At 32.4% G+C, this 121,896-nt stretch overlaps 6 protein-coding genes across 7 annotated transcripts; 3 read left to right on the forward strand and 3 right to left on the reverse strand.

The window, feature by feature from the left end:
• Positions 1-9,369: 9,369 nt before the first annotated feature.
• LOC127704779 (bifunctional peptidase and (3S)-lysyl hydroxylase Jmjd7-like) lies at positions 9,370-27,402 on the reverse strand. 2 transcript variants are annotated; one of them, XM_052208989.1, is made up of 8 exons: positions 27,251-27,402; positions 23,132-23,285; positions 22,434-22,687; positions 21,579-21,635; positions 19,949-20,044; positions 16,088-16,164; positions 14,413-14,572; positions 9,370-9,909 (listed from the first exon to the last, which is right to left on the reverse strand). In XM_052208989.1, exons 1-8 carry the CDS (start codon positions 27,315-27,317, stop codon positions 9,827-9,829), a joined length of 948 nt encoding a protein of 315 aa, XP_052064949.1. In that variant the 5' UTR covers positions 27,318-27,402; the 3' UTR covers positions 9,370-9,826. The 2 variants fall into 2 exon arrangements, with proteins under 2 accessions (XP_052064949.1, XP_052064950.1); XM_052208990.1 differs by having other exon boundaries at positions 21,579-21,630; positions 22,429-22,687.
• Positions 27,403-33,620: 6,218 nt separating this feature from the next.
• Positions 33,621-39,730, forward strand: LOC127704420 (uncharacterized). The gene is made up of 2 exons (XM_052208456.1): positions 33,621-33,755; positions 37,910-39,730. The coding sequence occupies exon 2, from the start codon at positions 37,922-37,924 to the stop codon at positions 39,635-39,637; it is 1,716 nt and encodes a 571-aa protein (XP_052064416.1). The 5' UTR covers positions 33,621-33,755; positions 37,910-37,921; the 3' UTR covers positions 39,638-39,730.
• Positions 39,731-42,004: 2,274 nt separating this feature from the next.
• Positions 42,005-97,469, reverse strand: LOC127705798 (uncharacterized). Its single transcript, XM_052210146.1, has 7 exons — positions 96,679-97,469; positions 94,344-94,526; positions 91,739-91,913; positions 88,447-88,720; positions 87,241-87,357; positions 86,518-86,754; positions 42,005-42,280 (listed from the first exon to the last, which is right to left on the reverse strand). Exons 1-7 carry the CDS (start codon positions 96,824-96,826, stop codon positions 42,005-42,007), a joined length of 1,410 nt encoding a protein of 469 aa, XP_052066106.1. The 5' UTR covers positions 96,827-97,469.
• Positions 64,694-68,405, forward strand: LOC127704424 (uncharacterized). Its single transcript, XM_052208462.1, has 2 exons — positions 64,694-64,753; positions 66,594-68,405. Exon 2 carries the CDS (start codon positions 66,607-66,609, stop codon positions 68,323-68,325), a length of 1,719 nt encoding a protein of 572 aa, XP_052064422.1. The 5' UTR covers positions 64,694-64,753; positions 66,594-66,606; the 3' UTR covers positions 68,326-68,405.
• A 3,075-nt stretch (positions 97,470-100,544) lies between the features above and the next one.
• Positions 100,545-102,104, reverse strand: LOC127705799 (uncharacterized). The gene has a single exon (XM_052210147.1). The coding sequence runs from the start codon at positions 102,102-102,104 to the stop codon at positions 100,545-100,547; it is 1,560 nt and encodes a 519-aa protein (XP_052066107.1).
• A 4,741-nt stretch (positions 102,105-106,845) lies between these two features.
• On the forward strand, positions 106,846-120,863 carry LOC127704422 (zinc finger and BTB domain-containing protein 18.3-like). The gene is made up of 5 exons (XM_052208457.1): positions 106,846-106,899; positions 108,242-108,377; positions 112,538-113,673; positions 115,149-115,258; positions 116,717-120,863. Exons 2-5 carry the CDS (start codon positions 108,249-108,251, stop codon positions 117,217-117,219), a joined length of 1,878 nt encoding a protein of 625 aa, XP_052064417.1. The 5' UTR covers positions 106,846-106,899; positions 108,242-108,248; the 3' UTR covers positions 117,220-120,863.
• Positions 120,864-121,896: the final 1,033 nt, after the last annotated feature.

Raw genomic sequence — 121,896 nt, forward strand, 5'->3', positions numbered from 1 at the left:
ATTGCACACATAAGCGATTTACTTCCAAGTATTCATGTAATTGTAAATGTGATCCCATCTTTAATAGTCAAAAATATACCTCTTTTTGCAGACTGAAAGGAGAATTAGTTCTATCACTTAGTTCAATTTGAAAAAAATGTATAATCAGTTTAATAAAATCATATTTAAAAGTGTACGATCAGTTGAGGCAAACATTGAAGACTAATTTCACAAAAACATACTACTTGCACATATTTTTTTTCTCAATTGAATCCCTCATATCTAGGGTCTAGAGCCATAACTATGTTTAGACTTCATGATGCTTTTAATGGTACACTATTAGCTGAAATAAAACCGCTATAGATGTCTTTAGTATGGTGTTTTTTTCCTTGTATTGTTGGACATTATTTGTATAGAGCATGCAATTTCTTAAAGCTATAAAACTAAACGATTGAAGGTGCCTGTATCGCTTATCTTGATTTTTTGCAGAAAAATGATACATACAGTCAACGAATTATCAAAATTTATATTAACGCTGAATAGAAACTTTGGTTGCTCAAATCTTGGTCTTTGATTTTGATAACATTTTATTGTATTTAAAATTACAAAAATGTTAGAGAGAAAAACATAATATTTAAGGGCAATACACAATTTCCTTCGATATTTGCATTGGTATGTGTATAAAAATGGCTTTTTTCTGTATTTTGGAATACACTGCCTGAATTTAAAAGCATTGTAAGGCTAAATTTAGCTTTTTTACGAACTATAATGTTGGATTGATAATATCTTTTTATCTCAAATACTAACATACCTTCTATAACCTTGTATATTAAACACAAGCTTCTATATCACGTCTTGTCAGAAAGGAAGTCTGTTTGTTTAGATTTTTTATCATATTCACTCGAACAAAGTGGTCACACTCGAAAAAAACAGATCAAATCACTCGAAAAATCACGATCCTAGCCGGACCGTGATTGTCTTCTTAACTATGTCAACTATGTTCTTATCGCCTTTCAAGTATAATCATATGTTATATGATATTGCAAGCGTACAAAAAAGTCGTGAAAATGATCGACGTGTATTTGCCTCTGATTCTTTACAATATGACCTGATACTAAAACTTTACTTCCCCAAATTTATTTTAGTTTTACTGAGATGTATTTACCACTCAATGAATCACTATGAGACCAAACTAATATATCGTATCATATCATCTCTCCAAGATATGGAGTATGTGCATAATAATTTTTAACATTAGTTTGCAAAAAGAGGGAAAATTTAAAAAAAAAAAAAAACACATAAATAGTTGTCTCAATGCAAACAGAAGTTTTGGATTTTTCCACCTTGAAAAATGTTTAACAAACGTTGTACGATTCTTTATAGTGTGTTTTACAGTTTAAGATGACAAATAAGTCGAAAGTGCGAGGGCTGTATAGCCAGTCAAGGTCGTTAAAAACTCCCATCATCATAAGTCAAAAGGTTTAGAAAGTGATTATTTTATCGTTGCAATATCAGAGTTTGTAATCGTTATGGTTTATTAATGAATTTTTAGGTAGTAGAATTAGATATCTAAATTTCAATTACTCTCGACGCCGACTCATTATGACACATACAGGTTACAGGTGAAATAGAGGGCTCGTATGAATTATTAGCTCACCTGGCCCAAAGGGCCAAGTGAGCTTTTCTCATCACTTGGCGTCCGTCGTCCGTCGTCGTCCGTCGTCGTCTTCCGTTAACTTTTAATGGTCAGTTAAATTGACCCCTTAAGGAGTTATTGCCCTTTATAGTCAATTTTTAACCATTTTTGGTAAATTTTTGTTATCTTTTACAAAAATCTTCTCCTCTGAAACTACTAGGACAAATTTAACCAAACTTGTCCACAATCATCATGAGGGTATCTAGTTTAAAAAATGTGTCCGATGACCCCGCCCGCGAACCAAGATGGCCGACATCGCTAAAAAATAGTACATAGGGTAAAATGCAGTTTTTGGCTTATATCTCTGAAACCAAAGCATTTAGAGCAAATCTGATGAGGATAAAATTGTTCATTAGGTCAAGATCTATCTCTTCTGAAATTTTCAGACCAATCAGGCAACACGTTGTATGGTTGCTGCCCCTGAATTGGTAATTTTAAGAAAATTTTGCAGCTTTTGGTTATTATCTTGAATATTATTATAGATAGAGATAAACTGTAAACAGCAATAATGTACAGCAAAGTTAGATCTACAAATAAGTCAACAAGACCAAAATTGTCAATTGACCCCTTAAGGAGTTATTGCCCTTTATTATCAATTTTTTACAATTTTCATAAATTTTGTAAATTTTTGTAAATTTTTACAAAATATTTTCCACTGTAACTACCGGGCCAAGTTCATTATAGATAGAGATAATAGTAAGGAGCAAGAATGTTCAGTAAAGTAAGATCTACAAACACATCACCATCACCAAAACACAATTTTGTCATGAATCCATCTGTGTCCTTTGTTTAATATGCACATAGACCAAGGTGAGCGACACAGGCTCTTTAGAGCCTCTAGTTGAAATTATCCAGCAATAACTTTTCATAAACATATTCGATTCGATGATACATGTATTACACCAAAGATAAATGCACTTAGCAAACATTTTTTGAGGATATTTAATGTAAAAAAAAGTATTGCATACAATTCATATATCGTTAAATCGGGTTTTTCCACAATTATGTGATTTTGATTATAAATATTTAGATGTCAGACTTTTTTCGTGTATGGCTGCACTGCCTGTCTATAACGACTACCTCATAGAACCAGAGCTAATAATGATTCGTGGTTCAGCTAGCAAGCATGATAACTAAAGATTTAGATTTATGTAAACATCAAAGTCTAAGTCTATATAACGTGAAGTATAATAGGTTTAATCACTTATAGAAACTCAAAGTAATTGATATCGATCTTGTTAATATTTTCATGTACTATAATGTATCATTTTTAGTCGGAAAAATTAAAAAGTCACAAAAAGTCATCCACAAGATTCGAACCTCCAACCTGTGACTTCATATTACCTTCCAGCTGAAACAGACTGCCAGTTTATATTGTTTTATGAAAATAACTCTATCAGAAATTCTTTTGTTAAAAATTAAAAAAACAATAAAATAAACAAAACATTTTGTACTGGATTGCGTCAAAGGATATACTAGTATTAGCCATCAGGCCGACACTAGTATGATCTATCCAAAAGGCCAGAGCGAAGTATCCTCTCGGCTATGCCAGCTATACAAATATATTGTTTATTTATTAATATATACATAATGCAATTCAACATGTCCGACTTCTGACGTCATAAATCGATACACATAGTATACTAAGCAATGATAATAACTTTAGATAGAACCAGAGACATGCCTCTGATAAAACTATATATATATATATATATATATTATATATATTGCGATATAAATGCCTATAGTCAACATATATTGGCCTAAGACATGTTTATGATTTTTTATCCAAATGTTTAACAATTATTTCAGTTGTAAAATTATCATACCTAAATATAGATTTTACAGGTAGATATATAAGTACAGGTAGGTATATAGGTTAAAATTCTCTAACATTGATCGGTTGAGCCGTGGTCGGGTGGATTGATACTAATTCATTTCCAATGAGCCTGAAGCATATGGATCTGCCCATAGGAGGAGAGCTTCGGTTCGAATCTTGTGGGTACCGCCCGTCTAAATCGACACTCATCCTTTTGATTTTTGTTCCAATTACTTTTAATTGTTATCAGTAATTTATTCCATATTTGAAAATTGTCCTTTAAATATTATATTATTTTTGTATGTGCTCTTTTTATGCTTTTAATGTTAATATATAGAAGGCTATTTGTTAAGCCGAAATATTTGTCAATACGATTTAATAACAACATCTTCGTATAATACCATCTTATATCAGTATCATTGTGCAAATCTCTAGACTTATATATTTTTTTCCTTATCTGCACAGTATCGTCTATTCTAGACGATCCGGTACATAGTAAATTTGCTGGTTGGTCCTTTTTATAGACTTCTATTATATATATAAGACCAAAAAGTGAAAAGTATATTTCAACAAAACGCATTTGACTGACAGGTCGAACAACTGATGTTCTTAAACCCTGCTGACTGCCATTGGAGATTGCAAAATAAATTAATCACCAGATGTAATCAAACAGAAAACAAAAAACTTACGAAAAAGATGGAATATCGCAAACATGAGGTGCAAAAATTTGTATACACCATATCCGGATTTCGACAATTAATGTCTCTTTAGTGATGTTAGGGATCGAAACGGTATTTGGAAGGCCATATAATTTACCTCAATTTAGGGACAAAATATTAAACATCTATTTGGAAAAAAAACAATCCTTTAAGTACTCCTTTGCTTGAAGGTAAAAAAAGAGTCTATCCTAAATTGAGGTAAATTATATGGTCTTCCAAATACCGTTTCGATCCCTAACATCACTGAAGAGACATTAATTGTCGAAATCCAGATATGGTGTATACAAATTTTTGCACCTCATGTTTGTGCTATTCCGTCTTTTTCGCAAGTTTTTGGTTTTCTGTTTGATTAAATCTGGTGATCAATTTATATGGCAGTCAGCAGGGTTTAAGAACATCAGTTGTTCGACCTGTTAGTCAAATGCGTTTTGTTAAAATATACTTTTCACCTTTTGGTCTTTTGGAAAATGTTGTTTGTGCTGTATTTTGACCCCTCTACCAAGAAATTTGTTTTACATGCACACGTATAAAAATTGCGGTTTTTATCCAACGCAATCATAGGTTTGAACGTTGTTTTCAATTTAGACTTGTATATATATATATATATAAATATTTCTCTAATTCTTCGTCAATTTATCACTTTCTGCACCCATTGTATAAAAAAAATTTAATCAACGTGTGGTTCGTTTGATCTCAGTTCTTCATTGGTTAAAATCCGATTATGACGTAGAATTTTCTTGCTTTCCTCTGAATTTCCTATGTGACGGCATGAAAAAAGGCCACCATGCCTGATGACGTCACATAGAAAGAACACATCTTTTTGCAAATCAGTCGCAAAGAAGGAATAAGTTTGCCTGCGTATTGTTTGAAAATCACTAGAGAAACAGATTCCACCACTAAATCTCGTGTAATACGATATTTATCCACTCTCGACAGTTAAATTTTAAATATTTAAAACGCTCGGCGAGCCTCGCGTTTTAAATTTGAAAATTTAACTGTCTCGAGTGGATAAATATCGTATCACACTCGATGCAGTGGTAGAATCTATATACATATAGTTTGAATGTATTTAAAAATGAAAATAAGCAAAAAATTACAAAAATATTAGACTGAATATTTCCCATTTTGAATTATTCTTAAGAACAAATTGAGTTTCAAATTGCACACATAAGCGATTTACTTCCAATATTCGTGTAATAGGTATACACCGAGGGATAGGTGTGTCTGGATAAGAAACCCGGACGGCCGAAGGCCGAAGAACGGATAGCATATCAAACCATGATTTATAAATATTTTTATAACATGAAACCCCACTAGTAACCTTACTTTGGCTATCTTCGTTCAAACTTTGACAAGTGAGTAGATTTTACAAATGTCAAAGTTGCTGTTTTGCATATTCCCGTTAAATCTTTGTGCTAATATGGATTAGCATGTCAATGTTGACCGTATCGTGGATTCTTATGACAAAAAAAAATACATCTATATATTATTTACCTTTTTTAGTTTTTTTTATTTCTAAATATTGGCTTTTTGATAGTTGTAACAGAGCTGGAAGGTATCATTTATCAGTTTATGATTTCTAAATATTAGAAATATAACCCCGTTGAATTTGACAATATACACTAAAACTTTTACGAAAGTTTTTTTTTTAAAGTAGTACACTAAATCAAGTACTACCAAGATAGCACTCTCTGGTATCTATACTGTACATAACTGCAAAACATGAACACTTACAATTTATTACACACAAAAATGTCAAAACAATACATTAATCTTATAGATCCTAATTATACATACACGGTAATACTATATATATATTTTTCTTCTAGAACGTAAGTTTAAGAATCTTTTATAATATAAGTGAAGGTGCTATCTTTAGTCAAATTCAATATACAGAGAATCACAATTTACCAAGGACGTACGAGCCGCGGTATAATTGTATTAATTTATATACCATGTACGGGAATATGTCAGACCCCTTCTAGGATTTGCATATTTGGAAAAGTCAGATATGTCTATCCAAGAGTATTTGATACTTACAGTTCTCATGTATAAACAACAAACACACCTACTTACCAAATCATTTAATATTTATAAACAAAGCAGGCTAAGTTACAAATAACAGAAAAATAAGTCCACAAAATTTTTTCTTCTCACTATAAATTAACCACAAGATAATTAAGATAATTAAAATACACACCATAGTTCAGATTTAAATATCAAGATTAAATTTAGGGAAAAAAAAAAAAAAAAAAAAAAAAAAAAAACTCACAATTTACTATAATATGAATATATAATACAGGTTAATTCCTAAATAATAATAAATTTTAAAACATTTATTTGAAATGTTTTCATATAAGGTAATCTGGCGCAATACCCGCAAGGGTAGTCGCCATTAAACTCTATTTAGTAGTAGTAGTAGTCATGCTCCTTGTCTGCAGTTGTTAATATGGACGGGTATAAGACGGACGACATTTTGAGTCAAGCATTTGATTTGGTAGAAGAGACTAAAGATAAAGGCAATATTGTAACCCAAAGTACTTACCTGCGTCAGTTTAATGAAGGTAATCATAAATGTATTTTATATGTTACGGTTTTATATATAAAAGCCCCCCCCCCCCCCTCTTCTCTAGAATAAACTAACATTCATATTCGGACATACTGATGGATAGGTGTGTCTGGATTAGAAACCCGACGACCGGACACGCTCAACATACTAAAATACAGATTGAATATTTAGGAACTCCCTTTTTGGGGGCAATCCAGTGTGGGGATTGGTGGTGGGGGCTCCGGGAATCCCGGTTTTTTAAGATCAATGCTTTAGAATAGAGACATATGACTGGGCTGGGATAATTTTTTTTTACCTTCAAGCAAAGGAGTACTTAAAGGATTGTTTTTTTTTTTCCAAATAGATGTTTAAAATTTTGTCCCTATTGGAATAACATATTTTTTGAATATCTATTAAAAAAGATATTGGTTAAAAATAACTAAAAAGATAGAGAGAAAAAAATAGTATTTAAGGGCAATTAGTCAGTTGATGGTTTCAAGTATACATCATTTTATTAGATCTTGTATTCATGATCATTTTTGCTGTTTACAGTTTTGACTGCTATTAACAGGGAATTGTATATACTTTACAAATCCTTGTCTAATACTTTTCAAGATAAAAAGCAAAAACAGCAAAATAAGTGAAAAAAAATCTTGTCATTTAGGGGTTATAACTTTGGTAAAAAGGCATCTGATTACTATGGTAGAAATGGGGTAGATTTTTACATCATTATCTGTATATTAATAACTTGAAGAGATAAGACAATTGATTCATTTAACTGTCTCATTCTTCATTTAGCCATGTCGTTCATGTTGGTTGATCAGCAGGGGAAAAAACAGACACTTTATACTATATTTATCACACACATAAACAGTACTATATATGTTTCTGAATTCATTAAGGGTCATTTAGCCAAAGTTTGGTTCCAATTGTTCGAGTGGTTACAGAAGAGATGTTTCAAATATTTACATGGAGATGAAGAAAAAGACGGATGCTAAGTGACGGCGAAAGGTCCAGTTGTGCTTTAAATGAATTTTAATTATGATTAGCATAAAAAAAAAAAACTCCTGAAAGTGTTGATTGACAATTTCAATCATATTGTCTTAATTGTGGATCTTGTTTTGCTGATAACTATTGTGGTCTAAATTTTCAGACTTTTTGTTATAGTTTTCAAGATATTTGATTAAAACACTTAAACTTCTATAAAAATATCATTAAATGGCAATGACATCTATAACAAGTTGATCGATAACGTTCTAGACAAACAAACAAACTTGTATGCACTTATTTCTACATCTTATCTTGCTGGTCATATTATGCTGTTTAATGTTTATGTGATGTCTACTTTAAATTTCACTAAAACAATAACAAAAGAATGCACACGCTGAAATGTCTAGCCTGCTATACTAATTATAAAAATAAGATGTGGTATAATTGCCAGTGAGACAACTCTCCACCAGACACCAAACAACATAGATGTTAACAGCTATTGGTCACTGTACAACCTTCAACAATGAGCAAAGCCTGTACCTCATAGTCAGCTATAAAATGCCCTAAAATGACAAATGTAAAACAATTCAAACAAGAAAACTAACGGCCTAATTTATGTAAAACAAGAATGCGTCCATAGTACAACGATGCCCCACTTGCATTATCATTTTCTATGTTCAGTGGACCGTTAAATTGGGGTAAAAACTCTAATTTGACATTCAAATTAGAAAGATCATATCATATGGAACATGTGTACTAAGTTTCAAGTTGATTGGACTTCAACTTTATCAAAAACTACCTTGACCAAAAACTTTAACCTGAAAAACTTTAACCTGAAGCAGGACGGATGGACAAATGAACGGACGCACAGACCAAAAAACATAATGCCCATAAATTGGACATTATAAATGGGGCATAAAAACAATAAACGAAATATAAATATAATATACAGCAACAAACGACAACCTTGTTCAATGAACCATGCAAATGAAGTATGAAACCTGCAAGTCAGACATGCACACCTTACAATCATTTCATACATGCACACCAAATATAGTTGACCTATTGCTTATAGTATCTGATAAGTGAACAAAACCATGAAAACTGAACATTGACAAATGAACCATAAAAATCAGGTCAAGGTCAGCTGAAACCTGCCAGTTGGATATGTACACTTTACAATCAATCCATACACCAAATATAGTTGACTTGCTCCACACAGTATCTGAGATACTGACTTTAACACAAAAACTTTACCTTCATTACTGATCCATGAAATGAGGTCGAGGTCAGGTGAACCCTGTCCAAAGGAAATGAAGAATGAAGACCTTGCAAGAAACCCATTTACCAAATATATTTCATATGAAAAAAAATATATAGATTGTTTTCGAGTAGTCACTGAACCATGAAAATGAAGTCAAGGACAATGGACATATAACAGACAGAAACTTAATAACAGAAGGCATCTGCATACAAGGAATGAAGCATCCAGGTCTTCTACCTTAAGAAAATAAAGCCTTATACAATAGTTTAGGCCGTCGCCACTTCTGCTAGATAGTAATCCATATATATATCACATTCTACGACTTTTGTCACAGGCCACAAAAAACATGAACACTTTTTACCTGAAAATTTTATTACTTTCTGAAGCGTACAAAAGTTTTAAAATGTCTGATGTTAAAGTTTGAGGCTGGAACTGGAATATAACATCATACTGGGTGCAAAACAATAGATCAACCAGTTGCAGACTTTTTATTTTACACAAAGAGAATTTTAACAACAAGAGAAATAGGTTTAAAAACACTTGAGAATTGGATATCACTTGATATGAATGCTCTGTATTTTACTCAAATAGTAATAACAACCTCAAGGGCTCATTCACTTTTATATTGAAATTAATATCTAATTGTCACTTGTTATGAAACCTATAATTATATATTTAATATTCAAGAAGTTATGAGTCCACCTCAATTGATCATTCACAAGACATTTTCAATCAAGCTGCCTTACACACAAAAGGCTAAATACTGATTGTGCATTTCAAAAGGTTAATACAACTCAGCACAAATTATCTGTCACTTGATAATCTGAGTCACATTCTTCACAAAGTTATAATAGTTGTATTTTATATCAAACTCCATATCATACCAATAGTTTACTGCAAAAGAAAATGAGAAGAACCATGTATTCATAAATTCACAGTTTAATAAAAGAAGAAATACAGGATTTACTACATGATAATTTAATCATTTATTTTTTTTATGGTGCATTTTAAAAATTTATTTGCTACTATACTCTTTAAAAATGATGGCCAAAAAAAAAGCTGAGGATAAAAAAACTCTTGAGTCGAGATAAACTGACAATGATATGACAAAAACAATGACAAGGACAAGACAAACAAGGTCACAAAAACTAAATGTATATTTAGCTTTTTCACATTTTATTGCAATAAGTGAGATTTGCACAGTTTATTTTTTATGTTATTCTTTTTTCATTTGATAGGAAAAAGAAAAAGAAAAATACTGAATTTGTATTTAATATACTGGTAAGCCCCTTGTCACTGTAGCAGATGCATTAAAAACTCAGTATAAACTGTTGACACAGAGATTTATCTCCCCTTTTTGTAATTTTGATAGTATAATGCAAATATTGAATCAAAATGGCAATATCAAAACATGTAAACTATGCAAAACATTGAAAGTCAATGAACCATGACTTAAGATGCAGGACCAAATAACCTCCATGGAAATGAGAAATGCCAATGCTTATAAAACTGCATACCAAATACAATTGACTTATCATATGTGGTTACCTTAACACTAACCTTAACACAAACTTTAACTTGTAAACAATGTAAAAAATTCAAAGTCAATGAACACTGATAGGGGATGGGGCAAAATAATCTCCATGGAAAAGATAACTTGCAAATACTTATACTATCATCGACTTAACAGAAGTGGTTTCTCTTAAACTGATCTAATCACAAACTTTAACATGTAAACTGAGGGTGCAGATCCAAATAATCTCCTTGGAAATGAGATGTGCCCATGCTTATGTATCTGAATAACAAATATCATTGACCTACCACAAGTGGTTCCCCTTAAACTGACCTAATCACAAACTAATACATGTTAAGTTAGCAAAAGTTTCAAAGTCAATGGACCATGACTGAGGAGGCAGGGACAAATTATCTCAATGGAAATGAGATGTGTCAATGTTAATACAACAGTATACAAAATATCATTGACCTACCACTAGTGGTTCCCAATAAACTGACCTAATCACAAACTGATACATTGTTGATGCTGAAAACAAAGCCGAACTACTGTTGCCATCGGAAACAGCATACCTAAGTCTTGCATTTTGACTCTATCAAGGCGAAATATAAACAAGAGGCTGTCAGAGTGACAGCAAACCAGATTTTCCTGCAGAGGTCGAACCCTGAACAGTTGAGCAAGTATGGACACTACATTTAAGCTTAAAACAGCTCTGAATTTGGATTGTATTTGAATATTTGACACAGCATAGGTTTGTGACTCAAAATGAATGTGGTCAAAGAACTGAAATATTTGAAATTGGACATTTACCTATTATGGTCCAATATCCAAAATCTAAGTACATATTAGAATCAGCATATCAAAGAAACCCAAGAATTTAATTTTTGATGAAATCAGACAAAAGTTTAATTTAGGACCCTTTGGACCTCAATGTGGACCAATTTGATAAAGGAGCCTACAATCAAAAATCTCTCAATACATGGTTAGATTCATCATTTCAAAGAACCCCATAAATTCAATTTTCGTTGAATCAAACAAAGTTTAATTTTGGACCCTGATTTGGACCAACTTGAAAACTGGGCCCAAAAATCTAATATTTAAATACAGGTTTAAATTCAGCATTTGAAAGAACCCTATATATATTTAATTTATGTTGAAATGAAACACAGGTTAATTGTATCCATAATATTTTCTGTGCAAAGGGAAATAACTCAAACTGGATAATTTTTTTCTAAAATAAGATATGATGCAATTTTTCAAATTATAATCAATAATATAATAACAACAACCAGTGATGACTAAGTTCTCTAAAATTAGATATGATTTAACACTCAAACATTGTTAGAATCAGTATATCAAAGAACCAAAGAATTCAATTTTTGATAAAATTAAACAAAAGTTTAATTTAGGACCCTTTGGACCTCAATGTGGTATTATCTTATTAATAATGAAAAGAAATACAGGTTTAGATTAAGCATTTCAAAGAACTCTATATTTATTCAATTTATGTTGAAATCAAACACAGTTTAATTTTGGACCCCGATTTGGACCAACTTGAAAACTGGGCCCAAAATCAGAAATCTAAATATATGTTTATTAATAAACAAAATTAAGCTTAGTTTTTAAAGGAGTTCACTTCATAAAAAAAAATGTATAGCATTCAGAAAATTAGTTTTTACAGAATAACAAACAAACTTGCCACAAAATTCTTCAAACAATTTACCAAAGAAAAGAAGAAAAAAATCCAAAATCTCATTTATCATTAATACAATGTCTTTTCAAAATCTATAAAACTTATCAGTAACAAGAAATAATTGTAACAGGATGCTGTTACGAGGTCTCCCAAACAAAGCTCCAATAATTCGTCATTCCCATGGTCATCTGACATTGGCCAAAGTCCAGTACAAATTGGTTTGTGATATGCATATTGTGATGCCTATGGATTGACCCTGTATGTCATTCAAATCTTCTTGAAATGACGACCAGGAATATATATGGTTGTTTAGGGTGGAGATCTCGACCGTTTACAAGTTCTCAAAAGAGGACTCCCCCTAAATTTCATATGATTTGTTTTTTTGTCCCATACAAGAATATATATGGTTTACGGGTGGGGATTGCGACCATTTACAAGTTCTTAAACAGGAGGGGGTGGGGTTGACCCCAGGGGACTCGCCTTTTATTTCATTTGATTTGTTTTATTGTCCCATACAAGAATATATATGGTTTCGGGGTGGGGATCTTGACCGTTTACAAGTTATCAAAAAGAGGGGGGTGGGGGTTACCCTCATGGACTTCCCCTTTATTTCATTTGATTTGTTTTATTTTCCCATACAAGAATATATATAGTTTAGGGGTGGGGATCTCGCCCGTTTACAAGTTCTTAAACAGGAGGGGGTGGGGTTGACCCCAGGGGACTCGCCTTTTATTTCATTTGATTTGTTTTATTGTCCCATGCAAGGATATATATGATTTAGGGGTGGGGATCTCGACCGTTTACAAGATAAAAGCACATTCTCAAATTGAAGGGGGGTGGGGGTAAGAATATACATGATTTAGGGAGACTTAATTATCTACAAAATGTCTAATAATGAACAGTAAATTTCTGACTTCATTTATACAGTTCTTCTAGTAAAATTCAAACTTTATATATACAGTCCTACAGATCTTATCAGGAAACAGAAAATTTTCAAATAAATCTGTCACTCCAATGATTATCATATGCTTAGATATTTCCCAGATCTAATTAATAATGAAAAAAATTCATTACTGTAAATTCAGAAATTATTGTGATGTTTTTATTATTGCGAAAAATGCGACAGGGTTATAATCGCAATAATTTAAACTCGCATTTTGAAATATTTTATATGAATTAAACAGGATTTTTCTCAATATCGCAAAAATTAGAATCGCATTTTTGTCTAATATGACATAATCGCAATAATAAATGTACGCAATATTTTCTGAATTTACAGTATCATATGCTAAAATATTTCTAATATCTAATTGAACAGAACTATGGTTTAACATAGTACTCTTAACATTACATATATAATAATTAATAATGTAATAATCTTCAAAATGTCTAATGATATAGCTTATAATCATTACCACTTAGGAAATAGATAATTTTCAAATAAATCTGTCACTCCAATTTTTATTGTGAGATAAGACAAATCATAACATGATGACAAGAGTAAAATATTTAAAAGTTCCACTTTTGGATATTAACAATCGCGATAACTCACAAAGGAGATATACTGAAATTTTAAAAATTGAACTAGACCTTCATTAAGTCCCAGGAAACAACATATTTAAATTTGAAAAAAATTTGTTAAAACATTTTCATGTTATTGTGCTGACACTGTTTGGCAGCCGCATGTCAGCCCGCCCTGCCGCCCGCCGTACATCCCCATTTTAATAACCGATATTTCCTTAGAAAATCTGGTTAACTAGAATAATGCTCCTATCACACTATTGAATAATGCTCCTATCACACTATTGAATAATGCTCCTATCACACTATTGAATAATGCTCCTATCACACTTATGATAATGCTCCTTTGACACTATCGAATAATGCTCCCGGGGGCGGATCCAGGATTTTAGGTTAGGGGGGGTGCAAACTTAAATTTTGTCTGAGCGGAGTGAGGCGAAAATTTTTTTGAAGTAAAATTATCGAAATATTCTTTATTAAGCTGAGGACAACCCATGCTTTGCAAATTTTAGGGGGTGCATGACCGCCACGCCCCCACCTGAATCTGCCCCTGGCTCCTATTACTCTATCAAAGCATGTTCATATTACACTATCAAATCATGATCCTATCACCCTATTTTTTACTTTCTCTAAATACATATTTATCTAACTAACTAACTAATTAACTAACCTGCCACACAACCATGTGACTGTTGGACATGATGAAACCATAATGACGGCAGATATAACATTTCTCCTTCATTAACAGTAACTTCTATTGGACTGGCTTTTTGATATTCTGGATATAAGGCTAGATCTGGGTTTAATGGGTCAATGGCTACCCAAGGAACCTGAAATATTTTTTTGGAATATGTATAATTCTCACAGGGTCTAAAATGAAATAACAAATAAAAATGTGGCTCAAACCTATAGGAGCATAAATCATTCAGAATAAAGAACATTAAAAAAAGTATAGCTTTCAAAAGATATATGCAATTTACAACAATAAGAAAATATAAAAAAATGTTAACTTAAGAAACAACAAGAAAAGAAAGGCTGCAGACAGGGTTTCCGCTGGCAGTTGCCATTATTGAATATTGAGGAAAAAATAAAATTGTGGCAAAAAAAAATTGTTATTTAACAAAAACTTTGTGAAAGAATTTTAATGGTTCGACTTCATCTATCTTGTTTATTTTTTTTGACCTTTTTCCACAAATTTAAGAAAAATCTCTGATCTTAGATGTTATTGTGATTCTTAGCATTGTGTAGAAGTTTCATAAAATTTGCATGAGGCAAACTTAAGAAAGACTGTGGTAACGAATAAATTTGCATTTTTTAAATTATAAAGGGGCATAACTCTAGAATGGTAAGAGACTCACTGCCCAAATTCGAACTCAGTCAGCATGTTTTGGTTCTTAGCATTGTGTATGAGGCAAATTTAAGTTAGAGTGCAAAAACGAAAATGGGACAGACAGAAAGACGGAAGGACATACAGAAGGACAGATGAATGGAAAGACGGACCAGATGACAGACAGGAGGACGGATGGTCAAGGTAACAGATACTGCACCCTTTGCCTACAGCAGGGGAGGGGAATAAAAATGTAAGTCATAGTGATTGAAATCACTGGTAAGAAGCTTGGAAGATGGATGGATAGCTGTTTAACATCCAGAGGCAAATTAAATGCATATTCAGGACAAAAACATGTTAGTATAATATGAATATGAACCTTGCTTTGTACCAGACTGACACAGATTTTTAACATGCTAGTTCACAAAATAACATATTTGCATGCGGACATGTTGCTCTACCCAGACACATTATTCTGCCTCCCATCCTACCAGTCATTGCTCTTTAATGCTGAATGCTTAGTAGAGAAGCAGCAAATACCAATTTAACAGTCTAAAGGTTTGACCCAGCTAGGGTTCGAACCCACAACCTTCCGCACTCCAGCGAAGTTCACTCCAGGCAAACATGCTACCACATGACCATGAGGCATTGAAAGCTTAGAAGAGATGGGTGCATAATTTCAAATGCTATTTAAGTCTTCCAGAGAAGTATGCTGGTGGAATAAAAAATCAAGTTACAGAACTATTGAATAGAAATGTCATGATAGTTGCATTACTGCAGTTCTTTATAGAGTTAGACAATTTGTCAGTAGATAAATTCAGCTTAAAGTAAGTCAATATAAATACATGTAGATCACAATTTCTCTTGTTATCAAGGTTAAAAAAAAACAGAACACAATTTGATGAGGTCTTTGGTACTGAGTGGTATTTTTTGTGATTCCTTTTATCCCTCTTTATGTAATATACAAATGAATATATTTTTTGGGGAAAATATTATACTGAATTGATATTGGTGGTACCTTGTCACTGGAATCAGTTGGCTTTATAGTAAATGAACCATCATCATTCTGTACATACACTGCAGGATCATACAATTCTGAAAAGTTATAACACCATTCATATATTATAGGCTTAATAATTATATGATTTTACAAGAATATTTGTTTTGGTGTCACAATCTTAAACAATATAGACACTATAAAAGTGAGTATTATCATTCTATGTTTAATCTTAAAAATTACTGTTTTATTTGAGAATTAAATAAAGTTTATCACTGTTTTTTTTTTTTTCTTTTTATATAAACTGGTGTGAATTAGATTGATTGATCATTGTTTGCTTTACGTTCAGTGGCAAATATTTGTATGCATGTTCAGGACAAACGTGTGGATAAGACTGCTGTAGTGTTTTTATCTACTGTCAAATTCAAATTCAAAAATTTCTGATAGCATTTTAATTTAGACTGTTGAACAATGGTAAAAAATGCGAAATTAATTATAATGATTATAAAAAATGTGGCATACAAATGTGATCTCAGGTGCTCCAGAAGGGTAAGCAGAAAATGTGACATACAAATGTGATCTCAGGTGCTCCAGAAGGGTAAGCAGAAAATGTGGCATACAAATGTGATCTCAGGTGCTCCGGAAGGGTAAGCAGAAAATGTGACATACAAATGTGATCTCAGGTGCTCCAGAAGGGTAAGCAGAAAATGTGGCATACAAATGTGATCTCAGGTGCTCCAGAAGGGTAAGCAGAAAATGTGGCATACAAATGTGACCTCAGGTGCTCCGGAAGGGTAAGCAGAAAATGTGGCATACAAATAATGTTATCAAAATTTAATAATATATATATAAAATGTTTCTTTTTTTTTTTTTTGCAAACCTATACCTATCAAATTGCAATTTTTACAGTGATAAATCAAATTGCAATTTTTACAGTAATAAAACAAAGTAAAAATTTATGAATTGACAGTACACTTCGAAAATTTAATACCAAAGATTCAATCAGTGACATTTACCATTTATTCAACTCCTTTTTATTGTCGAGCCTGCGAAATTTATTTCGCGAAAGCGAGATATAGCGATCCTAGATTCCGTCAAAGAATCAAACCTTTGAAAATATATTTTTATCATTTTAGGATTTTTCTGATAGATGGACTTAATTCTTTACAGTAAACATTTATAGACAGTCTGGGATTAAATTTTTTTTTCATGATAAATTTGTAAACATTCATGGATTGTAATGAAACTTGGACGGAAGCTAATCTTTAAAACCAGGAAATAGCAACTAAAGAAAAAGTTTAATTTTTTTTTAATTCTGTATTTTATAGATTAATTGACGCACTTTTTCAGTCAACATTACACTTTTACACTGACAACAGCAATCGCAGGCAAGACACAGAGTTCCGTGGGACCCCTTACAAATTTTTAGTTCAAAAATCTGTTTTAAAGTATTCTATAAATGTTTCAGTAATGGTCTAAAGATACAAATATAACGTAACTATTTAGAGCAATAAGAGGTATCCATAGAAGAAAAACAACTTATCCTTAGTTATGTATCAGAATTACACATACTTTAATTGTAACAGGCACCTCTACATGGTTCACATTAGAATTATTTCCCTTTTATCAGAAAAAAAAATCACTGAAAATAACTCTCATGTAAAAGATGTTTCATGGCCCATTACAATTAAGCTGTGCATATGTCTGATAATCCCAATAACTTAGTTAAGTATATGTCATCAGGCTAATTTGGACTTATATTTTATTTTATCATTTTATTTAGAAATTGGACTTTTAGAAAAGATAGTTTTACAAATTTAGATATTCACATGTCAAAACAAATTATGTGTTATTATCTTAATTAGTGACAATTGATGATAAATATTTATGACGGATTTATTTATTTGTGAGGTTATTGAAATTAATATGAAAGACTTTTATCCTTAATTCATACTAAAGGTGTGAAAAATATTGTAAAGGGAAAATGAAAGAATGAAATTATACGAATAAATATATTTATCTTTTATATTAATTAATGTGAAAGCTGTCACTTATGGCTAAAGGTTACGAAAAGTCATTTTAATTAGAATATTGTTATGTTAAATTGAGTTTTGTCTACTTCCTATATTCAGTATAAATATTGGTTGTAAATCATGTGAAATCAGTGAGAACATCCAGTAGATACATTAGGAGTCATAGTGTTATACTGACACTGTCCTTTGTATGTTATAATACTACTTTGGCTTGGAATTAAATGATAAAACTTGATTGTGTTGAATCTTTGTGAACTGCAACAACTAGTTCCTGTCATTGATGACCTTAAGACTTAAATGTTTTTCTAATGATTTTACAAATAAAATCTTGACCCGTTACAGTAGGGAGCCCACACAAGTACCAACAGCCCCTTTGTTACATATAGTTTATCAATTTTTTGAGCTCGTGCGGGTGCACTCAACTCCAATCTTACTTGACTAGGATTGTCAGTTATCCTATCGAAGGTCGGTGGTTTTCTCCGGGCACTCCGGCTTCCTCCACCAATAAAAACTGTCCACCACGAAATAGCCCAAGAGCGGTGCTTAAAAGTGGCGTTAAAACACCAAAAATTTGTAAGGGTTCCACGGAACCCAGTGTCTCGCCTACTTTTTCTGTTAATCGCAGGCTCAACAAAAATGAGGAAGTAAATCAATAAAGATATTCCTCTAAATACTATCTTTTGATTGTAAGAAGCTTCTGTCCAAGTTTGGTAAAAATCAGGATAGTTTATGAATCTAATAAATGTTTAAAAACTTTAACTGCAGACTGAATGTAATGTTAACTGGAAGAAAACAAAATTTCCTTCTAGATACTAGCATTTGATCATAAACAAGCTTCTGTTAAAGTTTGGTACAAATCCAAAATAGTATAAGAAAGTTATTAAAATTTTAAAAACTTTAACCACAGAGTGAATGTGTTGTTTCCTGACAGAAAATCTAAGTCCATTTAAAAGTAAAATACGGAAAAATGGATTTATTATTTTACAAAATTTCCTTCTAGATACTAGCTTTTGATCATAAACAAGCTTCTGTCCAAGTTTGGTACAAATCCAAAATAGTATAAGAAAGTTATTAAAATTTTAAAAACTTTAACCACAGAGTGAATGTGTTGTTTCCTGGCAGAAAATCTAAGTCCATTTAAAAGTAAAATACGCAAAAAATGGATTTATTATTTTACAAAATTTCCTTCTAGATACTATCTTATGATCATAAACAAGCTTCTGTCCAAGTTTGGTAGAAACCCAGGATAGTTTAAGAAAGTTATTAAAATTTTAAAAACTTTAACCACAGAGTGATTGTAATATTTCCCGGCAGAAAAACTAAGTCCATTTATAAGTAAAATACGGAAAAAATGGAATTTTATTTTTACAAAATTTACTTCTGGATACTATCTTATGATCATAAACAAGCTTCTGTCTAAGTTTGGTAGAAATCCAGGATAGTTTAAGAAAGTTATTAAAATTTCAAAAACTTTAACCACAGAGTGAATATTTGTGGACGCCGCCGACGACAACGACGACGACGACGATGCCGACGGAATGTAGGATCGCTATGTCTCGCTTTTTCGACTAAAGTCAAAGGCTCGACAAAAATCAAAAAATCAAATCAATTTTTTGACACCTCTATTTAAAATATAACTATGAATTATAATAGCAATGAATATGAATAAAAGGATATAACAATGGACAGCAATCCAAGGATACAAAATAACATCTGGAGGTCAAACAGTATTTAATTATAAACAAGTGCATATACCATATGTCAAGCTTTATGTCAAAACTCTTAGACTCATACTGATGTAAACAATGTCAAAACTCTTAGACTCATACTGATGTAAACAAAACCTTACCATAAGGAACAAATGATAAATCACTTGGTGGTATCAAGATAAACTTCTTCCATCCTTTTACAACACAGTAAAGATTTTCATAATGGTCTTTGTGCACTGTTGTAAAAAATGTATCAAAATAAATTAGAGCATATTTTATTATTTTTTAAAAAAATTTGTCTTTCTTCGACAAAGAAGAAAAAGTGGTACTTAGGCTGCTGTTTTGGCAGCATCGTCAACATTATATTAGTTTGTTATTAGGTCAGTTTATGGGGAATCACTAGTGATAGGTCAAAGATATCTGGTATGCAGTTGTATTAGCATTTGAACATCTCATTTCAATGGAGATTATTTGGCCCAGCCCCCAGTCATGGTTTATTGACTTTGAAACTTTTGCTTAGTTTACATATATTAGTTTGTGATTATATCAGCTTAAGATGAACCACTAATGTTAAGTCAATGATATTTGGCATGAAGTTGTATAAGTTTTGCAAGTCTCACAAAACATGTTTAACCCTGCCACATTTTCGCGCCTGTCCCAAGTCAGGAGCCTCTGGCCTTTGTTAGTCTTGTATGTTTTTTTTTAATTTTAGTTCATTTGTTTTGTGTGGCGTCCATTTTCAATGAACTAGTACACCTTTTTGTTTAGGGGCCAGCTGAAGCCCGCCTCCAGGTGCTGCATTTTCTCGCTGTGTTGAAGACCTATTGGTGGCCTTAGGCTGTTTTCTGCTCTTTGGTCTGGTTGTTGTCTCTTTGACACATTCCCCATTTCCATTCTCAGTTTTATCTCATTTCCATGGGGATTATTTTGCTCCACCCCCTCAGTAATGATCAGTTGACTTTTAATGTTTTGCATAGTTTACATGTTAAAGTTTGTAATTAGATAAGTTTAAGTTTAAGATGAACCACTAATGTTAAGGGCATATATATATATATATACGATACAGTTTCGATCCCATGGTGATTTTTTTACGAAAATTTGCATACAAGCTATTTTTCACCTGGTCAATTCAAACATGTAATAAAAAATATACCTTTATGTGCTAAATTTAGAGATAAATGGGGTCGAAATTTTAGACATTTACCTAAAATTTCGGTTTCTTGGACATTTCTATCCTTTGGATAGACATATTAAACTTTTTTGTTTCAAAAGATAAACACATGCGGATTTTTTTAAAATGATTTTGAATATCTTCTTTACAAATGTATCATCTTAATTTGTGTATCAATTCTTTGGAAATAATTCATTTTTCTTAAATTTTCAAGATTTTAGAAAAAAACGGCATTTTGTGCTTTATATTTAACTAATTTTTAAAAAATTCATTGGTGATTTCTTCATTAAAATTGGAATAAATAATCTTCATACAGTATCAAGTGAAATGTCATTTTAAAAAAGAGGGGTCCATGGACTCGTTTTCAAACTAATGATTAAAATCATTCGAAAAATGCATCTTTTCCTGATAAATGGCAGTTTAACCTGTGAACATTCCCTCACCTTCAACTTTCATCATACATAAATCTAAATACCATTAAGGTACATTACATTTTGTCTTATATAAATGTCATCAATTTTGTGTTATACCGGTACATGAAAATCTATTCAAATATGTTCTAACGCCTTTGCCAAAAAACAAAAACCACTTATACTCACTGGAAGTAATAGCTCTGCTGTCCCCCATCCAAAAGTTTACAGCATCTGGTTCCTTTCCTAACAAAGTAAAATTATATAACAGTGAGATAAATATTTGAAATTCTCATGCAATCTTCTATTTTAAGCCAGATTCAATTTTTAACAAAAGTACAAAAACCGAAATTATGCAATCTCATTTATCAAGACTTTTACTATCAAATGGTTTTATTCTTTCCCCATAAACAATGTACATGTATTGAACATTTGTGCATCTTTTCAGCAATTTTGCATCATTACAACGGAATATACACTCAAGTAAATATAAAGTAACAGAAAATTTGATACTAGAATTGTACTTTAAGTCCTGGTACCATCGTTAAACAATTTTGACATGACATAAAGACCTATAATACCATTATATACCATATCATACCTATAATGCCACTTATTCAATATCTCTGATATAAACTAATAGCCAATGAATTAAGAATTCAACAGGAGCCAATTGAGACAAGGCCCACCCAAGTCCTTAAAAGGCCATCAGATGTCAGAGCAATCTCAGACTACCTTAGGCATGAATCAAATGTAATATAAATAATGGAATTTCGAAATATAATAGAAGAGATCATTTTGAATGCATCAATTCAGAAATTCTGCACAAGTTAAGCTGAGTTGTCTCAGTGTACTCATGAATGATGTCTTGAAAATCCTCAACTAAAAAAAACTGGCTGCAAAGATGTACATTGTAGCTAAGATGGCTGAAAGTGGTGTTCAACTTCAACAGTCAATAAATCAATCAATCAATCTTGACAATCAATCAGAACGCTATTAATAGTAACAACTGTGTTCATTATTTTTACATTTACAGCACTTTACCAAATGCTTCAGTTCCCCACGAAATATCACTATCCACATCCTTTAATAAAGTAGCAAACTCGTCAGTAAGGTTAGAACTCTGTTTCTGTATGTAGTAAACATCTTTAAAATCATCAGGATTTTCTATGACCTTCAAAAAGTCTTTAACTTTCATCATCTTCTCATGTGGCATGACAAACTTGCCATCAGTTACAGCATCAGCATAGCCATTGGGTGTTACAGCAACTGTCACTTCCAAATCACCGATAATATTCCTGTGAAAATCATAAATAATGATATGCATGTGTAATAAGGCATTCTAAAACTATGTTGGTGACAGTTAAAATGCTTTTTATTAAGTGAAGGAAAATGACATTACTTTGACCTATAAATGGTTTACTTTACAAATTGTGACTTGCATGGAGAGTTGTCTCATTGGCACTCAAACCACATCTTCTTATATCTATATATAATTTTTTTGTGTTTATCAGTTATGGTGATCTAAAACATTACTCAACTTATAGATGGTTGTACACAAATGAAGAAGACCCCCCCACCATCACCTTTTCCAACTTGGGAAATTTAATCATGGTATCCCCTTTACAGTATGGGATTTTAATAAATTAAAAAAAAAAAAATAAAAACTGCTGAAAACATTTTTTATGCTCAAACTTAGAAAAAAAAATATATTTCCTTTTACAGAATGTTTATAAAATTACCTAAGATAGTCATGATTCCATCTTGATATAGCTGGCCAGTGGTCTACGGCACCTTGAATGAGGACTGGTTTGTTTGGCGAGACATATTCCCGATAAAATACAAGTGGTGTTGGTGGTTTGTCGAGTACTCGTACAGCCTTGTCTAGATATAATTCTGAAAAAAATAGAGAACTATGAAACTTTTTTACACTACTAGTATACATCTAACTGGCTGCTGAAGTACTTTTTTTCAGTTTTTTTTTTCCTTTTTTGTATTAATTTTCACTAACTTTCAAAAAAATGTGCTTTAATGATGACATGAACAAATGATGAACAGTATTAATATTCAATCATATTTTCTTTTATTTCTAACAACAGGTCTGACACTACCAACTGACTACTGCAGGTATTTAAAAATTTTTATAACTAGACATATATCTTTAAAAGCTGATGCTTCTTATCGTGTTTAAAGCCATTTAAGAGGGTCATAAAAGGGGGTATGTGCACGGAGAAACAGTTTCTCCCAATTTGCACAAAACACAGTGACCTGCAAGCACAAAAACAAGTGAAATAAAAATTGCAAACATGTTGCACAATAATAACCCTTTAAACTAGTCTTAATCACTCTCTTTTAATTCAGCTACTTCATTTAAAATTGAGAATGGAAATGGGGAATATGTCAAAGAGACAACAACCCGACCAAAGAGCAGACAACAGCCGAAGGCCACCAATTGGTCTTCAATGCAGCGAGAAAATCCCGCACCCTTATGTGGTCCTCAGCTGGCCCCTAAATAAAATTGTGTACTAGTTCAGTGAAAATGGACGTCACACTAAACTCCAAAACATATAAATGAACTAAAATTAAAAAACATACAAGACTAACAAAGGCCAGAGGCTCCTGACTTGGGATAGGCGCAAAAATGCGGCTGGGTTAAACATGTTTTGTGAGATCTCAACCCTCCCCCTATACCTCTAGCCAATGTAGAATAAAGAAACACATAGCAATACATACAGTAAAACTCGGTTTAAAAGAAGTCCGAGTCCGATGTCAGAATAGGTAACAAAAGAAAATAAGCAATTATATATATATATAATAATAATATGAAGTAAATCCGATATAAATTTTTCTACAAGTACATTAACATTTGTTAAATTGGCAATAACTTTGATATGACCTCTAAATGAAAATATAACCATATTAACTGTTTGCTGCAGATTCTAAAAATTTTGATAATGTTAAATTTTATGTTTTGTTCAAATTATTAATCTGTACAACTTAGAATGGTTTTAAAGAGGGACTGACTGACAGACATACAAAATTTTATCTATGATTGCAATTCAATAATGTAACAAAAAAAAAAGCACGGAACATACGGTAGGTCAGAGTGACCCGTTTTAGCCTAGATTGTTACCTACTTCACAAGATAAATCTCTACACATATCTTGCTGATATGAAATTGGACATATAACTTGTGCAAGATCAATGAAGTGTGAAATATAGGTCACAGTGATCTTTGCTTGGGTGCTGACCCTGCTTAATAAAGAGCATATTTACTGATTATTAGATTGTCCTTTTAGTTATAACTCAGGCATAAAACTTAACCAGGGTAACATGACATTCCACTCGAGACATTAACTTGCCTCTTTTTATAGATGTATCCCAACTTGTATACAAAGATACAATATAAACATTATTTATAACATACTTGTTACCAATATCTGGCTGTTAACACAGATGTGGCAGGGCTCATACTACTTCAGATTCATAAGGATAGTTCAAGTGACTTCTCTACTAATAGGGAGAAGTGGTGAGACTTAAAAGAGAAGAGCATGAGTGCTACAATCTTTGTTTTTTATTCAATAATATAAAGGGTCATAAAAAGACATATATATTATTTTTAACAATTTTAACAAACATTTTAACAACAAAAACATTGTATTTTTATTTTATTTTATTTCATTTTAATAGTTCACTTCCATATATACTTACTTTCACTTTCTCTTTCAATTGCTATTTATAACGTTACTCACCATAGCAACATTGTGACGTTTTAATTTTTTCAACCCGATTTTGTACCTCAGCATGATTTTATATATTGTTTTCTATCCTGATGACGGTGGCCTAGCCACCGAAACATGTCGATCTCAATAAATTGCTGGAGCATTCCTTAAAGTGTTGTTGTTACTGGACCTTCTACATTTTTTTATTTTTAAGGTAATTATTTTCTATATTGCTTAATTTATACCTGAGAATGAAATTAAAATAAAGGATGTTTCAGTAAATGCCTTAAACATGTTAAATAATCATTATTACTTACACAATTATATTTTTTGCTCTTGTCAATTCATAAGCTTGAAATATTTCCCACTGGAAGATCGTTACAGCATCCTATATTTTATCATACATTTTCCCTTACAATAAGATATTCATCTTTTGAAAAGTTTTGCATATATCATTTGCTTTAATAAATAAACCGTGTTATTTTCAAACAATAATTTTACGTTGGAAAAAATATCAACTGTCTTAATTTATGGGATGGGTATTCCAAATAATTATGGCGTCTTGAAAGGCTATTTTAATTTTTTGCATTGACGCCTTCCAAAAATGAAAATAGCCTTTCATTTTGTCATAACTATTTGAAATAGCTCTCAATCCCCCTCCCTGAAAGATAAAAACCAAGATAAAATTATATGAATAGACAAGAATGCTGAATTGGTGGTGCCTTAATGTTCCAAGAGGGTGGTAAAGGGTTATTTTCGTGCAACATTTTGGACCTTTTTATTTCATATGTTTTCGTGTTTTGACGTTTTATTTCTCAGTTTTCTAGTGTTTGGTTCGATGTGCGTGCATTGTGTTTCCCCTTATTTATTTTTTAAATAGTGTTTTGTGTCGGTACTCTTAATTTCATGAATTTCTCGTGCTTGTCCCGCATTTGATTAAATAGTAAACCGGGACTAATTCAAAGTCAGCCGGGATATTGTTTTAAATTATGTATTAATGTATTAATAAAGTGGTTTCCAGGATATTAATTGCTCTCTTCATTAATAGTCTATAGGCATGTCAGTTAACTGCTAGTAGTCTGTTGTTATTTATGTATTATTGTCATTTTGTTTATTTTCTTTGGTTACATCTTCTGACATCAGACTCGGACTTCTCTTGAACTGAATTTTAATGTGCGTATTGTTATGCGATTACTTTTCTACATTGGCTAGAGTAATAGGGGGAGGGTTGAGATCTCATAAACATGTTTAACCCCGCCGCATTTTTGCGCCTGTCCCAAGTCAGGAGCGTCTAGCCTTTGTTAGTCTTGTATTATTTCTAATTTTAGTTTCTTGTGTACAATTTGGAGTTTAGTATGGCGTTCATTATCACTGAACTAGTATATATATTTGGGGCCAGCTGAAGGACGCCTCCGGGTGCGGGAATTTTTCGCTGCATTGAAGACCGGTTGGTGACCTTCTGCTGTTGTCTGTTCTATGGTCGGGTTGTTGTCTCTTTGACACATTCCCCATTTCCATTCTCAATTTTTCAAGTACTTAAATAACTAGCGGACGCTAAATATTTACAATTTTATTTCTCATGATTCTTTTTTTAGGATTTTTATTTTCGGTGCAACGTTTTTGCGATTTTTATTTCATGTGTTTCCTTGTTCAGACCCCCCTCTACCACCCTCTTCCTGTCTTGATTTAACAAAGAACATTTTTTTATCATACATCCACAAGCATCTGGATGCTGGGTCCTTTATTCCTTTCAACTAGGTAAGGCATGTTTTTGTTCTCTGGAACCCTATGGAGGATAATGAACTTCCAAAGTTTTGTTGTCTTTTTTTTAAATTGGTAACACAACTTGATGGAATGCTAGACATTTTTGTTAATTCAAAAAAAAAAATCTGGGAAATTACAATTTGAACATTGCATATCTTCAATACTCCCTTCTAAAAACAAATATATTTATTTCTTCAAAAAAATTAAGAATCAAACAATGTATTTCAAAACAATGTGCTCCCCCAAAAAAGATTAATAGTCGGTGCCTTACTCGGGACCACATTCCAACTTTATAAATTATATTTATAACAGATCGGGCGTAGATATTTTGAGTGCTCGTTCTGAACTTACATTTTGATTGTACATTTGTCTTACCTCTTGCTTCGAGTGCTAATTGTTCTAGTTGCTTTCCAAGTTGGTTTATTTTCTTGTTTGTTGTCATGAAATAAGATATTTTTGAAGTTAATAAAGATAGTAAAGAGAGACAACTCGACCTCGCTGATCGATGAGGTTAAATTTAATATGAACAACCCGAACAGAAAGGTGTACAATAAGGAATTTTCTGAAAAAATAATGTCAATGATAAAATGTGTCATATCAGAGACATATAATATAAGTATTAAATGTCTCTGGTCATATGAAGCAGAAAATACAGACTTTACACCAAATTGTATGCTTTGTCCATGGCTCTGCCATTTTTTTAATATTTGAAGCAATTCACTACTTTAGACTGCGGGACATAATGTTTTTATCCAACTCAATGATAGGTTTGAACGTTGTTTTCAATTTAGACTTGTTTACATTTTTATTATTATATATATGTCCTGGCCTAAAAGGCCAAGTGAGTTTTTCTCATCACCTGGCGTCTGCGGCGTCCGTCGTCCGTCGTCGTTAACTTTTACAAAAATCTTCTCCTCTGAAACTACTGGGCTAAATTTATCCAAACTTAGCCACAATCATCATTATGGTATCTAGTTTTAAAAATGAGTCCGATGACACCGCCTGCCAACCAATATGGCTGACATGGCTAAAAATAGAAGAAGCGAAATAGAACATAGGGGTAAAATGCAAGTTTGGTCTGTGATCTTGAAAACCGCTATGAATGGAGATAATCTGTCGGAAGCAAAAATGTTCAGAATGATGAGATCTATACATTGTTTATTGGCTTCAAAACTCTCAGACGACTTCTTATAGGAGTTATTGCCCTAAAATGACGAATTTTACCGATTTTTTTCATGTTTGCCTAATATCTGAAACCTATATAGTAGATAAAGAGAAACTTTATATACCAAAAATATCAACAAGACATGATATACTATAAGTCCACATGGTCGAAATCGTCAGACAACTCCTTATTGAAGTTATTGTCCTTTAATGACGATTTTTATCATGTTTTGTGTTTTTGCCTAATATCTAAAAAAAAACTATATAATTATAGATAGATAGAAACTTAGATAAGCCAAGTGATCAGCAAGACAAGATCTACAAATTAGTTTCAACCTTGAAATAGTCTGACGATCCTTATTGGAGTTATTGCCTTTTGATAATGATTTTTAACCATTCTTTTGCGTTTTGCCTAATAATTGAAAAAACTATAATAGATAGATAGAAACTAAAATAAGCAAAAATGATCAGCAAGACTTGATCTACAAATAAGTCAAAATCCTCAGTCGACTCCTTGTAGAAGATCTTGCTCTTTAATTACGATTTTCACCAATATTATACGTTTTGTCTACTATCTTGAAAACTATAAAAGGTAGATAGACACTTTTTATGGTGCATAGGGGGGAAGGTGAAATCAGCAGGTGATGTTATAAGTAGAGAAAAGGTCGATAGATACACTTTATATGGTTCCTAGGGGGAGGGGTCATATCAGCAGGTGATTTTATAAGAAAGGGTCGATAGAGACACTTTATATGGAGCCTAGGGGGGATCATAGCAGCAGGTGATGTTATAAGTAAAGAAATGATCGATAGGGACACTTTTTGTGCCTAGGGGTAGGGGTTATATCGGCAGGTGATGTTATCAGTAAAGAAAAGGTCGATAGAGAGACTAACTATGGTGCCTAGGGGGATTGCTCATATCAGCAGGTGATGTTAAAAGTAAAGAAAGGGTCGAAAAGACACTTTCTATGGCGCCTAGGGGGAGGGGTTATTTCGACAGCTGAATTTATAAGTAAAGAAAAGGTCGATAGAGACACTTTTTATGGTGCTTAGGGGAGGGGTCATATCAGCAAGTGATGTTATAAGTAAAAAAAAAAAAAGGTCGACGAAGACACTTATTTGGTGCCTAGGGGGAGGGGTCATATCAGCAGGTGATGTTATAAGAAAATAAGGGCAGATAGAGACACTTTCTACGTTGCCTATAGGGAGGAGCTATATCAGCAGAATATGTTATAAGTAAATAAAAGGCCGATAGAGACACTTTCTATTGTGCATATAGGGAAGGGTCATATCAGCAGGTGATGTTTTAAGTAAAGAAAGGGCCGATAGAGACATTTTCTATGGTTCACCTTTACAAAAATTTACCGAAAGAATTGAGTATAATTATACAATATTTTCAACATGCAAAGAATTTTTAATCAGATTTACACCATGATGTCATCTTTAATCATACTTTATCCTAGAACAAGATCCCTTCATAATAATTCAAATATAATATTTGCGTTAACCCAAAATGTGACTCACGAACAGAAATATGTTCACTTTTGGTCTTCTTTCAACTGTCAGTAAAGTCCTTGTGAAAGTGGGGCGTCTGTTTGGTCGTATTGGATGAATAAATACGCAGCCACGTCCGGTCAGAAAGGAGACGTTAATCCGATGTATCGTGTAGAGATAGAGTGTCAGGCTCTCTGTACGTTAACAACCCTTAATAGAACTCTTTGAAGGGTCCGTAAGGGGACTGTTGCAAGGCTAAATTTCAGTTTCTCTATTCAATAAACCGCCTCGGTGGTCTCCTGGTAGCGTGTTCGCCTCGAACTCCCCGTGGGTTCGAACCCCGGCCGGGTCAAACCAAAGACTTAATGAATGGCATTTGCTGCTTCTCCACTAAGCACGCTGCATTAAGGAGTAAGTGCCAATGGCGGATCCATAACTTTTGTTAAGGGGGGCCAACTGACTGCCATAAGAGGGAGCCCGCTACAGTCATGCTTCAGTGATTTCCTATATAATCAACCAAATTTTTCCAACAAAAGGGGGGGCGCCCCCCCCCCCCCCCCCCTCAGCCCCCCTGGATCTGCCTATGAGAGCAAAGGACTGGTCAGCTCGGAGTCAGAATAATGTGTCCGGGTAAGGCGATATGTCTTCCTGCGGACACCTTGTGATTTGATTTGATTTTTGGTGTTTTAACGCCACTTTTAAGCACCGCTTTTGGGCTTTTTCGAGGCGACCAGTTCTTATTGGTGGAGGAAGCCGGAGTGCCCGGAGAAAGCCACCGACCTTTGATAGGAAAACTGACAATCCTAGTCAATTAAGATTGGAGTCGAGTGCACCCGCACGAGCGGGATTCGAACTCACAACCTCAGTGTTCCTCTATCAAAATATATGCAATGAAAATAAGTAATAATTGTATCTATTTATACCAATAGTAAAATACTTTATCTCCATGATCACCATAAACGTGGTTACTTAAGTGTAAATATTGCCAAAACAAAAATTATGGTATTTAGAAACGGAGGTTTTGTGAAAGACGAAGAAATCTGGTATTATGATGGCAGTGCTATTGACATAGTGGATGAATTTTGTTACCTTGGTGTACTGTTAAATTTTAACGGTAAATTTGCTAAAGCTCAAAAACATTTAGCTGAGCAAAGTAGAAAAGCTGTATTTGGTTTAAAGTCGAAGGTTTCGTCATTGTATTTGAATGTTTTTTACATATTTGAATTTGTTTGATACTTACATTAGTTTGATACTTACATAGCTGGCATGTCAGTTAACTGCTAGTAGTCTGTTGTTATTTATGTATTATTGTCATTTTGTTTATTTTCTTTGGTTACATCTTCTGACATCAGACTCGGACTTCTCTTGAACTGAATTTTAATGTGCGTATTGTTATGCGTTTACTTTTCTACATTGGCTAGAGGTATAGGGGGAGGGTTGAGATCTCATAAACATGTTTAACCCCGCCGCATTTTGCGCCTGTCCCAAGTCAGGAGCCTCTAGCCTTTGTTAGTCTTGTATTATTTTTAATTTTAGTTTCTTGTGTACAATTTGGAGATTAGTATGGCGTTCATTATCACTGAACTAGTATATATATTTGTTTAGGGGCCAGCTGAAGGACGCCTCCGGGTGCGGGAATTTCTCGCTGCATTGAAGACCTGTTGGTGGCCTTCTGCTGTTGTCTGTTCTATGGTCGGGTTGTTGTCTCTTTGACACATTCCCCATTTCCATTCTCAATTTTATTAGTAGTATTCTATGTTATGGTTGTGAAATATAGGGCTTCCATAAAGCTCCAAATATTGAAAAAATACAACTTGATTTTTGCAAAAATATATTAGGTGTCAAACAGTGTACAACAAATGTTATGGTTTATTTTGAATTGGGTAGATATCCTTTGATATATTTTAGAATGTACAAAATAGTGAAGTACTGGTTAAAATTATTATCCACAAGCAATTGTATTCTTAAAAACTGCCGAGTACAGGGAACAACTGTATAATTTCTGTAATATTAGAAGCAGTTGGATTTATCAACTACAACAATTATTATTTAACTTAGGTTTAAATGAGATTTGGTATAACCAAGACAATTTGATTATTGATACAAATTTATTATTATTTGTAAAAACAAGGATATATGATCAAGCAAAACAGACTTTGAATGATCAAATGAACATTTCATCTAAGTGTTATTTATATAAATATATTGTCAATAATGTATGTTTACAGAATTATCTAACTAAACATATGAATTTTAGAGTGTATTTAACTCGGCTTAGATTGTCTTCACATAATTTGTTTGGTGAAGTAGGCCGTTATCATGGAGTAAATAGGTTAGACAGAAAGTGTCCTCTTTGTACTTTGAATACCACTGAAGATGAATTCCATTTCGTTTTACAATGTGAATGCTATAGAGACTTAAGGAGACAGTTTATTAAACCTTATTGTTATAGACGTCCATCGTCGTTCAAATTCATGAGTTCAACTTCTCAGCACTGAAAATTTCAAAGATTTGCGTAATTTGTGTAAATTCTTATTTAATGCACTTAATCATAGGACCGAACTGTTAGTTGTCAATACTTGATATTTATTTGCTTCTCTGATGTATTATGTCACGTTGTGTTATAAAAATGTATTTGTATTTATTGCACTGATAAGCATAATGTGCTTAAAGTAATAAAGAATTGAAGTTACTGAAATCTATCGTTTTGCATTAATTATAAAATCATTGTGTAAATTATATTAGTTGTATGATTAACTTCTTTTAGTGGTCTTCAAACAATAATCTTTTAACAAAAAAAAATATAACAGTCTTATTTTTTTTTAAAGAAATATAAGTTAATTTCCTGCTATAACTTCAAATTATTTCATTTCACTTTTTTCAACTTTCACATAACATGATTAATACATCGATCATAGTTTATGTATTCTTATTGTGAACTATAAAAAAGACAAAACTTTTAACAGTGTATTCAAAATTTTATAAACCATTTAAATTAAACTTTCCTGCGACCTTACATAATTAATTTCTAGCTGTAATTTATCTTAATTTAATTAATAAAGCAACATGACATTTATTTTCAATTCAAAATCAGGGTTAATGTACAAAGGGAAGCAACTTTAGTTGTTCTACATAGGGGCAACATTGGTAGATTAATGGTGCAAAATCAGCAGGTGCCGTATCAGCAGATGGGTAATCTAGACCCGTCTCATTAAATCTTGACTCTGGTGATATACTGAAAAGGCATTCATTGAAGGATTCTGTGTTTTTTTTTCAATTTTCAGTGTTTAATTTTGTTTTAACTATTTAAACTATCTCCAAAAAAAATTTGGAACGTTTGTAAGGGGTGAAAAAAAATACAGTTAAATTTGTATTTAGAATGTCTAAGTATTCTTCTATTTCCTTCGTACCGTCGCCTCTGTAAGATCGTAATCGTTCAGTGTGGTCTTTTTTTTTTTAATTATATATTTTGCTTACATCAACTCTGAAAGGTTCATGTCCGATTGACGAAGGTCTGGAATCAGGATGGTGTTTACAGAATAGAGAATACTGGCAAAACTAAATAATGAATAGAGAAAAATGAGCAAAAAAAACCCTTAAAAATACAGAAAAATGGGATGCAAAAGTAAAATTAATTTTGTGGAAATAATTAGGTAATGAAGTACTGATTACAGAAATGAAAGATGTACAGAATCAAGAAATCATATAATTATAGAAAAGGTCTATTAAATTGTTAAAATCATTTTCATGAGATTATCATGATAATACAAAATAAGCGTTATTTTTAAAGATAAAGAAAATGCCCCACACATTTAAAAGAATACATAAATTAAGGACACCTATCCGACCGCATGTCCGTATTTGATTTTAGGACTTAGATTATTCCATTACCCGCTCCTTATCTCGTGTTTCAGTACACTCGTATTGTATCGGCTTAATTCTTTATGCTTAATTCTTTATGCTTAATTCTTAAATGTTTAATTATTTATGCTTAATTCAATTAAACTATTCTTCCTGCTTTTCTTGGTAATAAATTCGTGGTTTAATGCCTGCATAAATAAACGGATTAAGTGATTACCATGTAACCCAGTTAAGGGCCCCATTTCCTATATACATATAAATCTTGATCATGTTTCTTATATTCATATAAAACTTGATCATGGGACCGTGGCTTTTGACTTCCTCATACCTTAACTGACTTTAAGACATACTGAACGTTATAGGTAAGATTTTATACTTACAGTAAGTTATATAGTCTGCAAAAATTTACACATGAAACAACAACACAGATTCGCAGAAATTAAAAGTTTTTACGCAGCCTTATACCTGACGTAAACAAGTCTAATTTGTAATTCTAGTTTGTTTGTCACCAGATTGAATTTGATTATATAAGGTTCATTTAAGGAATTGAAAAAAATGGCCGTTACACCACAAAATCTACTCTGACTACAGACAAACCGATGCATCTAGGAAAGTTTTAAGGCCTGACTGGACCTAGATATATAAAAGTTATACATAGTTTATCGATGTTTCAGAAAATTAAAAACTTACCTGGATTTTGATGTGCATTTTTTTCGAGTCTGCGGAAAATAGCAAAATAAACTAACACCTGAGTTTCATTTGATACGGTCCACTCAGTTACACAGTTTAAATCACCTATTGTTCGGAGATGTATATTGTCCATTTAAATCAGTACAACTCACAACTGTATTATATGAGGGGAGCTTCTCAAACTTCTTTCCTAACTTAGTTTATTTTGGCACCTTCTGCAGGAACGAAAAAAAATAACAAAGTCTAGTTAAGTTTTTAATATTCTGAAACTTAAAATGCATTTAAAATTTATTTAACTAGGTCCAGCCATGCTCTAAACCTTTTCCAGGTGCACAGGTTTGTCTGTACTCAGAGTGACATTTGCGGTCGTGAAATACGGCCATATTTGCGAAAAGGTTATGATAATCCCGATTAAGATGTTTAATATTTGAAGGCATCATTCGATGTCTCCTTTTCTGTCATTCCCTCTCTCTTGGACATTATATTTTCATATTTTTTTAGTATTCGGAATAATAAGTTTATACATCATTTAAGGATGTACTTAGGTCAGGTTTAGGAATTTTTGTCAGATGTTCAGACTTCTTGGTTTTTTTCCTACGATACAGGGTAAAATATTTTGCCCCATAACACCGATTTTTCTTTTCATATAAGACTTCAGTAGCTCATAAAAAGGTCATTTACCAAAACTTAAGCAGATTCTAAATTTCTTTTCTTTCGATTTGAGACCCAAATAATACTAATGCAAATATAAGGTAAAAGTCCGAGTCGGCCTTTTCCTGCAATTTTTTTAAAATTAAATATCTCGAAAAGGAGCTCAATAATCTATCAATATTTTTAGCTTATTTTGTTCCTTAACTATTTCTCTTCTGACTTATAGTATCAATTTTAAATTCTAGATTTTTTTAATTTCACCTAAGTATTATCCTTAACCTACATAATCATTCCGTGTTGGCTTTGTGCAAGGAGCAATACTAAGAGAACTAATTGTCATTTATATTATTTGAAATACGGGATAATCTAAAGACTGGACCAGCTGCGTACTGTGACCAACCTTTTATAGTTCAGGAATGATATACATGCAGGGATACAAAACAACAACTTTCGATGATCCTGACTTGGAACAAGCACATCAGCGTGCATGTACTTTGCAAGGCCTTGATTTCAAAGACTTTCAACATAAAAATCACCCATAGTATGAAAAGCAGGCGAGAGATTTCAGTGTGTCAATTCTTGCTCAGAACACAATACTCAATCTGCTGCTATAGAAAACATATTTCTTACAATTTTATATCGACAACATATTAAATAAAGAGTCAAACATTTCTAGGTTTTGGTTAAACTTTTGTTAAAGTTTCACCAAGTAATGAGATTTATAAAAACAAATGTAAAATGTTTTAATAATTAGAAAATATTGCCTTCATTGAAACCTGAGAATTCACTGTAAAATTTAGTAAGGAAGGTTCAACGTGACAAGAAGTCTACGGGACTTCCCCACCAAGGAAAAGAAAATTAAGAATGGGAAAAGGAAATGTAGTCCCGTTCGTATTGAATCCTGAGTGGCATGAGGATCATCATGACGAATTTAAAAATCAATTTAATAAACGAAAAGATTTTTTAAAGAAGGATTTAGTTTGAGTAAGTTTAGGTGGATAAATTCAGAGAAAACTTTACTCTGCGTACTGTGACCAACCTTTTATAGTTCAGGAATGATATACATGCAGGGATACAAAACAACAACTTTCGATGATCCTGACTTGGGACAAGCACATCAGCGTGCATGTACTTTGCAAGGCCTTGATTTCAAAGACTTTCAACATAAAAATCGCCCATAGTATGAAAAGCAGGCGAGAGATTTCAGTGTGTCAATCCTTGCTCAGAACACAATACTCAATCTGCTGCTATAGAAAACATATTTCTTACAATTTTATATCGACAACTCAGTAATTCCTAGTACGTTTAGAACAGCCGCAACATGGACAAACAAATGATCTTGTGGAATGTCAAACGTGAATTTTTATTAACAAAATATTACAAAAAAAGAAGGTTTTACAATAACCGATATAAGTCTCATTTCAACTGTTACAATCGAATCGATATTAATATGTTTAATTAAAAGACAATGATTTCGCAAGAGCATAAAATCATAATCTTAACAATAAGTGAATTAAGCCAAAGAGAAAAAAAGAGAACCAAAGTACAAATTTTTGACACAAATTTCAAAAATTATACTGAGAAAAATTAGATTCAGAAATATCTTTTTTACAAAATCCTGCAAGTTGCATCAAACTTCAACAATACATTTCTAGGTTTTGGTTAAACTTTTGTTAAAGTTTCACCAAGTAATGAGATTTATAAAAACAAATGTAAAATGTTTTAATAATAAGAAAATATTGCCTTTATTGAAACCTGAGAATTCACTGTAAAATTAAGTAAGGAAGGTTCAACGTGACAAGAAGCCTACGGGACTTCCCCACCAAGGAAAAGAAAATTAAGAATGGGAAAAGGAAATGTAGTCCCGTTCGTATTGAATCCTGAGTGGCATGAGGATCATCATGACGAATTTAAAAATCAATTTAATAAACGAAAAGATTTTTTAAAGAAGGATTTAGTTTGAGTAAGTTTAGGTGGATAAATTCAGAGAAAACTTTACTCTGCGTACTGTGACAAATCTTTTATAGTTCAGGAATGGTATACATGCAGGGATACAAAACAACAACTTTCGATGATCCTGACTTGGGACAAGCATATCAGCGTGCATGTACTTTGCAAGGCCTTGATTTCAAACACTTTCAACATAAAAATCACCCATAGTATGAAAAGCAGGCGAGAGATTTCAGTGTGTCAATCTTTGCTCAGAACACAATACTCAATCTGCTGCTATAGAAAACATATTTCTTACAACTTTATATCGACAACTGAGTAATTCCTAGTACGTTTAGAACAGCCGCAACATGGACAAACAAATGATCTTGTGGAATGTCAAACGTGAATTTTTATTAACAAAATATTACAAAAAAGAAGGTTTTACAATAACCGATATAAGTCTCATTTCAACTGTTACAATCGAATCGATATTAATATGTTTAATTAAAAGACAATGATTTCACAAGAGCATAAAATCATAATCTTAACAATAAGTGAATTAAGCCAAAGAGAAAAAAAAGAGAACCAAAGTACAAATTTTTGACACAAATTTAAAAAATTATACTGAGAAAAATTAGATTCAGAAATATCTTTTTTACAAAATCCTGCAAGTTGCATCAAACTTCAACAATACATTTCTAGGTTTTGGTTAAACTTTTGTTAAAGTTTCACCAATTAATGAGATTTATAAAAACAAATGTAAAATGTTTTAATAATAAGAAAATATTGCCTTCATTGAAACCTGAGAATTCACTGTAAAATTAAGTAAGGAAGGTTCAACGTGACAAGAAGCCTACGGGACTTCCCACCAAGGAAAAGAAAATTAAGAATGGGAAAAGGAAATGTAGTCCCGTTCGTATTGAATCCTGAGTGGCATGAGGATCATCATGACGAATTTAAAAATCAATTTAATAAACGAAAAGATTTTTTAAAGAATGATTTAGTTTGAGTAAGTTTAGGTGGATAAATTCAGAGAAAACTTTACTATTTTATACACATAAGATGTTTATCTACTTTAGTAATTATCTGCAGTTATTGTTGAAATTATCTACAAGTGGTTTGTATAGATGGGTCCTTCTAGGGTACAGCATTTAACTTCAATTTAGAATAGTAAAAGACTGCCTTAAAACTTTAATTTACCTTGGATATTTTCACTGATCTTTATTTTTTTACTTAATTTCAGAATAAGTGGCACATGGCAACATCTGCAAGTACTCCCTGTGATGTCTGTGCTGGGCAGTCCATATCTAAAGAGGCTGTCAAATGGTGTTCTGAATGTGAAGAAGCCTATTGTTCGGAATGTATCAACCACCATAGAATTGCCAAGGCAACAAAAGATCATCAAGTCATAGCTGTAGAAAATTACTCGAAATTACCCTCTTTTGTATTAGAAACCAAGCATCACTGTGAAAAACATGGATCACGTTTCCAAAATTACTGTCGTAGTCACGAGAGTCCATGTTGCACACGATGCATTGACACAGATCATAAGAAATGCTCCGACTTACCACCGCTTGATGATGTCATTCAGAACGCAAAATCATCAGTCGCGTTCGCGGATATTGAGGAACGTCTTAAAAGTCTTAAGAAATTCTTTTCTGAAGTCATTACAGAAAGAGAAGAAAACTTAAATGAACTAAAAGATCAGCGTGAGACGATAGAAAAACAAGTAAGAAAAATAAGAATAGATATCAATCAGCATCTTGATAGGTTAGAGGAGCAAATAATGATCAAACTGTCCAGCCAAGAGAACCACCATCAAAAAGATGTCGAGAAATTATCAAAACAGTTGAAGGTACAGTCCTCTCGAATAGAAAGCCTACTTGAAAACCTGGAACCAATAAAGCAGTATGCTTCGAATTTGCAGACCTTCTTGAGCACGAAGGAAATGGACAGGGAACTGTATGAAACTGAGAAGGAAGTTGAAGTTTTATGCAAAGATGACAGTTTGAATAGATACGGTATCTCATTTATTAAGGACGACAAGCTGAGAAATTTCATGGAAAACTTACAGTCTTTTGGAGAAGTTTCAAGTTCGTATGAAAAGACGAAAATTCTTCATGAGAAAGTAGATCAAGCACAGATAGTTGCAGTACCAAGGAAACATGTTGAAAACATGAATCTTGTACTTGAAAAGAAGATAGTGGTTCCTAGACCAGGTAAAAGTAGTTTTGGTTCAGTTACGGGATGTTTAGTATTACAAAACAAACATTTTCTATTTTCATATTTTGATAGCTTGAATAGTAACAATTGTTGTTTAAGTTTGCTAGACGAACATGGCAATGAAATATTTGTTTTTAAACATGACAAAATTGGTGGAATTTATCCTTATGGTATTGCTGTTATCAATGATACAACAGTAGCTATAGCACCAGTGAATCGTTCAAAATCAATTATAATCTTCAACATTGAAACCAGAAAGGTATTCCAAGTGATAGAAACTAAACACCCATGCAGTGGTGGGATATCATGTTTCGAAAATACTCTGATATACAGTTGCGGGAAAGAAGGTTTGGAAATGAGATCACTGGATACAGGAAAAGTCCATACTTTGAAATTTGCTAAACTTGATCCATGGGAGCACACTTTATTCAAGAACAAAATCTATATTACAGATAATAGCAGTGATACAGTAATATGTTATGACATGGATGGAAAAGTCCATTGGAGATGGCAAAATGTTGACGAAATTAAGTATATTGGCGGAGTAGCCGTCGATAATAACTCAAATGTTTATATTGCGGGTGTAAAGTCAGGTCGCGTTGTGATTATTTCACCCGACGGCAAAACTTTAAAGTCTTTTATACCGGAAGGTATCAAATGGCCAAGAGCAATTTATTACGACAAAATGACGAATAAACTTTTGATTTGCGAAAATAATGGAGATGCGGGGATATATTCTGTCTCCTAAAATTACATTCGTGTTATCGCTTATTTTGTCAGAAAATTTTCATGTAATTATATTATAAATCAATTTTAATAAAGAGGTGTGTACTGCTTTGTACATCCAATTTTTTTTTTAGATATAAAATAGATACAACAAATATACCAACACAACTGTGTTCAATGCAAACCAAAATGTCGAAAAATGCATGCAACTCATCACATATATTTACGATAGTGTTAACTGCACAAAACACTGAAAATATGGACAATGCAAACTCCGCTTAAAAAATGTATTTTCTAAAGCATTTGGCTGCATGTATGCATAAAACATCCTAACTTTAATACAAGAATAAGGAGATGTAGGCGCTGTGATTGCCAACGAGAAGGAGATGTGGGCGCTATGATTGCCAACGAGACAGCTATCCACAATAGTCTTAATTACGTGGATGTAAACATATGTAGGTCAACGTACGGTCTTCAACAATGAGTAAACCCATATAAAAGGCCCTGAAATGAAAAAAATGTGGATTAATTCAAACGAGAAAACACACGGCCTGATTTATGACTTACAAAACAATCAACGAAAAACAAATGACTGACAAAAACCGACGACAAACACTTAATTACAGGCTCCTAAATTTGGGCACTTGAAAAATGTAGCGGGGTTAAACATGTTTGTGAGACCTCAACCCAATCCCATCTAACCTCGGACAGTGGCATAATAGTACAACATAAGAACGAACTGTAAAAATCGGTTGGAAATAGCCTTTATCATCAGATCGGCATGATGCACAAAAACATTAAACACAACTAACATAAAGGCAGAAGACACAATGTACCGAAGTAAGAGTTCACACAGTTACTAAAAGTCTATTCCATACCACTTTACAAAAAATCAATCATTACACAACTAACGGATTTAGTGTAAAGACGTCATAAACAGTATGAGAAAAGCATGACCTAACATTATTTAAATATTCACTAAACTAAACTTTCTTAAGCTATCCTGGATTTCTACCAAACTTGGACAGAAGCTTGTTTATGATCATAAGATAGTATCGAGAAGTAAATTTTGTAAAAAAAAATTCCATTTTTTCCGTATTTTACTTAAAAATGGACTTAGTTTTTCTGCCAGTTAACATTACATACATTCTGCAGTTTAAGTTTTTAAAACATTTATTAGATTCATAAATTATCCTGGATTTTTACCAAACTTGGACAGAAGCTACTTACAATCAAATCGTTTTTGTTGAGCCTGCGATTAACACCAAAAGTAGGCGAGACACTGGGTTCCGCGGAACCCTAACGAATTTTTTTAACAACATTTGAAAAGTCTGAACAACAAATTATTAAGAAATGTTCAGTCTTTTAGTCAATTTTCATTCCTGTTGACTTCGGCAAATTCACTACTGTTCACTACAATTTACTTGTAGTAAATTCCGTACTCTTTGGTTGCAGCGAATTCAGTACTGTTCCGGGACAATTTTCTTGCAGTCACTTCAGGACTTCAGTAGCGTTCAGACAATTCAGTATGTAAATGGTGTGTACAAATATATAACAACTGTTGGTCAGATCTAAATTGTCTGCAAGTAAATTGCCTTAACTGTACTGAATTTACCGCAGTGGATAAGTCTAAATAAACTCATAGATACCAAGATTAAAATTTTGTACGCCAGACGAGCGTTTCGTCTTCAAAAGACTCGTTAGTGACGCTCGAATCAAAAGAGTTAAAAAGGCCAAATAAAGTACGAAGTTGAATAGCATTGAGGACCAAAATTCCGGAGGGTTTTACCGAAAACAGAAAAAGTAATCTACTCCTGGGGTAAACAAAACTTAGTATTTAGAAAATTCTAAGTTTTTTTAACAGTTATATTTATGACCATATCAATGATATTTCATGTCAACACAAAGTTGACTAAAATACTGAAAATGATTTAAGGGATTAATTGTTCAGTCTTTTAAGAACTGTTTAGTTAAAAATTACCGTTTCAAATAAGAATTGTAAATTGTAAAAATGCGGTAAAGAGGACAGAATATTGGCTGCTGAAACTTGTCCTTTGTTTTCTATGACACAAATATTCCATAACTGTTAACTAATTTATGATGACTTGCTTAAAACTTTTAATCAATGAGCCTTTATTTATTTTCTAACTTGTAAGCAGCAATCGTCTTTCAATGAAATCATAATAGAAAATGCAAGTCCTGAAATATATTGTTTCAATAGGGACATTTTACCATACGGAGGTGCTGCTGAAATACAACTACATAGAAATGAAAGTAACATATTGTTCACCATGTGCATTACATTGCCGCGCGTACGCGTGACAGCAATATCTTTCTAAAACAAATCTCCATTCCATCATTCATACAAATTACAAAATTTATTAAACATTTATTTATATATTCCATAATAAATCCACTCCATTGCTCTAATTGGTGGTAAAAGTGTGCAACAAATGTGTCCGCCAGCATCGTTGTTTTCCGTTATATACGCATATGACGTCACATGAAGTACACGATTATGTCTAGTGGCTAAAATATTCTTTTCATTCGAACTAGATTCCGATGGTATAATAATATCTTCATGGAAAAGAATTCCTGGATTTCTTTTGTCGAATCTTTTTCTAATTTTCTCTGCTGATCTGTTATATGCTATCACGTAGGATGCCTGTTAAAAAAATACATGAAGCATGAATGTCATGAATGGAGGACAATAAACTGCAAAAGACGTTAACTTAAACTCTTCCTCTTTTTTAGGTTTACTTTGAATGTAATTTAATCAGATCGTCTTCAAAACTATTGTGTCCTACCTTTTACAAGTAAACAATCAAACTTTCGCGGTAGGGAAACCAACGTGATAAAACAAAACGGACGAAAATGACCACAGACAACTAAGACATGTAACATAACAACAACGGCCTTATTCGAGTTTGTATTAACATGGAAAATGAAATTGCATGATTGTATACAAATTTTTAATTTGCGTGTTTCAATGTATGAAAGTGATTTTCTTTTTAAAAGTCACCTGACTTTAACATTGTCTTTGGAATGCAGCTTATTTCTTTAGCTATGGAACATATTTGATTAAATCGAGATTTTTGCTCCTTTTAATCTAATTTTTTTAACTTAATTTTGGAAATTGTATGCTTGAATTCATGCCACACCGTTTAAGAGTGATTATTGTCATTTCCGTATATCTATTGTTAATTTATGTTGTTAGTGATTAACAGACTTCCATTGGTGGTGTAGTTCACTTGTACTGATATTATTTCAAGGTTCAGATTGGTATATTTGGTTTTTTTTCTCGTGGTTCCCCCCCCCTATAAATTCAGTAATGGATAAATGGAACTGCACATGTGGATATCAAAGTTGAAAACAAGATATCAATAATGAAAATGTAAAAGAGACACGGAATTGCACTTGAAAGTATTTTTCATAATTATTCCTCGTAGGAGGCATATAGTGTTTGGCGGGGATGGGGGAATTGGAGGAATGGCGTTTTTAGTAACTATTATTACATGCACGTATCTGTGTGCATTTTTTTAAAAAAGATGCAAGTTCTTTTTTTTTGGAACAAAGATATCTTAACATCATACTTACGTTATTCAAGTCCTTGCATGTACGTTCTGGAGAATTGTCGTTTTGCGTTATTCCTAGCTTTTTCAAAATTGCATCTCTTCGGAACATCCTTGCGTGTATCTGTAAAGGTATCTCATCAGAATCTATCTTTTCGACTGGCGTGTCCAGTTGTGAAAATAAGTATATGGTAACTTTTGAAACAGATTCGTTAAAAAGAGCCGGATTGAATGCTGACTGATATGTGAAATAACTCTCTATCTGAAATAAATTCGTAAAAATACTAATATTTATATAGGTTAAAAAACAACATTTTAACAGGATTATTGCATCCCTAGTAGAACCTTGTATATTCTACGAGAGGTTATATTTACCGTTATCCGTGCAATAACATAGTTTTTTTTGTATTGCAACACAATGGCAAGAACATATACCAAACGAAAATGTCTGCGTTTTGAAGCGATATTGCATTGCATGTTATACCGGCGAATATTGCACGCCAAGTTTTTGTAACATTCTATACGGGAAATCTGGGACTTTTATACTAACTGTCAATATATTATGTCCCACTCCCAGAGGGAATATAACATTGCTATGCAAACTTAAATTTTCATCCTTGACTATAGACTGTGAATATGAAGTGAATTTATATGCTGGTAAAAACAGTAGAATGTCCTTGTTATCTAACTTCAGTAATAGTTGAAAAATCTGAATATCATATGAAAAATACATCAATTACTTACATTAATTCGAGTTGAAAAATCTGAATATCATATGAAAAATACATTAATGACTTACATTAATTCGAGTTGAATCTGGACCAACAAGATCTGATCACCACATCTGCGACTGTTTAACCCACTGAGACTTGTATTCTTTTGGGTCTATGGTTATCTGATGGGCTTTCAGTAACGGCTGAAATATACCATTTGGAATTATTTTAGAATGCTGTTCTCTCTAATTCTGCAGTGTGCATTATAATCGGTTCTTAATTGTCTGCGTTTGATAAATTTTTACAAAAACAAAACGTCGAAAAAAGTTTGCCTCGTGTAAATTTCCGCGAATTCCACTAGGAACAATGTACTCGGCTTTTTCCATTGAATTAGTAGAGGAGATATCCAACCACTTAACCCCGTTGGAAATATTTATCCAAGCTCGATTGTTTAGATTTTAAAGTTTGAATACTCTGTATGCTTTTTTATGCGAATGTGGTTTTTTATCTATTTTTCCCCTCTTTAATTTTTAATGTTGTTTTTTTTTTTTTTAGTTTTTTTCAAATGGTCATATTGATTTGCGTGAAAGATTAAAAGGGACTTACATTGTTACACATCTTTTTATTTTGTTAAACACAGCCTTGTGATTTGATTTGATTTTTGGTGTTTTAACGCCACTTTTAAGCACCGCTTTTGGGCCATTTCGTGGCGGCCAGTTTTTATTGGTGTAGGAAGCCGGAGTGCCCGGAGAAAACCACCGACCTTCGATAGGAAAACTGACAATCCTAGTCAATTAAGATAGGAGTCGAGTGCACCCGCACGAGCGGGATTCGAACTCACAACCTCAGTGTTGACTGGCTAGTGATTACAGTAGTAACTACTTAGACCACTCGGCCACCGAGGCCCTTTCACAGCCTTGTGTATGCAGAAATTAAACGTTGCGTTCGTTTTTTCGTTTTTTGCCATGTCATGTAATTGTCAGTTTGTTTTCAACATATGAGTTTGAATATTCCTTTGGTATCTTTGCCTGAGTGCCCTCTCTTTTTTAACATACTTTTCATTGATAGCCTTTTCAATTTTGAGGATATTTTCAGTGAATTGTCATCGTCCATCCTCGAGCTCATCTTAATTAATCTGACAAAACAATTGAACTGAATTCGAATCACTGTGTTCAATACAATATCTCAAATTTCTAACTGTTTTGTTGAAATACTGAAAAATGTTCAATGTTTCATATCATTTTAAGCGGTTTTTCAGAGCGAGACGAAAAAGGGATGAAATCTGAAAACTATTGATAATCATGAGTATTTAAATCATACCTCCAAAATTTTGTTAGTTTCTACAAAGTAATCATTCAAAGAATCTAGAACAACTCTACCATTGTCCCCTCTACAGTAGAAAAGAAATGTAGAAATTGGTTGCAGAATGTATTGGAGAAGATTTTCATATTCCGTGTCTAAAGTAATGTCCTGTATAAGTAGATGGATAGGAAGTTGACCATTACTGAATATTCCATGATTAACACCATCTAACACTACCATTGGATAACGGTATTTTAGACTGGGATCAGCTTTTATTTGTTGCAGAAACTTTCTGTTCGAAAAATGAATAGATGAAATGATAATTACTATATTAAAGTAAATGGTACTGAGAATTCTTCCAAACATTCAAGTACTAACCAATTACAAAAAAAATGTATTCCTATTTTCCATTTTTTTTTTTTCTAAAAAAATCATTTTAATTTCCTTTTTAGCTCACATCAAATCTTGAGAAGTAAAAATGACCAACAGTTTAAGGTCTATCTCCTGCAGAATTTTCAGAAAAATCGGAAAACCCATTTTGGAGTAATTGCCCCTAAAATGTTTTTTTTTCAAATTTCGCAGTTTTTGGTTATTATCTTGAAAACTATTACAAATAGAGAGAAATTTTATTTAAACAGTAAAAATGACCAGAACAATAAGATCTAAAATAATTAAACTTGACAGAAATCATCTAACGATCAGTTAGGATTAGTTTTTAAATGATGAATTTTAACCTTTTTACGGTTTTTTATGACAGCTATAGTTGAAATAAAGAATCTTTCGATAGTAAAAACGTTCAACAAAATCAGATCTACGAATAAGTCAACATGGACAAATGGTCAATTGACCCTGTATTGGAGTGCTTGCCCTCAAAAGACTAATATTACTCATTTTTGCGTTTTTTGGAAGAAACTATAACAGATAGAGAGAAATTGTAAAGAGCAAAAGTGTTCAGCAAAATAAAATCTACAAATAAGTGAAATTGTCAATTGACTGCTTATAGGGATTATTGCCATTGAAAGATGGTTTTTATCAATTTTCTCTGTTTGCAGAAACCATTATACACATGTAGATAGATGGAAGTTGTTAATTACAATAATATGCATGGTCAAAATTGTCAACTGCCTCTTTCTATGAGTAATTACCTCTGTATTACCATTTTTAACCATTTTACGATTTTTGTGGAAACAAAGATAAATAGATAACAACATTGTATAGCAAAAATGTTCAGTAAAAAAAGATATTATACAAATAAAACAACATTGTTGAAATTGTCAATTGACCCCTGAAAGATGTTGGTTTTTTTCTTCATTTTTGCAGTTTTAGCACAAACTATAATAGATAGACAGAAACAGTAAAAATCTAAAGACAAAAATGTTCAGCACAATACGATCTACAAAATCAGTCATCATGGCCGAAATTGACAACCGGCTCGATATGGAAGTTGTTTCCCCTGAATGATGAAATTTTTACCCATTAACCTACAGGTAAGTAAACATGGTCAAATTGTCACAATAGTTGAACAGGATTTATTGCCATTAAATGACGTTTTTATTTCAAAAACTTTAATAATTATAAACTGTAAACAGTAAAGAGTCAAGAAGATCACCAATGCAAGACCTACATAAATGCCACCAAAAAAGATCTACATATAAGCAAAAATAACTGACTGCAATAAAGGAAAAAAATTAATATCAAAAAATACCAACTGAGCGATTCAGGCTAATGAGAGCCTCTTGTTTCTTTTTCTTTTTCTCATTTTTACTGATATACTGTTTGATCCCTTTTAAATGTTTGATTAAATATAGAAATTTTAGGAGTTTGGAACAAATTGTAGTTAAGAAAATCGCAAGCCCCCAAAAAAGTCAAAGGCGTTCCTTATAGCGCTGAGTGTCGCAGTGAAAAACGCTCTTTTATCTTCTGGAACTACAAGCAATTCATGCGTGGAATATGTGGAAACCAACGATTTATTATGAAAACCTAAATATATGGGAATATTTAATTTCTTATTAATGTATTTCTCTTCCGGTGGTACTCTATTTTATATCATAGATATAAAGGAAACTTATTTTGTACATTTTATGGAATGTCTTGCGAAAAACGAAGTAGAAAAGAACACGTTTTTAATTAAATATTATGTAATCTTTTATAAACACAACGTACAAAAACATTAATTTAATGACAAGAACACGCTTTCGAAAACGATTAACTATTTATGATATATTAGTTATGTATGATTTATCTATATTCCTTTCGTTTCATCTTCAGGGAACTAACAACCGAGCACAAAGACATGATCATGAAGAGGACTTGAAATGCATTTTTCAAAACCAAGTGTATGCATACTTTGTTTTCCGCAAATGTTATAAATCATGTGGTCTGATGTTTTTCTTGCAAACATTGCGTTTAAAAATAGCAATGAAAATTCCTTTGCATTACGGATAAATGTGTGCAATTTTGAATTTTTCGCCGATCGCTCCGCCAGAAAAGATTTAAAGAGTTTGTATTGTTCTATTCGGGATTTCAAAAACATATGTAAATCAATCAATCAGACGACAGAACTTCTTTCCTATTCAATATCAGGTCAATGTCAGAAAATTTTTAATTTGATTGTATGAGGTTTAGAAACTGGGAATGGGCGAGATTTACCAAGTCCTTCGATAGTTCCGTGTCGTATACAAAAAAAGTTGATCATTTTTCTGACATTGACCAATATTGTTTTTAAATTGCATGTAAAAATCTCTACGAATATGGTTAAAAATATGCTTGCACAAAAATAAAATATTCTCCATCTCTAAACGAGCCCCAAATTGTGAAGAAACGGAAGTGACGCGACATGATATTGACATCGCATGAAATAGCCACTTTGTTACTTTCTTTGGTAAATAAAGACAACAGGAAGTAATCTAGCTGCGGTATAATTCTTGAAATTGAAAACAAAAAAGATCAGAAATACAATACAATGTAGCTGTTTTTAATATTTATTCAGATAAGGAATTTCATAGCTATTTTTAAACGAGGTGTATTATCTAATATCAACGTTTGAAACATATTTGGTAACTGCTTTAGCGGGAAAAGATAATAAGAGCTGTTTGAGTCAATTCAATTTTCATTTTCATATAGCTGTGTAATATTGGTATTCTTGATTTACACACTTGTAAACATAAGCTAGTGTTGTGATTTTTGTTAATCCGTCTAAATTCCCAATAACAGTCATTGTAGGTACATTCAACTGCATTAATATCTTGTCTGACATAACATGAGTCCCAAGTAGTATAATTCCGCTTACTACATCTGGGTATTCTGACACAAACTGTTGAATTAACGATCCTAAAGAGAGAGAGAAAAATATGGTATTACTGTATCAAAACAGGTGGCAACTTAAACGTGATTGCAACATAAGTTGAGTGCTCGAAGCAACATGAACGAAGAATTGAAACTCCGATAAATTTGCTTATTCTTTGTCGGTCTCTTTTGATGATTTATATTGCTCCTACCGTTTCTATGTATTTAAACATGCCTGGATTTCAAATGTTTGGGTTTGAGCTTTCCTAAAGAAGGTATATCTAACGCAAGGAATTTATAAAGTGTTATTTTTCAAAGAAAAGGTACACTGATGTATAAGGTACGTGTGCATACATGGTGTTATCAAAGAAAACTGGTTCGATGATTAGAAAACGAGTAGGTTATGTTTTTTCAAGAGGTTAGAAATTAAATATCGTGATGAAACAAGACCTCAATTAAGCATATAGAAGGATGGCAATTTTATAAAATTTGACAAGAAAATACTGCAGGTTATGTATGATTATTGTTTTAAAAAGGAAAAAAAACAATGAATGCAATCAGAAACAATATATCAAACAAAAACGCATAGCACCACTATTAAAAGAAAGGAATAACAAACACTGCTTGGAAAATTTAAGATTCCGACCGCAACATGAACCCTACAAGGTACAAGGATTAAACTAAGAGAATCCAGAAAGGAAGCAGTTACAGCAGTAATATTGACAACCGTTGTGTTGCTGATTTTAAGTAAACATCTATTGAAAAGTCGCATTCGACGATGTCATTAATGCGGTAAAGAGGATAGTGGTTGCATGTCCGTAGTTATATATCACAAATATTCCATAACAGATTATGATGGAAAAAAAGTTTGTGCACGATTTCTTCCAACTCTTAATCGATATAGCCCTTTATACATTGGCTTCCTTGTAAGAAGCAATCCCCTATCAATGAAATCATAATAAGAAATGAAAGTCCTGGAACAGAGTTTCAATATGGAAATTTTATAATATGCATGCATGTGCTGATGAAATGTCACTGCATAGAAATAAAAGTAATGTATGTCCTCCATGTACATTATAATTCCTTGTCTCAGAAATATTTTTCTAAAACATTTCCATTTCAATTCAACAAATTACTAATTTTAAGTTAAACATTTATTTATATATTCCATAACAAATCCACAACAACTCCCTCATCCTGGTCGATCCACTTTAGAAAACTTTCCTACATGTGATGCTAATTTATTTTCCTGAATATGACTGACTAATTTTCCACTCAGCAAGGAATCAATAAATCAATCCTAAAATAGAGGCGAAGGATACCAAGGGACTTTCAAACTCATAAGTCGAAAATAAACTGACAACGCCATGGCTAAAGGGAAAAAGACAAACAAGAGTACACAAAACACAACATAGAAAACAAAAGTCTGAGCAACACGAACACCATCAAAAACTGGGCTGATCTCAGGTGCTCCGGAAGGGTAAGCAGATCCTACTCCACATGTTCACCCGTCGTGATGCTCATGTAAGTTCAAACCCGGTAATAAGTCAAATTCGGTAGATCACTTTTGATATATTTTCGGTATATCAAGTACAAAATCAAAAAAATGTGTTATCATATTTTTTGCACCCCTGTTGTCTGAAGTGACCTTCATTATTTCATGACACGTGAACCATCGAAAGTTCCTTGTAACAAAACAGCAACAACAAAACAACAGAACAGCCATCTAAACGATATTGTAAAATTTTCAGTGAAGATGTATTAGATCACTTTCGACTTCAATGTTCGTGCCGTAAACTCCCAACGACAAATAGTGTATGATGTAGACATAATCTTTCAATCAGTTTGATTGAGGTCTGGAGCTGGCATGTCAGTAACTGCTAGTAGTCCCTTGTTAATTTTTTGTATCATTGTTATTTTGCTTAGTCTCTTTTGTTATATATTCTGACATCGGACTCGGTTTTCCTTTAAACTGAGTTTTACTGTGCGTCTCGCTGTGTTGAAGACCAATTGGTAACCTTCAGTTGTTTTCTGCTCTTTGGTCGGGTTGTTGTCTCTTTGATACATTCCCCATTTCCATTCTCAATTTTATGCTTAATAAGGAATCTTCCTCTATTTAAAAGAGGTAGTAAAACTATTGCGCGGAAACCAAATTGTCAACATTATAGACAAAGACGACGACAGGTCGATCACATAAAACACCCTCCTTTTATCCTTGTTGGTTGCAACTTGGAGTAGTAGGATTGTACACAAATGGGCAAAGGTTTTGGATGTAAATTTAAGCCTGAATCAACGAATTTAAACTTTCATACAAATATGTGGTTCTAAAATTTTACATCTAAAATTATTCAACAAAATAAATGTACGTCGTCGTGTTTAAAATAATGACATTTGTATTTTTTGAAACAATGTTGGAACGGTTTTTGAATCGAATTTCAAAATTTTAATAAATTATTTATGACAAAACATAAGCTATTTTTTATTCACATATTCTTGCTTAATTTTGGGGATAAATTTTGCTAATGCTCCGTTTCGTAACTTTATACATAGATAAATTGGAGGTAGTTGTCTGCATAAAGTTACGCCAAATCGTTAAAACCCTACTTCAAAAAATGTATATCTGAAAAAAAAAGTTCATTCTAGTAGTTGAAGTTACAGAGATAGATATCTGTACTCCTACAAACACTTAACCTTTTCATAGAAGAGAAACTTAAACTAAAATCATTGAATCATGAAATATGGATTACATAACATATTCTACTTGAGACATGAACTTTTTTGTTATGTTTTCATTGCCAAAATTAAATAATATCTATATCATATATATATATCAGATTTTCAGCCGTATCAACAAATGAAAAGGTAAGACGAGCAGATCTTAAAAGTATATTCTTTTATATAGATGAATTATTTGACAGACTTTTAGATCAATAATGATCATTTAAATGATAAACGTAGGTTGTCTAGATTGAGAGAATTCATACATTCGCCTCTCTATCAAAACAGTTGTCTGAGGAATAATGTTTGTTTTCCGGATTATTCCGTTAGATACATATGCTAAAAAAATAATTGTTTTTTTTTTTTTTTTTGCTGAATAAAAATAAAAATAAAAATAGAAAATCGCTGTAAAGGTAGACTTATTTCATGTATTTGTACATGTTTAAAGCAGGCCATGACGTCAAATTTAGTATTGGTATGCATGCAAGCTTCCAATCAATTGAAGGGAAGGTTTCCCAGCAAGTGTCCGACTTCAACCATTTCGGATATCTTTTAAAACTGGTAAACCAGAACTTATCTATTCGTTTTACTAAAATCTTCATTTAAAGCTCATTTTAAAGAAAAAAAATATTATCTTTCGAACAGTGTAAAGTAAGAGAAAGTTCAACCAAACCGTTTATGAAAATAAATACTCGAAACTATCACCTCTTATGTTTCCGTCTATTTTCAATTCCGTATGCAAAGAGAGACAACTCCGCCGCACTATTCAATGAATTATCAGAAAGGTGTACAATGAGGATATTTAAAAACAGGAATAATATGTAATTTCTACATAAAGCAGAAATCCAAGTGTGTTGGTAATTGAAATTTCACATGAAAATTCGAAAAAGGTAAGATTTTTTTTTTGTCTTAAATTTTTGTTTGAATCGATTATGATTTTAATATTAAAAAAAATACCAATTAGATAATTGTATATCGTAGTGTAATTATACAATTTCTTGGTAATTTATATAGCTGAAGTGAAGCACATTTTCTTTGTTTGCATTTTGGACTACAGTAAAATAGTCATTACAATATAAGCTCTTGTACTGAAATTGTCGCTACCCGTCTCGGCGAAGAAAAAATCAAATATTTCCAGTACGCTGCAACTATTTAAATATAAAAAAAAAACGCTTGAACCAGAGACATACAGTACTCATTCTATATATGTTTCTCCCCTAAATCCAAATCTAAATCGCATGAAGAATTATTTAAAGTCAGACCCACAATATGAATAACAGATGTGGAGTATATACGTAAATGCCGGAGATAAAATCCAACAAAACAATAACTCAATAGCATGACATCTTTTCTACAATTGTAGAAAAGAATCTGCTTACCAGTTGTCGATTTCAGTCTATTTTCCTCAGGAGCACAAATATGACTGTCAATTAAGTCCATATAGTGTAAACATGCGCGAGTGCAATGTATCATTTGAGCCAGTCCCTATACGCTATGCGATGGCTCAGAAGGTACGTTACTTTTCGGAAATGGGATGCTGACAATTCGAAAATTGAAAAATTGGAAAGTTTCAACATGTTCAACTTTGATCCCTACACCAACCACATTGCTGTTGCTACACGCAGGTTTTTACGATGTCTTTGTGTTTTATCATAAGACTTTTTATGTGACTAGGTGATGATCATACTCTTTGGTTGATGCATTTTTTATTCATTTGTTTTAATTGCATGAGTAACGTCCTGATTTTTATGGAGAATATTGTAAAATGATTGGTGGTTTAAGTTGGGAGATATTTTACGAGCTCACGGCTCTATCCTAATTTGATCGTTGGGTTTCAATCTCCACATAAGGGGTATAGGCTCATTTGAGCAATGTTTGGGGTCCTGGGTTCCACTAATATGACCCTAGTGCTCCGTCGGTTGGGATTCGGGATCTTTATAAAATATGTAGCCCATATGAGTACACCAATGTAAAAAAAATCTTTACAGGACATTTTTTATTAATCGGTTCAATTCGAGAGAGAAAACAACTCTCTTCCTGCTTTTCATGGCCGCTTTTTTGTGGTATCATGTCAGCAGACTGTATCAGTTAAGAAAATGTGATGATAATTAATACAGTTACAATATGCCCTACCGAAGACCCCTTTTATTCTTTTGTATACGTTGACATGGTTAATATAAACATTGATCATGGGACCTTTAAACTTCGTGGTAGCTTTATTGGCTGTTTACACCATTTCATACATTTAGAATTCAATCGGTAAGATTGTTTTACAAACAGTATATTAGACTATACAAGAATACTTGTGAAACAGTTAACAAAATGTTTATATTGCACATTTGAATTTCTATAAAATCTTCTACGGAGGCATAGCTCTGACTCTATGATTACCTATTGAGATTGATTGATTGAGAAATGATAACTTGATAAACGTCATGTGGCAGATACTACTACCACAGGAATAGATAACTTATTTGGCAAAACCTTCCGGAACTTTGGGTTCTCGAAGCTCAACAATTTCGTACTTTATTTGTTCTTTTTAACTTTTTTGATTCGAACGTCACCAATGAATCTTTTGTAGACGAAACGCATGTCTAGCGTACAAAATTGTATTCTGGTACCTATGATTAGTTTATTAATGATGATCAAATTGGTGTTTTGTGTGCAAACTATTTAAGGTGACAAACACAAAAACAAATCTACAGTCTAAAAATTCATTCTCCTCTTTCATTTTCTTCTTGCCAAAAAAAGGGGGCAATAACATAATTTGCCGATCTACCTCATTTGAAAGTGGGATGGGGAATGCCTCATTGCCCCTGTTTCGTATGAATTATAACCGCGAAGTTTGACACACGAATACAGCTAAAAACAATGCAAACTTGATTTTGGTAAAAGTATGGCCCGTAAGGAATACATATACATTGTACTGTATGTCAATTGGATTTCATGAATTCTTCGCGTTTCATGACGTTTCTTATGCTAGTAAGTCTTTTAAATTGCATTTGATATGGCCTTTACTTTGTGCAAAAACAGCTAATTTATCTTGCGTATATCGACTCTTTTCTTTAAGTGGAATATCCATATACATGTAGTCTCTAGCTGTCTGTTATAAGCAGGAGCTGGAAAGAAATGCTTCCGATAATATCGCTTCTTAAACTTTGTCGTCCCAAAAAAACACACAATCAGAAATTATATTTAATACAAATGAATATCTAAACCAATCTTTATTGAATATAGCTTTTTACATAATAACCAGACAGCTTGTCAAGTTAAGCACCTTTAAAACTTAAATGTTTTGTGCTGTATATTCACCTATAATCTCTCCTTACCACACAAATGCATGTATGCTGTTCTCATATTTGCGAAGCTTCTTGTCTAGTAAAGTCCGACCCTCGTTTTTTTCTGTTGCATAGTCACATGCAGTATTTCCCTACCAACTGGACGTCTTTACTGTTCTTAATTTCTTGTAGTGTTTATAAGAGTAGTTATAGGATCGTTCTACCTACATTGTTCTTTTTTTTAACAGAAAAATCTTTTTTTTTATTATTATTTTAAATAAGTAATATTCAAGAAGATGAACATTCACTATTACATACAATTCATGGTTCCTCTATATTGCGTAGTTCACTGAAGTCAGTTGCAACGATGTCAACTCGCTTATAATACGATGAATATCTGGCTTTCAAAATTTCGGTTTTCGAACAATCTATAGAGCCATAAACTATATAATAGTTTTAGATAACAAAATTGGTTTGATTATGCCCATGTGAAGAGAAAGATCACTACTGACTTAGGGTTAATATAATAAAAGTCTAGTAAAGCGATCTTTTACAATGTCCAAAGAGCATTTTGTACAAAATCGAGACAAGAAAGTTAAACAATCATACTTTTTTTTTCGTATTTCAATTGTAAATAATCCAAACAAAGTTAATTGTGTTCAGCAAAAAAATAGATTATTTTTATCTGCTAAGTTTATAAAAAAAAAAAATCACATAAAGGTTTTTAACTATTCTTTCAATTTTCACTAAATAATTACTTGACTTTGGTCATTTAATAGTTAATTGACTTTGGTTTTTCTCTACCAGGTAAGTAAAAGTTCTGACCAGTTGAATGGTATGGTTTGACGAAACACCTTGCAGTTCGATCATACTTTTGAATGAATAGAGCAGTACAATCAATCCAGGGTACAAATATCTATCAAGTGCTGACGGTATTTTTTTTAGTCCTTACGGACTGCGATTAACGATTGTAAAAGACTATACTGGTTTAACTTACTTGTGACATTTTCTCTGATATTTCAATTCTTGAATATTTAAGGAATAAGTGGCACATGGATACATCTGTAAGTACTGCCTGCAACGTGTGTGCTGGGCAGTCCATATCTAAACAAGCTGTCAAATGGTGTCCCGAATGTGAGGAAGCCTATTGTTCGGAATGTATTAAACACCATGGTTTTGCAAAGGTAACGAAAGATCATCAAGTCATAGCTGTAGAAATTTTTTTGAAATTACCGCCTTTTGTACTAGAAACCAGCATCACTTACAAAACATAGATCACGTTTCCAAAATTACTGTAGGAGTCACGAGAGTCCCTGTTGCAAACGATGCATCGACACAGATCATAAGAAATGTTTCGATTTGCCTCCTCTTGATGATGTCATCCAGGACATAAAATCATCGGTCGCGTTTGCGGATATCGAGGAACGTCTGCATAGTCTAAAGCAATTTTTTTCTGAAGTCATAACAGTAAAAGAAGAAAATTTAAATGAAATCAAACTTCAACGTTAGACGATAGAAAAACAAATCAGAAAAATGCGAATAGAAATTAATCAGCGTCTTGATATCTTAGAGAAGGAAATATTGCACGAACTGTCCATATCAAAGCAGATGAAGGTACAGTCCACTCGAATAGAAAGCCTACTTGAAAACATGGAACAAATAAAGCAGTATGCTTCGAATTTGCAGACCTTTTTGAGCACGAAAGAAATAGACAGGGAACTGTATAAAACTGAAAAGGAAGTTAAAGTTTTATGCAAAGATGGCAGTTTGAATAAATACGGTATCTCATTTATTAAGGACGACAAGCTGTGAAATGTCATGGAAGACTTACAGTCTTTAGGAGAAGTTGCAATTACCTGTCAACAGACGGAAATCGTTCATGCGAAATCAAAAGTAAAACAAGCACAAATAGTTGCCTTACCGTGCACAAATTTTGAAAACATGACTCTTGTACTTGAAAAAAAGGTTGTGGTTCCTAAATCAGGTAAAATTGCATTTGGTGTAGTTGCGGGATGTGTAGTATTACAAAACAAAAACTTTTTTTTCCAATTTTGATTACATTAATAGTAGCAATGATTGTTTATGTTTACTTCACAAAAATGGCATCGAAATATTTGTTTTGAAACCTGACCAAATTGGAATTACCCCTTGTGACATTGCTGCTATCAATGAAACAGCAGTAGCGATAACACCTGCTCTTCCTTCCAAATCAATTGTAATCTTCAATATTGAAACCAGAAAGGTATCAAAAGTGATAGAAACTAAACAACAATGTGGTGTTTGGATATCATGTTTCGAAAATACTCTGATATACAGTTGCGGGAAAGAAGGTTTAGGAATCAGATCATTGGAAACAGGAAATGTGTGTCCTATAACATAAGAAAGATCAAAAATCAGACGGAAATGGCTTTATACATCTGATCAGCACGAAGTACCAAAGAAACTTTATAAAATAAAGACAAGGACACAAAAAACCGATCTCACAGTAACTCAAAGTAACTTCTGGTGAAAAATATTCAATTCATAATCAGCACGAAGTTGGACAAGTAATATATCAATATTAGGAGAACGGTACTGGAAAGTAAGTGAAAGTTCATAAAACGAATATCGAAACATTGGAAAGAATTACTAGCGATTGAAAAAAGATATTCAAATTAAAAACATGTTGCTACAATGTATATATTAAGTAATAGTAGTGAAACCAGAGTTATTTTTTTAAACATAAATTTACCTGAAGAACACACCAACATCTGTGGTAAGAGGAAAATATGTACATGAAAAGGTTGGTTGTAAAAACCCCGAATAGTCACGTTTTGTGAAAATGAGGTCAAAGGTCAAATCTTAAATATATCATATATTCAAGGTTTACAAAAACAGACGGAAATTTGAGATATATTCAGAAAAATGCTACAACAAAGATTTACTTAAAACCATATATTACTAAGGATGTCAACAAAATTTTGGAACTACAGCTGTCCTTCCGCAATAAATTTGCATCAGTGGGAAATCTATTGAACGAGAACAAAAGAAAATTCACTCTTCTTATGATAGAGTAGAGAAAATCCTTAACAAAACAATGCCGGTGACGATACTGATCAAAAGTTATTTCTAAATAACAATTGTAAAGTTTGAAGAAACTATTTGTCAAACTGTGTTATTATAAATATACATGCACAATACACGATGCTTTATTTTTTGTATTTATCGAGATAATTGCGTTAGAAGCTTGTGAAACTGAAATCTAAAAAAATGTTAATCTTTGCTGCATATTAATATTAAAAATTGGGGAAAACATAATTTACATACAAAATCTATATCTTTCGGAGTGTTCCACAAAGTCCTCAGCTTGTTCAAATTTCCCCAAATATACCTATTTTTCACATCTGAGTTTCCAAGTACACCGGTCTGCTCTTGTCACATGAACATTCAATATAGAAATATTGTATTTTATGTCTGTCTGTATAGGTTAAAAAATAAAAAAGATAAATATTTTGATGAAGTAAGTATCATTTTACTACTTTTTATACATTTTAAGGAAAGGTCGTTTCGATTTTTCTACATGTGTTTGTGGTCTTTTCAATTTATTCACATTCAATGTTTACATTGGGATAAGGTCCGTTTTAATTTGCTTTATTTCAAAAGTGCTAATCTTTGCTGCATATCAATCGATTCCTTTTGGAATTTTTTTCCTAACTTTAATTGATTTAGCTACATATATAGAAGGATAATAAGTATGTTTTAGAGAGGTATACATCCCGGAGAAACTAAATTGAAGTTAGTTCTCAAGGAATGTTCGCATAACAACATTTTAAACCAATTTTAGATCAAGCTCCTATAACCTGCTGTACTCGTCGTTTGCTATTTACGATGGAAAATGATAACATTGAATGGAAGTTTTGTTTTATATCAACTTTTTTCTATTTTTACTATTTGCCAGAACTTTTTCCAATGCATTTATAATTGATAGCGTCCTTGCTAAAACGGGACAAATATTGAAAAGGGGGACAATATTTTGTCACTACATTTCCGACTTTGCATACGGGGCATCATGTACAAGGATTAAACTTTAGTGCTCCGACAGGGAAGAAGTTCCAGCAGTAGTAATGCCAGCCGTGTTGTTGTTTATTTCTAGTAAAATCTAGTGATGTTTATGTTTTGCATTCGGAGATGTCATTAATGCGATAGAGAGAACAGGAGTATGGCTGCTGAAATTTATGACACAAAGTCAACCAGACTAAGACGACGTCCGATAAATTTCGGTAAAATTACGCCAAATTTTATATAAATAACCCTATATTCATTAGCTTGGTTGTAAGCAGTAATCGTCTATCAATAGATTCATGATAGGAAATGCAAATCTCTTCCTATACAAAGTTATGCACAGAAAAACCGCTGTTCACGGGGATGGGTCGCTTTTTTGTGATGTCAAATATATTGATGGGGAGCAATTTCACGGAGGTAGTTTTTAATATATCAATGGGTAGAAATGAATATGTCTTCATTTTCTGTTAAGATATCAGTAAAACCTCTGATCTGATCTATTAATTTCAAAATATGAATATGAATCACGGATCCCACGTGGTTAACATCTCATTGAAATATGATGTCATGAAAGTTGGGAAATATATGAATGATTAGAGATTTTCGCATACACCAAAATTTACGAATGGGGATGTTTTTCAAAACCCAGCCGGATGTCTGTACGAATTTTTTTTTTTTTTTTTTTTTGGCGTAGACAAATGTTTTCATTTTATTTAAAAAATTATAAAATTTATGAAATATTTATTTGTATATTCCATAACAAATCCACTCCATTGCTCTAATAGGTGGTAAAAGTGTAAAAACAAATGTCCGTCAACATCGTTGTTTTCTGTCATATACGCATATGACGTCACATGAAGTACACGATTTTTTCTCGTGACTAAAATATTATTTTCATTCCAACTGGATTCCGATGGTTTAACAATATCTTCATAGAAAAAAATTCCCGAATTTTTTTGTCGGATCTTTTTCTGCTGATCTGATATATGATATCACGCAGGACGCTGTACAAAATAGACAAGACTCATAAATGCTATGATTTAAGTGTCAAATATATAAACAAGATTCTTTTTGTTAGTAAGAGAGACTTTTCACGTGATTTATTCATGATCGCTTTATCAACTCTTTAAGGGGTCAGGCGAAAATTGCCTGTTAATATCAAAATGTCCGTTCGTATTCAACATAGTTTTCCCAGTGGCATTTTAAATATCCCACCCTTCATCCCGTTAACCCACTTTATAACATCATATTGCAATATTCTTATGTAAACAGGCTTGTTATATTTTATTTCTTTTGTTTCTCATTTCTGACGAAGAAAATCATTTTTATGACAAAGATAAATATAGATTCTACCACTGCTATCGAGTGTGATAAAATATTTATCCACTAGAGACAGTTAAATTTTCAAATTTAAAACGCGAGGTCCGCCGAGCGTTTAAAATATTTAAATTTAACTGTCGAGAGTGTATAAATATCGTATTGCACGAGATTTGGTGGTGAAATCTGATTCTCTAATGATTTTTAAACGATATAAAGACAATATTTATCCTTCTTTCCAAACGACCTACAAAAAGATGTGTTCTTTCTACGTGACGTCACAAGGCATGGTCGGTTTTTTTTCATGACGTCACAATAAGAATTTCAGAGAAAAGCAAGAATATTTGATGTCATAATCGAATTTTGACCAACGAAGAACTGAGATCAAACGAGCCACACATTGATTAAATAAAAGTAATCAAAAGATCATGGAAGGCATAAATCGAGTAAGAATTAGAGAAATTTGTATATCTGTTAGATTCACGCATGTGCATGATGATGAGGAAATGGTGATAGCTGAGTCATTTTCAACTTGATAAGCACTAGCTATATCAATTCTAACAACTTTAAATATATTTCCATTCCATGGAGTACAATATCACAAACCATAAAATTGTATTATCAGTGTTATTGCATCAGTGTTGACTGCAGCGAATTCAGACTTTAGGAGAGATGATGTGGCTCTTCCAATTTACATCCTGAATTATATAACATAATAGTAGTTGTATAAAAATGAGGGAGTTTGGTATGATTGCCAATGACATAATTTTCCACCAGAGTTTAAATGAAGTGGATGTCAAAATGAAATATAGGCAACCATACGACCTTTAACAATGAGAAAAAAAATCGTACCGTATAATCGGCTATAAAAGGCCCCGACATGAAAAATGTGAAACAATCCAAATAAGAAAACCAATGGTCTAATTTATAACAAATTACGAAAAACAAACTTGACAAAAATGAACCAGACAAACATGAACCAACGAAACCCACTAAAATTTGATTTTTTAACAATATCAGAACGGTTATGAAATCGCATTAAAACACTTTTAATGAAAGATAATTACGATACATAAACTATTTTTGAATTGATAAGTACAACAGTAGTATACCGCTGTTCAATAGTCATATATCGATTAAGCGAAAATAAATCCGAGTAACAAACCAAAACCGAGGGAAACACATCAACTATACGATGAAAACAGCGGAATAACAGAAACACTGAACTGCTTCGAAAACAAACGACAACATTTTTGGAAACCGACTATTTGATAACAACTGCCATATTCCTGACTTGGTACAGTGAATTGAAATATTCTTGCTTCATAATGGGGGTATTTTTTGTGCTATTACTCCATCTCGTTTCTTTATTCATAAATAAATTTGAGGCAGTTGTCTGCATGAAGTTACGACAAATCGTCAAACACTTCTTCAAAAAATGAATATCTGAAAAAAGTTGATTCTAGTAGTTGAAGTTACAGAGATAAATATATTTACTCCTACACAAAACTTAACCGTTTAATAGAAGAGAAGCTATAATCAAAATCATTGAATCATGAAATATTGATTACATGACCTATTCTACTTGAGATATGAACTTTTTTGTAATGTGTTTATTGCAAAAAAAAATATCCATATCATATACAATTCTCAACAGATCAAGGTTTTCAGTCAGTATCAACAAATGAAAAGGTAAGACGAGCAGATCTCAAAGATATATTCTTTTCTAGAGATAAATCATTTGACAAAATTTTAAATCAATATTGATATTTTAAATGATAAACCTAGAAAGTCTGGATTGGGAGAATATATCTACGTAACGTAAAGTATAATAGTTTTAATTAATCAATTTATTCTTATTTTGGGGTCATACATTCGCCTCTTTATTAAAACAGTTGTCTGAGGATGGGTTTTTTTTCAGTTGCGGATCATTCAGTTAGATACTCATGCTAAAAAGATATAATTGCTTTTTATGCTAAATAAATGAATCTTGAGAATCGCTGTATCGCTAGGCTTATTTTATGTATTTTACATGTTTAAAGCAGGCAATGACGTCATATTCAGTGGTGGTATGCACGCAAAGTCTCCAGTCAATTGAGGCGGCAGTTTTCCAGCAAGTTTCCGACTTCGAACATTTCGGAAATCTTTTAAAACTCGTAAACAAGAACTTATCTATTTTTGTTTTGCCTGACATATTCATTTATGGCTCATTTCAAAGAAACAGTATTGATCTCTCGAACAGTGTAAAGTTAGAGAAGCTTCAAACAAAACCGTTTATGAAAAAAATTTACTCGAAACTATCACCTCTTATTTTTTTAGTCCATCGTCAATCCCATGTTTAAAGAGAGACAAATCGGCCTCACTTATCAATGAATGATCAGAAAGGTGTACAATGGGGATATTCATTAAAAAAAGGAATAATGTGCAAACATGTCTTCATCAAGCAGAAATACAAGCTTGTTGATAATAGAAATATCATATGAAAATTCAAAAAGAGTACGATTTTTCTGTCTTAAAGTTATATAAAACTTCAAATTAAAAAAAAAAGGATACATATGTTTTTTATTACTAAATGGCTAGTTTTTATTATAAAACTTATATACATAATCTTTTTTGAAGAAAATTCTTTAATTTGTCCAAATTTAGAAGAAATTTACTTTCTTTTAATTGTTAGCTTCCAGCCAACAATTCGCCGACATGTCTTCCGTATGCAGTTACCTCAGCATGACCTTTCTCGTAAAATTTCGGAGATGGCAATACGCAAGTGCGAAGGGGAAAACCAAATTGGCAGAGAGAGTCAACAAACGTAAACATCGCTCCGTCATCCAAATAAACTGTATATATATATCTTATTGTACATGTTAAACACGTGCTTACCTGAATATTCATGCTTCTTTGTTGATTGTTTACAAAGGTGACAATCGGTAAACTTCGGTTTCAAAACACGACCATTAATTAGCTGCCATATTTTCACAACAACACTGACCAAGTGAAATATTTTTTTTTGACAATAATACGATATGGATACGTAAAAAATGATAAAATCGTGCACAGAAGAATAAGTTTATGATATATCCATGCATTGGTTCAAGAATTGGATTAACATTATGTTTCACCAGTCACTTGTTTCATATGACTTTAAATGTATCTTTGAAACAATAATGATATAAATAAAAAAAAAATACCAATTAATGAGTTGCATATCTTAGTCAATTAAACAATTTCTTGGTAACTTAAATAGCTGAAGTGATACTAAAGATGCAAAGTTTCCTTGTTTGCATCTTGGACTATAGTGAAATAGTCATTACAATATAAGCTTTTGTGCTGCAATTGCCGCTACCCGTCTCGGCAAAGAAAAAAAGGAACAATTTCCAGTACGCTGCAACTATTATAATAAAAAAAAAACCGCAAAACCGAGATACAAATACTACCCATTTTATATATGTTTCTCCTAAAACCAATCGCATGAAGAAATATTTAAAGTCAGACCAACAATATGAATAATAGATGTGGATTACATACGTAAATGCTGGAGATAAAATCCATCAACACAATAACTCAAAAGCATGACATCTATTCTACAATTGTGGAAAAGGATCTAATTACCAGTTGTCGATTTTAGTCTATTTTCCTCAGGAGCACAAATGTGATTGTCAATTAAGTCCATATAGTGTAAACATGCGCGAGTGAAACGTATTATTTGAGCCAGCCCCTATACGCTACACGATGGGACAGAAGGTACCGGTATGTTACTTTTCGGAAATGGAATGTTGACAATTCGAAATGTGAAAGTTTCAATATCTTCAACTTTGATTCCTTCACCAACCGCGTTGCAATTTTAAGACGTCTTGGTCTTTTATCATATTACGTTTTATCTGACTGCATTATGATCATACTCCTCAATTGGTTGAAGCATTTTTTACTCATCTTTTCTTTTAATTTTAAATCGAGAATGGAAATGGGGAATGTGTCAAAGAGACAACAACCCAACAAAAGCAGAAAACAGCCGAAGACCACAAATGGGTCTTCAACACAGCGAGAATATCCCGCACCCAGAGGCGGGCTTCAGCAGGCCCTAAAAATGTGTATTAGTTCAGTGAAAATTGACGCCACACTAAACTCCAAAACATATTGATGAAGAAAACATCATATTGTGGTGCCTTTCTTTTTAATGCTACGGCAAATTGAAAGTACCCCTTTTTTACAGAGTTTCCCATTTTTCATCAATTTTTACCTATTTTGGGCTATTATCATGAACAAAATCACAGTTTCACAATTAAATTTTTTTCAGACTTTCACTTAAGATGGAGTGGACCAATCGGAATAAATTTAACTTAAAAAAAAATATACATGGGTGTTAATATTAGAAAGTTATAAAATTTTGTTCATATCATTTCAAATTCTCTGTCATAAATGATAGAAAAAAACTAAGAATTATTAAAAGAAAAATTGAAATGGGATGTACATATTTTAGTAGAATAATTTCTTTGTACCATTACCCATTTCTTTTCAATCTTGTCTGATGACACTGACCGAATTGGTTTTAAAATTTTAAAATTTTATTTCTCAAAAACTACTTATTGTAAGTATACAATATTTCACAGAGTTTAGTTTGATTGTAATATTTTTCAATTCATTAATATTTTCCACTTGTATCACATGTTTTGGAAATAATTCCCGAACGAGATTTCAACGAGACTAAAACATCAGAAAATAACATCCTAAGTCGTGGTATAATGGCTGCATGAATTAAGAATCTATGACTATATGGCTACAATATTCCCCACCGAAGGCCTCTTTTATTCTTTTGTATACGTTGACATGGTTAATACAAACATTGATCATGGGACCGTTTAAATTCCTCGTAGCTTATTGGCTGTTTACACCATCTTATACATTTAGAGGTTAATTGGTAAGATTGTTTTATTATCAGAATGTTATACTATGCAAAAATTCTTGTTAAAAAAATAAGTATATTCCACAATTGATTTTATATTTAATCTTCTACGGAGGCAAAACTCTGACTTGGACAAGTTTCTTCTGTTAACAAAACTGTTTTTTTTGTCAACAACGACTTGACTTTGATAATCTATGATACCTATTGAGATTGATTGAGTGATTGTTACATGATTAACGTCATGTGGCAAATATTAATACCACAGGAATAAATAACTTAGCTGTATTTGGCAAAACCTTCCAGAATTGGGTCCTTTTTTACTGTTTTGATTGGAGCGTCACTGATGAGTCTTTTGTAGACGAAAAACTTGTAATCCTGGTATCTATGATTAGATTATTTAAGATGATCGTATTGATGTTTTATGTGCAAATTTTTAAAAGTGACAAAACAAAACACTTTTCTACCGTGTAAAATTCCAGAAGTAAGTCAGTTTCTACTTTCTTGCCAAAAAGACGGGAAGTAACATAATGTTTTCCACTCTACCATTTTTGAAGGTGGGGTGGGGAATACCTCATTTCCCCCTGCCGGCTTCTATGCCATGTTTCGGAGTGAAAAAAAAGGTATAGTATACATAAAGTCTAAGCTGAAATGAAATTATTTTTTTCTCTCTTTCTCTCAATATCTCCATGTTATTAACTTTATGTAAATATTCAGTAATTGATTCACTGACATGTACAAATGCATGCCCTCCACGGGCCCAAATTGTTTAAATAAAGATATAATATATTTATCAAACGCGTCAAGTACTTTAGGTTAAAGTTTAAGGATCAATCAACCTACATTTTATGCTTCTTTTGTTCAAAGAAAAAAATCTGTTTATTTCTTTATCATTTAAGATTAGGAATATTGAAGATGTAGACATCCATTGTGACATACAATTCATAATTTAGACGGGTGCCACATGTGGAGCAGGAGTTGTTTACCCTTCCGGAGCACCTGAGATCACCCCCAGTTATTATGGGGTTCGTGTTGCTTAGCCTTTTGTTTTCTATGTTGTGTTTTGTATACTATTGTTTGTCAGTTGGTCCTTTTCTTTTTTAGCCATGGCGTTGTCAGTTTATTTTCGACTCTTGTGTTTGAATGTCACTCTGATACCTTTCGCCTCTCATATATTGCATGGTTCACTGTATCTATTGCAGCAAAATCAACTCGCTTATAATATGTTGAATGTCTGACTTTCAAAATTTCGGTTTTCGGAAAATCCATTGAGCCATAAACTATATTTTAGTTTCAGTTTCCAAACTTGGTTTTATTATGCCCATTGGAAGAGAACAATCACTATACTGACTTGGTCCAATATAATAAAGGTCTAGGAAAATTATCTTTTACAATGTCTAAAGTGCATTTTATACAAAATCAAGACAAGAAAGTTGTATATTCATACAGTTTTGTTCGTATTTCAATTGTAAATAATCCAAACAAAGTTAATTGTTTAAGTCGAAAAAAACAGATTCATATTTTTTTACTTGCTTAATTTATAAAATAAAATCTCATAAAGTATTTTAAGTATTCTTTATCTTTTCACTTCGAATTATTACTTGACTGTGGTCCTTCTCTACCAGGTAAGGAAAATTTCTGACCAGTTGAATGGTATGGTTTGATGAAACACATTGCAGTTCAATCATACTTTTGAATGAATAGAGCAGCACAATCAATCCAGGGTACAAATATCTATCAAGTGATGACGGTATTTTTTTCCCCTTACGGACTGCGATTAACGATTGTAATAAACTATACTGGTTTAACTTACTTGTGACATTTTCCCTAATATATCAATTTTTTTATTTAATTTCAGGAAAACGTGGCACATGGCTACATCTGCAAGTGCTCCCTGTGACGTTTGTGCTGGGCAGTCCATATCAAAACAAGCTGTCAAATGGTGTCCAGAATGTGAAGAAGCCTATTGTTCGGAATGTATTAAACACCATGGTATTGCCAAGGCAACAAAAGATCATCAAGTCATTGCTGTAGAAAATTACTTGAAACTACCGTCTTTTGTATTAGAAACCAAGCATCATTGTGAAAAACATGGATCACGTTTCCAAAATTACTGTCGTAGTCACGAGAGTCCCTGTTGCAAACGATGCATCGACACAGATCATAAGAAATGTTTCGATTTGCCACCTCTTGATGATGTCATCAAGGACGCAAAATCATCAGTCGCGTTCGCAGATATTGAGGAACGTCTTTATAGTCTGAAGAAATTCTTTTCTGAACTGATTAAAGAAAAAGAAGGAAACTTAAATGAAATAAAACTTCAACGTAAGACGATCGAGAAACAAATCAGAAAAATACGACTGGACATTAATCAGCGTATCGATTTCTTAGAGAGGCAAATTGTGCACAAACTGTCCAACCAAGAGGATCGCCATCAAAAAAATATCGAAAAATTGTCAACGCAGTTAAAGGAACAATACACTCGAATAGAGAGCCTACTTGAAACCATTATATCAATTAAGCAGTATGCCTCTAATTTGCAGACTTTCTTGAGCACGGAAGAAGTGGACAGAGAGTTATACAAGAATGAAAAAGAAGTTGAAGTTTTATGCGAAGATGGCAGTTTGGATAGACCCAGTATATCATTTGTAATGGACGAAAAACTGGGAAATATCATTGGAGACTTTGAATCTTTTGGAGAAATATCAAGTACATATAAACAGACGAAAATCATTCATGAGAAGTCAAAAGTGAATCAAGCACAAAAAGTAAGCGGTCCATGCAAACATGTTGACAGTATGCAACTGTTACTTGAAAAGAAGGTAGTGGTTCCTAGACCAGGTAAAAGTGAATTTGGTTTAGTAACGGGATTTGTAGTATTTCAAAACAAAAACTTTCTATTTTCCTATTGTGATACCTTATTAAGTAACAATAGTTGTTTAAGTTTGCTTGACGAGAATGGCAGCAAAATATTTGATTTGAAACCTGACAAAATTGGAATTTCACCTTGTGACATTGCTGTAATCAATGAGACAACAGTAGCGATAACAACACCAAAGTCTTCCAAATCAATTGTTATCTTCAATATTGAAACCAGAAAGGTTTCCAAAGTGATAGACGCTAAATACGGCTGCTTTGGTATATCATTTTCCGAAAGTACTCTGATCTACAGTTGTGGAGAAGGAGGTTTAGAAATGAGATCATTGGACACAGGAAATGTTTATCCTTTGAAATTTGGAAGTTATACTTCCAATGAGTATGTCACTGTATTCAAGAATAAAATTTATAGTACCGATAGCTCGAGTGACATGGTAACCTGTTATGACATGAAAGGAAAAGTCCATTGGAGATGGCAAAATCGTGACGAAATTAAGAAAATGCGCGGAGTTGCCGTTGATAACAACTCAAATGTTTATGTTGCGGGTGTCAACTCAGGTCGCATTGCGATTATTTCACCCGACGGCAAAGTATTCAAATCTTTTAAACCAGAAGGTATAAAAATGCCAAGAACACTGTTTTATGATAAAAGGACGAATAAACTTCTGATTTGCGAACAAAATGGAGATGGAGGGATGTATTCCGTCTACTAAAGTTACCATCATGTTATTGTTTATTTTGTCAAATAATGTTCATGTAATACTTTAATATATAGAATATAATATAGAGGTGACTACTGCTTCGTACATCCAAAAGGTAGCATCACACACAAAATAGAAACAATAAATATACCAAAAACAACTTTGTTACAAAGAAACCAAAACGTCGCCAAACTTCTAAAGATGATGCAATTCTAAGACGATAAAAAAAAAAGAAAAGGCAGACTAGTTCACTACTCATCACAAACATATACGTTCGTGTCAATTCACACAATACTGAAAACTTATATTTGGGGCAAAACGAATTCTTCTAACAAAAGTATACGAATAAGGAGATGGGGTAAGATTGCCAATGAGACAACTATCCACAATAGTCCAAGTGACGTGAATGCAAGCAAATATAGTTCACCGTACAGACCTCAGCAATGTGTAAAACCCATACTTTAAAATGCCCTGACATGACAACGTGTGAAATAATTGAAACGAGAAAAACAACGGTCCCATTTCTGCCGAATCAATAAACGATAAACAAATATGACGGACACAAAACAACGACAACCACATTGAATTACAGGCTCCTGATTTTAAGCACTTAAAGAATGTGGCGGTGTTTCACATGTTTGTGTCAAAATCCTAGGTAGGTATAGACAAATGTTTTCATTTTCATCAAATAAAATACAAAATTTATTAAAAATTTATTTATTTATTTAATAATAAATCAACTCCATTGCTCTAATATGTTGTAAAAGAGTAAAACAAATGTCCGCCAACATTGTTACGAAGGAGATGTACACACTTAATAAACAGTAAATAGGGAGATAACTCTTACAAAGAAAAGTGTTCGGCTTAGAATGGGTGAAAATAAAAAGCGCATAAACTGTATGATACTATTTAAGAAATATCTTAGCGACATATTGCGAAACAAAAATTTTACGCGAGAACAAAATTTGGCGGAAGAAAAAAAAATAATAATCAGAACCAATACAGTAGGTCTTTCCACAGAAAAGTGGAAAGACCTAAATATAAATCAATTGTTTTTAAAACAATTGTTTACGGTCTTTCCTTTCCGAAACATGACAGATTAATTGATTTTTTTTATTGACTAATTAAACACATGGGACCGAGCCACTAGGAACAAGCGAAAAAGGAATTGAGAGCCTAGTTCCCGTGTTTAAACACTTGAGACCTTGCCTCTAGGAACACACGAAAAAGCAATTAAGAGTCTAGTTCCCGTGTTTAAACACTTGAGACCTAGCCTCTAGCTCTAGGAACACGCGAAAAAGGAATTGATAGTCTGGTTTCCGTGTTCAAACACTTGAGACCTAGCCTCTATGAACACGCGAAAAAGGAATTGAGAGTCTTGTTCCCGTGTTTAAACACTTGGGACCTAGACTCTAGGAACACGCGAAAAAGGGGTTGAGAGCCTTGTTCCCGTGTTTGAACACTTGGGACCTAGCCTCTAGGAACACGCGAAAAAGGGGTTGAGAGCCTTGTTCCCGTGTTTGAACACTTGGAACCTAGCCTCTAGGAACACGCGAAAACTGGTCCGTGTAACATGTTTGTTTATATTCAAATTATAATATTTGTAGGATTTAAACACACCTAAAAAAAATATCCTTGCATCTTCCTTTATAAATGTTCTCTTTTTTAATAGGACTTTCCGGAATTTGTGTCTTATTTACTTATTGATCTTATTGTGTGTGCATTGTATTCAGTTTTGTATTTCAAGGAAATCGGACCTGACCTGCATGGATCTTTTGTTTTTTTTTTTTTTTATCTTCGTGCACATTTTAATTCTTTTCGAAAAGGGGAAACCCCTATTTTATTTTAGGTAGCACGCGGCTGCAGATGGTGTGATTGTAACGTCACCAAGCTGATACACACAAAAATTAGTTTGCAGAGGGATTGTCGTCAAGACCAGACCTGTGTATAAAGATTGTGTGCAAACGGATTTAAATCTTCTTTCATTTACAGGTCATTGATGTCGGATTATGCATGCTTTTTTAGTACACATATTTATGGGAACACAGTTTTATTTTTTAATGCATGTTTAGAAATTTGAATCTAGGATTTTACTACTATTTACGAACTTTGGAGCGATTTCTACGTCTTTGATTTTAATTTCTCAATCCAGATTGGAACGTCAAGCGGACTGCACGTGATTTATACTGCTAACGAAAAATATATTTTCTCGATTTATTTTACAGGTAAACTATTGTCCAATCGCTGACCACTGGTCGTCATTCATAGCATGCACACAAAATAATGCTGGTGTTATAATACTTTAACAAAACGTTTATCGATTAATTTTCAGAAATACATGAATTGGAGCAGATTTTTGCAGGAATGGATTTGTATTTCAGAAAGAAATTTATTCATAAAAAAGAAGGATTAGCATTTTTATAATAAAATAGAAATGGAATTCCAAAAAAAAAGGGGGGAGGGGGCTAGAGGGGTGGTTGTGGGCCTTGGATGATTAACAAAGATAAATTGCATGTACGCATCATCATAGCTGTAAAGTTTGAAGCTATAATTAGTTAATTTGTTCATTTTTCCATTTCAGTGGCATGGAACCCCCCAAAAATGACGCGTACCATTTCGACAAAAACTCTCCAGTTAAATCATGTCGCGACTAACATTTTGATCAAATTTTGTTTTTTAGTTTTACCCCTTAACTTTATTCTGAGTAAAAGCAGCATGAAGTGAATGTCAAAATTTAGAACATGACCTTGACCTTTGACCTTGACCTCATTTTTTAAGTTGGACCCAAGGACCTCAAATAAAACGACTCTAGGTTTATACGCCTTACGGTTTATGAGTTCATATGTATCACTTATATAGAATGCATAAGGGGAAATAACTCTCATATGTAGTCTCCGGATATCTTCCGTCAAAATTAATCAAAACATCCTGAGGATATAACTAACAATTTGGTCAAATAAATTTGTCGTAATCTTATACGGTTCGGAAGTTTTAGAAATAACAAGGAAAACAGTGTTTTGGGAGATAACTCTTACAAGGAAAAGTATTTTTTACGCGGTGTCAGTTTCAAATGCGTATAAACTGTTCGATATCATATTCCAAATATCTAAGCGACATCTTGCAAAACAACAAAACTGCAAAGGAACAAAATTTGGCGGAAGAAAAAAAATAATCAGAACAAAAGCAATAGGTCTTTCCACGGAAAAGTGGAAAGACCTAATAATAATCAGAACAAATACAATAGGTCTGTCCACAGAAAAGTGTAAAGACCTAATAAATATAAGTACCAATTTAAAATAGGATTATCGGATTTGTATTCATCTGGTAAAATATTTTTACCATCAAATAAGTTAAGACGAGGAGAGTCTTCTTCAATTCAATTTGGATTTGTTGCTGTCCTTGCATTAAAATCTACTATAAGTAGTATTTTACCTTTATTCGAAAAGGAGCATATTTCTTCTTCTAGTGATATCAAATCATATTCATATTGGCTCGATGAAACAGGTGGGATATACACCGCACACATAAAAACATCTTGGGAGAACCAAAAGAATAATCTATTTAGTTTAAGCCAAATGCGATTTTTTGAAATAGTTGATTTTTCTAAGTGTACAATTCCCTTCCAAAAATGTAAATGATGATACCACCACTATGGCGTTTTGCTTTTTTCTTTTTTTCCTGGATTTTGAGATAAAATTAAACCCTGGAATTTTAAATTCTGCAGTGTCGCCTTTCCATGTCTCAAGTAGAATATTTAAATCATTATTTAATAAATCGACAAATATTTTTGTCATTAATCTTATCCACTAGACTACGGACATTCCAAGATTATACAATTCCTTGGTATAATAATATAGCTGAAGTGATACCAAAAATTCAAATTTTCTTGCTTTGCACATTAAGTTATAATGAAATAGTCATTACAATAAAAGCTTTTGTAGTGAAAATTGCCGCTACAAAAAAAAATTCTAGTACGCTGCAACTATTTCGTCCGACGGCAGATCATTCAAGTCTTTTAAACCGGAAGGTATCGAAAAGCCAAGAACAATTTATCATGACAAAAGGTCCAATAAGCTTCTCATTTGCGGGCACTTGGGAGATGCAGGGATATATTCTGTCACCTAAAATCTTACTCATGTTATCGCTTATAATTTCAGGAATTTTTAATGTAATAAACTGTTAATGGAATAAATCAAATCTGATAAAGAGGTTACTCAAATTTCTTCGCACACACAGAATGTAACATTAGATTTAGATTGGAAAAAGACAATATAAAAATATTAAACAAAACGTCTGTGTTACAATGAGAAACAAAATGTCGAAAACAAAATAGGATAATAGTAATGCAATCCATGACGATCCGAAAAATTGGCCAGCATTTTATCTGAACACAACTCGTCATATATATATACACATACGTTCGTGTATAAATTTACACAGTACTTGATATTTTGACAATACGAACCCTCCTTAAAAAAACATGTAATTTCTATTGCCTTGTGCCTTTATTTGCAGAAGATCCGTTATTAAGTATAAGAATAAGGAGATTTGGTATGATTGCGAATGAGATATCTAACACCACACTTGTCCAAATGACTCGCGGACAATACGATATATTCAAACTACTAATATGCATAACATCTATAAACTTTTTATTCACACCCTTTTTAATACAGAAATATATATTTGCTCAAACTTGTTAGTTTACAAAGCTTAATAGGTCTAGAGTGAGCTATGTTAGTCATTTACTATCATTCTTCTATCCATTTATATGTTCCACCACCAAGAAGGCCGTGACATATAGTGTTACCTATGTCCGTCATTCCGACATTTTCAAAAAGTTGTCCGCATTTTTACCTGCCGATGTAGATAATCTTTTTGGTACATGAAAATTATACTTGTCATGACTTTCTTTGAGTAGCCTGCCGTCCTGCTTTAGCTTCTGCTAGAAGCTATCACCTGCTTGAACTTTCAAATATTATCAATAAAAGCGAGCTCTGTCCGAAATGTAGAACATTAGAAAAACTAGAAATTAATACACAACTTATAGTGGATGCTAGTGCCTTGCTCTGTAACTGTCAATGTAAATGTGGATGTACAGATTTTCTTCATCTTGTAGAATACATAAGTAGAAAACTTTGCTTTGCTTTGCACATTAGACGTTAACAATATTATTAACATTGCCGGTGAATAAAAAGAAAGGATTGCTTGCAACCACTCAGTCAAAGGCGTGAATATTTAAAATCTAAATTATCTTTTGTTTTAGATTTTAATAGTGTAATAAACATTTAGTGGGTGTTAAATACACCATATCCTACTCTGTAACTAGATGTGTGTCTTTGAAAGGCAGGATCTTCACACAAGACAAAACAAGACAATGGCGGCAAAATTAATAAACTATAACCCAAAGTTCTCTAATACTTGTAATAAATGACAGCTTGGTCACAAAAATATTGCTTTAAACCATTCGAAATCCTAAGATTTGGCAGTTGTCTTTATCCTTGTCTTTGACGGGGCAAGGTTGGCATCTCTTGTATTTTGGATTTAGAAATCAAGTACAAAATAAATGTATTGGAGTTAATTATGAATTCTAAGGAAACTCCTAGTTTCGTGAATGTGCTAACCTAGAGGACATAAAATTTGTTTTGAAAAAGATAAAGTGGATATAAAAAACTCTCAGCCGAGATTTATTTGAATGCGCGTCGTATCTTGCAATAAGTAATTACAAGTATTACAATTAACTGAAGTAAGTTATCTTTGGGAAACAAATCAGGTATCAAAAAGGAAGAACGGACATAGGCTAATGAGATATCAACCAAGAGACACAAAAAATCTCGAATAACATGATGTATAATATACGTTTCTTATATTACCGGTTAATAAGTTTAGAAATTATCAATAAAGTATGGTTCCAACTCCCTCTGAAAAATTTGACCTTAGATAAATTTGCTTATTCTTAGTCGGTCTCTTTTGATGATTTATATTGCTCCTACCGTTTCTATGTAGTTAAACATGCCTGGATTTCAAATGTTTGGGTTTGCACTTTCCTGAAGAGGGTATATATAACGCAGGGAATTTATAAAGTGTTATTTTCAAAGAAAACAATATGCAGTCACCATGCATACAGTTTCACAAATCAAATTTTAAACCAGAGAAAGCATGAGTGGACATTTTACTTGTTTAAATTCTTAAGGTACACTGATGTATAAGGTACGTGTGCATACATGGTGTTATCAAAGAAAACTGGTTCGTTGATTAGAAATCGAGAAGTTTATTTTTTTTCAAGAGGGTAGAAATTAAGTATCGTGATGAAACAAGAACTCAATTAAGCACATAGAAGGATGTCAACATTTATCAAATTTGACAAGAAAATACTGCAGTTTATGAATGATTATCGTTTTAAAAAGGAGAAAATACAAAGAATGCAATCAGAAACAATACCGGTATATCGAAGAAAAACGCATAGCACCACTATGTTGTGTTGCTGATTTTAAGTAAAAATCTAGTGAAAAGTCGCATTCGACGATGTCATTAATGCGATAAAGAGGATAGTGGTTGCATGTCCTTAGTTATCTATCACAAATATTCCATAACAGATTATGATGAAAAAAAGTTTGTGCAAGATTTCTTCCAACTCTTAATCGATATAGCCCTTTATACATTGGCTTCTTTGTAAGCAGCAATCCCCTATCAATGAAATCATAATAAGAAATTAAAGTCCTGGAATAAAGTTTCAATATGGAAATTTTAAAATATGCATGCAGGTTCTGATGAAATGTCAATGCATAGAAATAAAAGTTGTGTATGTCCTCCATGTACATTATAATGTCTTGTCTCAGAAATATTTTTCTAAAACATTTTTCCATTTCAATTCAACAAATTACTAATTTTAAGTTTAACATTTATTTATATATTCCATAATAAATCCACTACAAGTCCTTCAACCTTTAGAAAACTTTCCTACATGTGATGCTAATTTGTTTTCCTGAATATGACTGACTAATTTTCCACTCAACAAGGAATCAATAAATCAATCCTAAAATAGATGCGAAAGATACCAGAGGGACATTCAAACTCATAAGTCGAAAATAAACTGACAACTCCATGGCTAAAAAGAAAAAGACAAACAAGAGCACACAAAACACAACATAGAAAACTAAAGACTGAGCAACACGAACACCACCAAAATCTAAGCTGATCTTAGGTGCTCCGGAAGGGTAAGCAGATCCTACTCCACATGTTCGCCAGTCGTGTTGCTTATGTACATTCAAACCCATTAATAATTCAAATTCGGTAGTTCACTTTTGATATATTTTCTGTCGATCAAGTACAATATCGCAAATCAAAAAACATGTGTTATCATATTTTTGCACCCCTGTTATCTGAAGTGGCTTCATTATTTCATGACACGTGAACCATTGAAAGTTCCTTGTAACAAAACAGCAACAACAAAACAAAACAGAACATCCATCTAAACGATATTGTGAAATATTCAGTGAAGATGTATTAGATCACTTTCGACTTCAATGTTCGTGCCGTAAACTCCCAACGACAAATAGTGTATGATGAAGACATAATCTTTCAATCAGTTTGATTGAGGTCTTGAGCTGGCATGTCAGTAACTGCTAGTATTCCCTTGTTAATTTTTTTTATCATTGTTATTTTGCTTAGTCTCTTTTGTTATATGTTCTGACATCAGACTGGGTCTTCCTTTAAACTGAGTTTTACTGTGCGTATTGCTGTGTGTTTGTTTATTCTTCATTGGATAGAGGTATGGGGGGGGGGGGTTGAAATCTCACAAAACATTTTTAACCCCGCCGCATTTTTGCGCCTGTCCAGACTGATGAGCCTCTGACCTTTGTTAGTCTTGTATGTTTTTTTAGAATTGTAGAATTTTAGTTAATGTATTTGTTTTGGAGTTTGGTGTGACGTCCATTTTCATTGAACTAGTACACATTTTGTTTAGGGGCCAGCTGAAGCCCGCCTCCGGGTGTGGACTTTTCTCGCTGTGTTGAAGACCCATTGGTAGCCTTCAGCTGTTTGCTGCTCTTTGGTCCGGTTGTTGTCTCTTTGATACATTCCTCATTTCCATTCTCAATTTTATGCTTAATAAGGAATCTTCCTCTATTTAAAAGAGGAAGTAAAACTATTGCGCGGAAACCAAATTGTCAACTTTATAGACAAAGACGACGACAGGTCGATCACATAAAACACCCTCCTTTTATCCTTGTTGGTGGCAACTTGAAGTAGTAGGATTGTACACAAATGGGCAATGGTTTTGGGTGTAAATTTTAGCCTGAATCAGCGAATTTAAACTTTCATACAAATAATGTGGTTCTAAAATTTTACATCTAAAATTATTAAACAAAATTCAAATGTACGTCGTCGTGTTTAAAATATTGACATTTGTATTTTTTGAAACAATGTTGGAACGGTTTTTAATTCGAATTTAAACATTTTAATAAATTATCAATGACAAAACATAAGCTATTTTTTATTCACATATTCTTGCTTAGTTTTGGGGATAATTTTTGCTAATGCTCCGTCTCGTAACTTTATACATAAATAAATAGGAGGTAGTTGTCTGCATAAAGTTACGCCAAATCGTTAAAACACTACTTCAAAAAATGTGTATCTGAAAAAGAGTTGATCCTAGTAGTTGAAGAGATAGATATGTGTACTCCTACAAACACTTTACCCTTTAATAGAAGAGAAACTTTCACTAAAATCATTGAATTATGAAATATGGATTACATAACATATTCTACTTGAGACATGAACTTTTTTGTTATGTGTTCATTTCCAAAAATAAGATATATCTATATCATATATATATATCAGAATTTCAGTCCGTATCAACAAATGAAAAGGTAAGACGAGGAGATCTTAAAAGTATATTCTTTTATATAGATGAATTATTTGACAGACTTTTAAATCAATAATGATCATTTTAATGGTAATTGTAGGTAGTCCAGATTGAAAAAATTCATACATTCGCCTCTCTGTTTAAACAGTTGTCTGAGGAATAATGTTAGTTGTGCGGATCATTCCGTTAGATACATATGCTAAAAAGATAATTGGTTTTTTTTTGCTGAATAAAAAATAAAAATAAGAATAGAAAATCGCTGTAAAAGCAGACTTATTTCATGTATTTTTACATGTTTAAAGCAGGCAATGACGTCAAATTTAGTATTGGCATGCATACAAAACTTCCAATCAATTGAGAGGGAGGTTTCCCAGCAAGTGTCCGACTTCAATCATTTCGGATATCTTTTAAAACAGGTAAACCAGAAGTAATTTATTCGTTTTGCTAAAATCTTCATTTATAGTTCATTTTAAAGGAAAAAAATATTATCTTTCCAACATTGTAAAGTTAGAGAAAGTTCAACCAAACCGTTTATGAAAATAAATACTGGAAACTAGCACATCTTATGTTTCCGTCTATCGTCAATTCCGTATGCAAAGAGAGACAACTCCGCAGCACTATTCAATGAATAATCAGAAAGGTGAAAAAAATAAGAATAATATGCAATTTCTACATCAAGCAGAAATCCAAGTGTGTTGGTAATCAATATTTCACATGAAAATTCGAAAAGGGTAAGAATTTTTTTTTGTTGTCTTAAATGTTTGTTTGAATCGATTATGATTTTAATATAAAAAAAATTACCAATTAGATAATTGTATATCTTAGTGTATAATTATACAATTTCTTGGTAACTTATATAGCTAAGGTGAAGCACATTTTCTTTGTTTGCATTTCGGACTACAGTGAAATAGTCATTACAATATAAGCTTTTGTACTGAAATTGCCGCTATCCGTCTCGGCAAAGAAAAAATAAAATATTTCCAGTACGTTGCAACTATTTTAATAAAAAAAAAAACCGCTAAAACCAGAGACATACAGTACTCATTTTATATGTTTCTCCCCTAAATCTTATCGCATGAAGAATTATTGAAAGTCAGACCCACAATATGAATAATAGAAGTGGAGTATATACGTAAATACCGGAGATAAAATCCAAGAAAACAATAACTCAAAAGCATGACATCTTTTCTACAATTGTGGAAAAGAATCTGCTTACCAGTTGTCGATAAAAATCTTAACAGGACATTTTCTATTAATCGGCTCAATTCGAGAGAGAAAACAACTTTTTCTCCTGCTTTTCATGGCCGCGTTTTTGTGGTATAATGTCAGCAGACTGTATCAGTTAAAAAAATGTTAAATACAGTTACAATATGCCCTACCAAAGACCCCTTTTGTTCTTTTGTATACGTTGACATAGTTAATACAAACATTGATCATGGGACCTTTAAACTTTGTGGTAGCCTTAATGGCTGTTTACACCATTTTATACATTTAGAATTTAATCGGTAAGATTGTTTTACTAACAGTATATTAGACTATACAAGAATACTTGTGAAACAGTTAACAAAATGTGTATATTGCGCATTTCAATTTCTATAAAATCTTCTACGTTGGCATAGCTCTGACTTGGACAAGTTTCTTCATGTTAACAAAACTTACTTGTTTGTCACCGATTTGACTTTGAGAATCTATGATTACATTTTGAGATTGATTGATTGATTGATTGTAACTTGATAAACGTCATGTGGCAGATATTACTACCACAGGAATAGATGACTTATTAGACAAAACCTTCCGGAACTTTGGGTTCTCGAAGCTCAACAACTTCGTACTTTATTTGTTCTTTTTAACTTTTTTGATTCGAACGTCACCAATGAATCTTTTGTAGACGAAACGCATGTCTAGCGTACAAAATTGTATTCTGGTACCTATGATTAGTTTATTAATTATGATCAAATTGGTGTTTTGTGTGCAAACTTTTAAAGGTGACATAACAAAAACAAATCTACAGTCTAAACATTCTCCTCTTTCATTTTTTTCTTGCCAAAAAAGGGGGCAATAACATAATTTTGCCCATCTACCTCATTTGAAAGGGGGATGGGGAATGCCTCATTGCCCCTGTTTCGTATGAATTATAACCGCGAAGTTTAACACACGAATACAGCTAAATGTAAAAACAATTCAAACTTGATTTTGGTAAAAGTATGGCCCGTAAGAATACATATATATTGTACTGCATGTCAATTGGATTTCATGAATTCTTCGTGTTTCATGACGTTTCTTATGCTAGTAAGTCTTTTAAATTGCATTTGATATGGCTTTTACTTTGTGCAAAAACAGCTAATTTATCTTGCGTATATCGACTTTTTTCTTTAAGTGGAATATCCATATACATGTAGTCTCTAGCTGTCTGTTATAAGCAGGAGGTGGAAAGAAATGCCTCCGATAATATCGCTTCTTAAACTTTGTCGTCCCAAAAACCACCCAATCAGAAATTATATTTAATACAAATGAAGATCTAAACCAATCTTCATTAAATATAGCTTTTTACATAATAACCAGACAGCTTGTCAAGTTAAGCACCCTTTAAAACTTAACTGTTTTGTGCTGTATATTCACCTATAATCTCTCCTTACCACACAAATGCATGTATGCTGTTCTCATATTTACGAAGCTTTTTGTCTAGTAAAGCCCCGACCCTCGGTGTTTTCTGCTGCAGAGTCACCTGCAGTATTTCCCTACCAACTGGACGTCTTTACTGTTCTTAATTTCTTATAGTATTTTATTTTCGTTTAATATTATTTCAGTTCGGATTCATTTAAAAAAAGGTTTTATACATGCATATGCTACATACTGCGATTAGAGAAACAGCAGATGTTATTTGTAATCTTTGTTGTTGAAATGAAATTATGTTCTATTTTTCTCTCTCCATATCTCCATGTTATTTACTATATGTACATATTCGTAAATTGATACACTGTTATGTTTGAATGCATGCCCTCCATGGGCCCAAATTGGTTAAATAATATATTGTATATATTTATTGAACGCGTAAACTACTTAAGGTTAAAGTTATAGGATCGTTCTACCTACATTGTTCTTTTTTTTAACAGAAAATCCTTTTTACTTTGTATTATTCTAAATTAGTAATATTCAAGAAGATGAACATTCACTGTGACATACAATTCATGGTTCCTCTATATTGCATAGTTCACTGAAGCCAGTTGCAACGAAGTCAACTCGCTTATAATACGATGAATATCTGGCTTTCAAAACTTCGGTTTTCGTTCAATCTATAGAGCCCTAAACTATATTGTAGTTTTAGTTACCAAAATTGGTTTGAATTTGCCCATGTGAAGAGAAAGATCACTACTGACTTGGGGTCAATATAATAAAGGTCTAAAAAAGTGATCTTTTACAATGTCCAAAGTGCATTTTGTACAAATCAAGACAAGAAAGTTATACAATCATATATTTTTTTCGTATTTCAATTGTAAATAATCCAAACAAAGTTAATTGTGTTAAGCAAAAAAAATGATTATTTTTATTTGTTTAATTTATAAAAAAAAAATCCCATAAAGGTTTTTAACTATTCTTTCATTTTTCACTTAATAATTACCTGACTTTGGTCCTTCTCTAACAGGTAAGTAAAATTTCTGACCAGTTGAATGGTATGGTTTGATGAAACACATTGCAGTTCGATTATACTTTTGAATGAATAGAGCAGGACAATCAATCCAGGGTAAAAATATCTATCAAGTGCTGACGGTATTTTGTTTTTTGTCCTTACGGACTGCGATTAACGATTGTAAAAGACTATACTATACTGGTTTTACTTACTTGTGACATTTTCCCTAATATATCAATTTTTATTTAATTTCAGGAAAACGTGGTACATGGCTACATCTGTAAGTGATCCCTGTGACGTTTGTGTTGGGCAGTCCATATCAAAACAAGCAGTCAAATGGTGTCCTGAATGTGAAGAAGCCTATTGTTTGGAATGTATTAACCACCATGGAATTGCCAAGGCAACCAAAGATCATCAAGTCATAGCTGTAGAAAATTATATGAAATTACCGCCTTTTGTAATAGAAACCAAGCATCACTGTACAAAACATGGATCACGTTTCCAAAATTACTGTCGTAGTCACGAGAATCCTTGTTGCAAACGATGCATCAACACAGATCATTAGAAATGTCCCGATTTGCCACCTCTTGATGATGTCATCCAGGACGCAAAATCATCAGTCACGTTCGCTGTTATTGAGGTACGTCTTCATAATCTAAAGAAATTCTTTTCTGAAGTCATTACAGAAAAAGAAGAAAACTTTGATGAAATCAAACTTCAACATTAGACGATAGAGAAACAAATCAGAAAAATGCGAATAGATATCAATCAGCATCTTGATAACTTAGAGAAGCAAATAATGCAAATACTGTCCATCAAAGAAAATCGCCATCAAAAAGATATCGAGAAATTATTATAGCATGTTGAAGAAATCATCCACTCGAATAGACAGCCTTATGGAAAATATAGATCCAATAAAGCAGTATGCTTCAAATTTGCAGACCTTCTTGAGCACGAAAGAAATAGACAGGGAACTGTATAAAACTGAGAAGAAAGTTTAAGTTTTATGCAAAGATGACAGTTTGAATAGATACGTTATCTCATTTATTAAGTACGACAAGCTTGGAAATTTCATGGAAAACTTACAGTCTTTTGGAGAAGTTTCAAATACGTATGAAAAGACGAAAATTCTTCATGAGAAATCAAAAGTAGATCAAGCACAGATAGTTGCAGTACCAAGCAAACATGTTGAAAACAAGAATCTTGTACTTGAAAAGAAGATAGTGGTTCCTAGACCAGGTAAAAGTAGTTTTGGTTCAGTTACGGGATGTGAAGTATTACAAAACAAACATTTTCTATTTTCATATTTTGATAGCTTGAATAGTAACAATTGTTGTTTAAGTTTGCTAGGCGAACATGACATCGAAATATTTGTTTTTAAACATGACAAAATTGGTGGAATTTACCCTTATGGTATTGCTGTTATCAATGATACGACAGTAGCTATAGCACCAGTGAATCGTTCAAAATCAATTGTAATCTTCAACATTGAAACCAAAAAGGTATTCCAAGTGATAGAAACTAAACACCCATGCAGTGGTGGGATATCATGTTTCGAAAATACTCTGATATACAGTTGCGGGAAAGAAGGTTTGGAAATGAGATCGCTGGATACAGGAAAAGTCCATACTTTGAAATTTGCTAGTAATGATCCATGGGAGCACACTTTATTCAAGAACAAAATTTATATTACAGATAATAGCAGTGATACAGTATTATGTTATGACATGGATGGAAAAGTCCATTGGAGATGGCAAAATGTTGACGAAATTAAGTATATTGGCGGAGTAGCCGTCGATAACAACTCAAATTTTATATTGCGGGTGTAAAGTCAGGTCGCATTCTGATTATTTCACCCGACGGCAAAACTTTCAAGTCTTTTATACCGGAAGGTATCAAATGGCCAAGAGCAATTTATTACGACAAAATTACGAATAAACTTTTGATTTGCGAAAATAATGGAGATGCGGGGATATATTATGTCTCCTAAAATTACATTCGTGTTATCGCTTATTTTGTCAGAAAATTTTCATGTAATTATATAATAAATCAATTTTAATAAAGAGGTGTGTACTGCTTTGTACATCCAATTTTATTTTTTTAGATATAAAATAGATACAACAAATATACCAACACAACTGTGTTCAATGCAAACCAAAATGTCGAAAAATGCATGCAATTCCAAGACGATTTAAAAAAAACAAAAAGAAAAGAAAGAGCCCAACTCATCACATATATATACGATAGTGTTAACTGCACAAAACACTGAGAACTGAAATATGGACAATGCGAACTACGCTTAAAAAATGTATTTTCTAAAGCATTTGGCTGCATGTATTCCAAAAACATCCTAACTTTAATACAAGAATAAGGAGATGTGGGCGCTATGATTGCCAACGAGAAGGAGATGTGGGCGCTATGATTGCCAACGAGACAGCTATCCACAATAGTCTTAATTACGTGGATGTAAATATATATAGGTCAACGTACGGCCTTCAACAATGAGTAAACCCATATAAAAGGCCACGAAATGAAAAAAAAATGAGGAACAATTCAAATGAGAAAACACACGGCCTGATTTATGACAAAACAATCAACGAAAAACAAATGACTGACAAAAACCGACGACAAACACTTAATTACAGGCTCCTAAATTTGGGCACTTAAAAAATGTAGCGGGTTAAACATGTTTGTGAGACCTCAACCCAATCCCATCTAACCTCGGACAGTGGCATAATAGTACAACATAAGAACGAACTGTAAAAATCGGTTGGAAATAGCTTTTATCATCAGATCGGCATGATGCACAAAAACATTAAACACAACTAACATAAAGGCAAGACACAATGTACCGAAGTAAGAGTTCACACAGTTACTAAAAGTCTATTCGATACCACTTTACAAAAAAGCAATTATTACACAACTAACGGATTTAGTGTAAAGACGTCATAAATAGTATGAGAAAAGCATGACCTAAAATTATTTAAATATTCACTTAACTAAATAAAGTATGAATGCTACCGGAACCTTTCTCTATTTGTAGTTTAAAACGCATTCATAGTCTAATAAGTAGCCTAGATTGTTAGTCCGTGTCAACTTTCATCTTCGATTTTAATTTCAATAGTTTTGCCCATAATATCATTTCTCACAGTTACGTAGTTTATATGTCTAGCGTGAGCTATTCAGTTAAGTCATTTGCTCTCTTTCGGCTATCAATTTTGATGTACCCGCCACCAAGTGGCCTTGGCATATAATGTATAACCCATGTCTGTCATTCCGTCCTTCTCAATCAGTTGTCCTTAATTTTGCCTGCAGATCAATAGATAATGTATTTTAGTCTTAAACGGTCATTTTTATTTTAACAACATTTGAAAAGTCTGAACAACAAATTATTAAGAAATGTTCAGTCTTTTAGTCAATTTTCATTCCTGTTGACTTCGGCAAATTCACTACTGTTCACTACAATTTACTTGTAGTCAATTCCGTACTCTTTGGTTGCAGCGAATTCAGTACTGTTCCGGGACTATTTTCTTGCAGTCACTTCAGGACTTCAGTAGCGTTCAGACAATTCAGTATGTAAATGGTGTGTACAAATATATAACAACTGTTGGTCAGATCTAAATTGTCTGCAAGTAAATTGCCTTAACTGTACTGAATTTACCGCAGTGGATAAGTCTAAATAAACTCATAGATACCAGGATTAAAATTTTGTACGCCAGACGAGCGTTTCGTCTTCAAAAGACTCGTCAGTGACGCTCGAATCAAAAGAGTTAAAAAGGCCAAATAAAGTACGAAGTTGAATAGCATTGAGGACCAAAATTCCGGAGGGTTTTACCGAAAACAGTAAAAGTAATCTACTCCTGGGGTAGAAAAACCTTAGTATTTAGAAAATTCAAATTTTTTTTAACAGTTATATTTATGACCATATCAATGATATTTCATGTCAACACAAAGTTGACTAAAATACTGAAAATGATTTAAGGGATTAATTGTTCAGTCTTTTAAGAACTGTTTAGTTAAAAATTGCCGTTTCAAATAAGAATTGTAAATTTGTAAAAATGCGGTAAAGAGGACAGGATATTGGCTGCTGAAACTTGTCCTTTGTTTTCTATGACACAAATATTCCATAACTGTTAAATAATTTATGATGACTTGCTTAAAACTTTTAATCAATGAGCCTTTTTTTATTTTCTAACTTATAAGCAGCAATCGTCTTTCAATGAGATCATAATAGAAAATGCAAGTCCTGAAATATATTGTTTCAATAGGAACATTTTACCATATGGAGGTGCTGCTGAAATACAACTACATAGAAATGAAAGTAATATATTGTTCACCATGTGCATTACATTGCCGTGCGTACGCGTGACAGCAATATCTTTCTAAAACAAATCTCCATTCCATCATTCATACAAATTACAAAATTTATTAAACATTTATTTATATATTCCATAATAAATCCACTCCATTGCTCTAATTGGTGGTAAAAGTGTACAAAAAATGTGTCCGCCAGCATCGTTGTTTTCCGTTATATACGCATATGACGTCACATGAAGTACACGATTATGTCTAGTGACTAAAATATTCTTTTCATTCCAACTAGATTCCGATGGTATAATAATATCTTCATGGAAAAGAATTCCTGGATTTCTTTTGTCGAATCTTTTTCTAATTTTCTCTGCTGATCTGTTATATGCTATCACGTAGGATGCCTGTAAAAAAAAATACATGAAGCATGAATGTCATGAATGGAGGACAATAAACTACAAAAGACGTTAACTAAAACTCTTCCTCTTTTTTAGGTTTACTTTGAATGTAATTTAATCAAATCGTCTTCAAAACTATTGTGTCCTACCTTTTACAAGTAAACAATCTACAGGCAAACTTTCGCGGTAGGGAAACCAAAGTGATAAAACAAAACGGACGAAGATGACCACAGACAACTACATGTAACATAAAAACAACGCCTTATTCGAGTTTGTACTATCATGGAAAATTGCATGATTGTATACAAATTTTTAATTTGCGTGTTTCAATGTATGAAAGTGATTTTCTTTTTAAAAGTCACCTGACTTTAACATTGTCTTTAGAATGCAGCTTTTTTCTTTAGCTATGGAATATATTTGTTTAAATCGAGATTTTTGCTCCTTTTAAATCTAATTTTTTTTTACCTAATTTTGGAAATTGTATGCTTGAATTCAGAATTGCATATACGTGGTGTAGGTGCTTTGCATGAAGCTATGCCACACTGTTTTAGAGTGATTATTGTCATTTCCGTGTATATCTATTGTTAATATTTGTTGTTAGTGATTAACAGACTTCCATTGGTAGTGTAGTTCACTTGTATTTGTTTGGCGGTTTTGTGAACACTTTGTGATATCATTTCAAGGTTAAGATTGATATGTTTGGGTTTTTTTCTCGCGGTTTTTTCCACCAGCTAATTTCAGTAATGGATAAAGGAACTGCACATTTTGAAAACAAGATATCGATAATGAAAATGTAAAAGAAACACGGAATTGCACTTAAAAGTTTTTTTCATAATTATTCCTGGTAGGGTGCATAGAGTGTTTGGCGGGGATGGGGGAATTGGAGGAATAGCGTTTTTGGTAACTTTTATTACATGCACATATCTGTGTGCAATTTATAAAAAAAGATGCAAGTTCTTTCTTGTTGGTACGTTGGAACAAAGATATCTTAACATTATACTTACGTAATTCAAGTCCTTGCATGTACGTTCTGGAGAATTGTCGTTTTGCGTTATTCCTAGCTTTTTCAAAATTGCATCTCTTCGGAACATCCTTGCATGTATCTGTAAAGGTATCTCATCAGAATCTATCTTTTCGACTGGCGTGTCCAGTTGTGAAAATAAGTATATGGTAACTTTTGAAACAGATTCGTTAAAGAGAGCCGGATTGAATGCTGACTGATATGTGAAATAACTCTCTATCTGAAATAAATTTGTAAAAATACTAATAATTATATAGGTTAAAAAAAACACATTTTAACAGGATTATTGCATCCCTAGTAGAGTATTGTATATTCTACGAGAGGTTATTATATCTACCGTTATCCGTGCAATAACATAGATTTTATTGTATTGCAACACAATGGCAAGAACATATACCAAACGAAAATGTCGTCGGTTTGAAGCGATATTGCATTGCATGTTATACCGGCGAATATTGCACGCCAAGTTTTGGTAACATTCCATACGGGGAATCTGGGACTTTTATACTAACTGTCAATATATTATGTCCCACTCCCAGAGGGAATATTTTTATTTGCTATGCAAACTTAAATTTTCATCCTTGACTAGACTGTGAATATGAAAGGAATGCATCTGCTGGTAAAAACAGTAGAATGTCCTTGTTAACTAACTTCAGTAATAGTTGAAAAATCTGAATATCATATGAAAAATACATAAATTACTTACATTAATTCGAGTTGAATCTGGACCAACAAGATCTGATAACCACATCTGCGACTGTTTAACCCAGTGCGACTTGTATTCTTTTGGGTCTATGGTTATCTGATGGGCTTTCAGTAACGGCTGAAATATGCCATTTGGAATTATTTTAGAATGCTGTTCTCTCTAATTCTGCAGTGTGCATTAAAATTATTATCCGTTTGATAAATTTTTACATAAACAACACGTTGAAAAAATTTTGCCTCGTGTAAATTTCCGCCAATTCCACTCGGAACAATGTACTCGGCTTTTTTCCATTGAATTAGTAGAGAGAGAGATCCACTCAACCCCGTTGGAAGTATTTATCCAAGCTCGATTGTTTAGATTTTAAAGTTTGAATACTCTGTATGTTTTTTTATGCGAATTTTTTTTTTCTTTTTTACCTCCCTTTAATTTTTAATGTTGTTGTTTTTTTGTTTTTTTTTTATTAAATGGTCATATTGATTTGCGTGACAGATTAAAAGGGACTTACACTGTTACACATCTTTTTATTTTGTTAAACACAGCCTTGTGATTTGATTTGATTTTTGGTGTTTTAACGCCACTATTAAGCACCGCTTTTGGGCTATTTCGTGGCGGCCAGTTTTTATTGGTGTAGGAAGCCGGAGTGCTCGAAGAAAACCACCGACCTTCGATAGGAAAACTAACAATCCTAGTCAATTAAGATTGGAGTCGAGTGCACCCGCACGAGCAAGGTTCGAACTCACAACCTCAGTGTTGACTGGCTAGTGGTTACAGTAGTAACTACTTAGACCACTCGGCCACCGAGGCCCCCTCACAGCCTTGTGTATGCAGAAATTAAACGTTGAGTTCGTTTTTTCGTTTTTTGCCATGACATTGTCAGTTTGTTTTCAACTTATGAGTTTGAATGTTCCTTTGGTATCTTTCGCCTCTCTTTTTTAACATACTTTTCATTGATAGCCTTTTTAATTTTGAGGATATTTTCAGTGAATTGTCATCGTCCATCCTCGAGCTCATCTTAATTCATCTGACAAAACAATTGAACTGAATTCGAATCACTGTGTTCAATACAATATCTCAAATTTCTAACTGTTTTGTTGAAATACTGAAAAATGTTCAATGTTTCGTATCATTTTAAGCGGTTTTTTAGAGCGAGACGAAAAAGGGATGAAATCTGAAAACTATTGATAATCATGAGTATTTAAATCATACCTCCAAAATTTTGTTAGTTTCTACAAAGTAATCATTCAAAGAATCTAGAACAACTCTACCATTGTCCCCTCTACAGTAGAAAAGAAATGTAGAAATTGGTTGCAGAATGTATTGGAGAAGATTTTCATATTCCGTGTCTAAAGTGATGTCCTGTATAAGTAGATGGATAGGAAGTTGACCATTACTGAATATTCCATGATTAACACCATCTAACACTACCATTGGATAACGGTATTTTAGACTGGGATCAGCTTTTATTTGTTGTAGAAACTTTCTGTTTGAAAAATGAATAGATGAAATGATAATTATTATATTAAAGTAAATGGTATTGAGAATTCTTCCAAACATTCAAGTACTTACCAATTACAAAAAAATGTATTCCTATTTTCCATTTTTTTTTTCTAAAAAGAATCATTTTAATTGCCTTTTTTAGCTCACATCAAATCTTGAGAAGTAAAAATGACCAACAGTTTAAGGTCTATCTCCTGCAAAATTTTCAGAATAATCGGAAAACCCATTTTGGAGTAATTGCCCCTAAAATGTTTTTTTTTCAAATTTCGCAGTTTTTGGTTATTATCTTGAAAACTATTACAAATAGAGAGAAATTTTATTTAAACAGTAAAAATGACCAGAACAAGTAAACTTGACAGAAATCATCTAACGATCAGTTAGGATTGGTTTTTAAATGATGAATTTTAACCTTTTTATGGTTTTTTTATGACAGCTATAGTTGAAATAAAGAATCTTTCGATAGTAAAAACGTTCAACAAAATCAGATCTACGAATAAGTCAACATGGACAAATGGTCAATTGACCCTTTATTGAGTGTTTGCCCTCAAAAGACTAATTTTACTCATCTTTGCGTTTTTTTGCAGAAACTATAACAGATAGAGAGAAATTGTAAAGAGCAAAAGTGTTCAGCAAAATAAAATCTACAAATAAGTGAAATTTTCAATTGACTGCTTATAGGGGTTATTGCCATTGAAAGATGTTTTTTATCAATTTTCTCTTTTTGCAGAAACCATTATACAAATGTAGATAGATGGAAATTGTAAATTACAAAAATGAACAGGGCCAAAGTTGTCAACTGCCTCTTTTTAGGAGTTATTACCTCTGAATTACCAATTTTAACCATTTGACGATTTTTGTGGAAACAAAGATAAATAGATAACAACATTGTATAGAAAAAATGTTCTGTAAAATAAGATATTATACAAATAAAACAACATTGTTGAAATTGTCAATTGACCCCTGAAAGGAGTAATTGTCCATGAAAGATGTTGGTTTTTTCTTCATTTTTGCAGTTTTAGCACAAACTATAATAGATAGAGAGAAAAAGAAAAAAGGCAAAAATGTTCAGCACAATACAATCTACAAAATCAGTCACCATGGCCGAAATTGGCAACCAGCTCGATATGGAAGTTGTTTCCCCTGAATGATGAAATTTTTATCCATTTTTAAATTTTTTTGTAACTATAGGAGTTAGAGAGAAAATTTGAAAAGTAAAAAAGATTAGCAAGATACCAATCTACAGGTAAGTCAACATGGTCAAATTATCACAATAGTTAAACAGGATTTATTGCCATTAAATGACGTTTTTATTTCAAAAACTTTAATCATTATAAACTGTAAACATTAAAGAGTAAAGAAGATCATCAATACAAGACCTACAAAAATGCCACCAAAAAAAGATCTACATATAAGCAAAAATAACTGACTGCAATATTTAAAAGGGGAAAAAATAAATATCAAAATGGCATATTTTTTTACCAAGTGAGCGATTCAGGCTAATGAGATCCTCTTGTTTCTTTTTCTTTTTCTGATTTTTACTGATTTTAGTTTTTGATCCCTTTTGAATTGCGTGTTTTATTAAATATAGAAATTTTTTAGGAGTTTGGAACAAATTGTAGTTAAGAAAATCGCAAGCCCCCAAAAAAGTCAATGGCATTCCTTATAGCGCTGAGTGTCGCAGTGAAAAACGCTCTTTTATCTCCCCGAACTACAAGCATTTCATGCGTGGAATATGTGGAAACCAACGATTTATTATGAAAACCTAAATATATGGGAATATTTAATTTCTTATTAATGTATTTCTCTTCCGGTGGTACTCTATTTTATATTATAAATATAAAGGAAACTTATTTTGTACATTTTATGGAATGTCTTGCGAAAAACGAAGTAGAAAAGAACACGTTCTTAATTAAATATTATGTAATCTTTTATAAACACAACGTACAAAAACATTAATTTAATGACAAGAACACGCTTTCGAAAACGATAAACTATTTATGATATATTAGTTATGTATGATTTATCTATATTCCTTTCGTTTCATCTTCAGGGAACTAACAACCGAGCACAAAGACATGATCATGAAGAGGACTTGAAATGCATTTTTCAAAACCAAGTGTATGCATACTTTGTTTTCCGCAAATGTTATAAATCATGTGGTCTGATGTTTTTCTTGCAAACTTTGCGTTTAAAAATAGCAATGAAAATTCCTTTGCATTACGGATAAATGTGTGCAATTTTGAATTTTTCGCCGATCGCTCCCCAAGAAAAGATTTAAAGAGTTTGTATTGTTTTATTCGGGATTTCAAAAACACATGTAAACCAATCAATCAGACGACAGAACTTCTTTCCTATAAAATATAAGGTCAATGTCATAATTTTTTAAATTTGTTTGTATGAGGTTTAGAAACTGGGAAAGGGCGAGATTTACCAAGTCCTTCGATAGTTCCGTGTCGAATACAAAAAAAGTTGATAATTTTTCTGACATTGATCAATATTGTTTTTATATTGCATGTAAACATCGCTTCAATTATGGTTATAAATATGTTTACACAAAAATAAAATATTCTCCATCTCTAAACGAGCCCCAAATTGTAAAGAAACCGAAGTGACTCGACATGAAATTGACATCGCACGAAATATCACTTTGTTACTTTCTTTGGTCAATAAAGACAACAGGAAGTGTTCTAGTTGCGATATAATTCTTGAAATTGAAAACGAAAAAGATCAGAAATACAATACAATGTAGCTGTGTTTATATTTATTCAGATAAGGAATTGCATAGCTATTTTCAAAAGAGGTGTATTATCTAATATGAACGTTTGAAACAGATTTGGTAACTGCTTTAGCGAGAAAAGATAATAAGTAAAATAGAGAATGGAAACGGGGATTGAGTCAAAGAGACAACAACCCGACCAAAGAGCAGAATAAGACCTATTTGAGTCAATTCAATTTTCATTTCCGTATAGCTGTCTAATATAGGTATTCTTGATTAACTCACTTGTAAACATTAGCTAGTGTTGTGATTTTTGTTAATCCGTCTAAATTCCCAATAACAGTCATTGTAGGTACATTCAACTGCAATAATATCTTGTCTGACATAACATGAGTCCCAAGTAGTATAATTCCGCTTACTACGTCTGGGTATTCTGACACAAACTGTTGAATTAACGATCCTAAAGAGAGAGAGAAAAACATGGTATTACTGTATCAAAATAGATGGCAACTTTAACGTGATTGCAACATAAGTAGAGTGCTCGAAGCAACACAATCTTATTAAAATACAGCTCCTGTGTTCAAGCTTTGCTTACAAGGATCTGTCAAACTCCGCTTTACTTTCTGTTCTGTTGATTATTACATCAGCCAATGAAAATCCAGCCTTCAAATATTTGAAGGTGTGTATTAATCTAAAAAAAACAACAGAGGATCCCGAAAGGTCTTTAGAACAGAAAGTAGATTTGAGCATTTTCAGATCCTTGTAAGCAAAGCTTGGGACAGGATCTGTATTTCAATGAGATTTGAAGCAACATGAACGAAGAATTGAAACTCCGAAGGACAAGACAAGATGATCTACAAACCAATAGTCTATAATTATTATCATCGACAAATAACTAAAACAATCAGGAAAAAACATATAAAGGTTAAATTTAGATAATTATGGCGAACGATAAAAAAAAATCCAATCAAATGTTACCCTCTTCTTATGAATATTTACTTGGCATGTCTTGTATCTATTTGTTAAATCTTTCGCTCTCCTATTTTTTGGCACATAGGATTAAAAGAAGTTCATTCTGAAAGTTGGTTTAAACTTTCAATTTAAATATATATATATTAGTCACAGGTATCTTGTATTGAAAAGAAAGTGGTCATAGGTTTCTCCTCTAGAAGATGGTAAAGAGGCCGGCTAGGTATGTGTTCAAAGTCTATGTAGATCGGTCCACTTGTAATTTTATCGATATAAGGAATCTTAGTGTCATTGGTAGCACATGGTCAGAAGCGATGTCGTGTTATATGTAATAGCCAAAGATTTTACATGTTTGTGCGTAAACCCCGAGCCCATCAACTTGTCCTTGACCTATTTCACAAGAAGAACCCCACATGGAAAAACAGTCGTAAGTCATTACATTTATTTTTGCAATCAGATCGATCAGATTGGTAATTCTGGTTAAAGAAAAATCCAAAAGAACAATAGTCGTACTTCATCGCTGTGCCTTTTCATTATAACATTGGAGATATATAATTTGAACCGTATTCTTGAGTAACTTTATTGATTTTGTTAAAACAAATATGCATTACAATTCAGTGTTTGTTTCTGTTCTCTTTTTTAAATTCGCTTAGAGAGTTTATCTTGCTATATTTTCATTCGATAAAGCTATTTAAAAAAATAGCTCTTGCTACCACAAGTACAAGGAATAGTAAATAACACTAAATCTTATGATACTATACAATTACAATTATAGCCTTTGTATGAGGTCGATACGAGGATATATCGACCTGAAAGAAGTATATTGACTGAGGACGCAGTCCGATGTCGACATATCCTCGTATCGACCTCATAGAAAGGCTACAATTTTTATAGCATTATTGTCAATAGCACCAATTCATTTGTTTTGTTGTTTCGATTGTGTCAGATATTCTAAAAACAACCGTGCAATATCACTTTAATATCTGCTGGTTACAGTCTATCTTTGAAAATATAGTTGAACATGTGACTCTTTCTAAACGAATCAAATTAGTTATAATATTCACGATAATAATATAAATGTATATAAAAGAAATCAGACTGAACATTTATCAACTCAGCGATGGACCAAATTGTTAAACTTGAAGTGGATACGGTATTGGTGTGGTCGATACAACATTCCCCAAAATGCAAACAGCTATCTACCAATGCAAGGGAACACGGTTTTTAGTGCTTTATTTTATCTTATATATGATAATGGCTCTTAAATTGTTGTATCTTCATGATTTTTACTATTAAGGTATATTTTTTTGTATTATTTATGGGAGATCTGTGAAAGTCTATGTAAGATGCTTACAGCTTTTCTAAACTGCATGTGGTTTAGAGCTTGACATATGTATACGCTATATTGACTTGTAAATGTGCTCTCATTTACGCCCGGGATTCTGTCAATGACGTTAGAATGATGTAAATGGCGTTGGGATGCTGTCAATGACGTTGGATTATTGTCAATGATGTTGGATTATTGTCAATTGCGTTTGGATGCTGTCAGTGGCGTTTAGATGCTGTCATAACGTTGGGATGCCATCAGTGACGTTTAGGGTGCTGTCAATGATATCGGGATGCGGTCACTTTCGAAAGGGATGCTGTCACTGATGATTTGCAAAAGGGATGCTTTCAGAAACGTTAAAGTGCTGGCAATGACGTTTGAATGCTTTCATTGGCATTTGTCAATGGCGTATAACCAATATTTCCTTTAATGCATACTTCAAATTTTTATATCGTCCTGAACATGCATGAAATATTTGCTACTGGACGTTAAGCAACCAACAATCAATCAATTTAATTTTTATTTGTTAAGGACACGTAAATTGTGAAGTTATTATATTGGTATATCGGATACAATTTTTAACGTTAGAAATACCAGACTGGCCATGTCCACCAAGAATTATTTGTACTTTTCCAGTGGTCTTCTTTAAACGGTACACCTCTGTGTTGATCATATCGACCAGTCGTAAAACGTCTGTAACCTCATAATATGTTCCTCTTTTGTCTTCAATGATACCTATCCATAACTGTAGTGGACAGAATGTCTGGATAGCGGTGCCTATAAAAAATATAACAAAGAGAATTACCTACCATAATTGTAGTGGACAGAATGTCTGGATAGCGGTGCCTATAAAAAATATAACAAAGAGAATTACCTACCATAATTGTAGTGGACAGAATGTCTGGATAGCGGTGCCTATAAAAAATATAACAAAGAAAATTACCATCCATAACTGTAGTGGAGAGAATGTCTGGATAGCGGTGCCTATAAAAATTATAACAAAGAGAATAACCTATCCATAATTGTAGTTGAAAGGGTGTCTGGATAACGGTACCTATAAAAAAATATAACAAAGATAATTACCGATAGTCGTATGTTCGAAAATTAAAACCGCCGTAATTCATCGATTGGATCGAAGTTTATAATACCCCTGCTTAAAATGAGTAGGGTTGTACTGGTTTTTCGATGTTCGTCCATCACACATTTCTAGCGAATTCTTACTCATAGACTACAAATAATATCTTCATAATATTTAGTTGAAGATATTTCGTGTGACATTATATAAATAACACATAGCTGAGAGGATGATAGAGCAGATTGTTACCCCGAGAAAACATTGTCAACTGAGGCGAAGTCAAGGTTGATAATGTCTTTTCGAGGGGTAATAATCTGCTCTATCACCCTCTCAGATATGTATTATTTAATTTATTATACTGAATGTTCTGTCTTTAAATTTCAAATGCAAAGTCATAAACTATGTCGTTTTATACATAACAATCATCCGTATTTATTAAAGCGCACACTTGAGCAAGCGTCTCCGCGAAGGGTAATATGGTATTTGCCATGGGAAAGAGTAAATTGTCTCCCTCGTATTAACTAATCAAAATCTGGCATTTTGACATGAAGTATAATAAAGTAAATTGTCTCCCTTGTATTAACCAATCAAAATCTGGCATTTTGACGTGAAGTATATTAAAGTAAATTATCTCCCTCGTATTAACCATTCAAAATCTGGCATTTTGACATGAAGTATATTAATAATATTATGTTATTCTGGACCTTCACGTGGGATATTACTAGTTAAAAAGTGTGCTAGCTATTGACCTTATACAAAAATACGGGGTCAGTATATTCCATACGGGACAAGAGCTCATGTGAAGCCCGAATAACAATGATATTATATTGGAGTGTCCTAATTTCAACATAAGTGACAATTCTGATCTTCATTTTTTTTGTTCACAGGATAAATGGGTTCATATACTCTGTCACGATAACCAATCAAATTGCAGGACTAGCCGGGATTATTCATACCAGTATATTATCCATCATTTTTATATGTCCTATATATGTCGCACATGTTCTTTACTTGATGCATGAATAAATAAATTTGGTGTATTTACTGTCTTCTGATTGGTTAAAAGTATTACCCTTATTTTCAATGTTGTCAATTTTTATGGCGACACGCCCACTCTGACGTTGTGTATTCATACGCCAACATGTGTGTACGTTGTTATTGTTAATATAAATAATATAAAAAGCTCTTTGAGCCTTATATTTGATAGAAATTTATTCATAATGAATGACAATAATTTATTTTGAATTTATTGAACCATAAAATTAATTTTTGACTCTTCACATTTAACATAATCCGCTTCGCGGATTATTCAATGTGAAGAGTCAAAAATTAATTTTATGGTTCAATAAATTCAAAATAAATAATAGTCATTCATTAAATAAAATAAATGAGATTCAACATATAAGCGTTGATTCTTTCAAAAGATATCATGAGCCTGGAGGGCTACGTTTTAGGGTTTGTTTTCTTAATCAGTGCAAGGAGGTTGTATATAACCTCTTTGATCAGTGGAACTTATGAATACCGTTTAATGAATAAACATGATTATGTTCAATGTAAAAGAGAATATATCCTAAATAGCTCACTCACACTAGATATAAAGCTTATAAGCTTTAATATGATTTTTGGATATTTTACATGAATATATGACTTAAATAAACTGAAAACAGAGTATTCCTCTGAAATTTTAGTAAGCAACGATTAGTCATTCAAACTTGAATAAGATAATCAACTTTCAACTGTATTTTTAAACACGGCGTAAAAACCCGGAAAGAAAATAATGCTATAAAGCGCGAATACAATGCATGGTTTGGTTAAAGTGCACTATATAAATTAGAAAAAAATATATCTATTTACCTAAGGATTTGTAAGCTTCAGCTGGAACGTCTTCCTCGGGAAATAAAATGAAAAGTACGGCGTCACCTCCATGTTTTTTTGCTGTCAGAATTCTATGGCTGACGACAAGAGGCAGAATTATTCCAAACACTAACAGTATGAATTGCATTTTATTTGTTATATATAATTTCACATTTTTCTAATGCATTGTTTGCTGAAGAAAGATATACGCTAATCGATTCCTTGTGTTATAGTTTACTTTACTGGATGTAATGACAAATGCCAGTGATTCTGAATAAACAGTAAATAATAGTGATGAATAATAGTATAATAGCTCGATTAACAATATTGTAGAATGAAGGATTATAGAATGATGTTCCACTTGCTGTGTTTTTCCTCAATGCATCACGGTTAAAATGGGCTATCTGTAAACTTCGAAAAATATCACAGCGGCTGTCGATGGCGAATGTGAAATAAAACCGCCTTTTCAATCAGAAAATAATCCAGATGCATTGCTCTTTTTAAATTGTATTTCATGTAAAAGAAACTTTTAAAAATCCTCACAAGTTCATATTAGTATTGAATCAATGCGAAAAATGTAAATAAAGAATTTTTAAACTCTCTCGTGTTTTCATACAAGTACTCCGTTCCTATATCAAAGAAAAACTGAGTTCAATAGTCTTGTAAGCTTCCGAGAGTTACCGAGGGCAAAGCGTAATATCTACATCATAATTTACTATTAGAAAGTTGCATAACCTAACATTATGAGAAATCACAGTATCATTGTCGGAAAGTAATGGCCATACTTTTAATCTGATGATAGTCTGAGTACAAGAGAGGAAAATGTCAATTGTGATGAGGGCCATTAACTAATATTACACAGTATTATTTCTGACATATCATAAGTTGAAAACGTATATCTATCATAAAATAATTCAAACATACTATTATTAAAACTACAAACGAGACGCCCTTTCACTTGAGTGTCTTCCTCTAGGGTGTTCGGTATAAAGTTTGAAAAATATCAATTAGAAGTGTCCATTTCCGTTCAAAGTTCTTGATTTAAGATAAATATCTTTGTATCTTCCAATAAAACGGATGTTTAATTGAATACTCTTAACCACATGAACCGTGAATTTGTATGGGAAATAATAATAAGAGGTGACAAAAGTCTCGTTTGAATTACTGTCTAAAAATCTAAATTATGATACATTCGATACTTCAGCGTGTCCGGTTCCATCACAGACTCTCATGCATTTCCGATTTCTAGATTATGTCAATTAATCGTTTTACCCCTATAAACCAAACTGAAAATATATAGCGAATATATATAATTATATGCTGTAACTTTTATTTAATAATAAAGAAAGGACTCAAAACCTTGAGGGTATCTTCGCCATGTAAGCTTACTTATATTGTCAACAAAATTACTATTGTTGATAGAAAATACAATTTACGCGTCATTTAATGATGTGTTTATTAGAATACTATATGAAGATGGTAAGATAGACAGAATCATAGGTGAAGAAACGGGGTTAACATTTCATGTTACTCTGACAGCTCAAGATCATGCATAATTGTATAAGCTTTGCAGTACGTCAGTTTTTACGATTCATGTTTGAAAAACGGATGCATTGTTAACATCATGACATAATAAAGTCATAAGCGCCTAAACATATACTTTTGAAAGGATCTAGGAGGTGGTCATCAAAAGTTGAGGGATAAAGTTTTGTGTTTGTCGACGTTTATTCTTACAATCAAGAGGTTGCACTGATTTTACTGTATGAATTAATGCCACATTAAGTTTTACAAAATTGCGATTGCCATGGCGCCTTTGAATGAAGTCAAATGTGACAAAAGATTTTTTTCCTCTAAAAATATGAATACTCTTGGCCACTGTCGTGAATTGCTGAAATTTTTTAAGCGTAAATTTTTCACAAGACAACTGGTTACTATTTTTACGTTTTGAAATGCAAAAGTTCTGTCGGATTCTAGCTCCTTCCACCTGTTTTGAAACCCAATTAAAAACAACTCAATTGTTTTAACTCTGTAACTCTTAACTATTTCTTCACAAACAGAAGCATAAAGTTTTGATGCAGAAGGAAACGGTATTACATTTATACGTTAAGCTTCAATTAGATTAGACAGTAATTTTGCAATGGATGAAATCCAATTTTCATCAACCATTCTTACTAAAGCCTGGCAAATTTGGCCCGACTAACAAAGGAAGCTGTCTTTTTTCATAAAAAGGTGTATGTCATCAGACAAAGATTACGATACCACAGTTTTAGCTTGTCAGATCGACCTTATTTTATTCTTATAGGTGGCGATGTGAGAGACATGTGTCCTCTTTAATTAGATATGTGCATTAAAACCCAGCTAAATTCACTTGTGCTACGAATAGTCGTATTAATTTTTCGTTTTATTTCCCTCAAGACAAAAAAAGTGCCTTGAATTTTCCCATTATTAACTTTCCGTTGGCATGTAGCAACATTTCAGCAGCATCTGCATATCAAGATCTTCCTATCATCGGCAGGAATTTACTTTATAAATGGTTGCTGGTTACAATGAAGCTACTGAACAATAGGTTTTTGAGGTAAAATCGAAGACATCTCGAAAGCTTTACCGACGACATCTTGGCAGACAGGCTTGCTTGACTTTTATGATATATATGTGCTAGATGACAAACGATGTTTGTTTTCATATAATCACAATCCCGTTCCCCTTCTTCGTTTATGAATTGTCGCCTAATCTACTTTGTATTTTCTTACTTGACAAAAGCAAGTGATACTAGAAAAGCATGGTACATTTTCCAGAATCTACCAATCTGATTGAAAGTAAGATCCATCACAACTCGCGTGCTCGTATTATAAGAAGATAACGAAACCAGAGATTTATATTTTTTTTAGATTGTAGTCACATCTAAATTGGTTGGAGTACAAATACCAATGAAAACATGCTGTATGATTAAGGAACAATTTAAGATTCTAACAGATGAAAAATCAATTTGATTGATCCACAATAATGCATAAACACTTTGGTTCAAGTTAACATAAAAGGCCCTTTCTGATGTATTGCCATATTGAGAGTTGTCTAAACTTGTATGAAGCTGCACTTTATACGTCAGTATCTAATAGGGAGTAGGCTAAGATTGCCTACTATCAGTCCTGAAAGAACTGATCAAAAGTCGTTGACCTCAAAGTTAATACTTTTGTTAATAAGATGGCCAAAGTACTAGTAACCCGAATTATCAGCTAACACAAATATAAAATTAAGAAGATGTGGTACGATTGCCAAAGAGACATCTCTCCACCAGAGACCAAATGCCATAGAAGTAAGTGTGATACATGGATAATAACAATTTTTTTTAAGGTGGGTATGATGTAAAAAATATCAAAACAGTACATGCAGATGTGTCATCAATATTCAAGAGAGATGCAGATGAATTTGGTCACTTTTTCATTCGTTGGAATTGAATGAATTCAAATATTACCCAAAACAATAAAAAAATAACTTCTCCCAACAAAGTTGATATTTTTATGAGTTACATTTGTATGTGTGTATTTACATGTAGCAATAAAAGCGCTGTTCCTTTGCTTTTTGTGTGTTTTTTTGCTGTACTGATTTTGTGTCATGGATGGATACCCCATATCCTTTGTTTTTCTATTATATATATTTAAAAGTGTCTCCTAATTTGAGCAATAAACATCCATGAACTTCTGTTGACAAAATGGTTGATCATTTCAGGCTATCGTTTGGGCAATGATCATTTTAACTTCAATTTCAAATAAGCACTATATTTTTATTATTCAAGACAAAGTCATATACACAAATCAACATCTTACATATACATACACTAGCACTATAATGTTAACGAAAACACAAGCTTAGAAATAATAGTTCTGCTCACTAAACATTGCAAACTCTGTGAAATTAGTGGACTGAGGACGAAATCTTTTCCTTGACTGGTCTCTTTGTTCTTGAACCAGCTGTACATGTGGTGCATATTCTGGGAATTTTTCGAGGAAATAGTTTGGTACTTGACGCTTTCTATTATTTGCTCTGCTCCTCTTGTTGGCAAACCACGACTTGACCTGAGGTACTGTTATTCCTGTTGTAATGGCTAGCATTTCTTTTTCTTTCTCTGATGGGTATGGATTAGTGATGTGTTGCTGGTACCAACCATTCAAGGTTTCTCTGGATTTACCGTCAAGTTGGCTGTACGTATTACCATTATCCGTGTCTTTCTTCTTTCCGGTTAGCTTATTCTTAATCGGGTGTTTGTTTCCAGTGATGGATAGAGTATTAAAGCAACGAACTCTTTTGTTTGCCATCCATTTCTTCACCTGTTTGGTATAAAGGTTTGTAATGTTTGCTAGTTCTTCTACTTCTTTATCGTTTGGGTAGGGATACGTCACGTGAGCATCATACCATTCTGTCAGTATCCGTGTAGCTTCTGGTTTAATCTGGCGTGGCCTTGACAAACATCTATCAGTGTTCGGTTTCTTCGGTTGTTGGTCAGATGTAAGGCGACTTTCTTCTTCAAATTTGCGCTTTAGTGATAGTCGTCTTGGCGAATTAGTTCTCTGGTCAGTATTTGGTGGTGATACCTGCTTGCATTGCATGTAATCCTGTCGAGGTAAATCGAATGATTCCAATACATTTGAAATATGTACTGAAGTGGTTGCACCAAACTGCTGATACAAGTCTGTACTTTCAGGGAGAACATCGGCAGCTTCCATAGCTAAGCTGAGTACGTCTATGTCCTGAATGGGTAAAGTCGAATCACTTGATGAAAAACTGGTAGATGCTGATTCATATGAAGCACTAGAGTTGATAGTTCTTTTTGCAGTTTGTTTGTGTTGTTTTGTTGTGGTTTCTAGTAACACAAGTTCTTCAAGATTACGTTTGGTGTCTTCTATCAGCTGAAATCGACAATGGTCAAATCTGTCATGAATAAAATGAGAGTGTTCTTGTGTGGAGCTGACTTCTATATATCTGGCAACTTCCATTGTGCTTACCTCTTTGGAATATCTACATTCAATGTCTCGAGCTTTTGTCACAACTTGACAGTTCTGTTGAGATCTGAGTTGTAGGAATCTCTTCTGAAGATTTAGGTGAGCAGAATGAATATTTGAACTTCGACCAACAGCACTGTTCTTAGAATCCCACTTGACATTCATTAAGTTTGTTGGTACCTGCATATGAAGACATTCTTCTGCTAACAACTTTGACAAGTCTTTAAACATTGAGTTTTGTTGCAAGTTTTGTAAATAATTTTCTTTATTATTGTACAACGGTTTCAATTGCTGTCCATCAGTGAGTAGTCGTCTGCGAGTCTGTTTGCTGCTGATGTTGTTTCCATGGAAGCAGGTGAAAGGTTGTGCTGTAACAAGGGGATCATTTGGTTTCCTGTTGAAGATGGATATTCCTGTTACCGGTGACATGCTATTGAGTTTGTTTTCAGATAACAACAGTAGAGACGGTGACAGAAACTGGAGAAAATCTGGCGTGGAAATCTCTGATTGGTCGTGGCTACGATCCTCTCCAAACTGGAACACGTGGTTCTTGTATGGGGTCTCCATATCAATGCTGCTAACTGTATATCTTTTTTAGTTTAAAGAATATTTCTATATATTGCAATGTTGAGATTATGATTTAAACTGTAACCTTAAGCATAATATATAGTTTATTTTGTAAAGTGACGTGAGTCTCATTCTCAAAATGAGTATGTATACATGTAAGCAAGGTATACAATTATATGTTATGATAGCAGAGTTAATTGAGTTACACAAAATAAGAACCTCATAGTTATTGTTACTAACATAATATTAATCAAGTCCTAATGCAAGGTTACCTCAATTGTCTAAGTATTGCATACGGGCTTGATTAAAGTAATTACATTTAATTTTCTTTAATTTAGGTGTGCATGGAATGATTCACTCTCCACAAACCTTAAGTGTTAAAATTATCAAAATATGGATATTTCTCCTTGTTTGTATAAATTTAGAAGAAAATTTCATAACACATATACAATTTTACTTGTCATTTGTTTCAAATGGTGTCTTACTGGAATGCCTTCATTTTGTAAAATATCTATTCCTCGAATTGTGGCATTGAATAAATGTTGTTTTAGTGAATGGGTGTTGTTTTAAAACAGAATTTAATTAGAAGCTAAAAGGTAAAAATTATATTGCACCTTAGAAATATCACAAAAGATTTAATTGAAATGCATGGAATGGATTAAAAGTAATATAGTATGAAATCTTAAAATAAAAAAAGAAATAAATAAATAAAAGAAATAAGATGCATTTATAGATGTTTTTAAAATTACCGAAATGAACTGTTATTTAAAAAAAAGTATTCTTTGTGAGATGTGACCATTCATGGTGTAAATTTTAAGTATATGTGTTCTTAATTTATGTGTGATTGTGAAATGTGCTTTGATATTTTGGTTCTTTTTGTTCTTTATGTGTTTGTGTTACATGATTATTGGGGAAGAAATCTGTTTGCGCCAAATATGCATCATTTTGTGCCACAAGGTTTAAGAATACCCAGTATCATTTGCGCCAAAAATGTAGTATAAAACCATTTCGTAGATACAATTTTAGTTTTGATTATACATTATACAACTGAAAGATGATTTTTATTATAGAGAAAAAAAAACCCGCTAAAAACGAGATGAAAGCAAGTGATGACACCATTTGAATGTCCCATCACCAAATACGTCTTCAAGTTATGTATCCCAACAGAAAAATTTCAAAAAATCTCAAAATTATCAATTATAATCATTCTAAAAAAAAATCTTCTGTATGCAACAATGACTCCAATTTATTCCATAAAGTATTATATCTTATGCAGATGTTCTATAATGTGTTATAGACAAAGATATCTATTGGGTAAATGATTGATTGTTGGTTGCTTAACGTCCAGTGGCAAATATTGCATGCATGTTTAGGACGAGAACAAATTAATGATACATAAAAGAGGTAAGTCCTGTAATAGGCGTTGTCCAGGACGAAGGGCGGGAATTTTGGAATGTAACTGGAAAATGAGGGTAAATTGGATAGGAACTGAAATGTTGCCCTGCAAAAAGTCACCAACCCCTCAAAGAGTTGTTGCAAAAGTTCTTAACGTGCAGGGAGCGTGGCACTCTTTCTCGCTACAAAATGCAAGTCATCAGTCAGATTTAACGGCGTACCCATTCTGAACGGATGTGGCTGCAAATTTCAACTTCCCATACAACCAAACCACGCCCCACTTTTGCAAGTGTTTGTCTGCCAGTCGGGAGAAGACCAGGAGTGACCATGCATATTTCTATTCTATTCTCCAGTGTGGTCTACTTATTCTTATTATCTTTAATATGCTTTCACTGAGCTGTCAACAAAAGCTAGACGTTTTTTTCATCATTTTTTCAACAACAACAAAAAAGATTTTCTCTTTTAAAACAAACAGAGATAAAATTATTTCATTGCAAACAGAAAAATGGTAATATTACCTTGGAAATTTTATTGGAAGACTGTCAATAATATATTATGTCACAGCTTGGGCTATGTTAGGTTATAGACATAGTTCCAGTAATTCAGACAGTAACATGTCGGTATTTTATTACTAGTTTAAAAAGAGCAAGTTTCATTTTTTCAAGTTACATTGTACCTGGGACTTTTATACTATAATTAGTATAGTAGTCCTAGATTGTACATCAAACGTTTCTCAGTATAGCCTGAAGTCCATTACTAGTCTAGTAATGGACTTCTGATATAACATAATAATAATAATAATAATAATAATATTTTATTCAATGCACTCACTTGGCACTTGAAAAATTAAAAAATTGATTCAATAATCAAGGATTTGTTTACAAATCCTTGCTCTCACTATAAAAATCTAAGTGAAAAAGATATTATTATGTTCAAACGTTTTCAGTATGGATTTTTTTTAATGACGCCAATACGGAATTTTTCAAGCTCAGCGAATCCGATTTGTGGTTTATTACAAAGACTAACATAATATTAATCAAGTCCTAATGCAAGGTTACCTCAATTGTCTAAGTATTGCATACGGGCTTGATTAAAGTAATTACATTTAATTTTCTTTAATTTAGGTGTGCATGGAATGATTCACTCTCCACAAACCTTAAGTGTTAAAATTATCAAAATATGGATATTTCTCCTTGTTTGTATAAATTTAGAAGAAAATTTCATAACACATATACAATTTTACTTGTCATTTGTTTCAAATGGTGTCTTACTGGAATGCCTTCATTTTGTAAAATATCTATTCCTCGAATTGTGGCATTGAATAAATGTTGTTTTAGTGAATGGGTGTTGTTTTAAAACAGAATTTAATTAGAAGCTAAAAGGTAAAAATTATATTGCACCTTAGAAATATCACAAAAGATTTAATTGAAATGCATGGAATGGATTAAAAGTAATATAGTATGAAATCTTAAAATAAAAAAAGAAATAAATAAATAAAAGAAATAAGATGCATTTATAGATGTTTTTAAAATTACCGAAATGAACTGTTATTTAAAAAAAAGTATTCTTTGTGAGATGTGACCATTCATGGTGTAAATTTTAAGTATATGTGTTCTTAATTTATGTGTGATTGTGAAATGTGCTTTGATATTTTGGTTCTTTTTGTTCTTTATGTGTTTGTGTTACATGATTATTGGGGAAGAAATCTGTTTGCGCCAAATATGCATCATTTTGTGCCACAAGGTTTAAGAATACCCAGTATCATTTGCGCCAAAAATGTAGTATAAAACCATTTCGTAGATACAATTTTAGTTTTGATTATACATTATACAACTGAAAGATGATTTTTATTATAGGGAAAAAAAAACCCGCTAAAAACGAGATGAAAGCAAGTGATGACACCATTTGAATGTCCCATCACCAAATACGTCTTCAAGTTATGTATCCCAACAGAAAAATTTCAAAAAATCTCAAAATTATCAATTATAATCATTCTAAAAAAAAATCTTCTGTATGCAACAATGACTCCAATTTATTCCATAAAGTATTATATCTTATGCAGATGTTCTATAATGTGTTATAGACAAAGATATCTATTGGGTAAATGATTAATTGTTGGTTGCTTAACGTCCAGTGGCAAATATTGCATGCATGTTTAGGACGAGAACAAATTAATGATACATAAAAGAGGTAAGTCCTGTAATAGGCGTTGTCCAGGACGAAGGGCGGGAATTTTGGAATGTAACTGGAAAATGAGGGTAAATTGGATAGGAACTGAAATGTTGCCCTGCAAAAAGTCACCAACCCCTCAAAGAGTTGTTGCAAAAGTTCTTAACGTGCAGGGAGCGTGGCACTCTTTCTCGCTACAAAATGCAAGTCATCAGTCAGATTTAACGGCGTACCCATTCTGAACGGATGTGGCTGCAAATTTCAACTTCCCATACAACCAAACCACGCCCCACTTTTGCAAGTGTTTGTCTGCCAGTCGGGAGAAGACCAGGAGTGACCATGCATATTTCTATTCTATTCTCCAGTGTGGTCTACTTATTCTTATTATCTTTAATATGCTTTCACTGAGCTGTCAACAAAAGCTAGACGTTTTTTTCATCATTTTTTCAACAACAACAAAAAAGATTTTCTCTTTTAAAACAAACAGAGATAAAATTATTTCATTGCAAACAGAAAAATGGTAATATTACCTTGGAAATTTTATTGGAAGACTGTCAATAATATATTATGTCACAGCTTGGGCTATGTTAGGTTATAGACATAGTTCCAGTAATTCAGACAGTAACATGTCGGTATTTTATTACTAGTTTAAAAAGAGCAAGTTTCATTTTTTCAAGTTACATTGTACCTGGGACTTTTATACTATAATTAGTATAGTAGTCCTAGATTGTACATCAAACGTTTCTCAGTATAGCCTGAAGTCCATTACTAGTCTAGTAATGGACTTCTGATATAACATAATAATAATAATAATAATAATAATATTTTATTCAATGCACTCACTTGGCACTTGAAAAATTAAAAAATTGATTCAATAATCAAGGATTTGTTTACAAATCCTTGCTCTCACTATAAAAATCTAAGTGAAAAAGATATTATTATGTTCAAACGTTTTCAGTATGGATTTTTTTTAATGACGCCAATACGGAATTTTTCAAGCTCAGCGAATCCGATTTGTGGTTTATTACAAAGACTTCCGGTTTAAGTTGTAAACAAAAGAAAGAATACAATATGTAAAAATTTTGGTCGAAAAGTAAGCAAATGCATCATCATTTTATGTTCTAAATAAGAAAAATGTATAAATATACTAATTTTGATTAGCATTATCGGTTTGTTCGAGCTGGCAGTTAGCCAATGATCTGAACTAACCGTGTATACTTGTACTACTAATACCAGAGAAAGGAACCTCTTGCCACTGCCAGCTTTTAGTGACCATCTCTAAAAACAATACCACAGACTTTCTCAATTACAGCCACTACGGCGTTAACACACAATAATAACTGATCAGTTAAAACAAAACATAAACTAAAACAATGTAAATACATTATTATGTCCTATTTGGTGATTGTCTTGCCTCTTGGTAAAATTTACATCTAAATGTTGAACTGTCAATTTTAACCAACAGGAGAGTTGTTGTTTCAATGTAGAGATTGAAAAAGTCGTATCATTTGACATTTTTCTGTGCACATGCCTAGGTTTTTACACAGGCGATTTAAGCAAATGTTATGTTTTATTTAGATTTCCACCTAAAAAAGTTGACCGTGCAGTTCTAGTTTGACTTCCTTACCCTGATAAAAATCTACCGTAAGTTGACATCATCCATATGTTGATGTTTTCATGCAGACGATGTTCTACTGATCCCAACACTGCATAGGTTTCTGACGTTTTCACATAAAGTTTATGTGTAAAAAGAAATCAGAAATGGTAAAAGAGACTATTCCGAACTAAAGTATACTCGATGACTCTAATATGTGCAAGTAACAGAAAATTTAGAAGTTACACAGAAAACTGTATAAAGCAAATAAAAAAAAAGTTAAATGAGAAAAGAATAAATAATACAAGAAAAAGGGGGTTACCATTTGCTTTTCATTCAATCCAGCTTCAGTGACAGAACCAGGGAAATAAACCCTGGTGGCACAGTTCATCCCTTGAAAATACCAGGAAAATGGAAGCACTTAATAGAGGAGCAAGAATGTGTTGAATCTCATAGGAACTAAAGAAAATGCCTCATATTCTGTAATTTCTGTTGCTGGTAAGGAGTTCAAAGCTCTCACTGTACTTTGGAAGAAGTGGTACTTAAAGCCATTGTTCTTTGTTAAATATTGTCCTTGCAGTTTGGTATGTGCTGTCATTGGTGTAAAGTTTTGTCACGTACATGGTCTAGAGTATAATTCTTGGAACCAGACTTGGTGAAAACATGGTATTTTCCTGATTGCTATTAAAAAAAAGAATTAAAAAGATAAGTCCCAACCTCTATATTTAAGCATGCATATTAATTTTTATGGCATAATGCAAATGTTTACAATGCAACAGTTTTTTTTTTTATGAATTGATAAGTTAAAAATTATTTTGATTGTTACTTGTTAATTTTTTAGATCAAAGATGATCACATATCAGAAGGTGTACACAGATCATGTACATTCCAGTACATTGATGAGCCAGTTTACACAGCTCTGGAGAAATCGTTTAATGTGTGATGCTGATCTTGTTGCTGGAAATACTGTTATAAAGGTATCAGGGAATTAAAGGAAATATTGAATATACATCATTGACACAGCATAATAACAAATACAAACAAGCTAAATCATCTGCATATAATTTTTTTCTTGATACATGTAAAAGCACTTCAGAGTGTCATTTGGGTAGTATTTTCAACAAATTAATATGTTTTTTATGCCCCCGCCGTAGCGTACGTCCGAAAGTTGGTTTCTATCTCTAACTTTAGATTGCCTCAACCAAATGTTATGAAACTTATACACAATGCTTATTACCACAAAATACAGATAAAATTTAAATTTTGGGGGTGTCACTTTTATTGTTCTAGAGTTATGCCCCTTTACAAATGGAAAAATTGCTGAATTTTTCGTTTCCGTTCTCTATCTTAAGTTTTCCTCAACCAAATGCTATGAAACTTATACACAATGCTTATTACCACAAAATACAAATCAAGTCAGAATTTTGGTGGTGACACTTTAACCATTCTAGAGTTATACCCCTTTACAAATGGAAAAATTGCTGAATTTTTTCGTTTCCTTTCTTACTTAAGTTAGCCTCAACCAAATGTTATGAAACTTATACACAATGCTTATTTCAACAAAATAAAGATCAAGTCTGAATTTTTGGTGGTGTCACTTTTACTGTTGTAGAGTTATGCCCCTTTACAAATGGAAAAAAATACTGAATTTTTTGTTTCCATTCTCTTACTTAAGTTTGCCTCAACCAAATGTTATGAAACTTATACACAATACCTATTACCACAAACTCAGATCAAGTAAAAATTTGGGTAGAGTCACTTTTACCATTCTTCAGTTATGTCCCTTAATAACTTTATATAATATGCAAGCAGGGGCATCATCTGTGTTTCTATGGACACATTCCCCATTTATTTTTTTAAGTTTTAAGCAACTGTTTATGAAAACTAGTTGCTTGTCAGGGATGATTCCACTATACAGTTTAGGCGGCGGCCCCAAAAAAATTGATGTGAATATAAATTCCCAATTCAGGAAAAATAAAATAATAATCGATATTTCTGGAAATGTTTCCGTCATCGATTTAGGCAACTATAATTTTTCATAGTTTGTCGTCAAAACGTTTTAAAATCCAGATAAGAATTTTATATTTTGTCAGGCTCTATTTCCGCAAAAGTCATAAGTTTGAGCGTTTTTGAAAATACATGTTGATGATAGATCATTCATGAAATTATTAATACAATGTCGACATTATGGAACTGCTTCAAAAGTTGTGAAGATGATCAATAAAAATATTAAAATACAATGGTTCAATGCTTTAATTTCCTGTTTCTTAGAGTGACACCAAAAGTTAAACTATGGCAACCTTCTACATATTAAACAGCAATCAAAAATCACAAATTTAAATATCTTATCAATTATAAAGTATATAAACTTTCGTAATTGCTTTTGTGAATTCGACAATTGGCCAGTTCAATTTGAAATCACTTTGAATCAAGGTAAATTTATAAAGATGATCTGTTGTTGAAAAAAAATACTCAAATGGATGATTTTTTCAGTGGTTTATGTTAGCTGATATATATATTATTGTAAAAGGCCTAGGTTACCATAGCTACATTGTAAGATGCAAGCCTACAAAAGTTGGTGTATCATATGCAATGATCTTTTAATGTAACAACTTCCCTGGTCTCAATCAAATAACTGTCAAGCTATCTGGTTATCACATATGATATGTACATTATATTCAGTAGCCCATCCAGAATTATTCAAAATGTTACAACTTCTTACATCAGTGCACAGATGAAGCTTAATATACGTTTTCCGTTTTTACAGGAAAATAATGTTATTTCATCTTAGATTTTATGCATAAAAAATTCCCAATTGGGATAAAAATTCCCAATTTGATGGTCAAGGGACCCATTTGAAAACAGCTGGAATCATCCCTGCTTATGTTCAAAAAAGTTTCTTGCTTTACTATTTGGTATGTTACTTTCTTTCTCATTCCAGTGTTTTTCCTACAGGGTTTAGTGGTCATATATAGCTCAAGCTAGTAGCAATTTGTAATTATTATATAGGAGTTTGTAACAATACAATATTAAATAAGTTAGCCAATAGAATATGTAGACATCCAAGTGAATATATTTTTCATACTTCCTGCTTTCTAGACTTGGTCGACTCACGATAACATGGACATGGTCATATCTGCACACAGTCACTATCTGACTATACATGTTGTACACATTTGCATCTGCTTCTCTTTCTCTTTGTGTATATCACAAGTCTTGAGGAATCCAATTGAAAAAATATCTTTGTTTGGTCTTTGAAAGTTGCCAGTGGAGAAATAATTATCCTCCTGAAAGTGGCAGTTTTATTGGAAATGGTTGATTAAATAAGTTGCTAAAAAGAAAATCACCAACTTGAATTTAAAATTGAGACAAAATATGTCAGATGATACTTTCCAGCATATTGGCAATTTTTATGCCCCCACCATTAAAGGGGGCATTAAGTTTTACCCTTGTCTGTCTGTACGTCTGTCCATAAGTCCCAAAATTGGTTTCTGTTCTCTAACTTTAGTTTGCCTTAACCAAATGTTATGAAACTTATACACAATGCTTATTACAACAAAGCACAGATCAAGTTTGAATTTTGATGGCGGCCTCACTTTTACTGTTCCAGAGTTATGCCCCTTTACAAATGGAAAAAATTGCTGAATTTTTCGTTTCCGTTCTCTAACTTAAGTTTGCCTCAACCAAATGTTATGAAACTTATACACAATGCTTATTACCACAAAACTCAGATCATGTACAAATTTGGGTAGCGTCACTTTTACCATTCTTGAGTTATGTCCCTTTATAACATTATATGCAAGCGGGGACATCATCTGTGTCCCATGGACCCATTCCCTATTTATTTTTTTATGCCCCCGCCGTAGCGGTGGGGGCATTAAGTTTTACCCTTGTCCGTCTGTACGTACGTACGTCCATACGTCCCAAAATTGGTTTCAGTTCTCTAACTTGAGTTTGCCTCAACCAAATGTTATGAAACTTATACACAATGCTTATTACAACAAAACACAGATCAAGTTTGAATTTTGATTGTGTCACTTTAACCGTTCTAGAGTTATACTCTTTATAAAGGGAAAAATTGCAAAATTTTTAGTTTCTGTTCTCTAACTTAAGTTTGCCTCAACAAATGTTATGAAACTTATACACAATGCTTATTCCTACAAAACACAGATCAAGTTTGAATTTTGGTGGCATCACTTTAACTGTTCTAGAGTTATGTCCCTTTATAAATGGAAAAATTGCAAAATGTTTAGTTTCCGTTCTCTAACTTAAGTTTGCCTCAACCAAATGTTATGAAACTTATACACAATGCTTATTACCACAAAACACAGATCAAGTTTGAATTTTGGTGGTGTCACTTTAAGTGTTCTAGAGTTATGGCCCATTATAAATGGAAAAATTGCAAAATTTTTATTTTCTTCTAAATGTCAAGTAATTTTAAAATTGGAGTTATCTTCCTTTGTCCATTATTATAGTTGAATCAACTACAATCAATGCTTTATACAATGCAATGTTTAATTTTGACTTCCAGTGATAAAACACAGATCAAGTTGAATTTGGGTAGTGTCATTTTAACCATAATTGAGTTATGCCCCTTTATAATTCGAAAGATTGCAAAAATTTTAGTTTCCATTCTGTAACTTAAGTTTGCCCCAACCAAACATTATGAAACCTATACACAATATTCATTACCACAAAACTAGGATCAAGTACAACTTTTTTGTTTCCGTTTTCTAACTTTAGTTTTCCTCAACCAAATGTTATGAAACTTATACACAATGCTTATTACTACATTATACAGATTAAGTAAGAAATTTGGTGGTGACACTTTAACCATTCTTGAGTTATGTCCCTTTATAAACATAAAAATTGCTGAATTTTTTAGTTTGTCTCAACCAAATGTTATAAAACTTACACACAACCGTTCTAGAGTTATGCATGTTTACAAATAGAAAAATTGCTGAATTTTTAGTTTCTGTTCTCTACTTTAGTTAGCCTCAACCAAATGTTATGAGACTTACACACAATGCTTATTACCACAAAACTCAGATCAAGTTCAAATTGGGGTAGTGTCACTTTTATTGTTCTTCAGTTATTTTGTATATAATTTATGATAACACCATTAAAAATTTTACAGGCTCACAGACTGGTTCTTGTAGCATCATGTGCTATCTTACAGTCACATGACAATGTAGCAACAGGAACTGTACTAGAGGTCACACTACCTAGCGACATTCCACCAAAATCAGTTTACATGTTTCTTGAATTTTTGTACCAGGGTCACATGATATTATCTGAAGAGAATGTTGAGTCCATTGAGAAAATTGCCAGACTTTTACATGCTGGAGATGTTTTAAAGTGTTGCTATGATTTTGCCAAAACAATAAAGTCAGAAACTAACAGACAACAAGAAAAATTTAGTTTTCATGAATTAGTGAGTGTAAATCATATTAGATCAACAAGTTTCATTAAATCTGTTTCCACGGATACATCTCAAGATGTCACCAGAGATGATCAGCATTCAGGTCAAAGGTCATCAAAAATGGAAACTGCTTTGTCTCAACATTCTGAACATTCATCACAAATGAAAACAGCATCGTCTGTCTCTTTTTCTTCTTCGCCATCAGCTGTTCAAAAACATAGATTAAATTTAAGTGACCATCAAACTTCAAATTCTTCAAGAACAAAAACAAATTCATCAACTTTATTAGATTTTTCTGACAGCAGAGACAATTCTGCCTCACACAGCATTATTGATTTGTCTGATGAATCTCGTCTTAATTCACAGACGGTCACTTCTAACCAGTCACAAGTGTCTTCTCATCGTAGAAACAGTGATCAGACAAGATCTTATTCAAATGAACAACATGCAGGATCCAATGTAAGTTCAAAGAGACGACATAGTGATCAGAGTAGTTCAACAGACACAACTCCTCCTGCTAATAATCAAATGGTGTCTTGGGCAAGGTCACATGATCAGTATTGCCGATCGCTGTCAGATGAAAGTCTCAACCAAAACAACCTACCAAACGTTTCATTGGGAAGTTACCCAGCTCCATTTGGCTTTGCAATGCCAGTTATTCCCTCAACATTATGGAGTGATAAAGCTATGTTGCAGCATTTTACATCACAACAAAATATCAGAAGTTCGTCCAGTAATAGCATTAGTTCATCAACTAGTTCTAAAGCTAGTGCCAATCATCAAGGGACCAGAGTTAGTGATTTTCCAGATCTTCCAATATGTATAGAGCAAGATGATTCAGATGACAATAGGTATGCACAAAACATAAGAAGTCTGTTCTCAATATAATGGATTATTACATTGGTAGCATTGAATTACATTGATTTCCCAGTCAAATAAAAACCGATAATTTCACATGTGAAATAAACGTGGTTATTTCACTCTCTGACGTCATACAACAATAGGCGTTGTCAAGACGTCGATAACGTCGGACCAAAACAAATTGTGAATGCGTAGAAAAAAGATATAGTTCCTTACATTTTCTACATTAATTTCATTAAAAAAAGCCATTTGCCAAAGTAATAAAAAGAATAACTAATCAAAGAATTCAAATAGAGAAAAATATTCAACTCGTGACCAAACAACACTGATAATTAACTCATGCGCTACGTGCATTCGTGAATTAATGTGTTGTTCGGTCACTCGTTGAATATTTTTCTCTATTTGAAGTCTTCGGTTAGTTATTCTATAAATAAATCAGGGATATGGTATATTACCACATGTGAGATTTATCTTATTAAAACACAAGGCTTTCCAAACATTTTTTATATTAAAAATTAAACTTAAAAAATTATATAGTCTGCATAATGCAATATAGAAAATCTTTTTTTATCTGATATTTGTCCAGATATTGTTTTGATTTTCTAGAAACCTCAAAGATTTCTTTTTCCTCATGTTTTTGACAACATATGACATAATTTTATGCAGTTATAATGGCATAATAAGATAACAGACAACAATTTGATGTCTGAATTGAATTACAGTCATTGAATCAAAACATGTGATGTGTTTTGGTTATAAAAGTACAGAATTGTAAAAAAACCCAGATTTTATTACTTCATATTGTTTGATACAACATTTCTCTGCTGATCATTTTGAATGTTGAAAACTGAACTAGTAATAATTAAAATGAAGTTCTACATCTGTTTTTGAATAACAGTACAGTTTTCCATACCCAAATATGGTTTTGATATTCTGCATATTATGAAGGTGTTTTACTCACCCTTAAGCCTGTAAACTAAACTGATATTATGAAGGTGGTTTACTCACTCTTTAGGCTGTAAACTAAACTGATAGATTTCTTTAATACTTTTCCAACATGTAGTTTGTTTTATGGTGCTTACATCTATAATAAAAACTCTGTGTTATTGATATAAAAATTTGGAGATGTGGAACTATCCACCAGTAGAGACCAAAGGATGAGGATGTAAACACCCATAGGTCACTGTATAGCCTTCAACAATGAGCAAACCTATGTTCTAAAGTAAGCTTTATAATCTAGAAAGAAGTGACTTCTTGCAAGAAAATATGTTAGAATTCATGATTTATGTTGAAAAGTCAGAAATGAAATGTTATCAAGTAAATAAAATTGCATGTGACTAAAGCTAATCAAAGACTAAAGGCTAAAAATGTGGATGGGTGTTATGCAGGTGATTTTATTACAAAAGGTTTGCAAAAAATACATATATGAGTATATTTTACAATTGCATCAAATTTATATTTACAGGTTGGTTCTGGATGTAAGTGAAATAGATTTGTCTATGATTAAGACAGAAAGTATAGAGGAACCATTGGATCTTCATGTGAAGGGGACCTTTCAGTCAGAGGAAATTAACAGTATGTTTAAGATGATCAAGAAATGTTTAAAGTTTTATGATATGCTGGCAATCAGAAACCAAAAATTGATAAATGGCAGACAACTCCATGAATGAAAAAAAAATATTAAACATACATGTACCTGCCAATTTTTCAAAATCTCCATCAGGTATTTGTAGCAAAAGAGGACCCAGTACATATTAATATGTACCAAGGACAATACTAACCTATAATCATTTGAATATTTCAAAAAGATTTGTGAAGCAGAAACACCTTACTCTACCTGAGCACCCAAGATCATTCCTGTTTTAGCTGGGCTTTCTGTGTAACATTATGTGATACATTGTTTTTGATTTACAGACTCGAACCATCCTTCCCGATTTATATTAGGAATTTCCCCATCAGAATCATTAATTTTTTATGACTTACATTTGCTTTGATTAAGAAAATCTGATAAATTACAAAACACGTTTTTTACTTACCCTGTAAGGCAACATTGATGAAAGTTTTTTCATATGATGATTGTTTCTACCAAGAAAACAAAGGAAATCTTGATTCTCATCCCACCTTATTTCATCTAAGATTACCAGATCTAAATATAGATATAATTTTAGAGTAAAACAAGTTAAACTTTCTCATCTCTTTAAATCCAGCTAATGGGAGACCACTCTGTAATCTTTGAATTTATTTAGAATCATATATTTACATTGCTAATTATGTTAACAATTTCAGTAAGTGAGTATATATAATATTTAAAGAAAATTTATTATGTATACCCCAATCTGTATCTGAACAGAGTAACGGTTTATTTAAAAATCAAAGTTATGAATTCAGAATTCACAAACTGTTTAGTTCAAAGTAAAACATTAGTTTTAAGATAAGCAGTGAACAACAATCATATATCTTGGAGAAAGCATGCATCTATGGAATTATAACATTCTCTCATCAGAAGTAGGCTATTTCACTCTTGTACATGTCATGCTTCAGTGACTTCAAAAATTATGTTTTATTTCAGAGTTCAGTTTTCTGATAAATGTTTCATTGAAATTCACATCAAAGTTTCCAATACATTTTTACCTGCATGTTATTTGGGTAGATCAAATGATTAATGTCAATATAAACCCGCATTAGATACAGTTATTATTAGTTTTGAATTAAATTTAATCTTACATTGAGTACAATTTTACTTATTATTAGATTTTAGGCTTGAAAGACAATTTGGAAAAGGCCAGGTTTCTTTTGCAGTCATTTACTAAATCTATAATTCATCTTTATTCACACACAGTTAGACATAACATGATTAATAATGAGTATTGGTTGTAGACATAAGGTTTTTTTGGCAAATAGATATCTAGCAGTTTGATTTTAAAAGGATCATTAAAATATGCTTAGTGGAAAATTTGCTTCATGCATAGTTGTTTCTTCTTTAAGTAGGCAATTCTTCACATGTTAATTCTTATTTTAATTTATAATTATCAGGGAGGCCTATTGTATCCGAGTCTAATATGGCAAACACAGATGTCAGCAGCAAACCAGTTCAGGAGAAATCTTCAGAGAACCAAGCAAGACAATACCCTGGTACCATCCCATACAGTTCTGCCTATCAACCGACTGTAAATAATGATTATTCAAAACAGTGGTCGGCACAGCTACAGTCAGCCGTAGTGAAAAAGAGGCCAATGAGCATGTCATCAAATGTACGAAAAATCATTCAGGACCTCAATTTAAATAGGCGAGCGCTGGCAAGTCCTGCTTCACTTAATTCTCTAGCTGTTGGAAATCACAAACCAATTAGAATGCCTGGAAAGAATAACTATAAAGTCTGTTCTTTATGTTATAGAAACAAAATCAGAACAAAGTCTGGGTATTATGTATACAGTTATTACAAATGTTCTGTTTGTGATGTCCCATTGTGTATTGGTAGACGAAAATGTTTCTTAGAATATCATAAGGAGGCAGAAGTAAATAAAGAAAAAGACTAAAATCAGAACAGATCTTTATAAAAATGTATGAATTCTTTTACTAAAATATGAGATCTTGTTACTTTTTCATTGGTTCATTTGTAAAAAAAACATCTCATATCATCAAATCAAAATAATTTTTGACATCCAGGCAGCTTTTTAAATTTTTTTTCTCAAATATTTGGTACAGATGTTATTGTCTCATTACTACTTTCTGGTGCAGTACTTTCTTTTCTGTAGAGAATTTCTAAGTAGTACTAACGTAATATAGTCATTGGAATGGTTTGTTCTGCATTATTTTGTATTTAGGCAGTAAGGTTGTGAAGATTCAGTATAAATTTATTGTTCATAAGTATTCAGTATCAAAGTCATATTAATCATGTTCTTTTAATTACATATTAGTAGGGATGTCAACGAGTACTCGAGTATTTGAGTACTGATCGGTAGTACCAAGTATCGAATACCAAAATGATACTCAACTATTCGGGTTCCTGTTAGAATATTGCCATCTTCTTTATATAAAATTGATCTTCTTGAGTACTTCTTTTGGAAAATTAAATAGGCATCACTGATTAATCATACTTAGTATAGTAAATAAAATACATTTTGTTTCCAATGCATGTGTTAAATTAGTATTTAAAATGCCTCCGAAAATACGTGGGCTATACCTAGGCTAACACATTAAACTAAACATTGTCTTAGCCATTCCGTCACATAGGTACCATCAGAGCAAATAGTTTTGTCTGCAAGACTGTTAGTTACAAAGTTGTAAAATCGACTGTCCCTAATAATAGTTATGTTTCCAAATAAAATAAATTTCCTTGCATCCTCTGGTGACCCTCAGTGAATAGTTAAACTTCTTATCCTTACGCCTTTGTAAACATTAAATGTGTTTTCTTAACGATTACAAAATACTATTGTTTGATATGGATTTTCCTTGTTATAATTTTTAAATGGGTGTTCAATATTGATTAGATTATTATTTTTTACTTAATTAGTACTTTAAGGTAATGAGCTATTAATTATGGTGTGCAATTCCTTGTCCCAGATACTTATGTAGATGGTTTTTTCGTCTGTTGAACAACAAACCACAGAAAGTAAAATACATATTTTTGTGTTTCCGTGTTGTAGATATATTACCGAGCGAATACTTGAGTATCGCTCAATAAAACCAACGAGTACTTGATTATTAATTGTTCAACGAGTTGACATCCCTACATATTAGACAATTTTTGTCTTATTTGTTTTCAGTTCATTATTGGTTGAAATAAGACTTAGGCATCAAATTTTGTTAGTCACAAGTGTTTATAGTTTTGATTTTACTTAATGCGCAGGACTACATGATAAAAAATCTCTATTTAGTGTAACGTTCACAAATATATACGTCTTAGGTATGTTTAGTCATAATCCAAAAGAAAAATAAAGTAGTTTTTAGGGGGGAGGGTGAGGGGGTTGTGTTCTTTCATTAAACATGCTATAAGTTCTATGTATAAATGCTTTTTGGTTGTTATTACTGTAAACTTGGAAATTATTGCAATGTTTTAAACTGATGTGAAACAGGATGAACAGTTTGTAAAATGTACTTTTATTTTTTTTAAACAATTTTCTACTACAACAGTTAATATTAAATTATCATCTTTGTTTTAAACAGCTGAATTATAATTCCAGTTACAAATATATGATACCCATAGAGTTGAAATAATCTACATTTTGCAATGGGCGGTTTTTTTACCAATGTCACATCATGTTTCTTTGTAGAAATAAGGATTATGAATCTCATTCATTATTTTAATTCCCAGAACATGAAAGTTTTTTTTTCTCAATTGACTTTTTAATGTACACAAAAGTGCTATGATATCCGATGATACATTTTTTCATAACATTGTAAAACATGAGGTACAGAAATGTTTCACACAATCAGCCATCACATCTTCACATTTTTCTTCAGCTTAATCATCAATTCAGTATTACCGGTAGGAAAAATTATTTATGACAAATGTTCTGAAAATTCTGTAGCAGATTATTTTAGGCATGGAATGTCAAAAAGAACCTTCAACTCTATACTCTATTCTAAAAAAAATTTATGATTAGAATTGATCATAATTTATACTCACAAGATTTTTTAAGGGTAAAATTTTAATTATTTTTATGAAAATTTGACATTTGTATATCTTTGTACAGATATACATGTATATATTGTGTACTTAAGTATATAAGGCAGCATTATATATTGTTAATATTGTTGTAGGTACTTTTTGAGTCTGTATTTAATTTTTTGACAAGATCATACAACTATTTCTTCAACAGTGTTATTTTTTTCTTTTTGACTGAGACTTTATACAAATAATAAGACAAGTTTAAACAAATTATTTGTTAGTATTTATATACACATTTTTAGTTTGAACTCATATCAGTGATAGAAAAATGGATAAGAGTTAAATGCATAATTTCAGTTTTAGTTACAATATACATGCAACATTTTTCACTGAAAAATCACTTATGATGGTGATATTTCACTGCAAATGCTGGTGATTGCTAGTTAGTTTACTGTGATGTATCTGGGGCTTTTCACAAAAGATCTTAAAACACAAATTGATCCTAAGTTATACTGAAATTTTCATGACTTACAAATACATGTATTTTTTTTCATGTAAGATTTTTTTTGTGAAATGAGTTGCTTCTCTGTATATTCAATGCATATTATATGTTTACCAGAATTTTATGCCCCACCTAGGGGCATTATGTTTTTCGCTCTGTGCGTCTGTTCGTACGTCTGTTCTTCCGTCCGTCCGTCTGTCCCGCTTCAGGTTAAAGTTTTTGGTCAAGTTTTGATCCCATTTCACAGTCCACTGAACATAGAAAATGATAGTGCGATTGGGGCATCCGTGTACTATGGACACATTCTTGTTTTCACTCTCAATCTAATTGCTTCACTGTCAGTCAGCGAGCTGAAGTTTATAATATGCTATCAGAGGATAATATGATTGATTTTCTCAATTACTGTAAATTCAGAAATTACTGCGATATTTTTATAAATGCGAATAATGCGACTCTCTGAGTATGCAAAAATAAGAACTCACAATCTGATAACTGAAACATAGATCTGTATTTCAGATTTTTTCAAAATAGCAATAATTAAACTCGCATTTTTGTCCATTCTTTAAAATTAATAAAAATCACAATAATAAATGCATGCAATAATTTCTGAAATAATACAGTATTTAATTTTCAACACAAAACAGCACTTTCTGCCATCTGTTGTTTTAACTTGTGATAATTTTGATATTGATACATACCTAAAAAAAACCTAAACATAATTGAAACAAACAGTATTCCATTATTTGTACCTATTTATTTTATTTTTTGTTGTTTAATAAGATGTGTAAATAAGTGTGAAATGGAGTATTACAGAGGTTATGTGCAAATAAAAATTATCAGATTAGGTAAATGCCTTATCTGAATTTACATATCTACAGTTAACTTTGTTGCAATGATGGCATACAAGAGTGAGAAATTACCAGACATTTATCAAGGATTTTAGGAAAGAGAGGATGCAGTCCTTAGAAATTTGAATAGCTCTGCTTGTGAGAACATTTTTGATCTGTTTTGTTTTATGCCAAAGAAAATCATATTTTTTCATTTCTTTTTTTTGGGGGGGGGGGGGGGGGGGGAGGGGGCACATGCTGGTTACACGAGTGTCCCCGTCTAAATTGCCACTGATTTCCTTAATAATGTCATATTTACTAACCTGTTTGATGATTTACAATTAATTTGTTGACAATAAACAATAAAATTTTGTTTTTTAAATATACCTGTTTGCTCTATTTTTGAGTATTTTGTTTGATTTGAACAAAAAATTTGATTGTCTAAAATGTCATTTTACTTTGATAAAGATTATTTTCTATGAGTCATTTTGCATTTATTTGGTTTTTATGAGATGATTTTGTATTTTTTTTTAAATTATGTATTTAAAAGCACTACAAAACTATTAAAACAAGACAATAGTTCCTATGGTGTAATGATAAATATTTTTATTGTACCTTTATATATTAACAGAATTTTTTTGGATTTTAACATCCCAAAGATAATTATTTAGATAATTTATATTAATAACAGAATACTGGTACTGTAAATTTAGACATTCATGCAATGTATTGAATTTTAATTCCAATGTACAATGAAATGTTGCAATTGTTAAAACTCTAACTTTAATTTAGATATTCTTCTACATAATGTTCAAACAAATTCATTAATTAATCATGAACTTCATTTTTCCAAGCGTCACAATGATAAATGCCAAATTAAGTTGCCATATCACAGAAGGTATTTTTAAACTAGCAAAATAATTCTGGTCGACTATGCCAGATTACTTTACCTGCGTTAACTGATGAATTATTCCGAATTTAGATTTGTACTTATTATTTTTTTGTATCATATCTTTTTAATTTACATGTAAAACATGTTTGTTGGTTGTTGTAGTTAATAAAAATACAGAAATAAAAAATCTACCTTATTCTTTTTATGTCACTTGGCCAAAGTGAGAGAGTGAACTAGTGGCATCACTTTGTGTTCATGTTCTGCTTGCACAAATATACAAAAACTTATCCCTGGAAATCACTTTCCTTAGTGAAAAAAGTTTGACCATCCTTTGGTCAATGTATGATTGAAAGAAGATGTTGGTCCTAATATGCCAATGAG

Source organism: Mytilus californianus, unplaced genomic scaffold, assembly GCF_021869535.1.
Source record: "Mytilus californianus isolate M0D057914Y unplaced genomic scaffold, xbMytCali1.0.p SCAF_6, whole genome shotgun sequence".
NCBI classification, from domain to species: Eukaryota; Metazoa; Mollusca; class Bivalvia; order Mytilida; family Mytilidae; genus Mytilus; species Mytilus californianus.

What these genes read in the sequence shown, in the direction of transcription:
- LOC127704420 (XM_052208456.1), top strand. Translation starts at nt 37,922, where the DNA reads ATGGCAACATCTGCAAGTACTCCCTGTGATGTCTGTGCTGGGCAGTCC.
- LOC127704424 (XM_052208462.1), top strand. Translation starts at nt 66,607, where the DNA reads ATGGCTACATCTGCAAGTGCTCCCTGTGACGTTTGTGCTGGGCAGTCC.
- LOC127704779 (XM_052208989.1), bottom strand. Translation starts at nt 27,317, where the DNA reads ATGACAACAAACAAGAAAATAAACCAACTTGGAAAGCAACTAGAACAA. An exon ending in GTGGGGAACTGAAGCATTTG is followed by an intron (nt 21,636 to 22,433) that starts GTAAAGTGCTGT and finishes TTACTTTGTTAG; the next exon opens with GAAAGGAACCAGATGCTGTA. An exon ending in CAGCAGAGCTATTACTTCCA is followed by an intron (nt 20,045 to 21,578) that starts GTGAGTATAAGT and finishes TTTTTACAACAG; the next exon opens with TGCACAAAGACCATTATGAA.
- LOC127705799 (XM_052210147.1), bottom strand. Translation starts at nt 102,104, where the DNA reads ATGTCACCGGTAACAGGAATATCCATCTTCAACAGGAAACCAAATGAT.
- LOC127704422 (XM_052208457.1), top strand. Translation starts at nt 108,249, where the DNA reads ATGATCACATATCAGAAGGTGTACACAGATCATGTACATTCCAGTACA. An exon ending in GATGATTCAGATGACAATAG is followed by an intron (nt 113,674 to 115,148) that starts GTATGCACAAAA and finishes TTATATTTACAG; the next exon opens with GTTGGTTCTGGATGTAAGTG. An exon ending in TCAGTCAGAGGAAATTAACA is followed by an intron (nt 115,259 to 116,716) that starts GTATGTTTAAGA and finishes TATAATTATCAG; the next exon opens with GGAGGCCTATTGTATCCGAG.
- LOC127705798 (XM_052210146.1), bottom strand. Translation starts at nt 96,826, where the DNA reads ATGCAATTCATACTGTTAGTGTTTGGAATAATTCTGCCTCTTGTCGTC. An exon ending in TGAAGCTTACAAATCCTTAG is followed by an intron (nt 94,527 to 96,678) that starts GTAAATAGATAT and finishes TATTTTTTATAG; the next exon opens with GCACCGCTATCCAGACATTC. An exon ending in AAACTAACAAAATTTTGGAG is followed by an intron (nt 87,358 to 88,446) that starts GTATGATTTAAA and finishes GGCATATTTCAG; the next exon opens with CCGTTACTGAAAGCCCATCA.